Source organism: Melanotaenia boesemani, chromosome 4, assembly GCF_017639745.1.
Source record: "Melanotaenia boesemani isolate fMelBoe1 chromosome 4, fMelBoe1.pri, whole genome shotgun sequence".
Taxonomy (NCBI): domain Eukaryota; kingdom Metazoa; phylum Chordata; class Actinopteri; order Atheriniformes; family Melanotaeniidae; genus Melanotaenia; species Melanotaenia boesemani.
Window position 1 is genome coordinate 29501617 of NC_055685.1, and position 139908 is coordinate 29641524.

The window sequence follows — 139908 nt, forward strand, 5'->3', positions numbered from 1 at the left end:
TCTTGCAAACAGCTGGAGCACATACAATAAAACAGCCTTTGGCAAACTCTGACCCTAACTAAATCCACCAAAAACCACTTTATCATCCTTATTTATGACGTTTCTGATCGGTTTTAAGCCTTACATTTAGGATTTTATCACGAGTGTCTAGAAACAAAGTTATAAAGGATGTTATTTCAAATCTCGAAGAGATAAGCTTATTTTCTAAATGTGAGTGCTTTGTCACAGCTGTCAACATAATCCACCAAAAACTACTTTATCCTCCTCATTTATGAAGATTATGATTGTTTCAAAGCCTTACATTTAGAGGATGGCTTCAGGATGACCCATTCGATATTTCACACAATTAACCACTCAGCTGTCACTGGGGAGGGCGTTGCACACACCAAGTTATGTTATCTGGGGCTCAAAAACTGGAAGCTACTGCAATAAAACATAAAAAAAGAAAGAAAAAAAATGAGAACTGTTTAAAATATTTCTGCAGCAGTCATTTACTTCCCCTATCTGGTGTCACCTCTTTTTACGGCAGACATGCATCATGACTAGCATCTGCGTGTTACATTTAGCATTTAGTTCGTGTGTTATATATAATTAAGAAGATCACACTTTGCACCCACACACCAGCATTTTGCAGAATTCATTTGAAGCAATTCAGAGTTAAAGATTGCGAAGACACATAGATGCCTGTATTCTCACTTCTCTTTTTAATAAGAAGATGCCTTTTGACTTTTAGGGATAAAACAAATAGGAGTGACTGAGCCTTTCAGAAGGAGTTTGAGAATAATCAGTACTCCTTAATATCTGCCAGCTGCAAGACTATATGTTCAGGGCTAAGTGGATGAGTTCGGATTGGGCCAAATGTAAGTGCAAACAATTCCCTCCCTGTGTCATTAGCCTGTTTTCCACCACTACCTATTCGGCTCCACTCAACTCTACTCTGCTTGGTTTAGGTTGTTTTCAGTACAGCTAAGTAAAACTGTTCCAGCAAGGCAGCCTGAAAGTCCTGCGACATGTAGGAGAGTATGATGAAGTTCTTATGAAGAGGTCATTCTCTTAACTGATCCAGCGATGTCACATATTTTCAAATCATCCTGCAGCCTGTAGACGTCACATTTTCAGCTTGTCTCGGCCCACTTGGAGCCAGGGTCAAGTAGGTGCTTAAACAGTACCTGGTACCAGGTGCTACTACCTTATGGAAAACCCTAAAAATCAAGTTGAGTCAAGTCGGGCAGAGAAGGTACCATTGGAAAAAGGCCATTAGTGCTAAGTGCCAATCCAGAGTGTATCCTGTCTGTTTTTAAAACTTCTTATTAATCTATCTTTGTTTCACATGCTTTAATACAAATAAAAATAATAATCTCCGTTCCACACTGAAACGTTGACCTCAGTTTAACACTTTTAAATTTGGGCTATTAGTCAGACAGGTTAATTGTCTTCTAAACTTTCCAAGCAACTCAACTAAGTTGTGCAGGTTTGCTGCTCAGATCATTGTTACTCACATAAGGTAAATGGCCTACCCACATTTCCAATTTACTAAAATCCTCTTGTGGTAACCTTGACAGTTTGCTGTTGCTGCCTTGCATAAGTTACAATCTTCCATGATATCATAAGTGTAGGTCCAACTGCATATGAATAATGTGAACTACATCTTTTAAGTCCGACCATAATTTAGATTTTTTTCAAGTAATGATTTCCTCCACTAGAAGGAGTCCTTGAGCCTCGATGTCTCATCATGTCAGACATCCTCACAGCGGCCTGTCTTCAGCTAGAAAAGCTGAAATCTGAGGTAACATTTGAATGTAAAATATAAAAGATGTTGCAGGAAGTTTTATGTATTTGTTGATATTTGTGTGAGTAAAATCAGTTTTACTGAAAAAAGTGTAACTGATATATAAATCATCTTCAAATACGCACTGACTGAAGATTTTGTTTTTCTGTTACAGAATCAGCTCTAACTGCCAACTACACCTAAACATAAACACATACAAGGAAGTTTTGTTGTATATCTAGTAAAAAATAAGAAAAATTAAAACTATGTAAGGATGATAGAGTATGTAAGGATGTAATCTGAAATATGTTTTATATTCTTTGTAAGTTGAAAGTAAGGTTAGTCTTGTTCTACTTCAAGAAAATGAAAATGAACAGTTCAGTCAGCTTTTAAAGCCATTCTACATTTACAACAAACTGTGTAGGTCACAAAAATTTTATTTTCATTAATAAGATATTAAATTCTAAAGATGGTTCATGAAGAAAAACAGCAGTAAAACCTCATCTTTTGGAGGATATGTTGTTCTTCAAGTGCTCACTGAGGCACCATTCACCTCTATTCTTAGACAGAACTTGCTTCAAAGAAGGAGGTGCCACGACTGAAGATGTTATGAAACTCAGCTTCATGTGAAGACGCTCAGTTCAAATGTGTAGTTTCTCTCTAAATGCATGGTGCAGTGCCAGGACTGACTTTGTGTGTGCGTGTGTGTGCACATGTGTATGTGTGAATCTGTGTGCACAAGCAAGTGATTTAAGACAATTTAATCATTGGGTGGAATAAAAGTACTCAAGCCTGAGAGGAAAGTGACTTCTTTCACATTATGAGACTGGGACCAGACTTTGAAACACAACTAAAGATCCATTTATTGAAAACAAAAAGACATATGCAAATCAGGAGAGAATAAGTGCAGCAATCCTTATAAAATCACATTTCTTTTTACTAAGTTCAAGCACGTGACATGGTGTAGAAGTTCTCCTCCTACAGGACAAAGCATATGCTGACTAGTTTTAACTGGGATGTTTTAATTATTGCACAATCACATAAATGTTAACACCAAGATGAAAACAGCTCATTCAGTTTTATATATCTTGATAAATGTCCGTTTTTTTCTTTATTTAGATTTCTGTGGTCAATTTCCCCTTTTCCAGATTTTCTTTGAAGGACAGACTGTCATGTAAAGGAGAAACGTGACCAGACGAAAAAAAAGGAAAAAAAAACTGTTTAAATGAATCAAATGGGAGGGATTGATGAAGTAGCAGTTCTGAGGGAGTGACAGAAAAAGAAAAAGGAGGGAGAAGAGGAGAATAGAGAGACACCAGGACCAAACACACAGTTCTTTCTCCCTTCTTTCTCCCAGTGACTCCGGGGTGAGATCAACAGATAGGTGAGTTCCACCTCAGCAGCTTTTCTTTACCTTTTGTTTCAATTTCCTTTTTACCCCTCAGTTTGTTTTCACCAATGGAGAAATAAAATCCCTGTAATTTCTTCTTTTTTCACCTCTCCTATAGCAAATTTCACTTTAGAGCTCATTAAAGCAGAGTGCAGCTTTTAGTTGCGTATATTTGTATTGCAGAAAAGCATGCAAAGTAGAATGTGAATAAGTTCTAGATGAATGCATTTTAAAGTGTCTCATCTTTAAAATGTTATCTTCTCTTCTTAGAGTTCTCATTTTCTCAGTTTTTTAGAGCTATAGAAATAGACTATAGTTAGATTAATCATTGCTCATTAGCCAGACCATCTCTCATAGACCTGCTACTTCATTTATGTGTGAGAACATTTTTATGACAGCGTTTATTTGCATTTGTGTCTGTTGGTTAAATACAAGCAGCTAAATTTGAGGGTTTGTGGAAAGCCAGAGTTTCCGTTGGTTGGATGGAGAGGCTACTTTTAGCTTTGGTTATTACTCCCTGTGCCCCGACTGGTCCAGACTGTCTCTTTGGCCTCTAACTGTCTTTTAAATGATGATTATTTTAAAGGGGAAAAAACATGAATCTTTCATTTCATTGCAGAGTGTCCCATTAGGGTTTAAAGAGAGGTTTCTAATTATATGTTTGCTAGTGCGGAATGTTGCTTTCCATGGCTGTGCATGATTTTTGGGATTTTTGTGGTAACACGTGCATATTTATTAGGGGGTCTCCAGCTTCAGTATTTTGTCTGTCTTACCTCTGTTATATGCCACATTTCCATGACTTCTCACTCTGCTTTTTCAACCTTGCAGGATGCTGTCCTTCAGCTACCTGTCAACGCTCTTCATCCTAGTGTGCCTCCACCCCCCTCAGTTGTCTGCACAGGAGGTCCTTGTACGTCTTGCAGGCGTAGGTCGGCGCGGTGCCAATGAGGGACGTGTGGAGGTGTTCTATGATGGGTCGTGGGGCACTGTGTGTGATGACGAGGTGGATATTAACCTTGCTAATGTGTTGTGCCGCCAACTGGGTTATCAAAGCAGCTATACCTGGGCGCACAGTGCCAAGTTTGGCCGGGGACAAGGTACACCTTGTTAAGAATTCACAAATTTTTAACTATTTTCTTCCCATGATTTATTAACTTGCAAACCTTTCTTTTAATAGGTTTTATTTGGTTAGACAATGTGCGCTGTAAGGGCACAGAGCTCTCAATTGCAGAGTGTCGCTCCAATGGCTGGGGAGTCAATGACTGCACCCATGCTGAGGATCTAGGGATCATTTGCAGCCCAGAGAGGAGACCTGGCTTCCCCCCTGTTACTTTAGAGGAAGAACAGCATTCATCCTCAAGACAACAACCAAACCAGCAGAGACAAGGGAATCCACCACGACAGTCTGTCTCCCCTCCAGCTCCACCTGCACCACCAGCCCACACCAGCTCCCACTCTAGGAGAGGCCACGAAATTGCCCTTCATCGCAACCCAACCTCCTCCCGTCGCAGCAGCCTCTCCCCACAGGAAAACGGCCATGAGATCCAAATCTTGCGAAGGAATCGAGACGGTTCGAGAGCAAGCCAGCAGGCCAGCCCAGCTTTGCCACGAGGACACCAGCTGCCTTCACGTCTGGCAAACGGTGCAGCTTTTAGGCCGAGACAGGAGACAGAGAGGACCAGTCCACAGGCAGTGAGACGCGAGGCAGAGGGGCAGGTGGAAAGACTCTCCCAACTCCAGTCTGAGAGGAGCAACAGGCAACAGCAGCTCAGCGGGAACCATGTTGAACCAGACCCAGTTTACCCAGACATGGGACTGGAGACTGATGAACACACACAGGTAAAATCATACACATAGACACACGAAAACCATGTAACACACCCATTCTGAGTTTCTGCAGACTTTTACAGAAGAGTCATTTGTAGAGCCACAGGCCAGCAGTCATGTATAATTAAAGAGGTTTCTAAAACCAGAGCTTCTCCAGATCCAGTCCTTGTGCTCCAGCAGGGCCCGAAGTTCATCTTAAACACCACCAATGGCTCTTCTTCTGAAGGAAATGGATCAGATTAGAGGAAATTAAGCCATTTATCACTTCTGTTTGTCTATTTGTCTTGTACGACTTACAGACGTCATGTTTTCTTGCTATTTTTTAATCATCCTGACATATTTAGCAAACTCAGTGTTTCCTGTCAGTTTCCTTCCTGCTGCCTACGTCATGAAACATGGATGATTAGAGAGTGTGATGATTAAAGAGTGTTATCTTTTCGTGTTATTCTTGTCTTGATCGTGTGCCGTCTGATGTTATTTATTTAACCTACAGGCTAATGTGTTGAGTGATGAAGTTGATTAGCTCATGAAAAATCTGCATTGTACATCACAAAAGCTAGTTGAAAAGAGTTGAGGCAAAAGTCTTAAAAATATATAAGAGAAACTCCACATCAGCCATGTTTGGGATCATCAACCATTACTCACCTCTTAAAACATAACTTTCTCTCATGGACAGGGATCTGAGAGGATTCACTTAGAGGAGGCTCGTCTTCGGCCCGTATTGTCCAGCAACAATGGGGGTCTGGTGACAGAGGGAGTGCTGGAAGTGAAGTATGCTGGGAAATGGCGTCACGTGTGCAACCAGGGATGGGACCTGAGAAGCAGCCGTGTTGTTTGTGGCATGTTAGGATTTCCTAGAGCAGAAGCGTTTGACCAGAATGCCTACAGGTAAGTATGTGAGAGTGGGCAGTGAAAGAGGGGTATGGCGATATCAAAAGAGAGTGCTACTGAATGGATGTTTGTGTATTTATAAAAGGGATGGAGAAGTGCAGTGGACTGCACATCCCCTCACAGGTTAGCCAGCTCCTTTCCTGGATTGCGGTCTTAGCTCCCCTGTCGTAGAGGTTAACCAAAATGTCTGTCATTAGTATAACCACACTTGGCATGACATTTCCACGGTAGCATTATCCGAGTCCAGCCGGCCGACAGGTCTGTCTCCCCCTTTGACTGAGTGAGCCTCAACTCAGAGGTTTAAAATAGTCCTGGATAATATGTTATTAATGTCAGACCCAGACTACAAGATTATCATAATCCTCGTGGTGTATGTTGTTGCATGAAACCTCCCCTACAGTACATAGCTTCTAATCGTATACAATTTAGAAACCTGCAGTCACATCTGTGTCCAGTAGAATTTCCTAACACTGGGTGGTGTGTTCAACCACCCAGGCCTCACTTCTTCTGATCTTTAGCAGATTTACCATTATGCCAGTGGATTTCTGCATTTATCTCTGTAAAAATGATTAGCAAATGAGAGATGATATTTCATTTCAAACAAATTACATTCATAGATGGTTTCAGCTTCTCTTCCACTAACATCTGGGACACTGATGATCTCCATTTAACTAAAAAAAATAAAACATTTTAATTTCTTTACACTCATATTCCAAATCCATCATAACCTATGTTTTTTGTTTGGTTTTGTTTTGTTTTGTTCACACAAGTTAGACTTTCACCTTTGGATCACACACTAACAAAGCTTGACGTTTTTGGTGCATTTGAACATCTTTCAGTTCACTGTTCACTGATTTTAAATGCATAATATAACATTTGTTTTTAAACTACATTCATCAGTGTCCCATCCAGGAAATATGATTTAACATTTTCACATTGGGCCATATGTCATTGGCTAGTCTAGAGTTTAACAAGCCGCAACGTCTGCATAGAGAAGAGAAGGTGGAATGGCCCAGCAACACACAGTGCTTTCAATCATCCAAGTGTCCCTGACATGAGGGCAAATGGGTTTTTCACTTCTGAGACACATCCTGTTTATTACACAACAAATAAATAAGACTTTAATCACTTCCTGTTTAGAAAAAAATATCATAGTTAGGGCTATAGTATAGTCATTCACAGTGTGACTTTCACAAACATAATTTTACTGGTTCCTTGGTTACATATAAACACAAGTTATGATCACACTGTCACTTCCTGGTACAAAGTAACTTCACTTGGTAAAGGTTAGAAAACGAATGCAGTTAGGTATAAAATACACTCTTTTTACAGTAGCCATGTTTACATAGACACAAGTATTCAGATTGAAAAGTCGGTTCAGAATAAAAACTTTATGCAAATATACCAATCACAAGATTCTGATCTGATCAGACTCATTCTGATCAAACTTTCATTTTGATTTAGACATGTGGGTTAATCCAACTGTTGTTACAATCAAGGTGCATGAAAATGTGTATTCTGAAATTTGGGTAGAAATTATAGTTAATGCACACGCCTGTTATATCAGCCTGGCATCAGTGTTAACATAATCCCACACTTTATGTTGTGGCCTACTGCAGTGTTTGTTTCACTCAGTAAAGTCATATAATGAAAAAGAAAACATTACAGGTAGGGCAGTGCCATCTAAATATTTTAAAGCCACTGGGCTACTGAAAGACATGACGGGACCAAAACAGAGCCAGTTGTTATGTGATACAGATAATTCGCTTGAATCCCAGCCAAAGCCATCTCAGGCAGCATGGAGAGTTCCACATGGGGATCTATATGGTGTAAATGTGCATTTCAGTTTGGCCTTGACTTACAGTGTTGATTAAATGTGAACATGGTAGCCAAAACTCAGTCACATGACCACCACATCTGGCCCACAAGGAAACAGTCATAAGGCTTCCCACATTAGGGCCACTTCTGGCAAACAAAATACTTGCCATAATCCACGTCCAGGCCAATAAGTGACTTCTGTGACATCTGGGCCACATGTGGCCCACAGGAGACTTGCCATAAGCCAGGTGGGCAACTGGCTTCTAGTTTGTTTCTGGCCCACACAACACTTGTCAGTGCCACGACGAGCCATAAGTGCTAAAAGCAGGCCAGATTCAGCCCAAACATTTCTGCTGGAGGAAGTTAAAAACTAATGTTTAAAAAGATAGTATCCAGACTTCAAAGGTGTTACTATACACTGTCCAATATACTCAACCTTAGAAATGGGAAGTTAGACCACAACATAGCCATTTTTTTTTTTTTACCTTAGTATATTTGACACACCACGTAGGAAAAAAGCATGGCTGCCTCAAAGTTTCTTTTTCTGCTCTTCAGACAAGATATAAAGGCTAAGATGTTGTGTTTTCTATTCCATTATTTTAAATGTAAGGTTTGGTGTGTGAGTTCCATTGTGCATAAAAATGCAGCATAAATATGTCTGCATTGTCTTTAAAACTCTTCATGCTAACCCCATGTGGACATCAGCTTGTGCAAAGTCTGTTTTCTGTTCTAGCAGTAAAATCTTTACACTTGATGAATTTATAAATTGGCTAATAATATTAAAAACAAATATAAAACTATTGATTTCTTGTTGTTTTCTAAAAATAAAAACAGCATGACACAGTGGTTGTTGAAAAAAATATCTATTTATCCATGCCTCTGAAAATAAATATTCAAGAAAGCAAAATGACAAAACAGGTGATAGAGTTAAGTATTGAAAACATAACTGCTAATCCGTCTACCTTTGGACACAAATTTCCAACGAACCTTCAAATTCTTTACAAACATACCATCACAAACCAAACACCTCACTTACACCCGTATGCTAATACATGCCTAACCATGTCCAAAATCATCCAAAATCTATATATACACGCAAATATGCAAGCAAACACATGGAAACTTACACACAAACAAACACACCCCCTCCACGTGTCCATCTGTCTGCCCACAGAGGTCTTTTTAGGGCTCGACTAACAGAACGACTGTACTGACCACTAGCCAGTCCTCTACCATCTGTGTCACCAGCAATTACTCCTCATGGCCAGCGTTGTGTTGCTCAGCAGCAGGATACAAGCTGCTTCACCTCAGTTCCCCCATCTAATAATAAAAATCTATCAATGTTTATCTCTCCAGACTTTTGTATAGCTGGGAGGATCAAAATAAGTACTATTAGTAGCCTTTAATCATTCTGCTCATCTTTACTTAAGTTGCTCTGAAGTAAACCTGGTTAATAAAAACAAAAGCAAGGAAATGGTCTTGTGTGTTTTTCCATCATGCAAACCAAATCTTTGCAAACATAGACAACAACAGCCTTGAAAAGCACCTCAGAGCCATCTGGAGAAACATCACATTTCATTGCCAAGAGTGGAGCCAGAAACCAGCATAAGGACTGAACGAGGCCGTGAACGCTGTTTGTTTTTTGCCAGCTTCCAGCCAGTTATGTCGGAAATGACTGAAGTAAATATTTCTGTCCAGTAAACAGATGGGTGGTTATAGAAAGATTTTATTTAGTAAAGAAAGACCAGAAGGATCAGGCTGCAGTTGATATGGCTAATCAGTTATTTTTATTAGCCATATCAACAGTGCACCTCCACAGGGAATTGATGTTGCTCGGTCTCGATAATGGTGTTAACTGGTTCTTGACTGAATATGTTTAGTCAACATTCAGTCCCTGTATGAAATGAGTCTGCAGTTTCAATCAGCTCCAGGACAGCAACGCTTCAATAGGAACATCAAACACTGAACTTCAGTGTGGATGCTGTGGTCGGGGCAACAAAATTTGGCACAACTTTTTTACTACCTGAACGCTGTTTCTCTGTCTTCTTGTGTGGCGTTGATTGTGGTCCAGTCCGAAGTAGTAAACTTGTTTTGATGGAACACAATCCGCAGGAACGTTTAGGATCCAAAAACAATGGTAACTGGGCCAATAAGTTTTAGCCCTTATAGCACTAAAAAAATCCACTACTGCATTAAATGGGAAACTCTTTCATTGGTTTGCTTTAGCAGGTGTTTTCAGCTTGCAAGTTAGAAGTTAGAAATTCAAGGTCTGTGAATACAAAAACAGCCTCTAAAGTAAACAAGAATGCAGAATGGCTACCAAACAACAACAATGCATGACATCAACTTGATATTCTCTGTAGGTTTCAATAGTTTTCCCACCACTTTTGAGCTAGCTTAAAGATTTGCTGCAAGACTATGTTTGAAAATATACTTTGTGATACTGACACAAGAACAAATTCAGATTTTGGAAAATCTTGTAATAACATCATATTGTATTAAATTTTTGGTGCACTAAGGTAGTCTTTATTTTAATTTAATTTAATGTGATTTTTGTCCGATAGAAGGGCTGCTGCACTCAGCATTTAATTCCAATACAGTAATTTATAGACGTTTTCTGTCCAGGAGGAAGAATTGTATGGATCTTTTAGATGTGTATTAGCTATACTGATAGATTGGCAGTGTAGCAGCTGTGGCATGATTCAATCCTTAGCACCAGTCCTTCAAGAGGAATTAAGGTCTTGATTATGAATTCACTTAACAAATAAAACTTAAAGTTAGAACAGTAATTTACCAGTTTACAAGGTGGGGACTCTATTTGTTGTTACAGATTTTATTATCCTATGCACGAGCCGAACACACTGACGAAATGAAAACTGCTTCACCAGTTTACATCTTTTGGTTTTTTTAAGAAAGACAATTTTAAAATCTCTCTCTGCCTAACACAGTGGAGGCATCAACAGTTGACTCCTCTATATAACTATTTCTGTGTCCATGTTCTTGAAAAAGAAAACCCAACATGAACCAGTGCAACAAGTTTCATGAGAGTTTCACAAACAATCCTACTGTGTTGGATCCATGCCTCTCATCACATCTTCTACATATTGCTTTGCCCTCTAAACAGCTGTGATTATGGTCTGAGAAATTCCCAAATCTAGAATATGTTCTCAGTTGAACCTGTTGTACACCCTTTGCTGAGTCAGCGCCTCTCTCTCTCTATCCATGTGGCTGTGTTCTTTTTTTGTCTTTTTTGAGTGACTGCTTTTGTCTCTGCCTGTTAAGTTGCTCAGCGCATTTTTACAGATGTTTAAATCCTCCCCCATAAGGCAAGTGCTAAATTCATTTTCCAACTCTGTTGTTTCATCACATTCCCTCTCTTTGAGGCTGACAGTTCCTCCAATTTACTTTCACCCTCTGGTCTTTGTTTCACCCCTCATGACTAACAGGCTTTTGAAAAGCCCAGTTTAATGCATTTATGGCAGTTATACTAAAACCCTGCTTTCATGGAAAGTACATCATTATGACCCCTTTCAGTTTTCACCGTTCAGTTGAGGTTCAGGGACATCAGACAGGCAGTTGTGGAGTCAGTATGGTAGTCTGCTTTGTCCTCAAATTGGCCTGATTGTTCCAGTCAAACAGCCTTGCATTCATGCAGTAATCTTTAATAACAGGTTATCTCTCCTTTCCTGACAGTCAGCTTCTCTTTTCCATATGGTTTTTGGTATTGTGCAGACAGTTTTAAAAAAAAAAAAAAAAAAAAACACTAGTATTTTATGAAATGTGAGAGTCACACATGGTTGAAATGATTTAGAGGGAGTCCTGTAATCACAGTCTTTTTGCTCCTGTGGTTCACATCATTTCCTTCAAATCAAGACAGATAACACTTTACTTTACATCAGTTTTAACCCTCTAAGAACCAAAGTTGGGATATTGTGACAAGCAGCAGAACAAATCTTCAGAGAGAGAGGTTAAACCTGTCACCACTTTCCATCTCTAGATGACAGACATGTAAATCTTCAATGTTTCCCAACTGGTATGCAACGGAAGAGGAATGGAGGAGAGGAAAGGGGAGGAAAGGGGAGGGTGGGGTGGGGTGGGGTGTTCTATTCAAAGTTTATGAGGAAAATGCATTTGAAAGACACCATACGGTGTCGGAGTGAGGAATCCTTCATAGTCAGTGATGCAAAGTGGATTACAGAGAAAACACGCAACATATATCAACACGCTTAATATATTAAAAGTTATGGAATCTAATACGGCTGCCAACCTCTAATACCACAACACAAAATTACATGAGTAATTTTTCTGCTGGTTCAGTTTCAACATTTTTTCTCATTTACAGTATGCCTTAAAACTTTAAAAAGTCTGGCATCTAAAGGGTTAATCTGTGTTCAGCCTGACAGAGCCCATCAACCACCTCAGAAAGAGTTCTGAAAACCAAAAGAACATGCCTCGGTTTTTCCTGTGAAGTTGTCGATCCTTATAAAAGTTAGAGACAAGGTCTTATATCACTCATTTTCCCAGTTTCCCAGCATGCACTTGTAACATTGGGTAACAGCAGTGGTTTTAAAGGGTTTTGTTTTTACAGAGACAAGGCAGGGAAAGCATATATATACGTGCATATTTCTGTGTCTGGTGTGTGTGAACCAACATGCTACTGCTGGACCGCAAAGCAGACACTGCCGAGCAGAGCAGGCAATTATATGGGTTGCACTCTCACCCCTCCTCCCCCCCTCCCCACCTCCAAACCATGAACTAACACCCCCACACAGTCTGTCTCTCTCATTTTGATTTACCACTGTGTTATGTAACACTTGAAACGGTGCAAGCACACAAAGGAGACAAGGAGACAGTTAGAAGCATATAGCAATCACAGCTTGCATAAAGATTTACAGTCAAAAGGTGAAACCACCCCATCACATCGTCTGTATGTTGAACCCATATGTATGTTACTAATGTCTCAGAGGTTATAACTCAAGATGTTTGTGGCTGAGAGAAGTGTGATACAGAAAAAGGACAGTTGAAAGAAGGATGACAGAAAGGCAGGGAGTAAGAAGTTTTGAGATTTTGTAGAGAAACATAAGTATTGTGTGGAGGATGGGAAGGACAAATGACAGAGGAAAACAAGTAATGAAGAACAAGGGAAAATTGAATAAAAAAGTATACTTGTTGATTTTCACATTATGTATACTTTTGTACTCTATAACCTCAGTGACAGATGACAAAATAATAACTTCAAAAAGTCTCACAATGCAATAATGTAACAAAAGCCCCATCCTATGACATTTTTTTAATTGCTGATTTGTGTTTTTAGATCCATGTAAAAGAGTTTTGCTGCTAAAAAAGGAGGGGGGGGGGGGCTGATGTTGCTCCTACATCTTCCCATTCAGACAGTTAATAAGGAGCATGCAGAGTTTCCAAAAATATTTATCTTGTCAACCTTTCATCAACTAAACACTGACTGAGTGGATTATGAGAAAAAAGAAAAAGTCGTACAAGACATGAACGACAGAGTCTGGAACAGCCGTGCCAAAAGCGAGTGCTGTCACAGTGGGGTCAAACTTGTGTCTCCCAGACAAAAGTCTGCAGAATTTATCCACCCTTACCCCATCAACCTCCAGATTAGGGCTTCTTATACCCCAATTTCACTAGAAAATGTATAACAGACATAACTGAACTGTAAACATAATCTGAAGGTATTGTCACAGTCCAAGAGAGATAGCTACGTATTCTTAGGCTGCTGTCTTCTGCAGGGCAGCATTCGTGTAAACTGATGGGAATTGTGACCCATAAATTGTAAAATATGTCAAATATATAACCATGTTGAGTTTTGCAACTCCTTAATGATTTATTTTGTTACATGTAGACCTATAGTTATATTAATAATTATAAGATCTATCCATAGCCATTTGCATTTGAAAGGTAAGTGCCTTGTGTCACCTTGCCCTATTAAGCATTTATGACCAAATGAGCACTAGTAAGGTCTGAAAGTAGGCGTATGGATGTAAGAAGCCATGTAGACACACTAAACACTGACATGCATCAAAACTTGACCTGCATCTCTTAAGGCGACAGAGTGAGGAAAACATGACAGCTTTGTAATAGTTTTTAACCTTATGCAATGTTTTGTACTGTAGATGAAAAGAGTTTTGTCTTCCCTGGTTGATAAGGAACACATTTACATATGTTCCCAAGACGTATCTGTGGTTGATTCAGCTTAACTCACACAGGAAAACAAACATTTTTTTTCTTATTGTTCCAAAAGACTTTTTGTTTTAATAGATTTGTGCTAACACAACCATTTGATCCATATTATATACTTTAATTAAAATGTTATAAAAAAAAAGTATTTTTTCATGTGATTCAGATTTAGTTTTATGGTTAAGGACTTTTCAGTCAACTTCATAAATCTTAGTATTTGTTTTACAAATTGCCATTTATGGTGTAAAACCTTTTACATCCACCTATAAAAGAATTTAGGATTTTGTATTTTTTTGCCACTTTGAGTTTGTTGGTTGAGAACAGGAACATAGAGTAGATTAATCCACCAGACTGTGGATGAATTCAATTTTGTTCATGCTATGCTGCATCAGAAGTCAGAGAATAATAACCTGTGACAGTGTGTGCTTATGAATGAGGTTGATGTTTCTTCTGCTGTTCAATAACGCTTCAGTTTGGTCTTTTTGTTAGATTGTAAACAACTTGTGAAGCTCATGTTCTGGCTCAAGATTCTCTATTTTGTTTTTAAGCCCTTTCCCGGAGTCTTTCTAACCTCAAAAACATTTGCAGAAATTGAAACTGAAATACTTGGATACTTTGGTTCTTCTGGAAAGGAAACCCGTCTTTTTTTTTTTTTTTAGGTTGCCAAATATTTAATTGCATCATGAATCTGGTTACGCAGTAAACTCTCCTCCTTTCTATACTTGGTGTTCTGACTCATTTTATGCAGACTCATTCATAAAGGGCGTCAGTCACACTGCACCTGTCTGTGGTCGCACTGGCTGATGCAAGTGGTCAGCTCTAATGTGTGTGCATGGAGGTTTTTGTCCAGATTTAGGGGGCCTCATTTTGTGTATACACACTATTTCCCCTTTGGATGTGACTCTAGTTTAGAGTAGCACAAATGAAACTAGACACAGTTTTAAAAAGCTTGTTGGAGTTGGCACACCTCAATAAGGCTACTTGCAGGGATTAATGTATAGTAGCCTATTCATACTTTCAGCTTTTTCCACATGGATGCCTCAAACCAGACATTGGCTGTAGACTTCAAGACAAACATTACAACAGAAATACCTATGAATGTAGAATGGGAAGACATAAAAAGATTATGAAATGAAGGGGATGGTTTGGAAGGAAAGAAAGAAAAAGTTTTATGATCCAATGTTGTAAATCTACCTTTTTTCTTGTTTTGTGTCTCTGTCTTGAGGGCTAAGGTTAACCAAAGACACAAATTCCCATTTCAGCATGTTGTGCCTCCTTCATATTTGTAGTTTCACTTTGTTTATTTTGAGTTTGATTGACCAAATGAAAGGGTGGGACTGTCAAAGAGGAGAGAGGAGGGTGATTAAAGAGGGAAAGGGAGACTGGGCAAATTGTGGGAATGTATAGGACAGCTGGCTGTTTAGTCTACTCAGTGTAAAGCTGTGTGGTTGTTACTCTTAAAATTCCAGTCATTTTTTTTTCTGTCTTTCAGGAAACTGTGGGACTCTAAACTAGCTGATCCTTCCTCAAGGTAAAATCAATTTTAGACTCTTAGATAAGATAATTTTAACTTTATCTACTTGCTCAACCAACCAACCACAAACTTTGGTTGTGTCATTTCACACACTTTTCATTCACCCTTCATTTCCCTCCCAGCCTGAAGACACAGATCAGTAAGAAGGGTTACTGGGTGGAGAAGGTGCTGTGTCAGGGAGTGGAGGCATCCTTAACGCAATGTCAGGCCCAGCTGTCCCTCCCCAGGGGTGATGTTCCATGCCGGGGGGGCATGCATGCAGTGGTCCGTTGTGTTCCCGGATTCCAGTTCACACATCATGGCAGAGCGCCTGCCCCACCTGCTGTGCCGGTTAGTGTGTTATAGTGTCTTATTTGAAAAATAGAGATTTTTAAGTATTAAAATCTAAATCACAGTGACTTTTTGTCTCAGCTTTGCATTGAGAGCTTCTTAGGTCAGTCAATTTCTCTCTGACTCTCTCCCTTTTTCTGTCCAGCCTGTCGTGCGTTTGAAGGCAGGCCCCCGTCTCGGAGAGGGTCGCGTCGAAGTCCTGAAAGAGGGCAAGTGGGGTACCGTGTGTGACCACCTGTGGGACATGACTGCAGCCAGCGTTGTCTGCAGAGAGCTGGGTTTTGGAACAGCTAAAGAGGCTCTCACCAGGGCTCAGCTGGGACAAGGTTAGATAAGACATATAAACACGGCCACACACATAGTGTGCATGCAGTCAAATTGCACTTTGAAGTATTTCTGGTGTATGAAGACATGAATTTAGCTTTTAGTTCTTTGTGTCTTGGGAGGTCACTGTGGGATATGCTTGAGTGTTGAAACAAAACTTTAACTTTGTCTTTATTTGTCTTTTTGGTCCAAGTATGCAGATAACCTCATTTAAAAAAAATAAACAGAACATAATTTTAAAAAACAGACTACCAGTCACTGATTTGATAAAATATTTTGTGCTAAAAGGTACCAATGTTGAGCTGGTGCCCAAGTTCTTCATGCATCCAGAACATGATCAGTTTAACTCAGACATTCCTTTAGACTAAACACCCCTTGGTCTAAATGACTGTTGAACACAGCGTTCTAACTCCATGGACTTGAACAGACAAATAAACTCTGAGAAAATGATTACAGCCTGATTTTTGCTTCTGTTGTAGCAGCTGAATGTTGAGGAACTCAACTCAGGACCAATTACAAAAGTGTAAACTAAGCTAGGAGGATCCAAGAAACAAAACAACGGCATGGCATGTTTTGTTGAAAAATAAACTTGTGGAATGAGAAAAGTTAGCTCAGCTTTGAAATCAGGATGTCAGGCAATCAGCACCAAGTAGTTGCAAACATTCAGATGTTATTGTAATGGAAATGCTTTTGTTGTGGGTGAGAAAATATGGATACTGTACTGGCAGTTGCAGAGTAACAATAAACATTTTCTTAGTAAGCAGCATAGAACCCACTTTCTCACACTTACTTATTTTCATTTTTCGTGCCATACCTCAGCAGTAGCTCCATAATCATGTTCATTTCCTCCCATTATCTTTCTGCCTAAATAAGCACATAGCATGTCCTTTAATGGTGGGTGCACCTCCTCCTCACTACTTTACTTAATTAAGCAAATCCTGGAAAGCATCTCGGTGCTACTTTTAGGGTTCTGTTAAACTAGGTGATATGGTCTGAATAAAGAGTGTGCATGCAGCATTGTGGTTTTTAATGTTTCGGGCCTGTTTATGAGCTGTGTGAGCATATAGAAGAAAGTGAAGGCTCATTGGTAATGCAGTCAGAGAAGACAACCTGAAGCTAAGCTTGATGACATCATTAACTATTTAAGGTCAAATTATAGGGCTTTTACAGGCTTCTGCCTGGGCTTCATACACCTACGCAAACAAAGATGTGTTGAAAGATTTTTCTCCATTTTGCAATTTGGAATCTATTTTGGTCTAGAAAGCAAAATGTTCTCTGACTGAGCCACATCTTAGGTCCACATCTGGGTTTTCAGTCCCTTTCTGTGGACATCTGTGGCTGCAGTTACCAGGTTTTAGAGCCTTTTATGTGTGACTGAGTAAGAGTATCTCTTCGCATGTGGTCTTTCAATGGCAATCAGTCAAGTGCCACTCTCTGCCCTTCCTCTGTAGGCACTGGTCCCATCCACATGAACAGCGTCCAGTGCACAGGCAAGGAGAAGTCAATTACAGACTGTATCTACAGTCCGGTGCCACTTTACACCTGCAAACACAGTCAAGATGTGGCCGTTCGTTGCAATGTGCCCAGCACTGGCATGCAGACCACTGTAAGAAACACACACTAACCCATGACTGTTTTTCATAAAAAAAAAACAAAAAAAAAATAAACACAAGTATTCTTTCACTGACAAATATATAAATTCCCTCTCTATACATTCAGGTGCGTCTGACAGGAGGAAGAGACCGTGGAGAGGGCCGCGTGGAAGTGCTGATGGAGGTCGGAGGTGTCAAACGTTGGGGATCGGTCTGCAGCGAGAACTGGGGCCTGACTGAGGCCATGGTGGTCTGTCGGCAGCTTGGTTTGGGCTTCGCCTCAAGAGCTCACCAGGTTAAAAAAAAAAAAAAAAAAGCTTCTTCTGTGACCGTCTTTTTCTGTGTTTGAACTTTTGTTCTTTGTGTATCTCTCCATCCTGCCGTTTGTGTGTCTGTGCTGTGTTATTACCAAGGCCTGAGGTAATTACAGGCTTCTCAAACGTCCACTTCCAGTGCACTGAAAATAAAAGAGGGAAAGTGAGGCGAAGAGAGATTGGGGGAAATTCACAGTGCAAACAAACTGAAAATAGAATGGTGCATGGAAAAGGCAGCTTGAATGTGTTTTGAGGGGGGCTGCTGGAACATTTAACAGGCAGTTTTAAAATTGTGAATAAGAGTGGAAAATGTGATAATGTGTACTGATAGCACCCATAAAAATGGGTTTTAGTGTTTACTGCAAAGGCTGCTATATGCCCCCAAGCCCAATGTATTTTTTTTCTTTTACATATCTTCTTCATGTTGTTCCGGAAGGTATCTAGAGGAGTTTTAAACAACCAAACAAAAAAACTCCAGTGGATTTTGTACATGATTGTGCTCTCTTCTTGTGTCACTGTACAGGAAACCTGGTTCTGGCCAGGATCTTCAAATGCCAATGAAGTGGTGCTGAGTGGGACTCACTGCATCGGCACTGAGATGTCTATCCAACAGTGTCGCAGAAATGCACATGTCTACTGTCCCAGAGGAGGAGATGGGCGGGCTGCAGGAGTCACATGCGTGGAGAGTAAGTCCAAAACCAACAAATACATTAACAGGAATTTTAAAGCTAAATGGAAACAGAATTTTTGCATTTTTATACTTTTAAAATCAGCTTACATAATAGTATTTATATGTTGTATTAATCTCTTGTACTTGCTTGCCTCCACAAGTCATGAAAACTGCAGTTCATATCCATTTTTTATCCAGATATGAACTTTGACCATTTGCTATCACACCTTAACTTTACATTCTAGTCATTTCAAGCTTGAGTACAACTGAATGTTTGTACCAGATGTAATGAGTTTCCCTCCAGGCAGCTTTTAGATATACTGACAAGAATACATCCTCTTCTTCCTCAAATTGCCATAAATATTCCCAAATTTGGAGTTTGCACAAGATTTCTAAGAGATTTAAGAGACAGATAGTCTGAAATCATGAACTGATTAGCAGCAGTTAGAAGGCTTAAATATTCAGAAATTAAAGAAAACCAGAGCTTTGCAGTTAAACAGAAGCTCACCAAACGTCTTTACCCCACGTAAATTCAGCTCGAGGCTAACAGCTGAACTTTTGCTGTTACTAGCGTAACACTTGAAGACCTTTGACCAAACCTGCAGAATTTGGGCGGCTGCCATTCTGATGTGCATTTAGTATATTTGAATAAGAACAGACAGATACAAACAGTAAAAATATAAATAAACAACTTTCTTTACTCCAGAGAAAGCTTTTATGCTTGAAGGGGTGGTTTTTTTTTGAAGGTCTGATCTACACAAGCTGCACCTGGCCAGACAAAGATTTAAACATCATGATCCACCTGATGTTTCCAGTATGAACCAGCAAAGAAATTCTTATGACTGATTTACATCTTCCCTGTTATCATTTTCCAAACCTTTAGAGATAATAATCATTTCTGGAGAAGAGCTGCCTCCATTGTCATGTTGTGGATGTCCACCGCAGTGATTTTTTTTTTTATCCTTTATCCTTTTATCCAAACAGACAGTGTAGCTTATACTCCCTTTAAAAGCATCTGGTTTGCCTTTATTTCTTCTGGCTTTTCAAACAGTCACTTCAGGTTTGCTTTTGCCAATGAACAGAATCCAAACTACTGCAGTTAATGAAGATCCTTCCCCAAAAATCAGTTTAATATTCAATGCAAGAATGGAAGAATGTTTGTTTAATAAATTCTCTTTCCCTTTAGCTGCTCCTGACCTCGTGGTGGATGCCCAGCTTGTCCAAGAGACTGCTTACCTGGAGGATCGACCTCTCCACCTGCTGACATGTGCTAACGAGGAGAACTGCCTGTCCTCCTCTGCAGCCAGAATGAACTGGCCGTACGGACACCGCCGCCTGCTGCGCTTCTCTTCACGCATCATGAACATGGGTCGTGCCGATTTCCGACCTCGGGCCTCCAGGGAAAGCTGGACATGGCACCAGTGTCACAGGTAAAACTGAGACAGAAAAGTTTTCCTTAAAGTTGCAATGTCTATCATAAGAGTTTTTTTTAAAGGAACAGAGTGTAGAACTTAAATTACAACCAGCAGAATATCCCTCACCTTGCCCTGCACACAGAAGAGACAATGGAAAAAATGAGATAAATAAGCATTTCAGATCAGTCCTGGTTACCAGAGGTCAATAAGTTAAGTGTCTGCTGCCAAAGATGAAGGGCAACTTATGTTTTGTGAAATAAAATATCCTGAGCCCAGCACGAGTTTTGATTTTTTTTTTTTTTAGATCTGGACTATAAATAGTCAAACACATAGAAAAGTCTGTTATTTAACACGATAAACAACTCCAAAATGAAGTTTACAATAAACATCCTCCTCACTGTTTACCCAACTGTTACATTCATAGCCATGAATGCAGTCAGAGCAGAAGCCTGGCTTCTTATCTCAGCGGTTGTGGTTCAGTGTCCTAGATCAAGGAGCACAGCCGTAATCCAATCACTACCTCCTCAACCAGCAAACCCATGGTTTGACTTTCATTTGGTAGCATTTGTCCTGGGAAAGGTTCTGGGATGACAGGAAAAGCAGCACCAAACTGACATCCGTCGATTCCGTTGAGCTTTCCCAGTTGTTGACTCCCTGACGCCTACAGAGAACCATGGCAAGATTTATGGTTGCCATATTTCAAACAAATAGTGTTTTTCCTGAGAAAATTATGCAGATAAGGAAAAACACAGCACATTCAGTGGAAATCTTTTTTTTTTATTTTCTTTTTTTTTTTTTTTTTCTTAACTTTATAAAGTAATTCTTGACTTCATGCATTACTTGCAGACACTACCACAGCATCGAGGTCTTCACCCACTACGATCTGCTCACTCTCAATGGGACAAAGGTGGCTGAAGGTCACAAAGCCAGCTTCTGTTTGGAAGACACCTACTGCCCTGATGGTAAGACATGATTATAGATTAATTACATAAATCTTCTCTGCAAGACTTTTAGTTTGTGCAAAGCTCTTTAGGTTGGAATCCTTAAATGAACCCAAACAATCAAAGCTACATACTTCCCACACATACACCTCCACACTCTTTGTTTGTTTTTACATCCCTTTTTATATGTTTTATACTGTTTTGTTTCTTTCAGGTATTCATAAGCGATATGCCTGCTACAACATGGGACAACAGGGTATCACGGTGGGCTGCTGGGACACTTACCGCCATGACATTGACTGCCAGTGGATCGACATCACAGACATACGACCCGGTGAATACATCTTTCAGGTCAGTCTATTTCCAAAAAGTCCAACAAAGTGAAGTGTTGCAGTGGGTTGTAGTCTACAGTGCATTCTTACACCAAAATGTAAGTATGCAGTGTAAAATTTACACTTTCTCAGCTCTGAAATAATAACATACTAGTTTGTAAAACCATAGCATGCCTATGTTTGCATTACATAAAACTAAATCTTTAAAATATTTACATTTTCAACTTCCCTTTGTGTGTCAGGGGAATCATCTTTATAAATTACAAATTAACTGCAATTTAAGTATATATTATATTATATTATATTATATTATATTATATTATATTATATTATATTATATTATATTATCACAAATGTGATTGTACACAACAGGGATATTTTTGAAGGTAGAATACAAAATCAGTCTGGTTTTAGTAAGTAAATAGATTTTAATTCAGTTGCACGATTCCTGATTTCTACACCTTTGTGTGACATTATGTTTTGCACATGTGGACAGAAATATTTTTTGTATATTATTTTGTGAGGCTGGGCTGTCAGCTATCTGCAGCAGTCGTGGTTCTATTAGTTTAAAGAGGAAAAAAGAAGTAGAATTAAAGTAATCCTAATGTAATCTCAATGGTGAAATAGCACCATTGCTCTTGGTTGCAGCTTAGATCAGGAATGAAAGCAAAGAGCAGCAAAATCAAGGGTTGTTTCAACATCTGAAAGCAAACATGAGATAAAAAGCACTATTAAAAGACTGTAATTTTAGCTAAATGGTTCTTGGCTGTGTCTCCATTCATTCAGGTGTACTGTATGTATGTATTTTTGAGTGTGTGCATGCGTGCGTGTGTGTGTGTGTGTGTGTGTGTGTGTGTGTGTGTGTGTGTGTGTATTTAAGGAAAGTGAATTTAAACTGGATTTAAATAGAAAGTAGACCTGCTATTAGTGCACGCTGTCAGAAAGTGGACCTATGGCAGCAGTAAAACCCTGTCAGCACTTTGCATTCCTACAAGTTTTCCAACTAGAACTCGTCCCGTCTGTTCCAGCACATTCGATCTGCTTTGTTGACTCATCTGGCCTCCTTCTCTGTCATTTCTTCCATTTATTCCTGTCAGCGCAGTGGCAGCAGCTCAGCAATGTTTACTGTTTCTAATTATTTTCTGAGTGTTTGCATGAAATCAAAATGTTTAGACTTGCATACGTGGACTGAATGCAAACTATATGCAGGAGGGGTATCTCTTCCCTGAATGAGCCTGCAGACATGTGACATGCGTGTCACGAAGCAGAGATGCAGGATTACCAACACATCGGGACCCAGCAGCATTTTGTGGTCTCGATTGTGGTGCAACAGTAGATGAGCTTCTTATAAACTGTTGTAAGAAGCGAGCGGCTGAAAGAGGGCGTAGATGCTTGCTCGTCTTTCATGCAGCTGGGTGTTTTTCTTTCTTTACCAGGCATCACAGGGTGGCAGCCATTTTTAGGACCATACATTAAGGCTGATGAGTCACGTCCAGCTCCACTTGATTGCTTCTGATTGCGCCAGCATCTAAAAATCAGCTGCATAACCTCACAGTCTTTTACATGACAGTGACAGCCTTTCATTGCTCTGTAAAACAGGCTATGCACCCTTTGTTTCACATTATTACAAGAGCTTTTAAAAGGGCATCTACTGCCACCAAGTTAATATTATGTTTTACACCGGGACTATAAAATGCACACTGAACTCACTCGTCATGCTCAGCTTGCAATATTATAAAGAATATATGAAGTTCCTGATACTAAATTTGGCCTAAAATGTTAAGGGAAAAAAAGATTTAGTTATGTATATTTCTCATCTTAAATGGTTGGCTATAAATATAATTGGAACCAGATGATTTAAACAGTATGTAAAAAATGAAACTGGGCTGCTTTATTGAATATGTGGTCCAGTTATCTGTTTGATGTGTGCATAAGGAGAATTCATTTGTGTGCTTTTCTTATACATGGCACGCAGACAGACAGGGTGGAAAACAACAAACCATGGCAACAGTCTAATGATAGCCTGCAAACTCTAAACTACCATCTTCATCTTTTTTTCCCTCTGCACAGAGATAACAGTGGAAAGTGATGTCATGTGTAAGTTGAGTTTATACATCATAGGTCATATAGAAATGGAGAAAACAATAGTCTTGTGGGTTCTTGGTTGCATCGCTTGGAAAAAACTGGCTGTCTGAACATAACTGTCTGAACTACAAGTTTTTAGTCCAGACTGGAAGTTACTTTGTCAGGCAAAAGAAGGGGAATCACCAGGATGGCACTTCTTCTGGAAAAAAACATAATCCCACACATACATCCACTCTTTCCTGGCTCTAGTTTTTATGCTTATTCTCCTACTTCTAACTTCATTTTGAATACACAATTTGATAATAAGTATATTTCCCCAAATAGCCAGTCATTCAGTCAGGAGACACATGACCTGGTCAGTTTATACTTTTCTACAAGAAGATTCAGATTTAAAAAAGCTTGATGATTTCTAATGATGTGCTGGATAAAACAGCCAATAAAAGGTCCTCTGGAGTTACCGCTCAGACTGGTTTTGGTTCTGAAGTGACAGTTCCCTAAATTAGTTTTTATATATATATATATATATATATATATATAATCTTTGTAATTTTTCTTAGTTAATTTCATAATAAACAGTGGTAAACTATTCCTCTTGATGGTTATTATTTCAACCCAGATTAGAATTCTGTTTCTAACAAATATTAAAGGGAAAAAATTAAGTTTCCCAAAAAATATAATGTTCGTTTTTACTGAACCTGAACAGATGAACTGAGACCTTTATATGCACAAACACTAAAACAGAAAAAGTGAGCTTGGACTGATGTTCTCTCTCTTGGTATTCTGCAGGAAAATGTCTTACTGGGCTCATCACAGTGGTTTTTTCTAGTGCTGCCATCTCACTGATGTTACTGATTCAGTTCTACCTTCCATGCACATCGATTCAAGTTGTCGAAGCAGCTGGTGTACAGCTCAGTTCTGTGGTTAGGATTGTCTATTCGCAGATAATTTGATCATTTGTTGGCATCACAGAACTATGACCACCGGTTTGCATTATGGTTGCGGGAGTAGGAGACTGACAGCCAGTGAAGCTACTCTTGTCTTGTCTCACCAATGCTCACTACCTGTGTGGTTAAAAAAAAAAAAAAGGAGAGAGAGGAGGATTGTGGAGACAATTACAAATTTCCTCACATAAGTAGGACTGTGGACATAAGTCTCCTTTGGACATGATCTGAGCAAGGAGCACATCCTTACAGGAGGGGCTTAGTTCAGCAGGTTTAACCAGAAGGAGAAAACAGAATATTTGCCTGAGAATACCTCAATACCCCATTGAAAGAGCTTGAGAAGGTATCTGAAGAATGACTTTAACTTCATTTTCATCTTATATCTCATCTCTCTTTCCGTGCAGGTGGAGGTCAACCCTACCTTAGACATGGCCGAGTCAGATTTCCAGAACAATGTGATGCGTTGTCGTTGCAAATACGACGGAGCGCGGGTTTACCTCTTCAGCTGCCATGCAGGTACTGAAGCACTTATATTTTTATTTAATTTAAATAAAATCTTCTCAATTCTAATAAATGACCAGAACTCATCTGCTTGCTTCTGAGTTTTTCCATCTCCTCTTTTTCTGTTCTCATCAGGTGATGCTTACAGCGCTGAGGCGGAGGACTTATTTGACCACCAACGTCAGATTTCCAACAACTTCCTGTGAATTAAGGAGCGCCTAGATTTAAGAGCAGAACAACTGTACAACTCTTCACCACACCTCAAAATGTCAGCGGAAGGCAGGGTGAATGACAATGGCATGCCAATAAACAGAGAGACGATGGTCAGAACGGATTAGATGGGAAAGTTTGGGAGGGACTTTATGCAACATAATGTGTTTGTAGGATCCTTTGACTGATTACCAGTCAGCATTTTCTGCAACTGTTAGAAGAAAAAAGGAGGAAATTTTGAAAAAGACCAAAAAGTAAACCAAAGTCACAAACATTCTGTCACCACGATGTATGATAAACATTAGAGTAGTTCCCATTTCATAAAATTAGTCTCATATTGTTAGTTTTTTTTAGTGATTGAATGACTTTGAGACATAACCGCAGTTAACATGGCAATGAAGGCACATGAGAAGAATAGTTACAGATCACCAGACTGTCCATGTAACACCAACACAGCTCACGATCATGTACAAAACTGCTTTTCCTGTCCAGTATTTACTGTCACAACTGTGTGTTTTTACTGTCATAACTGTGTGTTGTTTGGTTTAAAATTAGATTTTTTTATCTCATGGTGCTATTTTGCCTTATTTTGAATAAATATTGTAATGTATTGCAAATGTATTGTCATGTACAGTTTTATATTACCTCTTTGGAATATTGTTCTTCAGGTCTCTAATTTATACAGAATTTTAATGTACTTTGAAGATGAAACTTGTTTGTATTGTTCATTTTTTATTATGATAACTACTTCTATTTTGTTTGTGCTTGGCCTGGTGACAACAGATGGGACCTGGTTGTACTTGCGGCATTGCGCTTAACAGTACTTGGTAATGGTAATGAAAGAATAAATGTCAGACTGACAACCTGTTTGGTCATTTGACGATTGATTATTTGACTGCAGATTTTTCTGAGGTGGAAAAATAAAAGCTAAAGTTACAACTTCTGCAGAGGATTTAGGAAATTTGCTACTTTGCTAGAAATATTTCGTTTCATTCATCCCATGCCCTGTGCATGTTTGACGGTCGGATGAAAGCAGTGTTACTGAATCCTGGTCCTCATTCATCCTTCATCCATTTATTCTTCCCAATTCTCATCCATCCATCTCCTCTTTCCGCCCTTATTCATTTATCCTTCCAACCTTCCTCCCCATCCATCTGTTTTTCCTTCTCTTTTCTCATCTATCTGCCATTCTTCAGTTATTTATCATTTATATTCTTCTCTCTCCCTCATCCATCCATCTGTTCATTCATACATCCTCGCCCTCCCATTTTCATTAATCCTTGTATTCTCTCTCCCTTTTCTCATCCGTCCATCCTCTTATTTTGTCGATCCTCACCTTCCCTCACCTGTTTATCCTTTAATCCTTCTCTACACTTCCTTCACTCATCTTTTCTTCCCTCCCACATGCATTCACCCATTCTTCCCTCCCTTATCTATTCATCATCTTCATCCCTTACCTTCAATTCATACATTCGCTTCTCTCCCTTATCCATCCATACATTCTCACTTTCTCACATTCATTCATCATTTCTCCCTTCTCTAATCATCCATCATTCCTTACTTTGTCCATCCTCACCATCCTTCACCCATTCATCCTTAATTTTTTTCCCCTCCTTCATCCAACCATGTTGCTAATCCTTTACCCCATTTCAACTTTTCGCCCCCCTCTTCATATCATTCATTCGTTCCCCCCCCCCCCCACATACCATCTGAGTGGGTCATAAGTTGGTTTAGATCACTGACATCCTGATACAGAACCCCCTCATCGAGTCTCCTCCCACCAGCCTTGAAACACAAGAATCCCAGATGACCCAATCAGAAAAACTTTCTGTTAAGTCCTACCTTTCATTAAACCAGTACACCCACATTGTTGAGGAGTGCTCCCAGTGAAAAGATTTCACAAGAACAAACTGGCAGTTTCTTTTCACTTTCTAAGGAATGTTATCTAATTACTGGGGTGCATCACAATCAAATATACAATTCATGATTTAAGTTTTATACTGCTACACATCCAGACAGACTCTACTCGACAGACGTTGGAACCCTTTGGTTGATTAAAGAAAAACTCACAATGGTCACAAAAATAACTTGAATCTGACTAAATAATAAATAAAAATTCTATGAAATTTAACCAATGAAAGTCAGACATTGCTTTTCAACCATGCTTCAACAGAATTATTTAAAAAAAACAAACTCATGAAACAGGTCTGGACAAAAATGGTGGCACCCTTAACTTAATATTTTGTTGCATAACCTTTTGAGGCAATCACTGCAATCAAACAATTCCTGTAATTGTCAAAGAGACTTCTGCACCTCAGCAGGTATTTTGGCCCACTCCTCATAAACAAACTGCTCCATTTGTCTCAGGTTTGAAGGGAGCCTTTTCCAGACGGCATGTTTCAGCTCCTTCCAAAGATGCTTAATAGGATTTAGGTCAGGGCTCATAGAAGGCCACTTTAGAATAGTCCAATGTTTTCGTCTTAGCCATTCTTGGGTGTTTTTAGCTGTGTTTTGGGTCATTGTCCTGTTGCAAGACCCATGACCTGCGACTGAGACCAAGCTGTCTGACACTGGCCAGCACATTTCTATGTTACCGTTCATAATATCCGTCTCTTTGATTTGTCATCAATTGTCCTCCTGCAACCACGTCCAGGGAGGTTGGCTACAGTCCCATGGATCTTAAATTTCTGAATAATATGTGCAACTGTAGTCACAGGAACATCAAACTGCTTGGAGATGGTCTTATAGCCTTCACCTTTAACATGCTTGTCTATAATTTTCTTTTTAATCTCCTGAGACAACTCTTTCCTTTGCTTCCTCTGGTCCATGTTGAGTGTGGTACACAACATGTCACCAAACAGCACAGTGACTACCTGTAGCCCTATATCTAGGCCCACTAACTGATTACAAGATTGTAGACACCTGTGATGCTAATTAGTGGACACATCTTGGATTAACATGTCCCTTTGGTCACATTATTTTCAGTCTTTTCTAGGGGTACCATCATTTTTGTCCAGACCTGTTTCATGAGTTTTTTTTTTTGTTCGTTTGTTTGTTTGTTTGTTTGTTTGGTTTTTTTTTTATAATTCTGTTGAAGCGTGGTTGAAAAGCAATGACTTTCAACTGACTTTTATTGGTTAAATTTAATAGAATTTTATTTATTATTACTTTTGTCAGATTATTATTGTTATTGTTATTGTTATTATTATTATTGTTGTTGTTGTTGTTATTATTATTATTATACTTTTGCTCTTTCTCTGAAGAAATGATCTATTATTATTAATGAAAATGTTAGCAAACAAACTTTTTCTTGGGTGGTGATGACTGTCACTGTTTTTTGCTAGGATACACACCATTCCCCACCACCTTTACTGGAGCTCTTTGTTGTGGGGGGACATAATTCCTTGATTTGGACCGTGCCTCATGCTTCATTTGCTCCACAACATCCAGTGTTTCTGTGCGGCGTGTCTAAGCACAGTTGGCACTCGGAACCACCACTTGCTCAGTAGTGGTTTGTGTTTGTGTTGTTAATCTAATGATTGTGTATGAGGCTCCCAGCAGGCTGCTCTGTGGTACATCAGCTCCTCCAGAAGCCACAGTAAAGCATGAGATTATGGGCAGGGCTTAGATCTCACACGATGATGGTAAAGAGCAGCTACAGGCTCTGCATGCAGCTCAGCTGCAGCAGGGACAAGAACACACAGGGAGGTCAGCTGTGAACATTTGTCTACATTTGCAGCTCTTCCACAATGAACCTCAGTGAGTAGGTTACGACAGAGGAGGCCATGTGTGCATGAGACCAATAGAGGGCTGGTAGCTACATTAAACCAGTCTTAAATAATAACACTTAAATGTACCGTGTAGTGTTTACTCATCAGTTATAAGCATTAAAAGAGTTTGTGATTATCATAATTTTAAAAAAGTTACAAGAATGTAATATGAATATTATTCAAATATTAGTCAAATCACGTGATCTGATCACTTTCTTTGTCTTGGAATGAGTAATTACCCATTTTAGATAATTTACATTTATTTAAAAATGATCACTGTGTAATTTCTACTGAGTAAATTAAACAAATGCTGCAACATCAGTAAATAAAATGGAGTATACAACTGTTGGATACAGCTGAAATCTTTATAGCTCATGTTTTTGTCATGAAGCTTATGCACAAGTTCATTAATAAAGATTCTCTCCCTCATGTTAGTCCTGCATGATGCAACACTTTCTCCTCATCTTTACCTCATCCCAACACTAGACAAGCCTCCATCTCTGCACATCCACCCTCCTTATTGAGCTACGTTTGTTTCCATTATTACATACAAAAACATAGAAGCTAATGCTGTCATGTGCATGTTTTAACCATTTTTATTATATTCTGTGCTGTTCACACATTAATGAAATAACTGATTCTTCTATAGAAAAACATCTTTATAAACAGGGACTCAGTGAATAAATATGAATACATGAGTGTTTACTCAGAACCACTCATTTTAAAAGTTTTCTTATCAATTAGCCCACTGAGAGCTAAATGGCACAGCTACGGAGGAGTTCACTCTTCAGCTAAAAAACTGAAGTTACAAAAGCAGCTTTTGAGTTCATTTGATGTTTAGTAGTAGATTTAAATTCAACTCAGTTCACTGGTTACAACCTGTCGTACCTCTGTGTTAACATTTTCTGTGTCAGTCAGAAGCTAACAAGGCCAAATTTAACAAACTTTAGTTTGATACCAAGGCTCCTGAAAGCAAATGACACATTTGCAGCTCTTATTATAAGCTGGCTGAGTGTGGTGGGATTACCGGCTAAGGAGGTCAATGAGTCGCAGTGCCACTTGGTCTGAGGTTAGGTGTGCAAAGCCACAGAGGACCCGACTGCCTGCAGCTGCCACAAAAAAAGAAAACAGCTTTCCTAAACCTGAGATGTAAGAGGGCATCAGAGGAAGTTCAACTATTACAGCTTTGACTGAATTAGAAGACTTTACATCCAAAATCTCAACCCTGCAGGAATGAAGCTGCAGCCTTTTCTCAGGCAAAAAGTATATATATATACACACCAAATTACCAAAACAGGAGCTGAAACTTTATTGTACCGAGTATTCACCAACTTCTGCTTAGAACTGAAACATTTGCTCAACAGACTAATTCAATCTCATAAAAGTTTTTTTTAATATCCACGATATTCAAACGACAGAGCAACAAAAACGGACTGCAGTGCTCTGCGGGGAGTTTTGAAAAGATGTGAAACTGTTTTTAATTGCGAATATATCACCTGAAAAGAACGCAAACAATTGCTGGAGCAGGCAGCTCCAACAATTTGTGAGCACACACACTGATCATTACAGCACTGTTACAGTCAAGGGATATTAACTAGTTCAGACAACAATAACAGTCTGTTTCTCTAAATAAATGCATTCCTGTTAATAATTTTGACTCAGAATACATCAAAATCTCAATGACAACACACTATAAGCTTTTATGTATTAACAGAAAAATTTGATTTCAAGACAAGAACTATACTAGATGCTCAAAAAATAGTTAAAATGCTACACACCGACTGACATAAAGCATTAAAACTAGTAATAGACTGCAAACCCTGTAGTTATCTGAAAGTGAAAACATTGTAATCAAACACTGAAACTGAACTAAATCTCTACAACATCTTTATACAGAATAAAGTTACGCTCTGCATCATCATGGCTTTTCTGTAAAAACATTCAAAGGAATCAATTTAAAGTCAAACGAGGCTTTGGATCAGTACAGAAAATACTTGGAGCAAATACATCTGAAAATGATGAGGCTCAGTGTTACAAAGGATTTTTATGAAGTTAGAATCATGAATGAGCAGGGCTGCTGAACCGGTTTAGTACAGGAGAAGGAACAGTGGTGGGAAGATGGGATACAGTGCAGTTCTGCAGGATACTGAGCAAAACGTGGTGAGGCAGTGGTGACAATAAGAAGACAAAAACTAAATAAATAAAAAAAATTCTAAAAAAAAAAAAAAGATGATCCATTTATTAAATTCTAGTAGAAGTAAGACATGGCCAGTTTGAGCCTCTTCTGCATCACATAGTCTTACAGGGGAAAAAAAGTGCATTCACTTCCCCTCCCAAGCATCTTCCCTCTGCTTGGCTGCCAGACGTTTTTGCTCTAAAAGAAAAATCACACAAAAATTCAACACAGAAATAAATAAAAATGCTTACAGGAGCATCATTTACTGAAGTCGATTCAATAATTTCAAAGAGACATTACAAAAGAAAATGTGCTTGAGAAAAGATGAGGTTGCCTGAAGCGACTACCAGCTGAAAAGACACAACCGTTGTCTTTGTTTGTGAACGCCTGAGTGTAAAACAAGGATGTTCAGAACTGTGATAATGCTCTCCGAGTACTTTGCCATTTGATCTGATTTCTTGTTGGAATTTTCTAGCTCTCATTTATATGTATATTTATATGTATATTTATATTTATATTTCAGGCTGGTGTGTGGTCGTGTGAGCTCTCATGTTGTACTGTATATTCTTCCAAACAATAAAAGATGCTTCAAAAATTACTGGGTGTAACTTGAGGATAAAATATTTGCCTATATCTGTACACCTATCTAAAAAGTAGCCCATTTCGCTAAAGACAAAGATGAGTGGCTCACCCCACCCATTAAAACTGTCTGCTATGAACAGAGGTGTAAAGACATGGCAGAAAAAGGAGATGTATTATGGTAATCTTTTAGTATTTTTATCAGATAACGCCACAGATATTTCATTAAGATCCTAGGATATTGTGGCAACTTACATAAAGGACGACAAATGCCTTTTTTAAGTTTGTATCTCTGCATGAAGATTTGTAGCAGACTAAAGAGCCAGCTGGCTAATGGATCTTGGGATGACACATCTATTCCAGGAAAACTTCAGCACGCAAGGAACTTCTGCACTTACATTAACTGTGCATGTAGGGATCTCCCATAAAGAGTCCAGCAATGTGCCTATGCTAACAAAGAAGCTTTTTTTAGTTTGTGAAGGCCGTGACTTCCTGGACTGGCTCTTCAGTGGACATCAGTTGTGGTTTTCTGTGCCTATATACTTATGTTCCCTCTGTGAAGGGAAATGACGGCTGTACTGATTATAGACCTGCTGTGATGTGCTCAGCAATGGACAGACTTCAGTTGGCATCAAGATGCAACCTTCTTCAAGAAAGAAATACAAACAGCTCCCACTTGTGGTAGAAAACTAGTGATGCAAACACCAGGAGTGTTTTTGGACAGTATTTCCTTCATTTCTTATTTCAGGACTGTTTTCAACTTGACTGGACACTCTGCTTGAAAGTCACACGTTTCAGCTGCAGCTCACCTAAAATAAGGATTTGTTAGAAACTAGAGGACCACAGCTGGTGATCCGAGAAGAAAAAGAAGACCCTGAGAATAAGAAACATTTTCTTCCCCTGAACAAGACACCACAATCACAAGCAGAGCATAATGAGACTGTGTATAATATACCTTTTGCCTCCTGGAGTTTCTTCCTCTCGGCTTCCCGCTGCTCCTTTGTCAGGTTGCTTTTTACACCAAGGGCACCGATGACCAGCTTCCGAGCCAGCGCTGCACTCGTCTGAGGTCTCTCTTTAGCCGGCAGGAGGTACTCTGTGGACAAGAGGAAGACAGAATAAATAAGGATGCTAATTATATCACTATTTGCTTTTGCAAGGTACAGAACAGTGAAGCTTTTGTCACTTTGGATAATTAAATTACTCACAGGAGTGTTAAAAAAGTAACCAATAAATTGTACTTGTGAAATAATTTTTAAGAGCTTCTTTTTTTTTTTACCTTTTAACTGTTTTTTAACTAGATAAGAGACAGATGAGTGCACTTGTACCTGAGCAGCTACGAGCTTTGGCCTTCGTTGCAGAGGAAGATTTGGAGAGAGGTCTTAACTTCATGAGAGGATGTTTGGATCTTAGAGCTTCACGAGCTGAGAATGAAACAGAAATAAATTCCATAATGTTTCTATTTCTATGATTCTAAAAGCAAAACACACATCTGTAAGAAAAAAAATAACCCTCAGTGATTAATATCCAATCAATTTTGTATATATATATATATATATATATATATATATATATATATATATATATATATATATATATATATATATGAATAGATATGTTACATTTATTTGTCCAAACAACCATTAACTACACAGTACACTGTTAGTCCTTGTATATATTGTTAACTTTGTTAACTTTGTTGTTTTTTTTACATTGCTACTTCTTTTTTTTGCTACTAAAAATCTCAGTTTAGGGAAAAAAAATGTATTCTAATTACATTTGTGTCAAATCTGAGGTAAAGCTTCACTGACCTGCTATGGGGCTGGAAAAGAGGCCGAGGGCGTGTGTGTCATCAATCCACTTGATGTCAAAGTCTCTCTGCCTAAAAACACAGTCAGCAGTTACCTAAAGTCAGTAGGAAGCATTATTAGGAATAACAGGACTACATTTTGGAGTAAACCCTCTGAAAGCTATAAAAGTAACTGAAAAATGGAAAATTAACTGGGTGCAAATTAGATGACAGACAGATGTGACCCCATCTGTTGGGTTTAATGAATGTAGCTGCATCTTCTGGTTCAGCTGATTTTTTTTTTTTTTTATTTTTTTTTTTTTTACCTATGTAAGGTGAGAGAAGTCTGCGATTAGAGATTAAATGAATGCAGGATGTATCTCATGTAGAAGATGCATCAATGCTCAGCTGTGTTGTGCATTACAAATAAAGCTGAAACAAAAATTAGCAGTGCTATGATTCATGGGATTTGATTGGCTAGAGCCTGTAAGGCTGTTTAAAATGTTGAACTTTTTGTCACTTTTATGCTACAAAACAATTCCTAAATCCCTAAATTGTTAACAAAGAACAGCTGAATGATTTTAGAAGAAAGCGTGACTGGTTTCTGCATACATACTGGTAGCATTGAAACAACTTGAGAAGATCTTCCGTCTTAAAATCAGCAGGAAAGTCGTAGATCTCCACAATATGAGAAATCTCATCCTCTGTGAGGTCAATGTCCTCATCTTCGTCATCTCTGTCCATATTGTAGTAATCAAACCTGGGGTCCTGGACCGACCTCTTCTTTCTACCCTCCTTCACAGCCAGCTGGAGAGGTGGAGCAATAAGAGATTGGGAGAGCCAAGTAATGACAAAAGAAAAAAAGGGATGAGGGTCTTTGAACTTTAATTACAATCATACCTTGCCTTCGTCTGGTGTTGTATAATTGGGGTTCTTGCTTGCAAACATGACTAGTTTGCACACAACTAGCAATTAAAAACAAAATCTTGTCTTATGACACAAGATCGGATTTTTTCATTTCCAGACATGCAATGGCTGCAGATACTTTACTCTATTTGAGACTCGTGAGACTCCAGACAGCCCCCTTTTTGACTGGAATGTACAATCTTCCTTGCTTTTGGCAAAACTTGTAATCCCAATTCAAAATATTGTACTATTTTATTAATATTTTTTGGCCATGGCAGCTCTACTTTGGAGCCTTGCCAGCAAACTAGTATAAGCACTACTTACTGGCACCTGGATACATAAGCATCTCTGTGATGACATTAAATAGAAACCTGTTTATTACACAGTAATTTTAGTTAACATACAAACTACTGCATAGTTTGCTTGTTTTTTTAAATGCATGTATTTACATGTTAAGTAATAGAAACAATAAACATATTAATGTATCTGCAGATGGTGTAAAAAACTAAGTACTTGTGTTATGAAATTAGAGAGTCACTTTCTATATACCGGGAAAATACCGGGAATGTGTGTATTCTCAGTTTCAGGGTTCGTACTGCCCAAAGGGGCTCCATGTTTAGTAAAACAGGACCAGCTGCTGCCTGTCTTGTCCTGCCATGTTTCAAACTGACAGAGTTAGAGCTCCAGCTGAGAGGAGGGACCTGCATTTATGTAAACTCAACCTGTTTTGTTTTTTGTTTTGTTTTTTTTTTGTTTGTTTGTTTTTTGTCACCTTGACCTCATTGTCATTAAAGTCTGTTCACTGTCACCTGTACAAATGTAAACTGGTTCTGTCAGCAATATAACATAACAGAGTCACAATGCTATCCATAATGCAGAGCCTCAGACTGGGATTTATTTTCCTATTTTACCATAACTACCTGTATTACAGAGAAGGTCTAATTATGAAGGGGCTGATTGTTGTTATTGAATGTATTTAAAGTTTGTGTAAATCACTTTATGATGCAGCAAGGCTCATAAATAATTTTAGGGAGCTCTGTTTGAGTATGCTCGTTGACAAAGATTCACTGATAGCACAATTCAGATTAAGCTCTCACCTCTTCAAGCAGATGTGGATCCAAACAGTCTCCATCATCATTGAACAAGGTGTCCCAACTCTCTTCCTCCTCATTTTCTTCCTGAGGGGACGCTCCATCCACCTGTGAGGAAGCTTCGACTTCAAATTTGTTTACACTGGCCTGTCCATTAACCACCCCTTCTGCACCCTTTAATCGCTCATCCTTCACATCTTGGTTCTGTGCATCACCTTCATCTCCTCCTCCAGCAGGCGCTTCCTTATCTGCTTCTTCAGCCTTGTGCTTCCTGTTTTTAGCGTTCTTTCGTGCCTTGTCTGTGTACCGAGGCCTGGGTCTTGGTTTATCTTCTCCCTGAGTCTGAGCTTTGGCTCTAGAGCTCGTTGTTTGTCGTTGTTTGGGGACGTACAAAGCCTGACTTGGCCTCTTTGGCTGAGAGAGAGGTGTAGGTGTTGGCTGGGTCTGGCTGCAGTCTTCCTTTGGCTGTTCTACCTCCATGGTTAACTATTAGCAAAACATTTGGATAAAACGAAAAGTGGATGCATCACTTTTACGACACATGTTTAAATTGACAAGATTTAAAACGAGTCCTTAACGGCATCAATTAATAACAATCTTTAATCATTAAATTTTTACTTTGTATGTGATTATTTCTCAGAAGGAGGGTCGACTAACTGAATACAATATATGAATCACTAGCTACAGTTAAATAACTGATGATATTCTCTAATTGAGTCTGTAGTGGTCGTTTATCACGAACACAAATACCCATTTAAAATACATAATCGTTCAATTTAATCATATTAATGTAATTCCATTGAAAAAAACAACTTTAGTTAAATAGGTTTTCAGCTTACCCTTGTCCGGTTTGTTTAACAACAGATTTTCGTCGCGCCACTGACGCAAGCATCTGTCGACGCACAGCATTGTGGGAAATAGTGTTTATTTCATGAAGATTTTTTTTCTGAAAAAGGTGCTTCTGTAGCTCTATGTTTCTCATATACTAATATGTTAACATACTATTGTTGTTATTTATGTTTAACTGATGTAATCTCTTTCGATACTAACAACCAGAAGGGGTAACAGGGTCTCGTGGACGTCTCTTTATACATACAGGTCACCCATTGGCCAATATTGTAATTATTCAGACAGATGTTCGCTGATTGGTCAGAATTCCCCACATTACACAAGCTGTTTCATAAATTGTAAAATAGTAGTTGTGTAAGGTGGAAAGCAAATTATCAGCGCAGTGAATACTGAGTTCATCGTAGGGAGATCAGATCAGTTGCATCTTTATTCACTATCACGGTAAGCGGGTTTTATGGAGGAGTTGAATTCTTGCAGATGACTGCGTAATAAGCAATGATGGTTAAGCTTTTTAATGTCTAAACGTGACTTTGAAGAGAAATGTACAGCTTGTGTCTCGCATCACTTTTGGGGTTTTTTTTTTTTTTTTGTAGCAAAATTCAAATGAAGAAAACGCAATTTGTAATAGAGCATTAATAAGGACGTTATGTACACATACTGCTGAATTTTCTGCCATTCAAGCTATTAAGAAATTAGACATTTCTATCCTAAAACTGGAAAATTATTTTTGAATAAAATTACACTGCGTGTTTTAAATTATAACATGATGCTTATTCTCAGATTTTTATTCTACTTTCAACTTTAAACTGCATTTTGAGTCGAATGCATTAACCAGTTTTGTTCTTGGCTCTGTCCGGTTGCAGTAATGTGGAGTTCAGGCTTGCTGCTCCTCCTTGTCACACTTTGGCATCAGTCTGATGCCCAGAACTCTGAGCCTATGCTCAAGGTCATAACACAGACAATGCTTCCACCTGACAACACTAACAACCCTACACAGCTCAACTATGGCATGGCTGTGACAGATGTGGATGGTGACGGTAACTTGGATGTGGTGGTGGCAGGGTTAGTGTATGATTTTGATCACAAGTCTTATCTTTTATTCTTTTTACTTATCTAATGCAAAGCTGTGTGGAATAATAAACACGTGTGATGTTCCCTCCCAGGTACAATGGGCCCAACCTGGTGCTAAAGTATGACAGCACCCAAAACAAGCTGGTAAACATTGCTATTGATGACAGAACTTCACCATACTATGCACTGAGGGACCGAGGAGGAAATGCGATTGGAGTTACTGCCTGTGATGTGGATGGAGATGGACGTGAGGAGATTTATTTCCTCAATACAAACAATGCTTATTCTGGTAAATATACAGTGGCAGCACCATTATCAGGCTTTTCTTTTATAAAATTGGATGTCTGATTGATTTGTTTCTCTTAAAATGTGAAATTTTCTGCAGGGAGAGCCACCTATTCAGACAAACTCTTCAAGTTCCGTAATGGTCGCTATGAAGATCTGCTAAGTGATGAACTAAATATACGTCGTGGTGTTGCTAATCATATGGCAGGACGTTCAGTTGCATGTATCGACAGAAAGGTCCATAAACATATTTTACTAATATTCTGACTCTTTGAATGTCATCCATTTCTATTTGCTGTATGAGGTTTAGTGTTCCTTCAACGAAACTTCTTGCTGTTTTGTAGGGAACAGGTCGCTATGCCATCTACGTAGCCAACTATGCCCAGGGCAGGGTTGGCCCCCATGTTCTCCTTGAAATGGATGAGTCTGCCAGTGATCTGTCCAAGGGAATCATCGCTCTGTCTGATGTAGCTGCTGAAGCCGGGGTCAACAAGTTCACAGGTCAGGAGTTCAGCAGTACTAAAAGATACTGTTTATGAATTTATCATGAGGAACAGATGCCTTCATGGTTTTGATGTTGTTCAGGTGGCCGTGGTGTGGTTGTTGGACCAATCCTGAACCAGATGAGGTCTGATGTGTTCTGCGACAATGAAAATGGGCCCAACTTTCTGTTCAAGAACAAAGGAGATGGGACTTTTACAGACATGGCACGACAGGCAGGTGAGAAAGAAATAGGCAAAGAAAATAAAACTGTGTGTAATAGGTGTAAAGAATAACTTTGTTACTGCATTTTGTAGTAATTTGATCTCATTAGTGTTTATAAAAAATGATCATGTAGCTCTGACCATCCAATGCTGGGTCAGCTCTTCTAACCATAGTGCAAATTTTAATTTTCCTATGAAAAAAGTCTTAGATCTCCAAAGTTCAATTATACAAGGCCATGTGGAAGTAGAAGAATCAGAATGGTCATGGTCTTTCTTTCTTTCATTTCTAATGATATTAGAAACAAATCTGATGTAAAATGGGATCATTTAAGTACCACAAGGATGGTACAACTCTTATGTTTGCCTGTTCAGGCATCTGGGTTGCTTAAGTTATAACAGTTTTTATTGGTTATGTGACAATATCACAATGATTACGAGATACAAAAACCACAACTTGAAGAATTATGTCAACACACAGTGGCAGGGTATCTGAGCTTCAAGTTATATGAAGGCATTAGTCTTTCATTACTGAGTTTTATTTAAAAAAAAGAGTCCAATGTTGTCATGATGTCAATTCCAAAGGTGTTGAGGACCTCAACCAGCATGGCAGAGGAGTAGCGCTTGCTGACTTTAACGGTGATGGAAAGACAGATATCGTCTATGGCAACTGGAATGGGCCTCACAGACTTTACCTGCAGACCGACGACTCCAAATTCCGGGTAAGAAAAAGAAAACTAGTTTGTTTACTTGAAAGGTTTTGATGATGCATGACTTGACAGTTTAATGCTGTCTTTTGCAGGATATTGCTTCTCAGAGATTTGCTGAACCCTCACCTATCCGCACTGTCATCGCTGCTGATTTTGACAATGACCAGCAGCTGGAAGTGTTCTTTAACAATATTGCCTACAGAGGAAATGCCCCTAACAGGCTGTTCAGGTTATCTTTTAGTCATTGTGTGAATTCAAGCCCAGATAAGATGTTTTGATCAGTAAACATGTAAATGGCAGTAAGTGTTGGCATTATCAGATCCCTATAGAAGTTTGTGTTTGTTTGCAGGGTGTCAAGGAGAACCAATACAGACCCTCTAATTCAGGAGCTTAATGTGGGAGATGCTGCTGAGCCACAAGGAAGAGGAACAGGTAAATTATCGGCTTCTCTCAGAAACATAGGTCAAATAATAAAACTATGATTCAGTGATCTGTGGATCGTTGCAATGAAAGCACTCTGTGTGTTTTTTGGACAGGTGGTACTGTAACAGACTTCGATGGAGATGGACAGCTGGACCTGCTGCTGGCACATGGGGAGAGCGCCCAACAGCCAATCTCTGTCTTCAAGGTCACACAGGTGTGTGTTTGAGCATGTGTCTGTATGTATGTGTGTTAATAGTAATTTGGCTCTGATTCCCAACAAGCTCACTCATCATTCTTGATGTCAGGGCTCGTCCAACAACTGGCTGCGGGTCATTCCTCGTACCCAGTTTGGTGCATTTGCTCGTGGTGCCAAGGTAACAGCCTTCACCAATCAGAGTGGAGCTCTCACTCGCATCATTGATGGAGGCTCTGGGTACCTGTGTGAGATGGAGCCCGTTGCCCACTTTGGTTTGGGTATGTCCTTTTATGTGTTAAAAATGCTGATGGGACTCATCTCTCTTAACATCAGTGTGCATTACCACATTTTCTTGTTGTGAATAAAACACATTATGCACATTGTTTTATTTGTATAGGCTGATGCGTGCTAACAGTTTACTACTATGTTTAATAAGTTCACTTTGTTTTCTTGCTGAAAATGTAATAGCTACTAAAACCTTACATCACTTGCTCTAGACTCAGTGTTCAGTTTGTCCTTTCTGGGCTGCTATTGTATTGTGTTGTAACGTGACATTTGCAGCAAAGCAGAGCTAACAGCAGGACCTCCTCATCTGTAGATATAAGTTTGGGCGAATTAGCTGTAGTGTTCCAGTCATCTGATTATATGATAATAGTGATTCTGAACACTGGGCCCATTTTGACTCTGAATGGCTTATAAGGAATAAATTAAACAGTTGAGTCTGTGTCAATTCTGCAGCTACATGTTATTTTCCAAATCAACCTAAATCGTAACAACAAAGCCCACAGTGACCAGCTAGTAGAATACCTACTAACTCCAAACATTGTCCTACACTTGTTTAATTTAGTTAAATTCAATTAAATTGTATTGCACCAGTTTATGACATAGTTCAGTACAAAGGCACTTTTATAGAAAGTTCAGTTCACTACAATTCTTTGTTGTCCAAATATAATCTAATTAAGACTAATACATTACATGATTGACATTAGTCCAATTTATAATAATTATACATAATAATAGTTTATATAAGCTAATTCATTAAAATCAAATGTCTAGCTAAGGAAAGGAAATACGATTATATAACTGTTATGTAATCACAGTCACATTTAATCTCATTTGTTCTGACTTTGGCACCCCCAAGTGAAGTCTAATTCAACATTCAAAACAGCCAGTGTGTTGCTTTCTACAGTTGCTGGCATGTGTCACAGTACTGGTGCCATAAAGCAAAACACAGCTGTCATGTAATGCCTCGGGCTGGAAAAAGAGAAGTTTTGAAGTGCAGTTTCTCAGGCTCAGTGTGCTACAGGGGAATGGTGGTTCCAGAAATGAACATATTAAATGTCTGTGTGCCATCAACACAAGTTGGAGGAAAATTGTTTAGTTGTTGATTTAAATATCAAGCAAATGGAAAATAATGTGTGGAGTCAGAGTTATAAGGCAGCTTAGAAGATAAGCTGTTATCAGTAGAAAACAGTTGAATATTCATTCATTCATTCATTAATTCATTCATTCATTTCATACCCATGTTTCCCAGGAACTGACAGTGTGAAGGTGCTGGAGGTCTCCTGGCCAGATGGTACTACCCTCACTCGAGCTCTTGAGGCTGCTGACATGAACTCCGTGGTGGACGTGGCCTATCCCAGAGATGGGGAAATGTCTGTGCTTGCCAGTGACACACAGGTACACAGCACAGACTCACCGCATGAATTATGAGCATGTGTGTTGTGATCTCTGTAAGTGAAAGAACTGAAGCAACACATTCCAGTTCTTATCCCTCTTTTTCTACTACATTGTAATCTTCATTTAAAAACTGATCTTAATACATTTGGCTTGAATACCAATCTTTTCTTCTCTTCTTTTTCAGTGTGGTGATGGCTTTACTGTCAAGAATGGCCGCTGTGCAGGTAAACCTGTTTACACAATGACGAATAAAACTACAGAAGATTAAAATGTATTTGTTTTATTTTAAGTTTATTTTTACGTTTCAACAGGTATTTGAGGAAAATCGCATGAAATGCCATAAAGAGTTGCTGTGGTAAGCAACAATGCGACAGAGGACTTGGCTTTGAATGTTTTTTTTTCTATTTGCGCTTTGAAAGAGGGAGCTTTCTTGTTTTCTGTTTTTACTCTATGAGTAGTTTTATTGTTTTCATTTTTTTTGACATTTCATTTCTACTGGCTTAAATAAACTGGATTAATAAAGTTCTTCATATCAATGAGCTAACTGAGTCAGATTATCATTTTGATGCAAGTATTGTATCAGTCTTGTGGACTCTGGGCTTTATTTTTATGCTACCCTATATTTTGCATTAAGTACGGAAGCTGAAAAGGCCCATGCTTAAAACAAGTTTTGGTGCTAATTATACATACAAAGTTCCTTTATTACCCGAAGTGCACCTCATCTGCCTTTCCTGGTTTTGTCCTGTCTCTGTTTCATCCACCATTTCTCTTGTTCTCCTTTTATCTCCCTCCATCCATGCAGCGTTGAGTCCATTTTACTATGGCATTCGGTCTTCGGCGTCCACATTTGAAGCCTCCTGTTATAACACATTTTACATGTTGTGTGTTTTGGTGCTGTTTGCACTGGCAGAACTGGGGTGAAAGTTGTCTTCATGGTAATGATGATGGAGCTTCAATCTAGCATCACACACCTGGACCAAACTTCAGCTGAAAGGACTAATAGTGGCAAATAATCTTGACATCTCGCTGCCTGCAGGTTTTCTATTTGCTTTGAGGGGTTGGCTGCACAGCGAGGTGCAAACTGAGATAAAGTGGATAACCAGTCAGGTGGCTCTAATACAAATATGATGGACATTCTGTTAACACAGTTTGTTACAGCATTGAGCGAAGACTGCATGCAGTGAGTGTAAATCGTCACATGTTTATGAAATATCCTGTAATGTTGGCCATGTCAGTGCCACGATAAACTTGCATGCACCAGGAGTTAATGTTATTTATTTTATTAATTCAGTTTCTTTCTGTTTTTTCTCTTCTCTGATGAAAGAATGTTTTGCATTGTAAAACACATGGAATAAACATCTCATGGTTACATAAAAATGTGTATAGAAACAGTTCAATAAAATCTACAAAGTTGCCGTTACACAAACTTGGACAAAACTATCAAGTGATGAATGAAGGTGCAATTTAACCAAGAATCTGTGTAAAACACTGAAATCACATGTTTAGTTACCATATTAAAGCTGATTGAAATCAGAAATTTTATTCGAGTGCTAAAATAATAATAATAAAAAAAGTTCTAGTGCAAATAAAAATGTTTCTTGTTAAATTGCATGAATATACAGGTTTTTGCTTCTTGATAAGAAGACCTGGCTGAAACATGTTACAATAGATGTGATCTGTTGGCTAGTTCTGGCAGGAGGTTCAGCTTATAGAAACAGGAGGTGTTCTGATCAGACATTTCAGCACCCAAAATTGTTATGTTTGAGTTGGTGTATGTAGATAACTTTTAAATGATCCATTTAGAAATGAAAAAGTGACAAGCAAGCATGTGTTTTACTGGCTGGAGAAAGCTCAGAGTAGAGCCAGGATGCAAGATAGGTGCTGAAATTCGTTCTCAGGCACCAAAGTGTGATAGTTTGCCAAAGTTCAGTAGCAGGGCTTTAACAATGTCACTCAGCCTCACCTTTTCTCTGTAGTGATCTTGTTTTAGTAACTTTGTTAACTGCTTTCTTTCTTTTTTCTTTTTTTTTTTACAACATTGCTAACATGTGAGGCTATAAATCTTGGTTCATTACAATTCAGCTGTATTTATATAGCGCCAATTATTACCAAAGTCATCTCAAGGCACTTTTACAGACAAAATCCAGTTAAATCACATTCATTGTAGTCGAATTCTAATCCAAATGAATGGATTGCATCTGTGACAGGATGTTCCTAATTTTGACAATATTATGTTGGTTAAAAAGGGCAATCATAGAAACCTGTTCATAGGTAAGTCAAAGGACAGAACTTGGTTAAAAATTACTCCAAGGTTCCTTATTATAGAACTGTAAGATAATGCCATTCAGAGTTATTACACAACATAGCAGAGTTTTTCCTGTTTTCTTCAAGTCCAAAGACAACAACCTACGTCTTGTTTAAATTTAGGGGAAAATTCAGTCATTAATGTCTTTAAAGGGAAAATGTGTAAGAATTGAAAACATGACTGACACCTAGTGGTGAATATTAACATAGAATTTACTTTAAATGCTTAGTACAGTTGTGTTTAGACAGTGGCTGAAGGGGCCCAAATTCTTTGAGACATAAATTTTTCTCTGCCAGTGAATCCAGTGGCCTCAGGTGCAGTGATGACTGCACTACAGGTAACTACTTCAAAGTGGTGTTTATGTGTACTGTCTTCTTCTGTGCTCTTTTTAAGGCGTTACTTATCCCAAATGGTTAAAAAAAGAAGAGAACGGCAGCTTAAAGCTCAGAAGGTTCTCACTTCCCACAGAATTGTTTGTTTAGACAGCGACACCGTAATAAAAAGGGTGGTAAAAATATAGCAGTTTCTCCGTATGTGGACTCACGGCTTTGATTTTATTAAACACTACACCTTTAAGACATCCCTGTAATCTGACCAACTGATTGGCTTGATCGCGCCACATGGATTAGTATAGCTGAGTATCATCTCCATAGCAGTGAAAATTTATGCCATGCTGTCAAATATCAGAAAATAGAAGCATGCACAACGTTCATGTCGGTTCAACCCCTGTTGACCCCAATGCTGTACCCAAACACTAATATCACAAACCAAAAGAGCTCACGGAAACCACAGAGTACATTAATCCCCGTCACATTACATTAAATTATCTGACAATAGCAGTCAGAGCAGCTTTAATATTGGCTTCTTCACTGGGATGCATCAGGCCAAGTATCAAAGCATTCAAACACATTTAAAAAGAACCAGACCATCAGTTTTGAATGTGAACACATAAAATGAAGAAGGATTTAGACAGAAAAGTTTAAACCCAATATGTTGAAATCAGACCATCTTTGAAAGAGGAAGTTTCTAGTATTTTCCAACAGGCTACCTGGATGACATATACGGGGCTTTTTTTTGCAACAAGTCAAACTGCAAATAGAAATCCCTTTTTAATCAAGTAGCTGAATAATAAATAACAAAAGCGGACATGAAACTGTTTATTTGACACTGTTGTACAGTACATACCTTATCGTCAAGGTATCAAACAAGCAGTATGAAAATTTGTTCTTGCACATAAATGTCACTAAAATAAACATCACATTCACATTTGCAAGCCAGTTTTTGGCAGTTACTGTTCTTTGGAAGTTTATCCATGAATCAAGGAAGGGTTGGCGTATTTCAGAAACACTACAGCCATGATTCGGGAAGACTTTTGACCCATCCTTTCTCTACTCACTGCTGCATTTAATGCACAGTGAGTCTTTGCATAATCACAATTTAGGAAATGTTGGTCTCGCTTAGTGAAACCCAAGAGGTTGGTACTTAGAGGTGCAGGTGTCTGCATATCTAACAAATAAAATACAGGCTTTAAGGATGGAAGATCTGCTACATTATAAACATGAGTGGGTTTGATAACATTCATCTGTTGCTGACAGTGTGATTTACAGCAGAGGTGAAAGAGAATGAGGTGATTAACAGTGTCAATCTGGACTGTTGGCAGGTTAACTGATGTGTGGCCCTCAGATACATCTTCATTCTCTAAAAGCCGGCACAATTAATAACATGATAATATGCCAGTGTCTAATGTGCAGTATTGACAAGAATGAGTTCAGTCATGTCTCCTGGTTGATCAGGACTCTGTTGTGATCTGGACCGTGTGGTACAGCTACATTAGTTGAGGTATGAGGTTTGATGAAGCACCCCTCCTTCCTTCCCTCTCTCTTTAACATCAAAGAAAAAGGGAAAGAAAGAACAGCATGATCACACAAAGTATTTCTAGCAGTATGTAGAAACTCCTGCTGTACATTGATGGCTTGTACATGACATGACAACAAACCACTAAAGTGCATGTTTGAAGCATCTATTGTAAAAACTTTCTATGACAGGTCAGGAGGAAAAAAGAACAAGTAAAAAAAAAATCTTAAAAAGCTGGTGGATCCTTGTGTGAGCATAGCGTCCGGGGTGTGTGGGCTGCTGGAAAATGAGTGTTTTTGTCCAAAGTTCTCAACCAAGAGGGGTTGGTTAATAAAGTATCAGGTCATCGAGCAGTGCTGCCGGACACAGAGCTGCTGCCTGAGCTGGACCCGCTGGAACCCCTGTCTTCATAGATGGATATCTCAATCTGAAAACTGCAGTTAAGGACCAGTAATTTTTGATGGAGTGCAGTGAATTACACAGAAAACATAAATGCAAATGCAGAAAATGATGAAGGATACAACACGCATTCCCCTCTCTATGGGGTCCGTGATGAGCAGACCTCTTGGAGCGTAGATCTTCTCATTTTGCTCCTGAATGTACTTGCCGATCTTCTTCAACACCTGACACAAAGGGAGGACAAATTAAATTAAGAAAGTAGAAGGAATCCAAGTTATGCTTATATGTCCTGGATCTTCAAAATGCATGGAGCTGAAGATGAACAGTCTGACCTTCTCGTAACGCGTCTCCATGCAGAGGAAGATAAGATATGCTGTGGCACAGGCCAGACAGCCCTCCAGGTAAGACTGCCCTCCTATCTTTTCTGCCTCTGCATAGTAGTTATTCAGCGTCTTCACGGTGTCCTCAAACAGTGTCCGCTCAATCTGGAGACACAAAAGGACACAAAATCCCCACAAATAGGTAAATGAAAATCAGCAGAAGCAAGTCATAAATCAAGAGTACTGGCGATAGTATGGTTCTTACAAATGATCCTATTTAATATTACCTTCATTGATAGTAATACTGAGATTAATGCTGTTTTCTTATTTATCAAAGCTGGCTGAACAGAGTTGTGCACACTCAAACACACCCTTAGCTTCATAACACACATATTTGAACTATTTTTGCAATGAACACCTTTATGTTTGCGTAAGCTGTTTGCTCTAATAATTTATCTAAGTCCTGCATCATCGTTGTGATGCCAGAGTCAACATCTAAAAGACTAATTTAAAACAAGTCCATATATATATAGTTATATTTCTAGTGATCACGTTACATAATTTTATAGGCTGGGGACAAAACATGCCATAAAGCTTTAAATGAATGAATGAATGAAAAATACTTTATTAATCCCAAAGGGAAATTCAATATTGTAGTAGTAGTAATTTTTTTTTTTTTTTTTTTTTTTTTTTTTTTTTTTTTTTAGTAAAGTAAAACAATCACATTGTATAAAATGCTGTGCATACAGTATTAATTACAGTAGGACAGATGCTGCTGCAGACTCCTTGTGTAACATATCTAAACACTATAACTGTTTTATATCAAATCAGTTTTATAAAGCACTTAACATGCAGCAAGCAACACAAAGTGCTTTTCTCTATAGAGACATTTTTTGTATATTAAAATAAAACAAGCCTTCACACACAAAAGTATATAACAAAACAATTAAAAACACCCACCTCATTATAATCTCTTTCACACACAAACACACCCACACACATATACCGTACAAATAAAGTGTATGCGCACTTTCCCTACCCCACCCACCCCTACTCCATGAACTGCAGTCCCTCGTTACTGTCTCTTAACTTAATGTAGGTGTATAAATGTCAAAAGAATAAAAGCTCTTTTTTGACACTTGATATATTATCCAAAGGATTTTTGTAACAGCTTTAGTGGCATTTCAATAAAGATTTGTGGATTTGAAATGCTCTTTCACATTGTGGAAAATATTAAGTGTTGGATTTTGATTAGCCAAAGGTTGTTGCTAGGCACCAATAAGAGGCTGTGCTTGAAATAACTTTAGCTTGGAACATGAATACACTATATTACCAAAAGGCACTGGGACAGCTGTCTTTACTTGCACATGAAATTGAATCCCTTTTTTATTCTTTATGGTTTAATATGAAGTTAGCCCACCATTTACAGCTATAACAACTTCAGCTCTTCTAAAAAGGCTTTCCACAGGGTTTAGAAGTGTATTTGTGAGACTTTAAAGAGGTCAGGCACAGATGTTGGATGAAAAGGCCTGAAAGGTTCAGGTCAGAATGAATCATCATCAAGCAAATCAACTGGCTCATTCTGTAAACTGTGAAAATCAAACGTTGTTACATCTGTTTTCAGATAAAGGTTTTCCATTTGTGGTACCTCTCTAGAAGAGCAGTGTAAGCTTCTTCTAACTTCAGGTTCATGTCTAAAAGATTGGCTTGTGAACTTGAAAGAGTTGTGCTTATAGAGGTAGGATTAAAGGACATTTAAGAAAAGAATTGGGGCCCTCTTTGTCTGTCTCTGATCTTTGAAGGGGGCTGTTGCATTTGCACCCATCATCAAACACAACTCTTTCCTTATATTTATATTGACACTAGCTACAGTCATGTGTTTATATATTCATTGCTGGTGTTGTTTCTGTTCTTCTATGGGTGCTCCTGATGATTCTCTGCTTTGTTTTGTTACAGAGGCTATAAGATGTTTTCTGCTAAGTTTCTTTACAGGTATAGCAGCCGGCTGTCTGTTTTTATCTGTTTTGGTTGTACAGTTGTTGCTAAAGCTTTCTACCTTCTGTACCTTTGTCTAATTTTTTTCTCTTCACTCTTCCCTCTCTCTTCTGCTCACTCTCCACCTTCCCTTGTTCACCCTGTTAGGTCCAGCGTTAACATGTAATTCAGCAATAAAAGACCTATGTTCAAGTGTCAAGGGAAACATTGTTTCCACAAAGCTTTATTTTCTTTATATCCACTAAGCCCCCCCCTTGGAAAAGCACATTTTTCGACACAACACAGCAGACAGACCATTAGCATTTTAAGCTCACCCTGCTCTCAAGCTCAGAAGGAAACTTTGTCTGAAACTTGCACGCCGTCCCTTCACTGTAGTCTCTCTGGATGAATACTTTGTTGGCCAGAGATGCACTGTGCCTCAGCTCCTGCAGATTATGAAACTGAGGAGGACAAAACAGACAAGCAAATAGCACAGTAAGGTTTAAAACAGTATCTCTTTAATGAGTCCCCAGAGAGATCTCCATCCCTCTGTGAAGCTCTCTGGGCTCCTGTTCATTTGTAATGTGTACACACAGCAGCTGATTTGGAGGTGTAGGATGATGGAGTAGGAGCAGACAGAAGGTGATCAATCACCCTTTGGCTCAGTGTCTGCAATCATTTCTGCCTTGTTGACTGCTGGAGCCGAGCCCAGTACTGGATATAGTATCTTATCCACACATACTCACAGATGATTCCCCCCTCTTTTCTTCTGGTCTTACAGGGAGGAATGGCTTGCAGGAACGAACTAACATTTCACTGCAGCTCACAACAGATCGATGAAGGGAAACATGATGCGGTAGACTGACAGAGGCCGTCCACACATTGTAACTGACAGCCATGCGCTGTTGCTGTTCTTGACCATATCAAAGTGTACGCTAATTAAGTCATTTTCGTGCATCGACATGTAACAGACAAATGAGTACAGAGGTGAAGTAGCGGTGGGGGGTCTGGATGGCGTGGCTTCTGTCCATGGTACTGAACGGGTTTCCTCCGCGTGACTGTGTAACATCAGTGGTCATACGGTGGCCTGTCGGCGGATTAACGTTCAACAGACAAAAACAGATCTGCTTTCACCAAAACAGCTTAACATAGCAGGGATGAAAAGGGGGGGAGCTGGACGCTGATTTGCTGTTTCTGTCAAATTTCTGTTTCCATGACGCGCAGATGACTTTCAAAATCCTCCATTTATTGACTTATTTTCTCTCTTTTTTTCTTGTTAGAGTGAGAAAAATGAACAGCCCTGATGACATTGCTGTGATAATGTAGGACAGTCAGTCCATTTTCATCAGAGAGGCACACTGAACCTGTGTGGCACTAGCTCGATGCCCTCATTGACCGCATTTAATTGCACGCGCACCAGTTTTTTGTTTTTTTTTTGTTTTTTTCTTTCTTCTTCTTTAATTTTTTAAAATAAACTCTTATTGTACCGTTTATTCTGATACATGAAACCTGAGTGAGAAATATAAGGGTATAGGAGTGCTGGGCTTACCTCTGTCGCCATGTTGCCATCCGTGGCCGTGGGGAAGAGACGCTTCCTGGACTGAAATCGCTTTAGTGGGACAAGAAGAGGGAGGGGGTGGAGGGGTTGGATGAGCAGGAGGGGGCGGGGCTAATGACAGCACAGCTTTTCTAAAAGCTCAAAGTGAGTTTGGATTAATTCATTCATTGCAGTAAACATGTTAAACCAACACGGCAAACAGTGGTGTAGTGGTGTCTGAATAAAGAAATGTATATTTATAGGAAAAACCCTCTTTAAATGTCCTGATCATCATGTGGCCACTCATAAGAGGAGACACTTTAACATTTAACTGATCTGTAGCATGCAAGTGTGTTAACATACAATGTCAGAGGAAAGGGGGATTATTAATGCTTTAGAGGCACGTGTTGCTGCTGACCTGCAGAGGTTATTCACATCTGAAAAACATTCGTTGCTTTTTATGAAAAAAAGATGAAGAAACCTTTCTAGTTTATTGTATTCTTTGGGAACAATGTATTTTAAAAATCTAATAATAAAGTGGTCAATATAAAGGGGAGTAGTCCCTGGTGTGCCAAAAGAAGTGAACCACTTCAGTTCCCTGAGCAAGGCCCTTTGGTTGAGTCTGATCAGTGTCCTGCTTTGGATGAACTTGTTGGCTGGTGTGATAACTGTCTGGACATTGACACCAAAAGAACAAAACATAAGATCATTGATTTCCAACAACGCAATGAACACAAAGTAAGCGTGAAATCATCCTGGTTGTTGAGTCCTATAAAGATCTGGGTACTGTGTTTGCCTCTAAATAGAAATTATATGTGAACACAGAGTCTGTGGTAAAAAGAAGTCAACAGATAATTGTTTTATGAATTTTTCATTGTTCATTGTTCTTTGATGTCTTGGTTTTATGGGCTCTCTATTAAGGACGGGAACAGCCTGAAGAATATTGTAAGAATCTGTCCAGTTAATCAGAGTCAAACTGAGAGATCTGAATTCACTCGGAGTCTCAGGTTTAAAAAAAAATAAATAAATAAATAAGGAGGCAAACACTATCATCAAGAAACCCCATCAGATTATGGCTGATGAGTTTGTGATGATGGCTTCCAGTCGCTGCTACAGTCCTGGGAGTAAAACAAATAAGGCTTTTAATCCTCAAACCATTGGGATACTGACTTCCGACAAAATTCTTTTAATCATATTTTGTATATTATCATTTTTGTGATTCTTATTTTTTATGTTAAACATTTCTTGTTCCAGTCTTGTGTTCTTTTGTCTGTTTGGACTGTTGGTGCAGACATAGACTTGTTTCTTGTTCTAATGACTGATTTTTCATATGTAATGGGTATGAGCTACAAAACTGCCCTTTTAGAATCAATAAAGTTGACTTGAATCTTAAAGCAATGATAAAAAAAAAATCCACATTATAAGTTCAATGGGTAAGAAAAGGGGATGCAGAAAGGAATGGAAGACATACAGGAATGGTCCCAAAAAAGTGGCTAACATATGCTTTGTTGTTCCAACCGAATCCTTGTAGAGTTTGAGCCCTGCATGATGACGTTAACACTGTTGCTTTCCATCCCAAGAATTATAACTAAAGTAAGAAAACCCAAATTTAGCTGTTTTACTTCTATCTGGAACAAAAACCAGAACTCTGTGCCATACTTTAGTTCTGTTATATGGGGTCTTAAACTTTGTCACCATATTTTATAATTTTATCAAAGTTTTCTCTTTTAATCCATTTCCTTCAACATGTACACTCATGTTGATGACATATTCATTATATGTAAATCGTTGTGACTTCTCCTCATTTCTTTATGTAGTGCATTGGTTTGTGCAAAATGTACATTTTGGTGTTTGTAACGGAAAGTAAAACTCTGCACACCAGCTTTTTTTTTCTGGACTTTAGGAGGTAAAAACCATACCCTTACATCAGTAGAGAAAAGTGGATGTGGTGTACACTGAAGAGGTCATCAGTTCATCACAGGGCAAATAAAATGAGAACCATGCAAACCTACATCATGACTTTAGAATAAATAGTTAATCTGTTTGCTTTTTGGATTTAAGAAGGAAGCTAGAGAACCCTGTGAAACCTCACAGGGGTGCTGGGAGAACATGTCAGTTCTCCACAGAAAGGTTTGAGATAAGGACCTTCTTAGCTGTGTAATCTTTGTCAGTAATGACAACTTGAAGTAGAAATAAACACACCTTTAAATTTAGACAAAAAGCCATAGTGTACCTGAAGGACCATATCTGTACCTTTGAGTAGTTTTCTGAGAACTGACCTTGCGATTCAGAACTTAAATGCAGTAAATAATTGTAAAAACTAGTTAGAAGTGTGACAATATAAAATCCCATTACACTGCAGACGTTGAGGATGTGCTGCAGCCAGATGACAGCATGGAGACACATTCGATGGCATGTTTGAAACTTGACTGATATCCTTGAATGATCAACACTCTTTTTTGGGGGATCTAGAAAATCTGTCTTAATGCTATTAAAATGTCATATGCAATTTTAAAAAGATGAGGAATTTGAAAAGTAATTTCAGCTACAAGCCTGTTTTTGTAAAAAAAAAAAGTTAAAAAAAAAAAGATTTGTTCCTATTAGGAAATCTTGCCCTCCCATTACAGCATCCCCCAGTGGGGATGTAGGTGGGAGTAGGCTTGTTACAGAAATAAATGAAAAAGGACCTCTGTGGCAGTTTCAACACTTTTTAGTTGCTTAAAATTCTGATGGCATGAAAAAGAAAATACTTACCTCACTTTGAGTTATATGGTAACAGAGTTTATTTCAACAGTGGAGCATTTTTAACCTTTAAAATAGAGGGCCAATATATAGAGATTATCACTTTCTGAAGTTTTAAATTAAATATATTGGATACAGAACAATTAGAACAATTTACAGTAACAGATACATATAACAACAAAAGCAAAGCAAACAGTTACAATCATCTGTGTCTGAATCATGATTAAAACAACTTCGCCCCCAGGATGAACTTCCTAGGTTTCAATGCCTCAAATTGCTTCATCAAGTCAAGTCCTGCTTGCAAGAGAGTGAGGCTCTGGCGACAGTTTCAGCTGGTTTCTCAGTCCATTCGAACAACTTTAATCCAGTTGGAACATCATCCAGTTAGAGGGCTTCAGGGACTTTCAGACTTGTTGCCGGCGCTGTTATCTAATAAATTATTCACCACAAAGGAAAACATGATAAAAAGAAAGAATTACCAATCAGATCACAGAATTTTTTTGTCCCGCCCTCTAATAGACCATCAATGCCAGAAACAGATTTATTTCATGTGCTTTTTCACTTTTTACGCTGCATGTCATTTTTACTTGGCAAATTGTGCGAACACAGTCTGGGGGGCGGGGGAGAGAAAACCTCAAATCTTGTTAAGTCCTCCAGTAGCAGGATTGAATCTAAAAAACCTTTTGAAGTTATTAAAAATGGTCTTTGTGAGCAAACACATACGACTGATTACGACACTGCCGACAGCTGAAAGTCAAGGTGCATAAGGACAGTAAGCTTGTGCAAACATTGTTAGTTTGGCTGGCCAAAGACAGCTGCAAAACTTAAATCCAGTATCTTTTGGTGTGAACCTTCACCTACATATTCAGCAACCATCTAAAAGTTGATCAAATTTAGAGGAGCCTTAAATTTGTTCAACAGAGAATTCCTCGGTACAGTTTATCTGCTGCATAGGGCCTCTAACCAACACCACCGACTCAGTTTTGGCCTCCACCGTGCAGGATTTGTTCTGCTCTCTGCTCAGAACGGGGGAAGAAAGTAGGTCCTTTGATTGTTAAGTCTTTGTGTTCTGAATTAATCACAGACTCATAAGGTCCAGTCAATCGCTGACAGTTCAAGCAGGAAATATCTAACACATTACAGTAGAAATCCCATAAGCAACAAGGAAGGCAAAGGGGGGGACGCAGCTGGTAAAGGAAAGGGGTTCCTGGAGTTCCACATGGGTGATATCTTGACAGATGCACAGGTCTTTACTTGAAAACCGAGACGTGGAGGTCTGGGTCTCAGTGAAGGCCTCTGGAAATGAAACTAACATCCCATCTCACGGTAACTTGGCGAGGGAGGAATTGCAGACAGCGCACACAAACACGGTCTCTCTCTGCGCCTCTGGAGCTGAGGAGGAAACAACAACCAGAAGATGTTATGACAACTCTGAGAACAGACAAGTAATATGGTAAGAGACAGGATTATGTGATGCTGCTCTAATTCTATCTCATCAGCCTGTATAAACAAAAACTTACTATATTAAATTATTTTGTTTTATCTTCTCACCTGTTGCCCCCATGACAGATCTCAGCACCTTGAAGGAACAGCATCGGGAACAGAAGCTGTTGCCACAGTTACTGCAGTTCCTCTACAATGCAAAGAGAGGGGATTTTAACGCTGGTTTCAGTAAAAAATAAAATAAATAACTGAATAAAAGAAAATCTAAAACTAGATCAGATAATGAAGTTATGTCTAAATATATCCTAAATCAAGGCAATGAGTTTTCATTCTCACCCTCTTCTTCAGAACTGAGAAGACAGCATTGCAGCTGGAACAGTTGCCTTTGGACACAAGGAGATCCGGATAGAAAAGAGATGGAAAAATGTTGAGATTTGTTTTGTCATGTTGTAACCAGAGGGATGAAAATGCTGAATGGGTCAGAGCAGACTTACCTGTGGCAGCTGTGGGGTAGCGCTTGCGCAGCTTCTCCGTCAGTTTGGAAACTTTGCTGCGTATTGGTTCGTTGCGGCTCAGAAGACCATTTTCAGAGATGGTGTCATACTCTGGAGCTCCAAGAGGCCCATCGTCATCCTCCTTAGGGACAGGAAGAGGAAAGACAAACAAATTATGATTACATACAATTTAGAAAATCTTAGGAAGGTCTTAACAGTTTAAAACCCAAGAAGGAAACACATCCAAACCCTCTTATCAGTGCTGAACTGGGCGGACAATCAGAGAAACATGCAGTCTGTTGAACAGGAAAAAGGCCATAAACTATACAAAAAAAATACTTTAAACTCATTTACTTGCAGAACGATTAAAATTCTATTAAATAAATTTTGTTCTTAGCTCTTTTAAAACAAACACTGACCACAAAAGGGATTTGGTGAAGGTTTAAACTAACTAACCAAGACTGTCAGGTTAGTACAACCTATCAGCTAAAAGGTACAACTATAACTACATGTGGCAACACTAACATGGCACAAATGAACCAAAAGGTGAGAGGATAGCAGAGGAGATTAAATTAGTTCTCTTCAGAAAATAAACACTCCATCCTCATCAAATAAGACTTGAGGAGAGCAGGAGGATAACACATTTGTTCTGGCAACACACACAAGGAACCGTTTAGGTATTTATAGAGATATATGTAAAGGAAGGCAGATGAGAAGTTACTCTTATCAGTTCTTTACATATGAAGCTTCAGTCAGCAGATGATAAATTTAGCTTAACAAAAGGTAGAGAAGGGCTGCCCATCATCCAGCCAGGCTACAGCTACACTCATGTGAAAAAGGAAGTACATCCTCTTATAATTACATGGTGTTACACCATGAACAGCATGGTGCTGCAAATCACATGCATTTTATCACCTGATTTCATTTCAGCAGTTTGCTGGTCTGGAGCATTAGGGTGTTTGTTAACACAATGCCAAGGAGGAAAGACATCAGAAAAGATGTTATTGAAAGAAAAAAAGAAAAAAAAAGGCTGCTGCTTCTGAGTCTGGGAAGGGCTATAAAGGTATTAAAGGCCGTAACTTTACAATGAGAAAGATTATTCACAAGTGGAAAGCACTCAAGTCAATTGTCAATCTCCAGAGTTACATCTCAAACTCTAAAGGCCTCAGTTAGTAAGTTTAATGTACATGGCGGTACAGCTAGAAAAAGACTGAACAGGCATGGCTTGTTTGAAAGGGTCACGGGTAGAAAGCTTCTTCTCTCTAAAAATAAAGAACATGGCAGCATTGCTTAGGTTTGTAAAGTTGAATCTGAGAAAAAAAAGACTTCTTAAGCAATGTCCGATGGACAGAAGAGACCATAGTGGAGATGTTTGGTCATGTTTGGAGAAAACCAATCACAGCATATAAGTCAGGGGTGCCCATGTCCAGGCCTCAGGATCTACTATCCTGCAACTTTTAAATGCAACCCTACCGAACACACCTGAATCAAAGGAATGGCTCGTTACCAGGCGTCTGCAGAGCTAAATGACATGTGGATGAAGGAACTGAGCCATTTCATTCAGGCGCATTGGTGAAGGGTTGATATAAGTAAAAGCACCTGATGCCACCTATCAAGTGGAGGTATAGAGGGATGATGATATTTCCCCAGGTAAAGGACCTGAGTCACTGAGTAAACAATAAATCCCCAATAAAGTATTCCTGAATCACCTGTTATTACCCGTCTATTACCTGTCAGCTAAAGCTTTGATTGTATGATCCCAAACACAGCAGCAAATATGAAACAGAATGGTTGAAAAACATAATAATCAAGGTGTGGCAACGACCCAAAGTACAGACCTCAACCTGACTGAAAAGCTCTGGTAGAACCTCAAATTCAAAAAAAAAAGCCACAAACCTCAATGAGCGTAGGTCAAAACAACGCTGTGAGAGACTGATAACGTCACACAGAAAACAGTTACTTCAAGTTACTGCTTCTAAATGCGGTTCTACAAGCTACTGGATCATGGAGTGTACATTTTATAATAAAAATTATTTTTTGGTCTAGTTCTTGTTCAATGCATAAAAGTGTAATGTTGATCTAAGGTTGTTTTTGTTCCATTTTTAGACCTTGTCAGGACCAGAAGAGACTGAAAGAGGATGTACTTTCACATGACTGAACACTGAGCCTGTGGAATTCTCCAAACAAAATAAATAATAAATATGTGCTACTACGCACATGCTCTAATAAAAAAAAAAAGAAAGAAAGAAAAAGAACAGGCCTCTAGCCAAAATATCTTATAACATGCTTTCAATCAAAACACACTGATAATCCTTAATAAGAACACTTTACTAAAAAGAGGATTGAGGGAGGAAAAGCTGATTTCACTAATGTGAAATTGATGGACGACTGGATGGACTGATGAATGATCGATGAAGAGAATCTACTTACCAATAAGACCAAAGGTGTTTCCTTGTCAGGAAACAGAATAACACATGAGAATAATATCACACACAAGGACCAACACTCAGAATGACCACATAATATAACCATATATCACGAAGCAGAGCAACAACTACACCACAAAATATCCACATGCAAGCTTACAACACATCAAGTCCATGTGCTGCATACTGCAAGTCTGCTGCCTCAGCTTAGAAAAACTCACCTGCAGTGAAACTGAATTTTCCTGAGATAAGACGAAAGCAGGGTGAAAAAAAAAAAAGAAAGAAGGAAGTATTTCATCCTCTAACAATCGTTTAAATTTGCAATGCAGATGTACAGTAAATACAGATATAATTGGAAGTTCATCATGTACCAACACGTATTTCTATTATTAGCATCCTATGAGATTATTAGGGTGAAACAACTGTTGAAAAGGTGACTTCAGGAAATACAGCTGCTATGCAAGAGGTTTTAAATCTGGGACATGGACTCTGTTGCATCACACATTTTGCTGCTCCAGTTGCTTTCTGGTCTTTTAGCCTTTGCCTGCTGATTACACCCATTGAAAATGAATCGAGCTTCCATTAATTCATTTGATTGGTAAAGGATTACACATTCAGGGGAGAGAAAAAAAAAAAGAGGTAAAAATATGACAGAAAAGTGATCAAATTCTAGGGTTGCATTTACCTCAATTGCATCTTTAAATTCATCATCTGGCTCAGCTTCCTCAGCTTCCTCTATGCTGCCAGGAGAGAGGTCCTGTTATCAAACACACACAAATCAAACATCAATGGTCGGTCATAACCCAAAGAACTTGTGAAACCCTGTTGGTTCCAGAATCACCACCCTGGATAAACAGCAGTCATTTAATAAACTGAAAAACAAGATAATTTAAAATCATGTATTGAAAGCATTCAGTTGACCGACACAAAGTCAGACTAATCTCAACCCCTCATCCATCTGTTCGATGGAGGATCAAATCTCAATAAAATACGGTATGATGGATGAGAGGAAATGGTCCACGTGTGGATTTACATTCTAGTAAATACGTTGAGTTCACTTCATGGGATGAGCAGAGTAAGAAGCTTAAAGCTGTGGTTGGGCCTAATGTAAATCACAACAACTGCATAAATCTGTATGAAAGCTCACATTTCCTCTTCTCACCTCCAGACTCGTTGGTGTGGGGGTCCTGTCCAGCAAGTTGCTCTGTTCCTGTTCTTCACACATCCCCTCTGAGGACTGGCTCCGACCCATGTGGAACAGCTTTCTAAGGTCCATCAAAACTAGAACACAAGAACAGGACCATTTATTTTTTCTTTTGGGTTGGTGGGGCGGGCAGGGGGGGTTCTCAGCATTACTTTGAAAAATCATTTCGAAACTAAAGGAAACAACCTCTGCAGAAGTCTTTGTTCCACAAGAAGATGGCACTGTTGAGCCCAGCGAGCACCCAGCCCACAGGAGCAACATAGAGCAGACATGCCAGGGTTAGCATCCCACAATAGAACCTGGAAGTATTACATAACAAATGTTGTATTAAAACAGTGTAAGTGATCAGCCATGACATTGTTTACGTTTAAATATACTCAGTCTGAACATTTCTATTAATAAAGCAGAAGTCAATCACTTCTTTTCCAAAAATAATTCTTCAAAACTGACTTTTTATTCACAAACTTCTAAGAATCCAGTTATTGATGAAAAATGTGGCAGATACACATGATGTCTGTGTGTATCTGGATATACATGTTTCTGCAAACATACAAACCTTGATGACTTGGTGTGATTATCCCAGTATAGGACCTTATAAACAGCTTCTGCTGACTGACAAGCAGACGACAACATGTCGTCCAGGTGCTTCAACCTGGTGATGACAAAAAATACACACAACCACAAACATTTTAAGTACAAAGTAAGACGCACTTCCACCAGTACAGGAGCAAACACGGAGTTTGATGGGGAATTCCTTCAAATAAAAGATTTATATCTACAGAAAATCTAACATACATGCAGAAACACTCAAAGACAAGAGTGCACTCATGCAGGCGAACTCTCACTGCCCACACACAGAACATTAAAAGCTGAAACAGTAAGTCCATTAAGGGGAAAACTGATCCATGTGGCTCTGAAAGGCACCAACATATCTTTCGACCTCTTGATGAATTATCAGTCAGGAATCATCGTCAAATGAAATGAAAATAATCATTGGCTGCAAACCTGCAGCTTTTTTATCTTACAGGTCTTTGACTTCCAGCATGGCCTCCTGTTTGGAAATTTGGACTGTTAGCAGGTCTCGGCGGTGCACAGCATGATAGCGCCTCCTCTGGAGCTCAGCTTCAGAAGCTCTGCCCCCACACCTGTCCTGCAGGTAACCCAGGGCAGCAGGTGCTGACACTGCAACCACACTCACCGTGAACCAGCCAACTGATACCAGAAAGGAAAATAGGACAACCAGATAATGAATTATTAATTTTTTTCAGAAAACAACAGCCGGATCAATATTAATGTCTAATGGCTACACCTACCTTCAGTAACTGTGCAAAAGAAGATATTAAGGACTATACAGACAAGCAGAGAACACAGTGGCATCTTCCATCTAAGGGATTAAAAAAGAGCAAACAATGATAAACATGGCTTTCTTTGACTACAACCAATTATTAAAAATCAAATATAGTATAAAATGGTCACAAAAGTCACAAACACCCATACACACCCGAGCAGGTAGCGAACAAGCTCCAATGCATCTACAACTGGTTCTAGAAACAGAGCCATTTTCTTGTACGACACAACCATGTTGTAGAGGTCAAAGTTTGGTACACAGCGAGGGCTCCCCAACTCAGAGGCATCCGGAGACCCTGATGTCTCTTTAGAAAATGAGTGAACCAGCTCCCCCCGTTCCCCTGAACCCTGCGAGGGATCTTGGAAAGCTCCAGTAATTTGCATCGTCTTCCCTGGATAGAATGAAGAAAAGAAAGCAGACAGGATTCAAGAACTGAAGCAACTTTCCCATGACTGGCAAATGTCACAAACACACACACTCAGAAAATGCATTCTAGACCATTTCCTTCTGGTCAGAGAACAGCACTTAAAACCTTCAGCTGGAGAACACGATGTATAAAGTTCACTACTGTGCAAAAGTCTCAAACCTCCTTATTTGTTTAGAAATGACCTGGAAAACATGAAATAGGTGCAATGCATTAAATAAACAGAAATACGGTGCAGAAGACAAAAAGAGATTTTGTACTATCTTAACAGGCTTGAAAGTAAATATTTCTAAGAACACCCTATAAGTCAAGCTTTCATCTTTTTAAGTAGTCTTCAGGATTAGTTCTCCAGTTTCCAAAGGGATGTTCCATTCTCCATCAATATGATCCCACATTGTTTCAGTATTGTTGAGGTCCAGGCTCTGAGGAGGATCCATGACTTTATAAAATCTGCTGCCACTGATAATCGGTTCAGTTCTTGTGTCATACCACAGCCTTTTCTCCCTGTTTTTCTTCTTTAAGAAGGGCTTCTTGAAAGTGCAGATTAAAATGGTTTATTGCCAAGTTTTCCCAATATGTACAGACTTGAGTTGTGTCTCAAATTATGTACATAACGATTTGTAGGTCAGTGCAAAGTGGCTTAAAAAACAAGAAAACTTGCAAAATTACATTCTTTCATTATTGATTAGCTACAAAGACTGGAAAGGTGAAAATGTAGTGCTGACCAAAATTCAGAAAGCCGGGAGAATTTTCGCTCAAGGTAATTTTCATAAAAGTGCAAGAAAGCCTAACTCTTGTAATGCAAACAAATGAGGGGTAGTATAAGACTTCAGCACAGTGTGTTATATTGAGTCACCCTCAAAAAGATCATGTGTGAAGTATAGACACGATTATATGAACACATCAGTGGCTGATAAAACGCCTTAAAAGATATGAAACATCAAGCATCCTAAGATTAGCTTTACTTGCATAAGTTACTTTTAAAAAATACACACACACACACACACATCAGGTAAGTAAAGTTTCTGCCCTGTAAATATGCATCTTTACAACACATTAAGTATTAATCTGCCAATGGGCCATGCCATTAAAGGTCTGGAAAATAACGTTTTAGTGCTACTATCAAATATATCTTGATGTTATTTGCAAATAGGTTAATAAAAACAGTGCTAATACGAGCCCCTGCAGTCGAAATTAGTTGGAATATATCGGCAAGAATCTAAGTGCCATATTAGACATAAAAAACACTTTCATCATAAACTATTTCTATGAGGTGGGTTAATTTTAAACGTTGTAGTACTTTGCCACAATTGTAGCCAGTCTACTCTGTTTTCACATGCAAGTACTTCCAATTTTGGGTAATCCTCTTCATGCCTGAGTCCTGACATTACTGTAAAATATTACATTTAACGGACCGTGAACAGAAAGAGCACTCAGTATAAACAACATCTCCTATGACTGCTGCAAATCACCGCTGTAGCCTGAGATGTCAATCAATAGAATGAACTCTGACAGGAGAGCAAAGTACACCTGTACAACAACAACGACACTACAGCCTTGCTAAACCCATCTTACATTATCTGTTCGGCATGAAGGAGACAACTTACCGAGCCGAGTGAGTCCGACAACAGCAAACTTATGCAGCAGCAGAGGAGCTGAGAGAAGCTATGGCGAAACTAGCAAGTTTCACCGACATCGTGAGCATGGAGGAAGGAAGTGTTTCCAAATTCAACCAGCTCGGTTAACATGACCATAGCCTGCTTCCCTGTGTGTACAGTGAGCTGTCCAAACGGGGTGGTGAATGAAACCGTGTGCAGAGAAAGCCCGCGGGGGATATGCGGCTGTTTTGTTTGTGGAGCCAGCTATCTTTATTAGCACCGTTTTGTTCAGTGAATGTCCCTTCCGTGTCTAATCCAGGCCAAACAATTGATAGCAGGAAATGATAGAATATCCATAACAATGGATCACAGAAAACATCGATCGATGGCAGACTAGAGAGAGAGAGACAGATAGAGAGAGAGAGGTCCAAAAGTCATATTACAGTGACATATTAGTTTCTTAAATAAATGTGACAAACCGCTACCTTTGAGTGATATAAAAGCAAACCTTTTCAAATCTAGGAAGTACAGTATTAGAAGTGGAAGGTTTGTAATGAGTAAAACCACTGAAGTGGACACATCTGGCTGAGAGTATAAGGGGGAAAATAATTATTGGAAAACTGATTTTACAGGCACCAATTGAAATTTTTTTGTTCATTTACATATTTAAAAATAAGGTTTTTATATAACTTTTAAAGACTTACTTTTATTTATTCATTTATTTATTTGTTTGTTTGTTATTTTACAAATTATATATTTGAATTTAAAGGATTTCTTGTTAAATATACACTTGTTTTTAAATTGTCCACGTAACAGTTTCATAAAATTTTAAAAAAGAATACACTGCTGGCTGTAAGTAAAGAAACCAGCACATTCTAAGTACCATCAGCTAAGTCTATACCAACACTTAAAGGCAGAAGATCTAAAGTCAGTTTGTGACATTTTAAAGTAACTGTAAAGTATTAAAAACTGTGTAGTCAGTCTATTCCTCAGATATGATCTAGTACTTGTAGTCCACTGGAAAAACTAGAACTTTGTATTAACACAAACAAAAACAGATGCAAAGCCACAAAAAGGCGAGGGAAGATAAAAAAAAAAAACCGATACAGTGATGCTAAGAAAGAAGTATGATTGATGACCATCAGTTAGCACACAGTAGCTACTCAAATGGAAAAGCTATGATGTACTTTGTTCTACTGTTTCCTGATCCTTGAACATATTGTTTTGACTTCAGTGAGACGTCATCATTTAAAAACACACAGGAAGTGACTAGTTGGTTTAATCTCCTAATCCAACACGTCCAGTCAAGCAGCTACTGTGTTAGCAGAGAAGTTGGGTGGGTGTCCCTGAATGATGGGACTCAAGTATTAAAGCAACTATCTGAGTTTACATGCTGATATATTGTTAGTCACCCTCTACCAGGAACACATCATCTCCTTTAAGCCTATACTCGGCAGTGAACTTAACTGCTTCTTCTTTACGATTTGTGTTTCTTCCTAGATAAGATTATTTATTAATCAACATTTATGTTGAATATCCATTTTAACCCAGCCATGCTATTTTCTATAGTTTAGTTAGTTTAATAAAATTAATATGTGCATGATAAAAAGCACATAAAAGAAATGACAAGAAACCCAAACACTCTTCCAGTGACTTTATTTATGTAATTATAAAATAAATGAAGAAAAAATAGGTGAAAAAAATACCTGGAATTACAGTGAAAGATTTTGAACATACTGAATTTTGATATGAGCTGTGCCACATTTGTTTCCTTAGAACACATACAAGCTAGTTGATCTGATATCTTCCAGCTAGAGAATGTCTTCTCATTTGACAAGTGTAGACTCAGTATTACAACATTTATGTATAATCACCCCAAATCTTATATCAGCATTTCTGCATGAGACACACAGGAAATGTTGATAAGGGAATATTCTTTTGCACCTTTTTTTTTCTGTCCTGTTCGAAATGTTCAGAACTGTATTTGGGAATTATCAGACGTCTGACCAGAAATGTCAGTAAACAGCTTCAGGTATGATAGTTTGTAAAAACTGCTAAATGGCAAATGGAGGGCATTTTATTTGTCTTTTGTACATTAAAAAAATATTACATTAAAACATTGCGGGAATTGCATAAAAGCAGCTGCTTACACTTGAAGATTTACAGACTACTGCAGCTACATGCTATGAGAACGCTGGTGGAATTTGAGCCCACCACAGTTCCTGAAAGACTTCCCACACTGTCCACAGATGTAAGGCTTCTCTCCAGTATGGATGCGGAAATGGCGGGTTAACGCTCCAGAGTGGCGAAAGCACTTGGAGCACACAGAGCAGGTATAAGGTCTCTCTCCTGTGTGGATGCGAAGGTGTGTCTTCAGATTCTCCATGCGGTTGAACTCTCTGTTGCACACTGTGCAGCGGAAGGGGCTGCAGCCTGGTGGGTAGAGCTGCAGCCTGGTCCTCTTGTTTCCCGCTAAGGGCTGCGGACAACGCTGATGGAGCCTCTGCTGGCACTGACCATAATGCCGCCGCAGCAAGCTGGGCAGGTGGAAGCTCTGACTGCAGAACTTACAGGTGTGAAGGGTGGCGATGGCGCGGCTGGTCCGGAGTTGGACTCCATAGACTGGTTGAGATGGTTGAGATATGACAGCTGGTTCTGCCAGCTGGTTGCTGTTTGGAAATGCAGAGGAGATGGACCGATGATCTGGTGGTGGCATGCTTGCGACCAGATTTGCAGGATGTGCTGCAGAAAAATACAAAATGTTGGATTAAACAGTAAAAAGAAAACTAGGAAAACATTAATCTTTTTGGCATTTAGACACATGATATAAAACCCGAATGTTTAACCATTGTGCTGTCCTTGCGCGTCTGCACCACTGCTCGTGTCTGCACCGTGGTGTTCATTGCATGTGCCATCGCTCAGCGGTCCAAGGCGCACACGCAGGACAGCAGATGCATGCGCAGCCTCTGCAGATGTATTTGCCACAGCCGCAACACGTGATGTGTGTTTTGCGGTCTTTGTTTGATGGGCAGATCTGACAGCGTTTCCTCTTGCTCGCAGGGGTGTTGGTTGAGGGGCTGTGCTGGTGCTGGTGGTGGAGGTGTTGTTGTTGTTGTTGTTGGTGGTGGCGGTCATCATCATCATCATTTGCTGCCACAGTATACAAAGAGGCGAGCAAAAATGTTGTAGTACATGTATACACAGACACACATCCACACCCCCCTGACCCCCCACCCCCCTTTTTCCCCTGCAAAGCCTGAATAAAATGTAAAATGTATGTCAAAGATGGTTTGTATGATTGAAATTAGAGAAACCGATCAAGGATGTGCTTTGTACACACACATCTTTATTATGAACACGTTGCTCTACAGGTATGTGTGGCCATTACAGAATTGGTTCACCATCACATGTACAATCTAATACATCGGTGTACCATTACAACAATATTGCTCTGCAACAAAGTGATTAATCTGTAAGGCATCTATTGTAAGACAATAACTGTCTTTATAGCATGATTATCCTGTGATACACTGGACCGAATGGGAAATTGTAGAACTAGCGCTGACCCAGCAGACACAAGTCCACCATCTGAGTGCAGCAGCACGGATGCGTTTCCTCTGGAAATCACCAGGTCGCTAGGGTTGACAGTTTTCAGTTTAGTCTGCTTCTCGAGCATCACCACGGCATTGGATGGTTGGAACCACCCATCCGAGTTTGCCCAAAGATCCATCCACCCAGGGGTTGATACGTGCTCATCTGCAAGTCAGCACTGTGATGGCTGATCCTGGAACCCTTGATGTGTGTGTCTGCTGGTTCACATCTGATCATAGTAAAACTGTTTGTCTTCTTACCCAGAACAGGTAATCCTCTGCTAATGCAAAGTTAGTAGCTATGAACACACCATGTGATTCATTGCACAGCTCGTCTTCCCCATGTAGATGGTCATGGTGGGAAAAAAGCTTGGGCTTGTAGTGTATACCTAGGCCGTCTCCGACATCCTGCTCGAATGTCGCCGATGTTCGCTTGGAGATGAAGACTCTGCCCTTTGATGTCATGTAGTCACGTTGCCCAAAGCGAAAACTGCTGCCATCCTTGGATATGACCAGATCTGGGCATGACGGCTCCACAATTTCTACTGGGTTACGCTGATTTGGCTCAGGTTTATTGGGGTTTGGACAGACTTCCTTAGAGGCGATCCCTTTGATGATAGACTGTCAGACACATCTCTGGGGGGTGGTGCGTTTTCCTGGATGATCCTTCAGAGGATGTCAACTTCAGCTGGAGCAACACCGACATTAATTGCTTCTCAAAGTCAGTGATGGATCTTTAACAGTCACAACTTCTAGGAGGACATGTCAACAAATCTTGCAGGACGACTGTTATGTTATGAATCTGTTTAAAAAAGATAGTCCTTTGTTGTGTGAAATTCCAAGAATAATTCTTTGTGTCTTCCACATTTGTAAAACACTTTTATTCCATTGCTCACACCCAAGAAGCAGCCAACCAAAGATGGACAGATTTGATGCAATATGCATCTAAAATGTCAATAAGTTTGTTTTTTGCCTTATTTGTTGTCAACATAAAGTGATTAGCTTTGCTGTCTAAAGTGCTCCATCAAAGTATCACTAACTTCACCTTTCTATCAGTTATCAAACTACATTTTAAGTTGTATGTACATATTATAGCAAATTTTATTTTAGTATATTATTCATTTATTTCTAATAGTATTTTCCTGCTTATTTTTATCCATGAGACCACAGCAAATTTCTTGTATGTACAAGCCTACCTGACGATAAAGAGAATTCTGACAGTACTGTATAAACTGCCAATATGAACTTATTTAGGCAGCTAAAAGCCACCAGCTAATTCATAGCCATGCTCATTTTTCAACAGTGTTAATGAGTGTAATTGATGGTGAGACTGTTGTCAAGACAGTCACCTCATTGAGACTGTTTATATGTAGCAATATAAGTTTTCCAAATACAAAAAAAGACTCCTTCCTTGTCTCATGAGAATGTGACTCTAAGGGATCAATTCTACTGAGGAACCCTCCTTGATTTTGAGAAGCATCTTTTATACTTACCTTTTTTGGTACCAAAAGTCTATACTGCAAGTCCTTAGTGGTGTCATAAGAAAAGCCCAATCTGTTTTACTATCACACTATTTCAGGCTATTTAGAGAGAGAGAGAGAGAGAGAGAGAGAGAGAGAGAGAGAGAGAGAGAGAGAGAGTGAGAGAGAGAGAGAGAGAGAGAGAGAGGAGCCTGTGCTGTAACAACAAAGAGCTGCTTAGTCTTTTTTTTACTGTTTTTTACCACATGCAAATACCTGAATGTGGAATATTTATCATCACAGCAGTTAGTCTCATATTCATTCTCTTACCCTGGCCCAGCCTGCTGCTGCTTATCAGCTGAGCCTCTGGATCTTGACTCTGAATATCAGGCATTTCTGGTATCCACTGCATGCCCTCCAAGCTTAAATCCTCCACTTTCATAAAGTCCAAACAGCAGGATGTGGCACCGATTTCTTCCTCAGGCTCCTCCTGCTTGACAGTAACTTGTTCTAATGTAGACTTGCTGTCAGCGGTGTGAGATGGTGCGGAGTCTTGAGCTCGTGGGTCCTGACATACCGGATTCATGGCTTCAACTTTCACTCCATAATGACTGGAAATGTCTTCAGTGACCTCTGAGAATAAAAAGCAACATGAAAATGTCAATTAGAACATATTCTTTTACTGTGATTACACTGTTGGCTTTGAGAAGACCACTTATCACTTACATAAGTCTAATTTTCAGATTTTTTCATTTTCAGAGGGTTTGTATTGTACAATTATGAGAAGTGGATTTTTAATTAAATTAAAATTAAGAGAGACGTCTGCACGTCCTGAGCCTGGTTCTGCTGGAGGTTTCCCTTCTTGGTGAAAGGGAGTTTTTCTTCTCTGCTGGTGCCAACCACCGTGTGCATGGTCAGTATGAGGGGTTGAGATGATTTTATGCAACCCGTTGGTTTTCTTAGATGGGCACTTATTTTTATGAAGTGGTTTACTTTAACTAATTAATTATAAACTGGTCTAATAGAGATAATACAACAGATTTGTTTTAATTATAACTTAACAACGATTAATTGTATTAAACTGGGCTGTGAAAAGGTACTTTGCAAGGACATTGTAGCAAACTGACTTTTTACAAACAAGTCAAATTAAATTGTTAATGTAAATACAAGTATGTCTTAGGTCAACCTTTTGCCAATTATAAAACGAAACGTGGCATTCACTAATCAAGTTAACACGCGAAGTAGCAGCTGCTAAGTAGTATCACTTCATTTTCACACCTTCATGTGTGAAATCTGCCCATGTATCAAAGTTTGTCACTAAATATATACGGTCACACACACTACATAAAATACAAAAGCACTGCACTACACCAGTTGCAATTTATAGGGAGTACGAACCATCATTACACACCTTTACATCCATTATTTCCTTCCTCCCCAGTCTGTGAACCTGCATCACTGTCACATCCAGTCATCTCATCACGCTTAGATCTTTTGTCTTGTTTTTTGCGCACATATTTATCTTGGAGGTCAGGATTGGTGCCTCTATGACCTACAAGTGCACCCCTGGCCCCTGCGCCATCTAAACTGCGCTCTTCGCGGTTTGGATATTTAGTATCGCGTTTGTGCTGGAGAGGTTCATCTCTGTGCTTTATGGCAATTACGAGTTCATTCGCAGGACTGTCGTCCTTTTTCTCCCCCATGCTTGCCGAGTCCAGCATCGCTTCTGCTCTCTGCAGCTTTTGTTTGAGGGACTCATTTTCTCGTCGGAGTTCATCGCAGATGTCGCATGTTGTCTGACCAACCAGGGCTTTCACCTCTCGAACCACTATGTCCACAGCGACTTCAAAGGCTCCCTGTATCGCAGCAATAAGCTCCTCTTGGAAAGACGGCGCAGTTTCAGCTCCAGAGGGTTTTATCGCCAATTGTCGCCTTCGGGTTTCCGTCAGCTGAGGCTTCATGATGCATTGGGTGTATGTAATGAGCCAAAACAATATGAAGTGAATTTCAGGATCTCTAGTTAATGGAGAGCTTGAGAAGAGGCTGCTTGTTTGCTAACTGAAAGGATTAACTTCCGGTTGCGACACCTACCGGTGTCCAGGCTGAACAACACTAGCTTATTTAGAAAGAAAAAGAAAAAAGAAACAGAAAGAGTAATACAGACAAAAACAGAGAAAATCATATTTAATTACACAAAGACAACCAGTTGAAATACAACATTTCACAGGCACGTTGGTGGCGTGTTTCCAGGCCGTTCTTTAGTGTCGGCCTTTATAATGGTCTAATTTAGACAGGATCCAACCGGAAGGACCGAGCATGGCCGTAAACACCACAGTCAGGACAAACACGGACTCCTGTAGGGCGGCATAGAGTTCATTCAGGGGAGAAAAATTTATCTAAATTATAAGCGCGTGTTTCTCTAACATTGTTCTGTATCCAAAAAAACAAAAACAAAACAAAAAAAACCCGTTGTGGTCCATTATTTTAACTTACCATAGTGCCTATTTTATCTTTAGGTGGTTTATGGATGCATGTTGCTCGTTGTTAGACAACAATTCTAGAAAACCGAGTCCGCCGAGCCTTCAGTAGGTTAACAAAATTTCCAGACACGATTTTCTGTTCTAAAGTTAAAGAAAACCTAGATTTTTTTCTGCGGGGGGAGAACTGCGCATGCTGAAATGTGACCCACACAGCTGCATTAATTAGGTTGCGTTGGCTTCCGGTGCCACAAGAAAAAACTAAATAAATAAAGCCATTATAAGGTCAGTGTGATGAATATTGGTCGCTTTGCCAATATTAAAAAGTAATACAGACATAAGACTCCATCCTGCAAAACTGATCTGTCACTTATGATACAGCAAAATTGGAACCTGATTGATAAAGATTGTTGTTTTTAATTACACAAGTTGGCATCAAGCTAGAGGAGCTGAAACAAAGTGCTAACATTATTTGATTTTTCTTTTTTTTTTGCCAGGGTTTGTAATACTGATCCTGTTTTCTCATTGTCAAGTTTTTCTTTGTGTTCTTGCTCCAGTCATTCACTATTATAACCTTAACTTCTATCATGTTCTAAACCCCTACCCAGCCAATGATCCGTCTTTTAGTATATTGACATATTTAAAGGTCTATTTTATGTTTTTCGTCATTGTCTATGTATGAGATGTGTGGTGGCAAAGAAATTTCTTTTATTAAACTTGTCTGACAGTGGTCTATACGGCAGCTGCTTACTGCACCTGCATCTCATTTCAGGCACTAAAATGATGTGTTGGAGGATACACATATAAAAACAAACCTTCACACAACACAAGAGTTTGTCTTGTGTTTGTTTTGACTAAAGAAAGGAGTGAAGTATAACTCTGGTAAAAGAAATCAGATCTTAGAGAGTGTCTCCTTTTGCCTCCCCTACAAGGTCTTGCACTGAGAATTTCCATTGTCTTATTATTATTCTGTGCAGTATTTTTTTCTTCTTTTCTTTTCATCTTCTCATGCTTATGTATTGACTTCATGACTGACTATTTGAGGCAAGAAACTTGGTACTGATATCACTAATGGATTACTCTTTGATGATTCCTTCCCCTGCAGCTCATTGCCCCCTGACACTGCAGTTAGAAGTGGGTCGACTCGGAATTAGCCTTTATGACGGTTGTAGTCTGGAGGCTGGCTTAGTAATCCTGTTGTTTGTCTGCCTTGTGGTGCATGGTCAGACTGTCTTAGTCAGCCAGCAGCAGGTAAGGTAAGCACTATGACAATGTTACACTCTACAAGCTTTTGAAATGCTTCTTGGAGTAAATTTTTACTTGTGTTATCATTTTATTAGATAATACTGCCTAGGAGACAGAATTTAATTGGAAGAAATGTTAATATTAAGTTAAATGACATAAAGTTATCTATCTATCTATCTATCTATCTATCTATCTATCTATCTATCTATCTATCTATCTATCTATCTATCTATCTATCTATCTATCTAATGAGAGGAGATGATTTAAGACAAAGTATGACATGTTTGTTAGTTTTAGTTTTTCAAATGTGAATGTTTTTTAATCTTCTTTGTTTACTGTGATATATGGTTAAATGTAGGTTTTCATCTAAAGCTAGGCCAACATTTCTGTTATGTGATATTTGTAGCTGAAAACAATAGAAAAATGAACATTATACTGTATGCTCCAGCCCTACATCAGTGTTTGTTGATGGCTATGTGCAAAACAAAGTTATTTTTACCATTCCCCAATTAACCTAATATCCCTAATTAGATGAAACTGTTCCACACAGCGTAGGGTGGCTGAGGGAATTAGGCTTTTGGCTGCAGTCATGGAATAATGCTCCCAGATTAATGCGTTGTCATTAGGTTGATAACTTATTTTCTCTCCTTCCAGGTTACCTTACCTTTACACTTTCGTCTTGTACACCTATCCTTGTCCAAACCCTCTTATCCCTTAACATGGCAGAGGCCCTGGAACCCAGCTCTACTGAAGAGGATCTGCCTGTGCAGTGGAAACCTTCCAGTCGATGCAGCAGGAAGTCAGGTTACTCCAACATCTTTTCAGGGGTGAACCTGCATCAGCTGCACAGGCTGTTCAGAACAGCAGGGGACAGAAACGCTGAACATCGGGCGAAGCTGGTTTGGGGAAGGATGGATGCAGATGTGGAAGGCGCGGATGATGAAAAGGAGCAGGAAGAGGAGGAGTGGGAGGATGAGGCAGGGTTGGCCCAAGCTTTAGTGGGACTTAGAGTCCAAACAAGGAATAAGGCAGGAATCAGAGTGGCGGGACACAGAGAGCACAAGTGGCTCAGAGCATCAGGATATCTCAGGTATGTGAAAGTGTGATGGAATTGGAGTGGGTTCAGAGTTCGTATCTAGAAATAACGTGTGCGAACTGTCAAGTGTCCGACAAACTCATAATGCCCTCACAAGACTGCATTCCACTGCTCACACACAAACATTAGCAGCAGTCCCTACTGGAACATTATATTTACTTCCAGTTGTTGTTTTAAGCTTTTCCCAAAACTCATGGACCAGACTTTAGTCCCCCATAAGGACCACTGGACCACATTATTAGTGTCCATTATACCAGATGGAGTCATAAAGTCAAAATCAGGAGCATGCACACAGCTGTTATGCTACACTGAACATTCCTCACTGAGATGAAATTAGTCTTATTGGAGTAGCGATGATGTGTCACAGCATGGCAGTAAGGCGAGCCCACATTAAGCTGCAGCATTAGCAGCAGTGGACAGAAAAAATTTTTTTTAGCCAAGCTAGCAGTGTAGCTTGAGAAGGATTCATTTGGTTCACGCTAAAAAAATGTATATATCAGCAGCTAGTGGACATATGATATTTTGTGTATTGACATTCATAAATCTTATAGCATTTGGGCTGAGTGTCTCTCTTCCTGGTGCATTATTTCTTTGGTTTTCTTGGTGTTGAGCTGATGCTGGTTTGTGTTGCACCATCTTGTAAAGTCCTTGATGAGGCTTCTGTACAAGTGCGATTTCATCTGCTGACACTTCTGCGTTAAACAGCTTCCTGAGTTTTAAAAGAAAGTCTGCTGTGTAGGAAGGGCAAATGTGACAGGACACTCTGCTGTGGTGCTCCAAGGCTGCTGTGGAGGACACACAGTCTCCCATCCAAACAAAGTGGGGTAGTCTGTGATCCATATCACGAGACTATATGGCTGTCCTCTCCTAAATCATGAGGTTCTTATTGCTGTTGGGTGGTGTCATGGAGATCAGAAACATCACTCTCTGACCACCAGTTTTACATTAAGGGAATTTGGATCATAAAGACACATTTGTGATTTTGTATTCATCCATTTACACTGGTATTTTTATGAGAAAAAAAGTCATTATGCTCAAACTGGTTTCTTTTTTGTCATTAGGGTTGAGGAGCCGTTATCTGGCTACACTGTTAAGGACGAGGCGGCCGAAGTGGCACAAAGTCTGGAAGAGTTTCAGCTGCCGACGGAGGAAGACATTCCTGAGAATAAAAACCCCTTCAAACCATCATCATGGAGGCTGGGCATTAGACTGGAGGGTGCCAGAGACTGTGATCACTATCTTCACCGCATCCTCCACTGAAAACTGCTCACACTTGAGGACAATGCAAGGAATGTTAAGACTTGATATAAAGGAATAGTTAAAGCTTTTAAGAAATTAAAGGTTTTAGAGTATTTCAAACCTGTCTTGTCTTTTACTTAATGCTTGAACATTCAATTAATATAATCAATCAGTCTTAATCAAACCTGCACCGACTGGCTGTTTGACCCTTTAGTCAACAAGGTGGAGAAAATAAAAGTGACATTTACAGCAGAGATGGATCAATATTAGCATGAACTTGCTGTTCAATTAACCTTATTTTTCATCTTTTAAACTTGGCTTTGGTCTACTTCAACCCCTGCAGGAAATGTCTCCTATTCAAGAACTTGCATAATTAAGACTGATGTGATCATATAATGTCCCATAAAAATCACGGGCTCATGGAGTCAACACATGAAGATAAGCTGGTTGATACGCTTTAAATAATCAGAAAGACTTGTAAAGAATTTTTGAGGAAGCAAAACATTGAGAATCACCCAAACATTTAAAAAAGAATGCATGAACTGAAAGGATTATTACCGTCTGCGGTTTTGCCACCACAAGACTCATTTCATAATTCGATTTGCAAGAGATAAAATATTGATTTTAGAAGCTTTAAACACGTTTTGGTGGTGGCGATGGGTTCGCTCGGCCCACATGATACCCATGGGATAAGCATGTTTACTATTACAGGTTATATCTACTTTGTTATTACAATAACTATGATTACATATATATGTATATTATACATTATATTATTACATATATACTTACACATACTCAACACAGTAAAATGTCTATGCATAATGTTAACATTTAAATTTTACCAGACTGTTTTAAAGAAAAAAATTCAGAATTTTTTTCTTCCCTTTTCTTTCTTCTAATCTCTTGTTTTTTTTTTCTTTTACCCAGTCACTTTCATATTGCACTGTAAATGTTGTCACAATTTGCAAAAAAAGGAAAAAAAAAGCTAATCATTCAATTTAAAAGAAGCATGGATTAAAAGGATTAATTTGCCACCACATGGGACTTCTTTCATAATTCTATTTGCTACAGATAAATATTGATTATAGGAGCTTTAAACACGTTTTCCTTGAGGATGTTATTCCTGAATTAGAATATTGGCCTTACTAGCAACCAGAATACAGCAACAAGAACACAAATCATCTGTATTAATTTAATGTTTTAATTATAATCTATAATTAAATATTACATACAAATTATACAGTGCATTGTCACAATACATTGCATGTCAGTTCAGTACAGCAGGGAGTTAATTCTTTGGGTTCACCCAAGGGCAAAATAATTAACAAAAATCGACACGGCCAAGAAAACTAGGAGCTGCTGGAAACCTCTAACCCCATCTGCTTTGTTCTTGTCCTCCACGCCTATAGCTGAATGGGCAAACAAGTCATATATTTTTCATTTAAAAAGTTTGTCTCTTTAACCAAAAAATACTTCTGCTTTTTAGTATCGGCACAAATGACTTGCAGATCTTGAGGGAGGGGCAATGGATTACGTGAAACCAGCTCACATGGCTTGTGTTCAGTGTGTAAAGACAGACATCCCACTTAGTGCACACTTCCTTAATCTGTACAATTTAACCAAAATAAACACTTTTCTTATATATTAGAAAACAAACTCATGATCTGGTGGCACAGCTTTCACCGATGCAGGAAATATGCATGTGAGTATTAAAAGGCATATAGGTATGAGAAAAAAACAAAACAAAAAAAAAAAATATGGAATGCAACACCTCCCATCCAAAAAAAAAACAAACATTTGAGAGGTTTCTGAGTGGCGTGCATGTGTGTGTATGTGAGCAGACATAATATGCACCCAAGAATCCGCAGAAATGTCATCTCATCAGTACTGTTCTGAGGAGGGCACAGAATCATCATCACCTAAATTTCTCTATCATTTTCACACAAGGCACAGAGGCAAACAAGAAAGATATGTTGGGAAATCCTTCCTGTTTTGGCCACAATCTCTGCACCCACCAACTCATCCTATGTACCAGGGTATCCATGAGGAGAGGAGAGAGGGTGAGTGTTATTTTCAGGACAAAAAAAACTGGTGCTCTCAGATTCTGTCTCTTCCTCCATCTTTACACAGATGCTTCTTAGTCCACCTTCCTGCTGCTCCTTGTCTTCCACTTTATTGCCTCTTTCCTACCACCAGGTAAAGAAGGGTCTTCTGCTTTGAAAACTCTGTGTGTAGGACTCGCTGTTTGCTCTCTGAGGTGCTCTAGCTGTTTCAACAATAACTGGGGGCATCTGGACCAACTGGAGGGGTGATTTACCATCCTTCAGGGCTTGGGACAGGTTCAAAATCTGACAGACAGAAATATTTCAGAAAAAAAAAATGTTTTGAGGGTTAGTGGCATGACAAACTGCTGGAAAAAAAACATAAATTAAGGATACCGTCTCTTTAGGAAAGGGGAAAAACTCACCTGCCCCCTCATAACAGCTACTTGTTTGTGAAACTGACCCCTGTCAAAACCAGGATCTTTCTGCAAGACACAGCAGACAGTGCAAGCATGTTACAGATACCTACAGAAACTAGACATCCTCTTCTTCTCTCATTCCAACATCTCATGCATTTAAAAGCATCATCATTCTCCATGAATATGCCTATGATGAAGCTTTGCTTGCCTTAAATAGTTCGTAGAGGTCCTCCTCTAGGTCTTTGATGAAGTTTGGATCAGAGAGCTTTGGTGTGACGAGCTCACGGATTTCCTGGGAAAAGGTAACTTTGGCTTGGGGCAGCCATGCCCAGTAGAAGGGGTCTGATAAATGGAGAATGAAACAGTTTAACAATAATATTCATTACTTGTGAATATTTGGAAAATTAACACGGACTGAATACCTAATTCATCACGGTCAAATAACCAAATAACAGTGAAGAAATCTAAGTTTTTATAGATAATAAGCACAATTCAGGTTAAGCTACGTTCACACTGCAGGTCTCAATCCTAAATTCAGATTTTTGATGAGATCCAAGTTTTTTGTGTGGTTGTTCACATTATAATTGAATGTGACTGCTATCAAACTCCAGTATGAACAGTGTACAGACCTGCAGTGACCCGCATGCGCAGAGGAAGATGCAACGTCGCATGCAGAGGTTAATATGGATGCTACTCAAGACAGTTTGTGTATCAGGTTCAAAGTTGTTGTGCAGTTTGACAAAATGATATAATAACGTTCCATCCATATTTTCACATTCAATCTTGATGCATCCCGCCCCTCCTGCCACCAAATTAGGAAGTCTGTCTCACTTCAATGATGTAAAAGTAGGATGACATATGGGATGACTGTTCAGTTTGAGGTCACTTTGAAAAATATTGGATATGCATCCAATTTAGTACCAAATATGAAAGTGTCCTGGTCGGAATTAAAAAAAACAACAACAAATAAATAAACAAATTGGGTTTGTGCTATTCAGACGTTCATAAAAAGATCAGATATGGGTCACATGAGCAAAAAAGTGGATTTGACACATACTTGCCTGCAGTGCAAACATAACCCTATAGACAGACTTTTCACCAGATATAGTGTAGAAAAAAGAAGCTATTTCCTCTTCCTAAGGGGCAGAGCTCATTCTAGGCTGTGATTGTTTAAACTGTGGAAGTTTAGGTTCTTACAAGCTCTCCAGGAATCGGGGTGCTTGAGGGGGAAGGCAAGGCCGTTGTCTATGGCTGCTAGTTTAATGATGGGGTCCTTTACTACCACCCAGTCGTTGTCCTGGAAAGATAAAGACAAAGAACATAAAATACGATATAAAAAAAACATAAAATTTCCAAGTTGTGAATCAATATACATAGTAGAATCCAGCTGGCACTAATTGACTTACATATAATTCATCTAATTATATTGTCTAATAATATAAAATAAAGAGTTATGTGTATGTATGCTGGACAATATATTTAGTTTAATTCACAAAACATAATGGGGTCATTTAACTAGTCTTGTATAAATTCTTAACAGTTGCTCCAATTTCGTTTATTAAAACACAAATATCACTATCTACAGCACATGAAGCAGAGTATGTGTTATGTTGTTACATTTGGGATATGAGGAAGAAATTATGCATTGTTTCTGTGCTTCAGGGCAAATATTGAGGGGTCTGAAATCACTAGCAACTCAAAAATTCAGAAAAACAATCAAGCTGCATTGGTTCACTCAAAAGAGTCAAAACTCTTGCTTTTTCCTTTTCTCTCTCATCAACACCTAAATGAAATAACAAATTAGCTAATAATGGTCTGCCAATACCTCAATTAATGTTATATATCCTAACAAGGAAATCTGACTTCTTATTGGAGGCAGAAAGTTTAATTTTCCATTTGTCATTGGATGCAGCACCATGTGATTAACGTGAGATTAACATGTAACACCTGTAAAGCTTTGTCTATATAAGCAACAATTGTTAAATAAGAGTGTAAAAAAGTATCAAGACATAGATGATTGGACCAGCAGAGAGGCTTGGGCTTGGTGGTGCAGAAATGTGGCCGAGAACAGTAGGTCTGGTGTAGCTGACGCTGGCGAAATGTGCTGTCGCAGTTACGGTTTCTCTTCTCATATTGTTGCACAAATACAGAGAAGATCCAGAAATCTAGAAACACGTAGTCACAAAATTACAAGGGAGTGCTTGCACATAACCGTGCTGCAAGCAGGGGTGCACATCGGGTCTAGAAGAGGTGTCCCGGAAGCCTGCGCGGACCTACGTGGAGTATACGGCGGAGATGCTGTAACCGACCTTACGCAAACACCAGCTTTAACCTGCTAGTTGGCTAGTACAGGATTTAACTGGGCCCAATTAAACCTGTGACTAAAAGTGTGATCAGTACCAAAGTCTGCAGGTATCTGAGAATATAACTGCCAGTTAAGGATTTTTCTGTCACTTTGGAGTGCGCTAGTGTGAGCTCTCAGGATGTTTATCATATTCTCAATCATACAGTAATATATAGCTTCAAAGGTTACTGGGTACTGCTGATCTAAAGAACAAAACACTGACCATCCAGAAACAAGGGGTGGAGTGGACTAGGTGGGTGAGTCTACACCCTAAAACTGGAACTGAAAATAGTAGCTGTTGTCCTGACACTGTATTATTTTGACCAAAGTCTGTCAAAGAAATTGGAAAGAGGCCTCAGAAAACTTCTTTTGCTGACAAAAAATGTTAAAATTGTAATAGGTCTAAAGGGAACAAATAACCAAATATAATAATGGTTTACAGAAGTGTGTGTCAGTGTGTTTCCTCACCCTGTTACCAACAGGATCCATGGGACAGTCGTACTTCAGCAACCAGTTGTCATTTCCTCTGTCTTAGACGACAACAGAATATTCAAATTTAGACAGACGTATAAAAGCTGAAAAGCTTGACTGTCTATCGGCTTATACGCTGTATTATTATTATTATGTTGAGGGTCATGGTTACTGTGACAACCTGTGTTCCTGATGATGTAATCGAGGACTACGAGTCGCTCAAACTGCAGCTGAAGCTGACGGTTGTTGTTTTCAGGCAAAGGCTCTGCTTCAAACCTCCGCAGCCAGAAATCTGCATCCTTGTATCCATCGACGAAGAGCTGGAAGGAGCCAACCTGGTGAAAGTGAAACAGAAATCCCAACTGATGCATGCTCTGGGTTGATTTTTTTTTGTTTTTTTCCCCCACATCATATGCTTTAGCATGATCAAAGGAATGATCATCCTTAAAGCCTTCACACAAAATGATGGGCTTATTTGTTTCTTAGCAGTTAAAAAAATGTATACTTAAGTACACCATAGTTAAAGCTTCATTTTTAACTCTGGTGTTTTGCTGGTATTTCTGTCATCTATTACTGTTTCTGATGGGCGTAACAGATTTGTGAGAGGAGATTCACAGATTTCCACTTCATCTGACTTTCCTTTGTTTTGATTTTTATCATTAGCAGTGAATTGCACAATTAATCCCTTTTACAGAAAAACTTAACAGGCAGTATTCAATCAAATAATGCATCAAATATTTTATGTAATATTTTACTTATCTTTGCTGTTCAGCACTTTGTTCAGTTGTGGCTGGTGTAAAAGCACCTTATAAATAAACTGATGATGTTGACGATGATAAAATAACTGACTTTTCTGAACGCTAACATATAGTACAAATTTATTAGTTTACCTTGGGAGGAAGTCCAATCCTGTGGAAGCGTTGGCCCACTTTGGGCACCTTCTCCAGAGCTAGCCTTTTCCCTCTAGACTTCACCCTGTCTATGGCACTGTAGTTGAATGTTTCACTTGCCAAATACACCACCTAAAGATTGGAGGGAGTTAGAGGAAAGGGAGGAAATTTAGTTGAAAATGGTTTTGGGACATTATATGTCAAATGTAAAGGAGATTTCAAGCTTAATTTTTTTATTTTGCCATATTATTATTATTATAACAATAATGAAAAAAAAAAATAAAAAAAAAATATATATATATATATATTATTATTATTATTATTATTATTATTCATGGTGAACGAGTTAAGGATTTTTTTTATGTGCAAAACTTAATTTCCTTCTAATGCATCATCTGATACATCATCTTCCAGATGAGGAATCTTACCATGAAACTTCAGTAGTCCTAACAAACTATATACTGAGAGAGCAAACATTAGCCGGATATCCTAAATACATTTTGTGTTGACAGATATATTATCTGCTCTAGTCCATTAGACTGTACAGTAAGTGGAAAATAGGAGGCCAGAAACTTGTGAGCATCAGAAAAACTATCTAGGAAAAAAGGCAAAGATCCAGGAATACTCCAGGAAGATGTCCCTCCATAGTAATCAATCTCTTATGGAGCTGAAACCCTGTGAGGAACAGGAGGAATAGAAAAATCCAACATGGAAGGACATGTGTCTGCAGGGCATCTACCAGCAACAGACTGATTAAGTGGTTGATATCAAGAACCAGCACTCGGAAAGATAGCATGGAGACATGAATTATGGCAACACAGGAACAGGCAAAAGAGAAAAAGCAGAGGTCTCAAAAGATGCCAAGGACTGAAAGAAGTAGAAGAACAGATGCGGGAAGTGAAGGTAATCAAACCCTCTTAAGCAAATTTCAGTAACAACAGAAGACAAAGTGGTAAGTGTGAAGTATTTTTATCATATATTTTACTGTATAGGATCATATTGTATGTGCCAAATCAACCAGAGCCCTGCTCACAAACACAACTTTCCTAATTTTAACCCTTAAATTTATTCAAAACTTCATGTGAAAATTGACTATCTTACACCCCTTCTCTTAAAGTGACTCCAATTTAAAATATTATTTTCCCAAGAGTCTTTTATTCTCATAAAAAATTAATAATAATAAAAAAAAAAAAACGATGGAGTTGACAGAGAACAGATTTTTTGTAATGTTGAGGCAGCACTGTGTGGGACTATACCTTGGTCCTGGGTACAATATCAAGCTCCAACTTCTGATCAACCAGACTGGCCCCAGCTTCTGAAAGGTAACCTTGGTTCAGAACCAAACAGTCACGGCCAAAACAGCAGGGACAGCACAGTTTCTGGAGCCATTTAGTCCATTTGGGATTAAGCTGGCCATAGGGCTCTTCATTTTTAGGTTTGAACACTCCAATGATCTTCTGTGGAGGGAGTGGAAAGAAGTGAGAAAAAAAAGTTCAAAGAGAAAGTATGGGAAGGTTTGACTGACAATGAGATGATTCATTTTCTGAATTCAATGGCAATATCTTCAGTCTTCAGCCTGAGAATAAAACAAACCTAGAATGCATTTAGCAGGAATAACAGAAAGTAGGATTACTTTGCAAGAAGGGTTTCAATTACACTTTTAATTTAGTTAAAACCAACTGAAATCCACTGTAATTGACACAAATTAAGTGCCACACGGCACCATGTTTTACTTAAACCATAAATGTTTCTATAAAGCAACAGCTAATGAGTGTTAGATGAGGAAAAGACAGATTTTGGGTGTGGTGGGATTTCACGGTTGCATATAGAAATCACATGTCACACGCTGGTATCACTCACAGAAAAACACACACACACAGACAGGCACAGATTACAACAAGAAACTTGGTCATAGAGGAGAATTATATCCTTACAGAGAGGTAGCACATGACTACTTAGCACAGTAGTGACTAACTTAAGATACTGGAGAGGTGGGAGTCGAAGGGAGTAGGTCACTGGATTAAATAAAATAACTCAATTTTTCAGTCTAGAATGGCTCTTTTTGTTTGGAAAGCCACTTAGAGGCAAAGGAAAAAGCATGCATGCCTGAGCTTTCTTGTGGTGAACAGATAGAAAGTGAAAACATTGAAGTTCCAAAGCTGAAATCCACAAAAACACTTCCTTATTTTAAAATTTGACACAACCAGTGGTGGGTATCAATGCTTACAGTCATTAGTCTTACAGAAACATTCTATAATAAGACCACGTTAATGCCCTGTTTGTTCAAGTTACTGTGCATCAATTTGTACAGCTGCTGCAGAGCCAAATTAGAAATGTGTGCCCAAAGTCTCTGTTTGATTACATCACTGCTATCAAACAAAATAATGACAAGCTACCAGCAGATTATTTCTGAGTGTATGTTGTGCATTGGGCTGCAAACACATTTGCTGACATGTTACCTGCTACAGCAAATGGATCCTAAATGATGGACACCTGTCTGCATGGTTGTTGTCACATTGGTGATGAAACCATTTTAGAGACGCAAAACAAACTAACTTGGTACAAAATTGATTGTTATGTTTAATATTACATGCGTTTGTTTAATTAACTTGAAAATGTTTTTCACCTTGGTTGACATGTTTATGGTGTATCATGTAAAATGACCTTTTAAATTGGCTTATCTGGGTCAAAGCAGGTACATTTATGTCTGAACATTTTACAGCCTATCTGCCAAGTCATCACAGGCTTGTTAGATAAGGCCTTACCTACAAACGACTTTACCAAACATTTGTGTATTTGTCAGTCTTGCAATCATATCATCTTAAAAAATATATAATTAATTAATTAAAAAATAATTAAATAAAAACACCAGAGATTTCACATATCTATACCAGAAAATCACTAACGTTAGGAGCAGATCCACTTACCCCCTGTGAATCTTTGACAAAGTAGCTTCCACTGGAGCCCTGATAGATCCTCTCCGGGTAGATTCCTTCTTCTATAGCTCGTTCGGCCTTCCGAATGATGTCTCTGAACTCGGGATCTTCTGGGAATTCGTTCCTGTGTGGTTCCCGAGGAGTGTTTCCTCGGTCCCGATCCAGAAGTGGTTGTCTCTCCCGACTCCGTCCCGGGCTGCCAGCCGGGATGCGCACCACAGAGCCCGGCGTGCTTCCAAACGCACCCCGGGGGCTAGTGGGCTCTGTGGGGAAGTGGCTAAAATCACCCGAATCCCGGAGCGGAGAGACAAGCGGACTCGTCTCGTCCATGACTCTGGAAGAAGACGAGGGGTTATTTTATAGCCTGTAAAGGGACAGAAAAGGAAGAAAGAAGACAAAAACAGACGAAAAACAGTAGGTAGGACGGTTGTTTTGTTGGTTAGCACTGACGTTGGCTATCAAGGAAACACAGGGAAAAAAAAGAAAATCAGATGACTGTCAGCTTCCGGGAAGAGGCGGGAACTGTCGACTAGGTTGATCTTTAACCAATCAGAGCCCAAATCTGCCTGTCAGTAACCCAATATCTTGTGCTGATTGGACATTGCCATCCCACCCACAGAAGATGTTTGAGAGAGTAGTTAACCCAATCAATTAACTCTACAAAACAACATTTAAAATATATATATTTTTTTCTCGAACATTATGGATTTTAATACTTTGTATTTATCATTTTTCAAAAGTGTAATTCAGGTCTGATTATTTTCGCTTGACTTTGATTATGTAAAACTATGTCTTACACGGAGCACATGCAAACATGTACCCAAACAAAATTAATATTCGAAAGTTTGTCCAAGACATGGACAGAATCACAGTGGAGATGTGTTCTGTGGTAAGATAAGTCCACATTTCAGTTGCTTCGTGGGGAAAAAGTAAAAAAAATAAATAAATACACACATCAGGAATGTGCCGAAGATAAGAAAGATCATCCAGGCTTATATTAGCCTAGATTAAAAGAAACAGTGATGAAGCAAGGATCAAGGATCAAGGATCAATTAATCTTTATTATCCCAACTTATCCCGTGAGGGTAAGTTGAGGGTAAGTTGTTGTACAGCAAGCAGTAAAAACATTCAGTGCACAATCACACAAACAGCAATAAACATATAAAAACATATAAAAAGACTGTTATATATATAGATAAAAATATAAAATAAAATAAAAACAGAAAGATAGAGCTACTAACAATGTTTAACGCCTCTCACAGCTTTTTAAGGATGCATTGTTTCCAATAAATTCTTTTTTTGAGACACAATAAAATATCATGATGTTTTAAAATTAGATAAATGCCATTTCAGCTGAACAACACATCACATATTACTCTATCAGTATTCATTTAACAAAAACTCACCCAAAATGCAGAAGCCTTGTGTGAAAACTAAGTGTGCAACTGCTGCTTCAAGGGGAATTTCAAGTATTAGAAGATGCTGCAAATCAAATGCACTTGATTAACTGACATTCAGTGTCAACATTTCTGTGAAAGCAGATGTTTTTGTTGTCAATCTGGCAAGGGTTATAAGGACATTTCCAAATCATTTGAAGTCAAAGTTTATCTCTATACACAGTTGGCCAAAGTGTTGTGCACACTGAGTATATTTTCTATGGTGAGAAAATTTTCTCATAAGAGGAAATTATTCAAAATAGCTGGCCTCAGCTAGCATGCCAAATGTTAAGTTTCATGGGAACACAAACTTCAAAAGACTGAAAAAGCATGGGTGATTGAAGAAATACCAGGAGTAAGTGTCGCTCTAAAAAACAAACAACAAAAAAAAAAAACTCTTCAAAAAATTTCACCTGAACAAACCACAATACTAAAGTAGGAAAGTGGCCAGACCAGATCAAAGTGGAGATGTTTGGCCTCAACCAAGTTTGGCAAGAATCAAGCCCAACATATCAGCACAAACACCTCAAACCATCTGTCAATCATGATGGTATAAGGTTGATTATTTATTTATTTTTCATTTTTTCATATTTTATTTTTTTTACAGTCACATCTCCTGTGCACCTTACAGTCAATGACTGGACCATGAACTTGTTTGTATATCAAAGCTTGGCTGAAATTGGGCCATGCAGCAAATCTCCTGGCATTCCTTTAAACAGAATGGCTGACAAAGAAAAGAATTTAAGTGTTGCAATGGGCCAGTCAAAGTCCGGACCTCAATTTGATTGAAATGGTGTGACGGGTCTTTAAGAGAGCTGTGGATAAATGAATGGTTGCAAACCTCAATGAACTGAAGCAATGCAATAAAGCAGAGTGAACTAAGATTCTCCCAGTAAAAATATACAAAAAACTATTAGCTACATCAGTTAGCAGCTATGCAACTGCTGCTAAAGGTGGCTTTAAAGGCTATTGAATAATGAGGTAAATTTATATATATATATATGTAATACAATGCTTTTAATGGCTATAGAGATAAATCAAGATATTTTCAGGCATTTTTTCGAGTCTCACCATATGATGCATTAAGGTCAGACTGCAGGACGCAGAGGTGGGTGTGTGGACGTGCCGCTGTGCGCATCCTCCTGCCTCCCTCCTCCTCCGGCTAGTGCTGCTCGCCTTCCTATTGGTGGAAACCAGTAGGAAGAGAGAAACGGAACTTGCTCCTAGAGCTGTCTAAAACACCACTAGAGCTGCCTGCAATTCAGTCATCTCCAACAACAAACTCTCCATCTCTACAAATCATCAAAAATACCGCGTCCGTTTCTCTCTCGCCGTCTGTGGGCTTTCGGCGGAGTCAGATCTAATCTGAGAGCTTTTTGGGAGAACACTTCATCCCAAAGTTACCGGAAATACAGCTCAGAGGGCATCGGTGTAAGGATGGCTGCGTACAAACTGGTGATGATCCGCCATGGAGAGAGTTGCTGGAACCAAGAAAACCGCTTCTGCGGCTGGTTCGATGCGGACCTCAGTGAGACCGGGGAGCAGGAGGCAAAGAGGGGAGGACAGGCCCTGAAAGGTGCGTTAGCAATGTCACCGCGGCTAATCAGGCTTTCTTTTAGTCGTTGGATTAAGCTGCCGACAAGACAACGCGTATTATGTAACTGTGGAGAATGGGGAAGCCGTCCAGAGCCTCGAGCCCTTCGCGACACGACACATACCAGCGGCACAAGACCCACGGAAGTGCCGTCGTGTTGCAGAAACTCCTTGAACACCCCTAACCTAAATAGATGAAGATAGTTGTATTTTCCTTATTGAGGGTTCATTGGTGAGAAGGCATTCTAAGGTTGTCTTTGGACTGTCAAGCAAAGACAGCTCAATTTTCAGCAGTTACTTTAGATGCCAGCTGAAATGTTCTCAAACTGAATTTTGTAGCGGACACACGTGCGTACACCCCATTTGGTTTTCTGTGACTCAGAATTCCCCTGCAGTCACATCCTGCATAGTAGTCTGCCTTGTGGTTGATTACTAAGCTAAAGTACAAGCATAAATGTTAGTGAAGGCTAAATGCAAAATTGTAAATCTATCATTCAGTAACGTGAGAAGTGGCTGCAAGACTAACTGTTCATCTTGTTTCACAAAACTTTTTAGGTCTGTCTTATTTGTGTATTTAAATATGAGTAGAACCTTCCCCACGTGTGTTAATGAATTTACTATCTATCTATCTATCTATCTATCTATCTATCTATCTATCTATCTATCTATCTATCTTTATTCTTTTCCCAGATGCCGGCTATGAATTTGATATTTGCTACACTTCTGTCCTAAAGAGGGCCATCCGTACCTTGTGGTTTGTTCTGGACAGCATCGACCAGATGTGGCTGCCCGTCCACCGAACTTGGAGGCTCAATGAACGCCACTATGGAGGCCTGACGGGGCTGAACAAGGCAGAAACAGCAGCCAAGCATGGGGATGCTCAGGTTAAGATTTGGAGGCGTTCCTTTGATACTCCTCCCCCACCCATGGATCAGGAGCATGACTTCTATCAGGCCATAAGCAAGGTGAGAGTCTTTCTCCCTAACAAATGCAGACATCTTTATTATGTCAGAGTTGGCTTAGATGGTTGTGACACTGTTGACGACTCTCATTTTTGCTGTAGGACCGACGTTACGCTGATCTGACAGAGGATCAGCTTCCCACCTGTGAAAGTCTCAAGGACACCATTGCTAGGGCACTCCCCTTCTGGAATGAAGAGATCGTTCCACAGATCATGGAGGGAAAGAGGGTGCTTATTGCTGCCCATGGCAACAGCCTACGGGGCATTGTCAAGCATCTTGAGGGTAAGAGAAAGACCAGATGGCACCCAGTAATGAAAGTTTATATCCTTCTTTAATTCAGAAAGGTTTGCATTAATATATGAAACTGAACTACAACTTTCCTGTTCTTTTTTGCATATGCACACTTTTTGTCCATGTAAAAGTTCAGCAGAGTAAAAAGTAAAGCCCCAAATTCACACCAAAGAGATTTGTGCTTAGTTTAGTGTCTCCTTTCTCAACGTTTTGCATCTGAATTGCTGTCAAGGCTCCTGGTTTACCAGGTGCTTTTGTGTCGGTTCAGTCAGGTGTGCACCTCCTGATTTTTGAAAGTGTGATAAATGTTCCTTTTAAAAAGCAAAAAAAGGGTCAAGAGTGTAAAAATGGTCCGACTCTACTAGTATCTGTTCAGCCCATCAAAACCTAAGAAAGAATAACAAAGGCAGATGTTATCTGAACATCAAATACTGCCTAAAAATGTATAATTTTGTTTGTACATGGATAATATACTTCCTTCTACTTCTAATGTGTAAGGCAGCTGCTGTTCTTCACATAGCCCAAACAGAAGCTGCTCAGCCCTACGACAGTGTGTGCTTACACAATATATTACACACATGTTGTGGGATCAGCTAAAGGACGACAGCACTGTTGGTTCGAGAGGCAAGGTCCACGATACCAACGTAGGCCCATTTCACCTCTGTTGCTATCCCTTTTGTTAACTAAGATGCTCATTAGCAGCAGATCAACTTTGACCTTCCCAATGCATTTTCACATATGACACCGATGTGCCATAAGCTCATCGGCTAATGAAAACACCTCTCAACTTTCACACTCCTTAAAGAGAAGCTCCTCTTTCTCTGCTTAAGCTGTGAGTAAATTGATTTCAGTCTCTTTATGTCTGTTGCTGTTTCCCAGGTATGTCAGAGGAGGCTATCATGGAGCTGAACCTGCCCACAGGAATTCCTATTGTGTACGAGCTGGACAAGAACCTGAAGCCTATTGGACCCATGCAGTTCCTGGGAGATGAGGAGACCGTCAAGAAGGCCATGGAAGCTGTGGCTGCTCAGGGCAAAGCCAAGAAATAGAGTCGTCCTTTCCTATGGAGGCTTGAGTACAGCTCAGTCATGTGCTATACTTCTATTAAATTACAAAGAAAAGAAAAAGGTCATTCAAAGGTTGAATCATTGCAGAATTGTACACAGATGCAGAATGTGCACTTTATTTCAGTAATACCCAGCTTTCACACAACATACAATCTGATGTTTGATTTGGTTGCTCTTTACTCTGTGATACACTGAAACATGTGTTTCGTTATTAGGCTATGGTATACGGTATAAACACTGACCAAAATGTAAATTTGGGAACAGAGAACAGAAGCAAATGTAGACTACCGACGCAGAACTATCCCAAGTATTCCTTCTTATTTACAATCCATGTAGGCGAAGCTCAGTGGGAACAGTAAAACCTACCATGTGACACTGGCTGCTGTTTAAAAGGACAGATTTGTTTGTCCTGCACTGCTGAATTTTGTTTGCTGTGGCATTGTGAGAAAACAAATAAAAGTTGTCAGACTTCATTTGAACTCTTTATTCTCTAAGCATGACTGTGTTTTGTCTCATGAACAGTAATGAGGGATGCACGTAGCAATGTTATAAAAAAAAAGTTAAATAATTTTAAATTTGAGTAAATGTTTGTTTAAAAACATGTTAAGACTGATAAACTTGATGTATACTCTTGGAAATGCCAGCAGCACACAGCAGAGACAAGAGTTGGAACAGACGTAAGACAGGAGATGTTGCCTGAAAATATCCTCAGGCTCTCAGGTGACTCAACCTTAAAAACAGATCTAATCCTGCAGGAGAAATCTGCAAGATCTCAGAAGACTATATAGACTGAGCAAAGTTTGTTGCTACATCCACAAATGTAAACTGAAAATATTTCAGCAAGTAATAGTGACTGAAAAAAAAGCAAGCAAACCACCACCTGCTTTTCTGTGTTTTATGGAAACTGTTCTGTGGCCCAACACATCTAAATATGAGCTTATCTGATGGGAAGGGGCTCTTCAGTACACACAACATGCTCAATATGCACATGTGTGAAGTTTCATTGATGACTAATGATATGCATAAAGGTTTTGGAGTAAAATACACAACTGTCAACAATGTGTCTTTGTTGATCAGGGAAAGCCTTGCTTTTCTGAGTTGAGTGGGTGCCCCAAAAATAATAGCCCCAAAGTGGGGGTTCAAAGTGACTTACCGCAAGAAATTTCCTGCTTCAAACCATGGCTTGTGCTTTTTAAGTGGAGTTTGTTCTTCAGGTTAATTGGTGAACTCTACGCTTGTTTCATTTGTCTTTGTTATGGACTGGCAACCTGTCTAGTCTCCGGTAGGGATATGATCTAGCCTTCCTAACAGAAATCATCTCTGTGGAAGGTTGGCTGTCAAGAAGCCGTTCTTACAGTAGGGAAACAGGTAGAAAAAGTTTAGATGTCAAACTACACAAAGAACTGCACTCTTGGATTTACACAAATATTGTGATGAGTCCTCCCCAAAGACCTAACTTTAACATGACTAAAGCAGTGACAGATAGAAAACAGAACAAAAGGCAGCAATATCCAAAGAGCAGCTTTTGAATCTCCTTGAGGAAGATGGAACTATTCTTGAAGACTAGGTGTGGGCCAAAGAAAAAGCAATGACACACTTACTCAATACTCTATTGATCGTGTAATTTTTTTCAAATGAGTTTTTATATGGAGAGGGCGAGCTGCTGCAGTACATACTGTACATACTAATATTTAATCACGTGCTAATGTATGTCTCTGTGCAACCATGTGACCCGCTGCTGTTCTTCTTCCGCTCACCTCAAACAGGCCAATCAGAATCGTCTTTAGTGCTACGTCAGAGCCAATGGGCTGGCGATCTTCTCTTCTCGAAAACATGTCGCCCATGAAGTTGTGTGTTCCAGGTGAGTGCCACAAATGAACTGTCTTTTGGATGTTTTAATATCAGATTTGAGCGTTGTTCTAGCATTATGCCCATTTTGACTCACGTTTACGTCTCCGGTTTGCTTCAAAGTGTCGTTAAACCGCTAGCTGGCACTTTAACAACCGCCACGCGTGGAGTGGGATTTTGCTTAACATTATATTATTTTAAATTAATGACCAGAATGTGTTGAGTATCAGACAGGAAATGTGCGTTCATGTTTGTTTGTTTGTTTGTTTTTTTAGTTGTAATATTTTACTGTATTTCTTTAGCTGTTTTGCTGTGCAGGGCTCATCAGCAGCCCTGCCCATCGCCTCGAGCACTGAGCGCATTCCTCTGCGCTTAAGTTTTGACGCACCCAAAGGAAATCCGCAGTTTTAAATTGCATGTACCAGTAGTCAGTACAGTGTTTCGCAAAGATATTTGGTCTGCTCTAAAAAAAAAAAAAAAAACACAGAGGATTAGCTGAATGTGCTAAACAAATTCAGCTCAAATGGTTGAAAAGCAAGAGTTTTAGACGCAGCTGTTATTAATATTGAGTTATTTAAATCAGTTTTATTCATGTAATGTGTGTTTTTCACTTTTTTTGTGTGTTCTTTCAGTTTTACGTGTTATGCCACACAAAGAGGAGTTCAGATTTTTTTTCTGCTGGGATTTTGTACCTGCACATATACATAACCACTCATGTTTAGTGGCCCCTTCACTGACCCATGTCTGTTTGTACTCAGGTGACAAATTATGCAGTATAGAAGACTGCATTCCGGGCACAGGAGTATATCCACGACACGGGTACATTTACTCCTCGCTTGCAGGCTACGTGCTCAAGAAAAACGAAGGAGAGGAGGTGAGGCATGCAGTGGGTAGGATAGAGGTAGAGAAAGTTTTAAAAGCTGCTTGGAAGAGCGCCAGAGTGTATTACACAATGTCTGAGTGAGACTCAGTCCAAACAAATGAATACACCTCAGTGTAATGACTAGAATGTGTTGAGTATCAGACAGGAAATGTGCAAGTATTGCTTGAATGTCATATTATTCAAAACTGCACCCATAGTACAGTAACTGCATTACTTCTAAGTTAAACCATTAATTTTTTCATGTTAAGATTTACTTGTACCCTAAAAGTAGGAACGGAAAGTTGTGCTAGAAAAGTCAGTACAACTTTTATTACAGGTATTAAGATTTTATAATCCCATCACTTTTCTGTATTTTATGTTAATCCTCTTTTATTTTTTATTTTATAGTGTTTTTAAGCTACTCAGCGAGAGAGGTCTTGTTGTTTTTAAAATACCCCAAAGATGTTCTGTTCGATTCAAGTTTGGCAGCATACTTATTCTTCATTTTAAGAATGTGTTTCTTTATCATGCTGGCATGTTTCCCTTCTGCTCTACAGATACATATACTCCCACTTCAGTGCTCCGCCATAGAGAACATGTGTTCACTGTGGCGTACGTAGGCAGGTTGATATAAAATATTATGGAGCCCATTTGCTAATCACTGCATTTTGTTTTTTATTAAATTTTACAGTGGCCCAACTTTTTTGTGGTTATTTTGAATTTAAGGTACTAATTCAGAAAGTGAGCATACAATAAATAGTCTCTCTTTTCATGTGACATCTGGTGTGTGTGGAGAAATTAGAAGCTCTAAAGTGGGGCAGTTATCATGGTTTTTGCTTCATTCCCATATAATTTCTTGGGGTTTGAATTGTATTTTGTTTGGGTGGTGTTTTAACTGCCCATCGTTTTGGGATGCTAGATGTGAGGATTGGTGCTTCCTGTGTGTGCCTCCCTTATGCCACCCCTGTGCAGGGGGGTATAGTCAAGGAGACGTTAATCATCAAATTTGTGTTAATGGATGTCGACCATCGATTACATTGATAGTGGTCAATTTAATTAACATTTTAATTTATTTTATACTTAAATAATAATAACCTTAAAAGTGCACTGTTGGCAGTTGCTTTATCAATGTCTTGTATAACCATACAGGGAAGACTTATCTTGTTTCACTGAGTTTCTACCTTTTAATTTTTCTTATTTTACATACGAAGAAATATTCTGCTGATGTTAATAATGCAATTATTGAAACGAGGTACCGTTTGAAATATTTAAAGTAATAATGCCCGGGGGGCCTTTCCTCCTGCGCAATATTATTTTGAAGGTTTGTTCACACCATTTATAGAAATGTGATGATACAGAGCTTGTCTGCAGTAGAACTAAACTGGTTTTTTTGTGATCTGTCTGTGCATGTTACCAGTTACCAGTGATCTCAGTTGTGCGTGAAACAGAAGCGCAGCTGCTGCCAGATGTTGGAGCAATAGTCACCTGCAAGGTATGTAGCAGCTTTAATATCATTTTCTGTTTAGGTTTAGATCCAATATAACCCCCCCCTTTTTTTTTTCTTTCCCTCTCCCCACCAATTTGACAGGTGACCAGTATCAACCCCAGGTTCGCCAAAGTTCACATCCTTTATGTCGGCTCTACGCCCCTAAAGGACCGGTTCAGAGGGACTATCAGGTAACGACAGGACCCACTCCAGGGTGAAGTCTGTTGTTTTATTCTGTTTACTAAACATGAACTCACTCTCTGTATTTACAGAAAAGAAGATGTGCGTGCAACAGAGAAAGACAAGGTGGGTTAGAATTTGTGTTCACTCAAAGCTTTTATTTTTTTTTCTCCGTGTTTCTTGTCCACTTAGTGAACAAAGAAGGCATCCTGAGTGTCAACGGTTTTTCTATATCGTTACAGGTGGAGACATACAAAAGCTTCAGACCTGGTGACATTGTCTTGGCAAAAGTTGTATCCTTTATCTGACTTTCAACCATAAACACATGTTTGCCATCACAAATCTCAGCATATTGTTTCTTAATCTGTAAAGCTCCTGATATTTACGTGAGCCAATTCCAACAATCCAAATCATCTCAAACAGCATTGTTATGATCTCCGGGAGTGTTTCTTAAAGGGACATGGGAATTATAAAGTATGACCGATGCCACATTCTGCATGTAACTGCTAAATCAGCGGCAGGTGCCTTTGTTCATTACTGGTTTTAAACTTGGTCTTCTTTTTGTGTAAAATGGATTTTTATTCCACTGAATGCACCCCGTTCTTGTGTGATTTTAAAACCTTGACCCATGGAGTCAGATTTCTCTCGGGGATGTTCAGTCTAACTACCTGTTGACAACAGCAGAAAATGAGCTGGGGGTGGTGGTGGCACACAGTGAAGCAGGTAAATCTTACTGCTTTATAGTAAAAACCTTTGTTTTTGTCTCTTCAAACCACAGGATTCCTGCAACAGGCTGCAAGTTTGTTTTTATCCTGAATGAACACAAGATGGTGCAATATAGAGGAGTTTGTCCAGAAATTTGAGAATTCTTTGTGTGCACAATGCAAGTAATTTGCATAGTGAGAGTAATAAGTTTTCTTCTTGTACCACAGTCAGGTTAACACATCATGCTTCAGCCTTTCTGTTTTCTGACCAAACATTCGCAAATCGGCCTTAATTGTTATTACTTTAGTTTTGTGTTCATGAACAAGTATCAGCATGCTGAACAGTTTGCTAACAGGACTGTTAACTGTCTTATTGAATTTCATTATTAATACATTAATCAGCCATAACATTATGATTCCAGATTTAGGTGCCCCTAAATTTGCCAAAACAGCCCTAACCTGTCATGACATGGAAACTACCAGGTCTCTGCAGGTACGCTGTGGTATCTGGCGCCAAGCTGTCTGTAGGAGATCATTTTAGTGCTGCAAGTTGCAAAGTGTATCTGGATCTCACTTGTTTTTATTTAAGTATTTTTCTGCACATCCCACAAATGCTCAAGTTTAATTGAGATCTGTTCAAGTCCCCACCTCTTCTCAACTGGTTAGGCCAACTTTGAACCATTTTTGCTGTGTGGCAGGGGGCATTATCCTGCTGAAGGAGGCCACTGCCATCAGGGACAATTGTTTCCATAAAAGAGTTGCTATAAGGCAGCAAATTAATGTAGATGGGTGTTTAAATGAATGCCAGGGAATGATGTCTCCCAACAGAATATCACCCAAACCTTCACCATATAGGTTTGCCTCCTTTACATAATGCATCCTGGTGTCATGCCAGATAAGTGGTGCACATACACCCATCCTTCCCCATTAATGTAAAAGAAATAAAGATCAGTTCAACTCACCTTTTTCCAGTTCATTGTAGTCCACTTCTGATGCTTACATGCCCATTGTAGGTGCTTTTAGCAGTAGACACAAGTGTGACTTGCCCTTTGAGCATTTTTTTAACATATCCTTGATATCAGATGTTAGTTTCCTTCACTAGTTTCCTTCACTACTATTGTCCTGCAGGTTTTAGATGTCTCCTAATACAACACACCTCTGCACAAGCCTGTTAATGACCCAGTGATTTGAGCCAGGTGTGTTGCATCAGGGTAGAATCCAAAACCTGCAGGACAGTAGCTCACGGGGACTGGAGTTGGAGATCCCTGCCCTAAATGCATCAGTGAGCCTGTCACTAGATTGATTTTTCCTTCTATGGACCAGTTTTAGTTGGTTATGATCTAGAATAGAAACATCCCACTAGAGAGGTAGTTGTAGATGCCATGATCCAGTTGTTGAGCCATCACCATATGGCCCAATCTTCACATCCTTCTGCTTGTATATTTGTTTCTGCTCCCAATACATCAGCTTCAATGACACAATGTTTACTGGTTGTTAGTGGTCCTAATGTTATGGCTAATTAGTGTAAATTGTTGTGATCTTTATCCTCAATTTGCAAATATGTGTTTTTTCATAAACTAACAGTTCTGTCCTGATTATGTGTAATCTAGGTGCCCAGATGGTTCCTGTCAGCTGGTGTGAGATGCAGTGCCCGCGGACACACGCCAAAGAGTTCCGTAAAGTGGCGCGAGTGCAGCCCGAATATCTACAAGCATGACCGCCTTGAAAACTCCTCTCCACCGCCGGGAACACACAACTTCTCTTCATCAAGTAGCCTTTCAGCTGTTTCAGATGTTTTCTGGGTGACTCTGGATTCATTGGCTACTTCATTTTCATGTCTTCAAGATGTTAAGTACACAGCAGTCCATCTGCACAATTCCTCCCGTGCTTATTTAGCAGAAGCATTGTTTTTTATTTTTTTTACTATAGTAGCTATCTTCTGCTAGATACGACAAGAAATTAGAGATGGGGAAGTTTTAAAAAGCTGGTTGAATTGTATGAAATAGCCCTGAGGCAGCTGGTGCAGATGTTTAAAGTCATGGCCCAGGCTCTTCCAGTAAATGCAAAAGTGAAAAAGAAGCATTTTGTACTTGAAGAGATAACTGCAAAGGGTTGTAACCGATTTGACAAGAAATGCTGCAGTTGAGCACTTTTTTTTTAAGATATGGATAAAAACTTCAGTTTATCAGATTTTTTTAAAATCTCCTGAGGCTCACGGGAGAGCAGTATTAAAGCTCAACAGTGAATCAGATTTCAGCGCAGCTACCGTGCACGGAATATTGAAGTACATGATAGTCAAATACTTGCTTTCCAGCACATTTTTGCAACTGAATATTTGAGCCAATCACAAGCAAGCTACATTTCTCATGTTTGTTAAAGTGAATGTTTGCTTTTCTTATTCATTCCTCATGTGCAAGAATAAAATTACATGACTATCAAAAGTATCAGTTTCTTTGTCTGCATCATTTTTAGTTGATCAAGTCCAATTAATGCCACTGTTGAATTCATCCAACTATCAGTCAAGCTGCAGTTTATATCACAACTGTCCAGACTCGCAGAGAGCTGATGAAGGTTCAGACCCTTCAAGTTTTGCACATTTTAAATTTCAGACTCATCTTAAAATTTATTTTTTACTTGCAGTTTTTCATATTGACAAGGGAAAATCCGGTTTATAAGATGGCTTTTGTACATTTTAAAAATAACAGGATCAGGATATCTCTGTTCGGAGCAGCTGTAAAAAGTTTTTACACCATCACACAGTAAACTGCTCCTTAATTCCCACATTAAACAGTTCAGCTTCAACTGCAGGGTGGGTGAGGGTTTAAAGTACACTATATACAACTGGCAGTTTGTACAGTAAAAATGAATAAAAAAAAACGGTATGTACAAAAACTACACAACACTGATCAATCATCAAAGCGAACTGATCGACATGCATTGACATCGATGGAGAACTTCTTATTGGATGGTGCAGTAAATCCAAGTCCTGCTCCTCTGCTACTGAAGTCCATTCTACGTGAGTGGGCTCGCTCAAACTCTCCCAGAAGTCCTTGCTGCAGCTGCTGTTGTGCCTTCTTCCCCATCGCCATATTGGCCCCTCCAGCGCTCGCCGTAGTCGGCTGCAAACCCTTTTTCAAGCCGCCCATTAACCGCAGAAACTTTTGCTGCTGTTCAGAGTTGTCGAACTGAGCAGTACTCCACTGGCCCAAACCCTGAGGAGCAGAAACATGGAGGAAAAATAAATGAGAAAAATTAAAACACATTAAAAAAAAATCAAACAATCTACAGCTTCCTTCTGGCTGCATTGTGAACTGGCATATGTTAAATAAATGACATTATTTTACTCATTTGGGTTTGAACTGGATGGTTAACTGGACCACCATCCTTGTCCCACGATGAATTCACAAGAACAGAATTGATTTATTTTAATTAAGCAGCCAACGTTGCAAAGCTGTGAGAAAACTTTCAGGATATTTAACCACTTCTAATGTTCTCTGTAGGAGAATATCATCATACATCTCAGTATAGCCACTGCACAGACATGGTCTTAGAGTTACTTAAAAGGTAAATTTGTCAGATGATGATGCAGTTATAAAAATCTGGATTTTTATCAGAACACCAACAATCTGTTAACATGTAGATTAAATAGGCTGCTTGTACATCACTGTGCTGAGACATCTAACAAAACAAAGTTGAATGACAGCACCTTTATAGGGAATTCAGCTGCATTAACATTGACTTTGCATTTCCATACGTCTGCATCTTTTTGTGAAAACTGTTGCGATTTGACTGCTGATTGCATTGTCTGGGTGTGTTCATCCGGCTTAGAGCTTCATGTCTTTCATTTTGAAAGATTTTGAACAAACTAACGTGCTTTCATGGATTTATTTGAATCCGGTTTTGATCAGACTAACACAACAGTTTGTTTTAAAAATGTAATGTCCACCCTGAGTTCACGCTCACCGACTGCCTGCGGGAAGCTTGAACACCTGAATTCATCAGAAGTTTTAAAGCTCAATTATAACTATTTCATACGAATAATAACATGTTATGCAGACAGTCTGTTTTAAGTCCAGTCAAGCAACAAAAGCCGAGGAAGACACTAATCCTGACCGTAGGTTTGGGGGGGTTGTCAGGTCGAGAGGCTTTGTCGATCTCCATTTGTAAAGCTAGTCTTCTTTCCTAGGACGAAACACACATTTTATGATGAATTTAAGACTTAGAGGAAAGCAAAACAGAAAAATAGTGTGAATTATGCTTTTAAGATTTTTGAAATGTGCACAGGTTTGTCTAAAACATGGATGTGAAGACTGATACCACGTTTGTGTCTGTTCATTAAGGCCATACGGAACATCAGGCTAGAAAAATGAAAGTAAGTCTGAAGGGGAAACGTTCATGTGCTACATCTGCTCTTTATGGGTTAATAATCCCCATACATGAATAAAACAGACCTATTACAAAAAACAAAAAAAAACTTGAACTGGTGGGAAGACACCGAGAGCCCTGTTTACCTGGTTGATGGTGACCTCATCAGCGTTTCCACTCTTCACTGACAGGAAAACTACATCCACTTGGGGAGACTCCTGAAACAAACAAAGTTCACTTACAACTCAAAAACATCCAAACCCTCAGCGTACAAGCTGTGAAAACGTCCCCCACCTGCAAGTCTTCCAGCTCTTTTTTGACGCTTTTCTTCTTTTTGACACCAGCGTCGGCGCCAGCATCCCGCTCCACCTTGACGGAGTTCTTCTTCTTCTTGCTTTTCTTGCTCTGTGTGACTTCACTTCCCCCACTCTGAACGTCGACCACTTCACCTTGCATTACTGGCAGCTCCGCCTCTACTTTTATTTTTTTCTTCGGCACCGTCTCTTCTTCTTCAACACTCTCCGCAGAGGCTGAAGTGTACTTTATTTTCTTTTTCTTCTTTACCTTCGTCTCTTCTTCTTCTGTGACAGTTTCACTTTTTGTGAGTACGTTCTTCTTCTTTTTGAGAGTTTTTCCATCTTCCACCTCCCTTTTCTTCTTGTCTGTGGTCTCGATTACTTCCAGCCCATTTCCAGCTTTAGATTTCTTTTCTTTCTTTGCCGTCTTTTTTGATTTTACTTCCTCAATCTCTGTTGTTTCTAACTTTATTCCAAATTCTACTTCTTTACTTTTCTTTTCTGGTTTTGTTTCAGTTACCTCTTCACCAGTTAGGTGTTCCTTCTTTTTCCTTTTCTTTTCTTTAACATGCTCCATCGTCTTTTTGTCGTCTTCATCCATCTGTATTTTCTTCTTGCTTTTGACTTCCAGCCCATTTTCACCTTCAGGTTTAACTTTTTTCTTCTTCTTTTTCATTTTGACCTCCTCTACTCCAGTCACAGGTGTTTCTAACTTTATTTCATTCCTTGCTTTCTTTTTTGTTTTAGTTTCTCTGTCTTTTGTTAGAAGGGTTTCCTTCTTTTTCTTTTCTTTAACATTCTCCTCAGTCTGCTCTATACTTACAGTTGCATTATTCTTTTTTGGTTTCTTGGGCACTTTGTTTCCAATTTTCTGTTCCTCTCTTTCTTCTTTCTTTATATTTTCTTGTGTACTTTGTACAGACTTTACTTTATCATTCAGCAGCTGTTTCTTCTTTTTATTCACTCTTTTGTCTTCTCCATCTTCAACAAAGCTATTGGTGTCATTTAAAGAGTCCCTTTCAGTTTTTCTCTTTTTCTTCTTATCTTTCATTTCACCACAACGTGCCTCTTCTGTTCCTACTCTGTCAACCTTTTTACTCTTCTTTTCCGTTTTCACATCTGCAGTGCAGCTTTGATTTTCAGGTTGAGAAAGTTTTACTTTCTTGTGTTTCTTCTCTTTCTTTATCACAATGTCCTCACTGTTCTCTTCTTCCATCTTTGTTTCCATTGGTCTCTTCAGGGCAGCAAATCTCTGGGTTTTCTGGTTAAAATTAAATAAATACATAAATAAATAATAAAGTTACTGGAAAAAAGCAAGTAAATGTCACAGATGCTGTGTAAACGTGTTGGTGAACTAATACGGCAAAAATAAATAAATCAATAAATAAATAAATAAATAAAAAAAGACACTAACCAAAGGTTTGTCTGGCTGCTTGGGCTGAGACTCCTGATCAATCTCTCTTTGCAAAACCAGTCGCTTTGCCTGCAACAAACCAAGCAGAAATTAGACAAATGTTTTGTTATCATGAATGCCAACAATATATTGGAATCTTTATACATACATACATACATGAATTCTCTGGAATAACCACAAGTTTTTACTTTATTACAATCAAAAATGCCTGATTTTCATCAAGGTCACAGTTATAGGAAAGCACAACATGACAAAACCAAGAACTGATCAACAGTTTTACTGTCCATGTCTTTATTAAACATTTTAAGGATTCGGTGCAGGAAGGAAAAACTATGAAAATCTATCTGTGTTATAGCTTCTCCAAAAGCTACTCAAAGTGGGCTGAATTATGAATAAACTACAAATTATAAAGTTGACTAATAAAAAAATACCACACACGTGTACACAGTCTAATTCCTAGTATCCTAGAAAAGAATTACTGGTGTGTAGCATGAATTGGTCACAACTTTCACAACACAACAGAAAAGCTACAATAGTGATTTTTTTAAAGATGGTGAAGTCACTAATTAACGAAATTTAAGACCACTGTTGTTCCCTTTGACAGGACATCTTACCAAGACAGTCTTATGAGAGAAAGATGCAATCCTGAAAACAAGTCAAAAACAACCACAGTGTATTTAAAGCCTGTAGAGCTCTCTAGTGATCCACCAGCATGGTTTGGCATCATGATTTGGGACTGCTTTGCTATCTCAGGGTGTGAATGCCTGACAAACAAAGAGGTCCATACATGCAAAATTGACAAATGAGAGGTACTCTGAAAAGCTTCGGAGAGGATTTACAATTTTTTACACTGCCTGAGATAACACAGTGTGTTCAATCTACTAATTCAGGGATCCCCAATTCCGGTGTCACATCAAGAATTGCGACCACTGTTTCAGCATCCAGTCAGCATGTTTAAGTGTTAAATATAATCATCTCGCTTGTAGGTGAAGCAAAACATTACCTGATCGATTGTCATTTCATTCAGCTCAGTTGCTGGCTTTTCGGAAATAAAAATTACGTCTTCATCGGAATCCGTCTGAAATTAAATAATAAAAATGAATATCGCCATTCTGTTATGATTGAACAGACACATCTATAGTAGTGTACATCGAACAATTACGCTCTTAATTAAAGATAGGAACTATCATGGGGGTATTTCCCTATTACATTTGTCCGGTAAATATTGGATAATAGCTTTTCTTGGTCTCCAGTTGTTAAGTTAAGACTATAATTTTACAATAGGGTTATGAGTCTTAAAGTTTAAGTGCAGAATGAGAAGACCAATTCATTAATGAAATGCTAACTCTATCTAGATATGCTAGCTAGCTAATCGAAGCTAAATTACAGCAAAAACTTTAAAACTGTGGAGAAAGAAATAAACAAATCTATCTGCAAGTCTGACCATTTAAAAACACGCAAATTGTCTTATGAAATACAAACTTGGTTTTGGGGTTTACCTGTTTGATCATTCACGTGGATACACGTTTATGTCATTGACCCGGAAGTAGCTTTTTCTGTTTGCTCCCGAACTTCCTCTTAGTGACGAGACAAGCGTCCGTAGAAACAAGTGCGCGCATTCAAGCTCAACCGCGTTGATTCAATTCCTTTTTAATGTTAATTACAGATACATGCAGTAAAATACATCTTAAAATAAAACAATAATAAGCGATACTCTGTTTTTTGATATATTCGATGCACTTACGTCAATATATTTGTCTAAAATATATTTTTTGAGTCAACATTTCATGACTTGTTTGAAGATTTGAACTTCAAGACAAAACCTAAAGTAAGACCATCTGTGCGATTTTTAAATTTCACCTCTGTTTTAGACGTCTATTCACACTGCATTTGCATGACATTTGATCACTTTGAACATAAGGTCATAGACCATAAATAAGAAGCTGACCGGGCACTATGATAACAGCTTCTGTTTTGTGTACTTTCATTTTACAACCTCAGGTGTTAAACTGCCATTGGCTTTTCCATTTATTTATTTATTTATTTATTTTTTTTGTAATCTTAAATGAAGTTCATAGTCAACCACTGACTTTTCACTCTTTTATAGGACTGCACTGTCTTCTCTTGGCATACAACATGTAATATTATTTTTTAATATTGCACCATATAGATCAATACATAAGTATGGGTTTAAGTTTTGGTGTATTTTTCAGGGCTGCAATCCACTCCTGTGTAAGCTGTTTTCTAGTTTGCTGTTAAACACACACAAAAGCAGAACTTCCTCTATTTGGAATGAACCCCTTATTGTGTGTTTGTCCTGCTATATCAGGTTAAAATGTCAACCATGAAATGGATGGATAGCCTGTTATGGATAATATAGTCTATGCAGTCCTCAGTGATATAAGTTTTGTGCAAGTTGGTATTGCAGTAGCTACAACATTAATAATTATACTTTACTCATCCCAGCTGAGAAATTTACATTTAATCAAATCTAGGGACACTTGGTACAATGGGCTGCCAGATTCAGGTGCCTGGGAAACAGTTGGGGATTAAGTGTGGTCTCAAATTTGAGTCCTCCAGATCCAAGCTCCCCTCTCTAACCACTAAGTCAGCACTCTCTTGACCATTTCAATATATTACACAGTTCTACATCTTTATTTGCACATTTTCTGACATCAGTTGACGTCATCTGTGATGCCCAGAATTCTTGCATAACCGATAAGAGCCAGTCAGTGTAGATTCAGCTATCATTTTTATAATTATCCATTAAAATAATATCTGTATACATCAGCTCTTACTCAGGCTTCCACCTACTAACTTACGGAGCTTCTAATAGACAGCTGCAGTCTCATCTACAGCATCCAACTTCCCACACACTTAAAAACTAATGACTCACTTAACACTGGAGGGTTACTTTTAAAACACTTCAAATGCAGTGAGGGATTTGGTTATTTCTTAGAGATTGGGCTACGATGTGATTTGGATCAGAACTCAAATCAGCACTGACACTAAATGCTCCAGACCAGTAAACTACCAACACTTTTGCATTTATGGAGCTGGTCACACTTACTAATGATCAATTAATCACATGATTTTAATCAGCACCACCTTCCTGCTAATTACCCTGGTAATATTGGAGCTTTGATGGTGTAATTAGTTTTCCATAAACTACTTTTGCATTTGACTTAGTCTTTGATAAAATGAACAATGGCATATCTTCTAGTTGTTAATCTAGTTGTGTTGTTGTTAATCTGAGGTATTTTTCTGATTTGAGGACTAAATTATTTTTATTGTCCTACATAAAACTTTCGAACTGCAAGAGGTTTTTTTTTTATATGACTGTAGTTGACTTTATAGATGCGTAGTAAGTAGGTCCCCATAAGGAAAGGCAATAAAAACAGACAACATTTAACAGAAAATGTGCACTGATGTATTAGCCACATTGTGCAAATCACATTGCAAACATTCATTTCACGCTGCCATAAAACAGTGACAGTGCTAATCAACATAAAAACACCTCAAAGTGCTTTTTTCCTCAAATCTAAAATATTCATAGCACACTTTTAAAATTTAGATATACATGATTACCACATAAAGTCCTATAATTTCATTTTACAATATAAGAACACACTTTTATTCAAAATGATTGACAATTTACTTATTTTGTGTTACTGCAAAAACAAATGTTCACAACATGAATATGATGCATTGCACTTGCATTTAACCGGGTACAGCGTCGTGGTATGAATTCACTGCTGCTCAGAAGAACGAAATAACAACATTCCAGTTCTGTATGAAAAAATACATAACATCAGTCTCAACAATGAATTCTGTATGGATTTCTGGGTAAACACATGTTTTTACTGAATATGCTGGCAATTAAAATGTTACAAGTAAGAGGAGAAAATATATGAACCCTTTGAATTATCTACACTTACAGAACATATCGAGACATTTAACACAACCACTCGTTCAAAATAAATGTGTTTAAACTTCTGACTGGTGCTGCATGTGTAATGTTTTTAAGCTGGTTATTGAAATAGAATATGAAGAATGAAAAAGTGAACCCAAATAAACTAAAGGTGCCAGGGGCTTATGCTCCTCCACAATTACATATTAAAAAAACAAGCCAGAAAAGTATTACCATCTGACAGATTTGAGTAACTGGAGGTAATTTCCCAGGTGTCAATCCAAGAACAGGCAATCAAATTTTAACAAATATATAGTGTAAAATGACCTATATTATTTTAACCCACATATATAAAAATTTTTTATCATAATGCAGCATTTATACAGCATCATCTCACCAACTGATTTCACGGTGCTGATAATTGTCCATTCAAACTGTTAATACCTTAAGAAGAGGATATAAATATTATAATACCACCAGATGCAATGACTGTGCAAAGTAATGCTAAAGAAGCACTGCAAACCTTGTAATTTGGCTCAAAGCAAGTTTGTCTCATTATTAATGAAGTATAGGTGTTTGTGCAACAGTGATTAAAGCCATACGACACAAGGTCAAGTAAACAATTATTGATAAAAAAGAAGTCATTGTCTATTTGGTTTTTAAAATTTTGCTTTACATTTTACATAAGATGACCACATTAGATTTATTTATCAGTTCATTATTATAGAAGCCGAGAGCGGCTGTGCTCAACTATTATTCTTTTTTTTTTTAATTATCTCGATATAACGAGTTAATTTTCTTGTCATCTTGAGATAATGAGGACCGTTTTGTTGTGATAATGGGATAAATGATCTCATTGATTAAGGTGGTTACTGTGTTACACCTGATTTCACTGATCGAAACACACCCCCTGACAGCTCGGGAGGAGCTACAGTCATGGCGTATATGTATAATTCTGTGAATGAGTGATTGGTAAAACTTAACAGTCAGACACGTCACAATTTCAGCCTTTGTCAGATTTGATAGAATTAAAATCTGATGTATTGATCTGTGATTGATGTTCTTCCATCTGACGTCGGCGTGTTTCTATTGCTGGCTTGACTGTACTGAGACAACCCAGTACAGAACAGGTCTGTAATGGGATGTTCCTTAGTCCCACCAGTTGAGGTGTTGGGAGAGAAAAAGAATGACTAAGCATTATCCCTTTGTTCACTTAAAGGCTTGAACAAAACCAATATTGTAATAGGGTCTCCTTAGTTGTAACTTCATGAAATTGCTTTGTTTTCCATCTGCCTTAGTTTGGCAGTTGGAAGTCCATCATCACTACTAATCATGATCCTACATGTTGATTTCCATCAGTTAAAACTGTAAAACCAGATTTCTCTATACCTATAAAATTAACTTTTATAGGTATGGAGATAAAAAAGCAACAAACAAAAATACAAATATATCATTATGTCATGTCAAATCAAGTTGTGGCGGGAGCATCCTGATTTGGGTTTCTCTGGACCTAGACAGCTTAAAGATAGCCAATAAAGAATGACTTCAAATAAAGAAAACACAAAAGCCCTGCAGATCAACCAGTTCAAATAGACATACTTTCAACACTGCATCTCTACATTTGCTTGTATAGACCAAGACAATGCAAAGATTAGTAAGAAGCCTTTTGTTAAAACCATAATAACACATCAAGAAAGCTTTCAATGTTTAGAACAAGCATAGCACAAGCAGTTTACAGTATAACTACCTACCTATCAACCTGGATCTAATTGGGATTTCAGAGACTGCAGAAATGACAAACCTCCTATCTCTGTGTCATACTAGCTAGCCCCTTTAGCAACATGCAACAAATTCTGAGTTTTTTCATTCCTGCATCAACATGTCCTGTATACATGTCTTACAAACCCTATAAAAAATTGTAAAAGTGTAGTGATTGAATGGCCTCATGGCATCCAGGCAATGCAACAACTGTCCTTCTTTATACAAATATCTAAATTGAGTTAACTTCTCAGCTAAGACTACTATTCATTTGTGCTAGACTTTCACTTGTCAACCTTAATTTAGGCTGAATAATTAAAGACAGATGTCCATAAATATGTCTTCAAAGCATCAAACTGCTCAGTGCTGCAACTCAAAGGAAATAATGAATGACCTGAAAAGAGACACTCTTTAGTGTAATACTGAGTCTTTATGTCAGCAAAGGTTTAGTTAGCTTTTAGCTCCATTTCATTGCAGACTTTTCTGCTGTGATGAGTCAGTGCTGGACTATGTCTAAGTACCACAGGAAACAAGGTAATTTCAAAGGGTTCACATACTTTTTCTTGCCACTTTGTTAAGATGCTGTCATGTATCTTAGTCAGCATGTGCATGCATACACAGCAATATTACTTTTAACCAATTAAAACAATATTCTGATTATGCTGTTTACATTATAGTCCATCCATATTCCCATTTACATGTTTTAGATTATGTAGTCCACTCATGCCCATATGGCACCACAATATTTGCTCCCATCCGAAACCTCTATTATAGTCACCCCTCCATAGATTTCTCCCTGAACCCAAAAAGTCTGTCTTCTTTTCACTGCAGACTTTCTGTTCTGCATTGAACTTCTACAAAGTCGCCATTGCCGAATGTTTTAAAAGAAACAAACAACTCGATCCATGGAAACAAGCCCAAAAGAAGTCACAGCATTCTGACCTATCCATGTGTGTAACAAGACATTGGACACTTCCATAGGATGTAATAATGTATTAAAGTATTTTTTAAATCTACACAAGGTGACTAAGACAAAAACTTCGTTTGATTATTTCTTACTCTAAATATGAACTTATTCAGGTTCAGGCTGTCAGAGACTGCTGTGACAGTGTTTGATTCAGTCAAGTCTGATAGTAGAATATTGCTGTGCATGTAAACAAAGCCACTGTTTGATCTGTAGTGTTATTGACTTTAGGATAACATTTTAAAAAGGACAAATAGCCTGAAGCTGCTCAGCAAAACATTTTAAACATTATAAAATACTTTCCCTTTAAATGTTCTCAAATCTCTGATGTTGATGAATTTGGCAGTTCTGCTGTGATCAGTACCGTTCTCAGCTTCCAACAATAATCTCTATACTGCAGAAGTAGTGTTGCAGTATTTAATGGCTTTAATCGTATGTTTCTTAAAAACATATTATTATTTAAAAAACAATCCATGAGCTGAAATCTTTCTGTCACCCTTTGAATCCATCTGATGCTCCAACCCTGCTCAAGCTCTGCATTTTTTTGTGAACACTCAGAATACAATGTGTGAAACTGCTGAATAGAAATAGAGAGAAAATCACATAACCCTGAAATACAGAGGACAAGCTAGCTTTGTAAGTGTATATGCTGGTAATTTACATAAAAATCCCAAAGGCTGAGTTTAAGGAAAGTGCAGTTTTCTAAAGTAACATCACTGCTGAGCAGACATCAGCCTTCTGGCAAACGTGTTTAGTTCATCATTTTTAACATTCTTATGATCCAACAAAAACACATTTAGTAATTTTCCTTCATTACAGCTATCTTTAAGTCACATTTTCAGCATCCAATAAGAACTCCTTCACTTTTTGTTAATATTGTACAAGCATCACTTTTTCCTCTTGTCATGATTTCACCTGCTGATTAAGAGGCAACGAAGTAAAGTTAAGCAATTGATTTGTTTTTAAATTGTAAAATTCATACACAAACACATTTAAGCACTTCTTCTTCTTAGGAAATTCTTCTACATCGCATATTTGACTGGAGTGTTCAAGTCTCGCTTTTTATTACCACAAACGCCGTCCCGTGTAGTTAATTGGGGCCGTTGGCATCTGTTAAGAGAAAAGTAATTTTTAAGAAAGTGCAGTCATTAGTGATTTAGAGACATTCAGATTTATATTTTGCATCTTCTGGTTATACTTACTGTGCCTCCATTCATGACCAAGGCCATCTCTGTGGGTTGGTAGACATGGCCTCTGAAGGCGATGCCAGGACGGGCAGTCCCATGGCCGCCATGGTATGTTCCACTTCGGAGGGCTGACAGTCAAGATAAAACATGTTACAGGTATTATTCAGGCAAATAAATATGAGATTAGATCACAGTTGTGTCATAACTTGAATAATAAGAATAAAGAACGAAATTAAGCAAATAAGGAAAATATACAATATTATAGTTGGTTTTATTAATAGATGAAGATTAGTATAAAATTCTACTAAAGAGTTCCAGTAATTTCTTTCCAATCCCTCACACATCAGTGATATTATGGTTTATTCATACAAAACAGGCCTTTGTACCAACATGGTGTTCCTTTCTTTTCATTAAAGGCCACATTAATCCTATGAGTCATTTCTGTGAAGGGTAGATCATTGTCATGCCATGACAGAAAAAGGCTAGGTTATTTTTTTTAAAGGGCTGTTCAAAGGGGAAGGTATGAAGGTCAAAGAGTCAGTAAACTTCTGGTACGAAGCATGAATTAGGGCAGGGATTGCTTCATTTCCTTGACCCTATTTTCTGTTATGGAACCAGTACTACTGGCAGTATTCATATTTCTTGAGAGAATAAATGAGACTGAAGCATGAAGGGTCAAATTTATATAAAAGTTTGTCTAAATTTTTAATATTAATTAAGAGACTTAATTTTATGGGTAGAAGAGGCTTCAGATATCCAGAGAGACTTTAAAATCCAGGAAAAGACAACATGTTCCCTCATTTTTTTAAAAAGCAAACTGCTTATTTTAGCAAAACAATACTAAATCGTGTTTGCACATGTTGTAAAAAGATCATTAAATTTGTATTGTTTTTACACTGGCCTACTTGCAATAAAAACCTTGAAAACATTTAGAGCATTAAGCAAGAAGCAAACAAAGAAGTTTCTGAACAATTGAGCGAAAATCGTCTGGGAAAACATTACAATGTTCAAATTTCCTTCAAAAAGTTGCTCACATTAAAGTCCAAATGAATAAAGATATTTTCCAGTAAATAGCACAACTTCTCAAAACCATCATTTTATATGTACTTAATTAAAAACCTGTTTAGTTTATCTTCAGATATAATTTGCCTTGTCAAAATTCAAGTGAAGAATAGTTTAATTCAGACCAGCTGCTACTACTCTTAGAAGTCTAAGGATTTGACAGCCCATGGCTGTAGCTGTGGGGTGCACAGAGTTTCTTTCCTCAGAGCACTTAGAGCACACATCCCCCACTCTGGTCCTCAACTTTAACTATCCTGCAGGTATTAGATTGATGCTGCAACACAGCTGATTAAAAAAAAGGATCTCTGCAAAAGTCTGCTTTTCAGCCATTAGTTTGAGTTAGGTTTGTTGAAGCAGGGAAACATCGAAAGTCAGCAAGACAGTAGGTGGAACAAAGTCGGGGATCTCTGCTTTAGAGCCTCTGTGGTCATCATGCTAAGCTGAGAGTCACTGATCATTTAGTGTTTAGATTTTTTGTTATTAATTCTGGGGTGTTTAAATGTTAGGATGTTTGACAAAAGCATGCTTGTCTCCACATTAGTATTGGAAAATGACTTAAAGGCTTTAATGCTGACATGTCAAATGCAAAGAATCTGTAGGGAAAAAGCAACACATCCATTAACCCCAAACTATCTACAGGATCCTTTTGTGCCTTGACTGATTTTTTCTTCTTCTGTAAGTGACCTGCTGTCAACAGCTGTGCTGTGAACAACAAATAACAGCATCCTGAACTTTGTATGTTTGCTTTCAAAGCCTTCAGTCCTTGTTTATCCTGGTTTGTCAAAGCTTAGCTCTTCATCTGTGCATCTGGCTTCAAATAAAAATAGAAAGCAATCAAGGGGAAATGACTCATGAATCTCCCAGCAGAGAAGCCAGGTGAATAATCATGCATTTCATAAAATGCAATTAGTTTATGGATCCAGTACAGAAGCTTTTAGTGCACACACCTACACGACATTTCCAAAAAGCATTACCCTTCCAGCATGTTCAATTCAGGTGTTCCAAGCATAAAGATATGGATAAGTGGGTTTGGCGTGGAGGAAATTGGTGTGTTTTGACCTCAACCTGATGTCAGACCTGTCTGTTTACATCAGTGTCTGATTGCACAAATGTGCTCCTCGAAGAATGGTAAAGAATTCCCAAAAGAAGGAGATCTGAAGCTGTTACAGCTGCAACGGGTGGGCCAACTTAATATCAAACCCTACAGATTATGAATGGGCTATCATTTAAGTTCATGTACAATACATATAATATGACTGAAGCCATTTTAATTTGTTGATCTGTTACTTTTTATTAAAAAAATAAAATTGAAATGTATTAGATTTTTTTCTTTTGGTGCTAAAGTTCAACATTCTCATAGTCATGTGAAAAATTAAGGACATCCTTTTTCAAGGCTATGGTTTTACATGGATTTAAGAAAACATAATCCTGTATCTACCAGGTTTTAACGCCTCATAACTTAATTTTATCAGATTTTCTCACTGAGGTGTCCTATAACGATGGATAATTTGTCCTCCATCTTTGATCCTGTCTCTTCTCTGATCTTTCTCCAGCCAGTAAAAGTCAGTTGCTCTGCCACTTTCACCTTTGTGCTTTTAAAAGCAGTAATTTTGACTGTTTGCTGGTCTGGAGCATTCAGGTGCATGTTAACACAATGCTAAGGAGGAAATACATCAGTAAATATCATAGAGACAGAGTTGCTAGCCATCAATCTAGAAATGTCCATACATTTTTGGCTCATCATTCTACAGTAAGAAAAATTTTACATGAAAACACGACATCTTCCAGTCTTCTTTGGCATGGAATGAAAAGAACAGAATTTCCAAGAGCTACATCTTAGACTCTCCAGGTGTTAGTTAGCCTGTTAATTGATGAAGTTCATATGATTAGAAAAATAAACAAGCATGGCTTGTTTGGAAGAAGAAGAAGAGAAATTTGCTTCTCTGTAAAAAAACAAACAAACAAATGCACAAACATGGCAGCATGGCATTGGTTACATGCAAACAATGGTTTTTGGAAAAATGAGACAAAAAAGGAGATGTCTGACCATAATGTCAAAGTCCAGATAAAGTTGAAGACCAAATACAGTATATCAGCACAAGTACCTCATTTGACTGGCCAAGCATGTCGGTAGAGAGGTTATGATTTGGGCAGTTTTGCAAGCTGCAGAATCTGGGTACCTTGGTTCTTGGGTTAACCCAGTTGAAACCATAGGTGAACTTTGCAAAAACAAATGCCTGCAAACCTCAATCAACCAAAGCAAAAATTAAATGAAGAGTGGATCAAAATTCTCCCACAACGATATGAACTACTCACATCATCATAAGAGCCAAAGGTGGTTCTACAAGCTATCATGAGGTGAAATTAGTTGATTTTTGGCAAACGTTTTAGTAAATAAATAATGACACATTGCATTTAGCTCATTTTTAGACCTGGTATGGACAGTTATAATTTCCATATTGTGATATGTAAAACTTTAGAAATGAAAAAAGGGGTATATCCCTTTTTCACTTGACTGTTTAAAAGATTCAGTTATAATTACATTAAATTAAAAGAACATTTCTGCAGTTCGTAAATGAGTCCTCTGGTTATTATCAAAGTAATGATTTGATCACGTCAGACTACATGAAAGTTAGCATTTTTTAAAATCTATTTTGTTTTTTATACTTCCGCATGATACAGTAAAATAAAAACACATCATGTTTAGTGTCAGCACCACTTTCATATGGTCAGTTGCCTAGCAACAGGTCTCATTAACTTAAATGCCAAACATCTTTTGCTTTAGCTTAATATGTTGAAAATAGGATGTGACTATTTCCAACTGACAGCTGAATTTTAAATTAAATTTTAAAATCTCATTTAAGTAAAAACATGCTCACACACACACCAACATTATATTACATAGACTTACTTGTACCATGCTCCTCCATTGAAAAGGCCTGGTTCTCTTGGAAGGCCTGGTGAGAATGTGCAGGGAGCTCATCTCCAAAATGTGGGGCAGAAGAAGTATGACTGGTGTCAAAGAAATCTTGTGTGTTGGATTGTGAAGGTTTCTGGAGACACAGGTGAGACTCTGGAATTGCATGGAACAGCAGCAGTATCCAGCCCTGAATCACCAAGGCCACAGCCAGTGCAGGCTCATCCAACACTTTAATATCCTTCTTTCCACCTCCCTTATCTCTGTTCCCTTTTCCCCTCAATGCTTGGCTTCCATACAGATAAAACCCCAGCCAGGCTACCCATAGCAATGCTGATGCCAAACTGGACAGAAAGACCCAGACGGCGTTGCACTTCCATCTTCGTTTGTCACTTTCCCCTTCTCTGTCTTCATCACTGCCATCTCCTGCTTCAGCTGCCAGCTCTCCTCCACACAGCACCACCCCCAGAGAAAGACCCATGGCTATGAGAAGGAGGCCTAAAGTGTAGCTGCAGGTCAAAGCAAAGTCTAAAGGTGGATATTCACAGGCTGGGTGACCCTCTCTAACTACAGTCAGCAGAACCCATTCAGCAGAGATTATTCCTTGAACCAAAGCCAAGGCCAGACCGAGTGCAGCCAGGGTGCTTCCCGATGGGCTTGTCTTTCCAGCCACCAGCCTCCTGAGCCTCACACCCTGCACAAGCAAGCTGGAGAAGCAAAGAGCAAAGAGGGGTCCCCAAAAAGCCCTGCGTACCACACAAAGGACCTGGGTCTTTCCCACCAGGAAGGCCAGGGAGATGGTAAACAGCCCCAGTAGAGTGCCCAGGAGCAGGAGCAGCGGTCCCAGGCCGGAGTGCCTGGCAGGGTCAGAAACGACTCTGAGCTTGACTATCAGAAGCACAGCGAGGACCAGAGAAGTGAGGCCACCGCTGCAGGCCACAGCCTCCAGGACAACACCCCATGCCGACTCTAGGTCACACAGCACTCTGTAAGGGGGATCAACATCCACACCACATCCCCGGGGAGGAGGAGGAGTAGGCTGTGATGAGCCATATCCAATTAATGACAGGATGCAGATGATGATTGGGCTGACAGCCATCTTAGAGACACAGAAAGAAAAAATGTAGAGGTAAGGATAAAAAGAGAAAGTGTTAAAGGAGACAGTCAAGAAAAACTAAGGTAATGGTAAAGAGAAATAAGCAGAAACAAGACAGGAAAGTAAATGTGGGCGTAAATGACTGCATATTAGTTGTTGCAGTTTCCTGAGGGATGAGAACACAATAGACACAAAAGTCATTTTCTGTTAAGATCCAAAAAAACCTGTTGTGTAATATGTTGTTCATCTTTCAGATGCACACAAACACACACAGTCAAAGCACAGAAAAGGACTGCTTTTAGCACTGGGCAACAGTTTCCATGGAAACGGGAAACAGCGTGGGCTGGCTACATTGCAAACTGGGCTTTTGAAAAGTCGAGTTCAGCACCTTTAAAAACACAAAACTGGGCACACATGAAATATACAGTGTGTGTACTTAACTGTGAAGTCCCTTCTAAAGATAATGCATTGCTTAGTAACCTCATTTCAACCTTCACTCTAAAGTAAAAAAAGATATATCCAAAAAGTGAATAAATGAGACAGAAACTTAAAAGAATCCTAACAGGAATGCGTATGCGACACATATGCAACCACATAATGAATGCCACAGCAGCAACACAATTCAACAGAATAATGTCAAACTCACCTCAGTTAAATTCTTCACTCTAGTTCTTGGTTATTGACACTGCAGACACATCATAATTTTCCATACATCATTTTTGGCACCACTTCAGTGAAAGTATTTTGGTACTCCCCGTTAATTTAATCCTCGATGCAGCAGAAACAAAACAATTTCCATTTTGTCGCGCACACAACTCCACTGCTTTAACACACTTTGATCAGGTCTACTGATATCCTGCTGATGCAGTGACTTGTCCAGTTGCTCCAAGAAAAAGCCACAATTATGATGCATGCCCTGATACTTCACACACCCACACGATCAAATATATCCAGTCTCTTTCACTCTTCTCTCTCACTCCCTCTGCCCTCCTCTTTCTGTTCATTCTGTCAACATGTCTGTGTTTCTCTCTCCCTGCTTCACACTGAATCTGCGGAGGTGTCAACGGAGATGCAATCCCAGCTTACTTCTCTTCACCCACACACAGGCATTATGATTAGCTGCTGCACCTGTCTAACCAGGAAGAAGATGGGAAATAAGCTCAGTATATAAGCTCTGCGATTCACAGTCTGCCCAGTATTAGTCACTTGCTTGCACATATTGGTGTTATTTCCTGCCTTTATGCTCCTACGCCTTCTTGTTAATTCTTTCTCACACTCTTAGCAGAGAGATTTCGATTCATCTTTTATCAGATAAGACGGAGCGTTTTCATTTTCAGAAATACAGGGAGGTGTTTGTTAATGGTTTGAAGATGGGATTTGAGTTGCAGAGTGAAAATGGGATTTGGAATGAAGAGGGGCAGATGGTCAATCTAAACACTGGTGAGGCTTGTGGCCATGTGACCATCCTAGTAGATAGTGTTGCATAATATCTTGGAAGACATGATTCAGCTACAAACCCTTTAGAGGAATAATCTTCACACCTACATGTGGGGGTGAAGAGGGACACAGAATGAAGAAAATCATGACAAGATGCAACCCCTGGTGGCTAATTGAGTCAGTTTGGCTCAGCATGTCAGAGATTAGTGTTGACAGATTCTGGTGAGCTGAGACAGTGACAGAAACCACCAACTGGAGAGGCCAAATACGCTGGTTTATAGCACACAGCTAAACTTAACATTAGATGCAACTTAGGGATTCCTCACCTGTACCTTGTTGTGTAAGTGAAGACCTTCTAATCCAAATGCTGAATTCTTACATGCTTATGAACATGTGATGGACTGAGCAGTGACAGGACAGGTCAAAGTGAAAAAAGCTGTAATTTTTGTTGTTATTTATTTATTTAATTTTATTGTAATCCAGAAAACAATTAAATTCAATGTATATTAAGATAAAGAAAATAGGTTCATAAAAGAGGTAAAAGAAACCAAACTACTCATAATGACTGGAAACAAAACAAGCCTCTAACTCAACAAACTGACCTAACAAAATAAGACAAAGGGGAAACTTAGATAGTGGCTGATCGGCCCAAAAACAAAAAAACAAACAAACAAAAAAAAAAAAAACACAAAAGGGGTAGAACAGCCAAAGTAAAACTGTGACTAACACAAATAAATCCCATTTCCCCTTTATGATGTTGAACTGTGTTATGATATCAGCATACAGGCTCCACCCCTTTGCCACCTCTCTTTCCTCAACCAAGAGGGGCTGGAACAGCTGCAGCTGAAGTAACTTAGAAAACAAAAGAGAAGCAGGTAAACTAACTCATACAAACACGACAAACGGTGTGAACAGTATGTTTTTGTTGTTGTTGTTGTTTGTTGTGTATTAAGTGCTCTGACAGAGATAAAAGAAAACAGTGATACAAGAGGGCAGGGAAGCGCTAACTCATGACATCAGTCTTATTCTGGGTAATCCAGTGGTCCTATATGGTCACAGTCTAATAGGACCTACTTAAGTATGGTCCATCCCATTATCCCAGCCACACACTGAACACACACACACACACACACACACCTACACACTGAGAATTCAAAAGGAGGCTTTAAAAGTTTAAACTGACTTAGCCCTGTTGGCTGTGTTGCAGTGCTGGACATTTAAGGACTGAATACCTGCTCATGAGTCAGTCCTGCAAAATGTACATAGATGGGATCAAACAGCCTGGCCCGCACCTGGAGTGGAACATCAGAATTAAATAAAAATGACAGTTATCATGTGAACATCAGTGTGTCATGCTGTTTATGTATGTGAGGACTGAATTCTATTCAGCCCCATGAAAAGGAGCAACTAATGATAGTTTCACTGTGCCAGTTTTATTTTACAAACTATAGGAAGAATTTGTGCTGAGGTTGATTTTATTCTCTGGTCATACAATGCATTTCTTGTTAGATATATTGTGAACAGTAATACTTTCTGTTCATATGATGGGATGTCTCACTCAGATTTAGGATGATAAGAACCAGGTCAGTGTGTTTATATTAGCAAATTTAGGCAAATATGAACACATAAAAGTAAATGTCAAATACTATAAAACTACACACAAATATTTCCCACAAAACATGCATATTTATAGGTGACTGTTTAGTGTTTATTTTGTTGTTGTTGTTGTTGTTGTTGTTTTACATTTGTCAGCTGCAACTCTTCAAAACAAACTGTGTGTAAAATCACACAAAGATCTACTGAAATGCTTTGTATTCCCAGAGCCTCAAATAGTGCAAATATAACATAAAATGTCAAATTGAGAAGGAATCAAACTATATGTAAATATTTAATGGTATAGATACAATAGAACAGGGAGTTTTTTTTCTTTTTCTTTTAAGTCTATGTCACTTTGCCTAGCTGTTTCTGTCCACAGCAAGACTCAGAGACACACCGAGTGTGTTTCTGTCCCCCCGCCCTTCTTCTTCTTCTTCTTCTTCTTTTTTTGTTGTCCACCTGGTGGCAGTGTTGACAAATCTTGCAGTCTTGTGTGGCTGTCAGGTTGACATCTGTTACCATGCCAATGGCAACAGGAATATGGTCAGCACTCTCCATAATGGTTATGCTGTCCAACCCACACAGCTGTGACACCAATTCAGTTTAAAAATCAGCATATGGTTTTCTGGAGAGGGCCTTTTCACCCTCCTTTTTCCTGTGTGTTCCACAGGCTTCAGACTTCATGTTGGCCAAACTGTGGAGCAACTGGGGCCTTGTATAAAAACTGTCCATGTAAACGTGGTAGCCAGAATGAAGGTATGATGGGTAAATCCATTGCATAACGGCATCATACAAGAGCCTGTGTAATGTGTGTATGTGTTTTGCTTATGTAAATGTTGAAATTAATAGTGTAACCTTTCCTCAAATCAGCCAACACAAGCTTGATCCCCCACCTTGTGACCACCATTCTCTCATCAACTCGATTTTCTGGTACACTGGTTATATTGATGCACACATGGCGCTAGATATATCGAGTTTTTAGACCCCTTCGTCGACATTATTTCAAAAAGCATCTAGTGATAAATCTAGCGACTTTTTTTTTTTTTCTGTGTTATTAGAGACTTTTGGAAACAGTTTACTCTTCTCATTGCTGCTTCAGGCCTCTTCCCTGTCCAAAAGTACTCACTAGAGCCTGGGTCCTCACACAGCAGCAGCAGCACCCAGCTTTATTTAGAGCTCCATGACCAGACTCAAAATGAAACGTGCAAATTTGCCACTGGTTGATCCCACCCTGCCTCACAGTCAGATATTAATGTCTATTAATGAAGAGTGTGGATAAAAACATTAAAAAAAAAAGTTAAAAGTACTACAACACCTGAAGCTGTTAGTTAAAATACGAGTGATGGCAGCTAAACTTTAGGTCTGTTCAGTTTGGACCAAGGAGATTTTCTATTTCTTTGTCTATTGTTTTGAATTGAAATACAATTAAATGAAATGACCTTGAGTTTAGAATAATAATGTCTGTGTTTATGACTTAATTCAGTCGTCCACGAAAATTACTTTAAATTTAAAAAATGTTGCTTGATTAATTGAGATTAAATAATCACAAAGCCTCTAAAACACCTTATTTACACACACACGTATACACATATTATATATATATATATATATATAGACAGAGAGAGAGAGAGAGAGAATTTTATATATAAAGTTACCATATACCAGTTTTGTGTAGATTTATGTGTATATAATAATAATAATAATAATAATAATAATAATAATAATAATAATAATAATATTGACAGAAACGTGGCTGCCAATCCGCGCCCACGGCCCCTCCCATCACCAAACATTCATCCACATTCATTCACCAGCAATGCCAACACTGGAGGCAAGGAGGGTTAACTGTCTTGCCCAAGGACACAATGTCAGACGACTGGGGGAGTGGGAATTGAACCGCCAACCTTTCGGTCATTGGACAACTCATTGGACAACTCCCAGAAAGAAGTTCATGACTTAATAGGAAAAAAAGAAAAACATTTTATTAATCATTAATTTTTATTTGCTCATAGATTATTTCAAAATACAAGCAAGCTCATTTTTAGTGTAAATAAATGCAAATGTTTAGAAAATTAAATCACAACATGGTGAAATATTGCAAGAGTGTTACTAACAAATTATTTTTAATAATGCTTCTGATTATGTTTTCTGATTATTTCAATATTTAAAAATAATATTTAATATTGATGCTCAAGTTCAAAAACAACTTATTCACTATTATTGTAACAGACTTGATATATCAAAGAAAATCAGCACAGAAAAATCATAATGGAATGTCACGATGCATCAAAAGAACATATATCTATATATATCTATATATCTATCCATCTATCTATCTATCTATCTATCTATCTATCTATCTATCTATCTATCTATCTATCTATATATATATATATATATATATATATATAGAGAGAGAGAGAGAGAGAGAGAGAGAGAGAGAGAGAGAGAGAGAGAGAGAGATTGGTACATGTTTAAAAAAATAATTTTCAGAAGAATCTGCTGGACATTATAATTATGGTGTACCATCCAGTGCTGTATATCACTGTGGTATGTAATATCGATACATCAGACAAATTTAAAAACTATACGATAAATGAATTTGTCACATTTTCATATTACAATTTTTACAACATGACTGCACATGTTAATGACCAGACAAATAAAATAGAGAATGCATGCAGCAACATGTATTTACAATATGTAGACATTAATTTCAGACATTTTACGTCAGTAAGGGCAGGGTTAAGCTACACAAACTCAGAGCATTGAATTAACAGTCGCCTGTGGTTCTCCCATGGTAAGACTAAAAGGAACGCAAGCTAATAAGTCTTCTTTGTTTTTGAGGGAACTATTAATGCTCTCTTACACTACACTGTGTATGTATTCATAGTGATCAAACAAGTTAAACACAGGTTTAAGTACATGACGCATAAAGACTTGGATGACATCATGGATGAAAACCAAAGCATCTGGGTGGTGTGTTTTTTGGGTGTTTTTCTGATTCTTTAATTTAGTTTTGACAGTGGAATAAATTAGTGATGCAAAGAATTGACAAGTTCAAATGGTTGTATTTTGGTACACTAACACATACATCCAGGTGTATGCATAAAACAATTTACTAATTTTGTAGATAAAATATTTATCCTATTGCAGTTTGCCTGTTCATTCTAAAATTTTTTGAACTGTGCACCTTGTGCAAACATTGCCCAAATACTCCCATATTGTAGATGATTTTAACTGTAAATGGGACCAACACATATACAAAAGAAGTAACTAAATTAAGTAACTGTCATATTTAGAAAAATTATCCTAGTGAACCATACAAACATCAAAACAAACTTTTAGGGAACATTTCTGCAAGCAAAACACATTTTATTTACAACCAAATGGGAACATTTTGTGTTGTTTACCTAATATTCCCATTTGATCAAGGATCAGAGATCATTGAGAGATGAACAAGTTATAATGACATCAGAAAAACTATCTCGGTGTAACATATGGCAAACAATAAAGGGCATTACTGTATCCAAAACCAATGTTGCTGGAATGTTGTGGAAAGCAAAGGTTTTGCTGGGAATGTTTCATCTGCGTTTATAGACGTGGATGATGTTGTTACAGGATGGGCAGTAATGCTCCACATCTTTGCAAGAATTCACACAGAAAGGGATCAAACAGCAGGGCCAGCATCTGGAGAGAAAGATTAAAGGCAAGTTGAAATGATAACTTGTCATTTGCAGACAATGTACAACTGATTATCTATGTATGATTGTCTATGTATCAGTGTTTTCATGATCATTTATAACTGAGGCTTGAAAAAACCCAATAAAAGCTCATATTTGCATATACATTACATTTAGAAATGGTTCCATAAAGCACTGTTATTAGATAGCACAATACAGATTATTTTGCTGTGCAGGTGAAATTTAGCCATGCATATGAGTTGGTGAGACTATGAACATTAAATTAATTAATTTAATTTATTTATTTATTGCTTCTAAACTTGGATTAATTTGAGACTATAATTACAGAGCTAGTCACTCGCTTGCTCTGGATGACAATACTTTGACTTCCAGTACTACAAGTAAGGAAGACTGGAATTGTTTTTTGTTTTGTTTTTGTTTTGTTTTTACAAAAATCTGTCTTTTGATTCACATATAAAACAGGTTTCTAGGACTTCTTTTTTCATTCATGTATTACAAATATTCTATTTGAGATCAGTGAAACAAAAGCTAGCCCATGCAAGTTTTTCTTTTAGATTTCACTTCAGCATTTTCTTATTATGAGGTTGTCCCAAAAATTTCTGAAAATCTTCCAGCTGACCTAAAATGATGCAGCAAGAGCTTTGAAAGAATTAGGAGGAGCATTTTTCTCCAGTTTTTGGTTTCGCTTTATTGGTTCCTACAAACAAATCCAGACAGGTCACTCTCTTGTAGTCACTCTCTAACAATACTTGACCCATCATAAATTGGCATGATATGGAAATTGTTGACATTCAGATAATTAAAATAAATATAATTTTGGTAACTGTGCAAGAGAAAAAAACTGAAATGAATTATATGACCCCTTGTGCAAACCACATCAACATTAAAGGGGATGATATAACTGAAACCAGAGAAAGATGGACCATAAAAGAAAGAATCAACCTATTTTGACAGACACTAAAAAACAATCTGAGCAGGAAATGCAATTTGATATTATGTTGGTGTTTATGCTGTAGTTTCTACTCACCCTAAGAATCCAGTCACGGCGCAGATCAACCATGTGAGCATGCCGACTCTGTAATCAGTTTTAGTCACAACTGTGTTTTGGCAGTGGGGACAATGCATCTGTCCAGGAACGTCCTTCGGCAGGTTCTGCACCATTACAACCTGGCCCACTGCACAACATAAAACTCTATTATTAAATATGATCTACACCTCCTCACCAACAATTCACTAAAACCACAACCCTGTTATGTTTTTCACAAATTTTAATTAATCTTAACTCATAATAGACAGTTGGAAATAGACACTCACCTGCCCGAAGCATCTGAGGTTGCTGTGGGGTGTACTGGTAACCCTGTTGTTGAACTACTAACAAGAAGGAGATGTTTAACTCAAAATAATCTGATTGAAAAACAAGCTGATCTAAAGCTTTAATTTAATTATTTAAAATCTAAGAATAATTCAAGCAAGAAACTAACATCACGGTAAAAGGGAGGCATTATGCAAACTGATGACAGTCTGGTCTCTTACCTGGCTGGGCAAAAGCCTGAGGAGGAGGCTGGGTAACTGGCTGGGGAAAAGACTGGGGAGGAGGCTGGGGAAAAGACTGGGGAGGAGGCTGGGGAAAAGACTGGGGAGCAGGCTGGGCTACAGGCTGGGGAGCAGGCTGGGCTACAGGCTGGGGAGCAGGCGGGGCAAAAGACTGGGAAGGCGGCTGGGCGACAGGCTGGGGTACAGGCTGGTGAGCAGACCCAGGCACATTGTAGTCCAAAGGGGGACCAGGATATGGTGGTGCTGGTATTTCTACTGGATATTCTGCTGGAGGGGGTTCCAGACCTTTTTTCATTTTGCCTGTCAAAAAGATCGGGAGGAAAAAAATGAATAAACACAAATGCACTTTACACAACGAGAATCTCCTGTTCCACCACATCCCAAAGGTGCTCTAAAGGATGGAGATCTGGTGACTGTAGAGGTGTTTGTAGAACAGTGAACCCATCATCATGTTCAAGAAACCAGTTTTAGATGATTTGACTTTGTGACGTGCATTTCCCTGCTGGAAGTAGCCCTCAGATGATGTGTAGACTGTTGTCATAAAGGGATTGACATGGTCAGTAAGAATACCCAAGTAGACTGTGATGTTTAAACGTTCCGATTTATACTAAAGGGTAGAGCTTTTTTTTTCTTTTCTTTTTTTTCCCCATATCGGACAAGAGAAATCCATATGGCCACACAAGCACCAGTGGGCCCCCAAAGCTGAAAGTTCAGTCTTATCTGTGGGAAATAAAATCAGTTGTCTCTATTTCTTATTAGCTTAAAAAGTAGAAATATCTGCAGCTAATGTTTTTGTGGCATAATTGTATCAACATAGTTGGACTCCACTTTTACGCAGTGAGTGACGTCGACTGACAGGTACAATAAGAATGATTGACAAGTACCTTCCACTATTACCATTAAGTGAGGACATGGATGGAAGATGGCATTAAGCATCAAAAAGAAAACAAAGAAAGAAAGACAGTAAAAAGATAAAGGTAGGCATTTGTTAATGATGTGGGTGGAGAGAGCTATAACAGAGTTAAATTTGTCTATTTTTCCTGCTAGCTCAGCTAGCCTAAAATGCTACTTAGATATAAATGCTATTTAGCTAGGCAGAATTTTTATGTCCAAACCCAGCTTTAGCAAATCATGAAAGTTAGCTAAAATAAAATGATCATTTCTCCTGTGAATGGATTATACTATCCTGCCATTGGAATAACTGATTCTTAACATTACTTGAGGATTATTTAGGATTATTTTAACAAGTGCACTGTTTATTTTATAGGCCTGTAATTAGAAGTGTACTATTCTGAATAATAAATATTAGAAATACTGATAATTATTTTAGACTATTGTGGAAGTGGATTTTGTTTGCGTTCTACCTCTTTGCCGCATGTATTAGAATATTTATTGTAACAATAAATTAGTGCAATATCACTTCAATTATAAAGTAAGAAGATGTGCTTATGATAAATTTTCTTGTAGCCTAAGAAGCTTAATCCTTTCAGAAGCAATTCTGAAATATTTTGGTGCTCCAGGTATAGAAGTCCCAGGACCTGTATGTTCTTCGGGACGGACAGACAGACATAGACAGATAAGTGCATGTTAAAAACAAGGATCCTCAGGCCTTGTCCTCAGGGAGCCGGTGTCCTGCAGGCTTTAGAAATTTCCCTGCTGCAACACACCTGACTCAGATCAATAGATAATTAGTAGACTTGTGCAGAGCTTGACGTCAAGTTCTGGACAAGTCTGAATCAGGTATGTCGTTGCAGGAAAACTTCTAAAACCTGGAGGACACCAGCCCTCAAGGACCAGGATTTAAGATCCCTGTGTTAGAATACGAAAGGAGCTTAAGTGCAGACTGAAAATGGGAATTCCTCAGTTAGAGGAGAGAAAACCTGCTGATCAGGTTGGAACCTGTAAAAGCAATGCATTGAAAGCTCATTAAGCAACATCTCTATGTATGCAAGCAAGCAGGTTTGGTGGCATTGCACCTTTATGTAGTAAGAGGGGTATCTATCAAAAATAGAACAAGAGACAAAATGCCAAAACTCTCATCGTCATCATTGTAAACTGAAACTTCTTTGGGATTATTATTTGAGGTTACTAGTTTAGAACATTATACAGCTGTAAAAGCAGAGTAATATTTTCACTGAGTCGTTTTGAAAGAGGAAGGAATGCTCATAGGAAAAATATTGACCCAGTTGCATTAAGATTCCTATTGTATTTGCCAATAAGCCAGAAAGGAAAACATTTCACTACCAAAACAGGTTCATCCACACTGAATGCAGTTGTTTTCAAAGTTATCAGTCATTCTGTTCAAAAACATGCTAACGTTTGAAAGGATGGCAGAAAAAGCTGGTTCCAGTTGTATTGGAAAAGACAAAAACATGCGTCACAATTCACAGCTTTGAGGAGTAAAGACACCTCATACATACTAGTTTTTTGGGGAGCTTTCAACTACATGTTATCATTTTTACAAGGGTAAAGGCTAATTTACCATCTCCTGTTACACAGCATGCCATCCTCCTCAGGTTTCAGATGGAAACATTTGCTAAGTGATGATAAAGAGGAATGCAGACTAAATAAACACTGAATGATAAATAAAATGGCAGATCTTAGTTAATCTGCCTTGTATTCTTTGGCTCAGAATCTTCCTTTTATATATTCATATTTTATAAGTAATTAAATCTCTGATATATTGACAAATTCAGTAATAAACCTATTTCCAGTGACGACTGAAAGCAAACTTATTCATTGACTCTTTCTCAAAAAGAAAATGTGCCTCAAGTTGTGGATGTAGAATCATACAACTGGTAAACAAAAAGAGTGGATTCAGTTCTGTTTGATTTTATTTTTAAGACCCAAATTATAATAAAAGTGGAGTTATTTGCAAACAAATTATGCAAATCCAATCACTCACAAGCCAGTTAAATCCAAATCATTGTAAATGATTTCATCAACTCTCCACTCATAAAAAGCAGCCTGAATAAAAAGCAATCAATTCAGTTCAACCCTCCAATAAAAGGATACAGATTGTAAATCAGATTATAAAGCTTAGCAACAGTTCAAGAGTCAGGGCAACTCAGATGTTGCCTTTACAGAAAAATTTTTTAAGGAGGTACTTGAATTAAAGTGGAAAAAATGATATATTTAAACTAACTCATGAGATCAAAATATGTAAAAGAATCTCCTCTTTGGACATTATTTTTATTATATTATATTAGCAAGTAACTACCCGATATCCTCATAGCAGGCTCATAGCAGTGAGAGTTATATTTCTTCTTTCTTTTCTCATATCTTTTTATTTGAGTTTCTCTTACCTGAGGATGACTCTTACACTTATTTCCTTGAAATGAAGTCCAAGGTGTTTGGCCTTGCCCTGCCTCTGTCCTAGATGTTTGCCAGCAAGTTACACAAGGCAACACCACAAATAATGCTGAAATGCATCAGGAGGTGGAGCATCACTGTGTCACCATGAAAAGATTTGGATTACGTCTAACCTGCAGAACTTCAGGATTTACCTGTTTCCCCACACATTCCACCTTAAAAACTTTCCCCACTCAAACATTGTGACTTCAGAGATGGCAATGGTTTAATCATAAAAGCTATGAAGTAACTAAAATCAGTTTTTCCAGAAGCATTCTTACTGTAATCTGGGGGATTTATGAATAAAAATCACACTAAGCGTTTGTCTGAAGATAATTCGTTTTTATTGCAAACAGGTGACAGTTACTGAATCGTATAGGGGTTTGTTTTCAGATAGCAAATGCCATCATCTGGGACTAGAAGGACTTATTTTGGAAATCATGTATGCTGCCCTTGACAGGCTTCAGGTTGTTGGCATCACAATGAAACCTTGTCTACCTGTCGTCGTCAGTCTAGACTGAGATACTGAAAATATTTAACCTACTATGAAATGAAAAATACAAAAAGGAAGCTAATTAAGCTGACAAAATCCAACATGAAGCAATAATGTGAAAAACCTTTGCTTTGAACATTACAGCAGTTGCTTTAACCGTGTTGTTAAAAGTAGACGTGATACAGAACAATAGAGCTTTAACAGTACTACTGTTCCAGCCGCTTTTAAACATGTTGAACTCATATTCTAACAGCTCATATATTCATGGAGCCCACCAGGTAATGTCAGTTGAAAATATTTTATTATATTAATATTTGTATGACAGAGGTCATCACCTCGGTGGTGTTGGTTTGTCTGTTTGTCAGTAACATAACTCAAAAATTTATAACAGCATTTTCACGAAATAAGGAATAAGGAGCAAGTGATTTGATTTTGGGAGTGATCTGGATCGTTGGCTAGATCCCAAAATTTTTAAAAGGATATGTTACTATGGGGAGATAGGGGTTGTTTTGCCAGTAGTGCTTCTAACTCATCAGATAATATCTAGAATCATTGGTAAAAAATGACAATGGCTTGGCAGAGGGCTGCACTCTCTGACTGCTTCTAGTTTAAACATGGAAACAATATTTAGGATTAATTAGATTTGTTCTAGTTTAATTTCAGTATTAGGCTGCCTTATATTGTTCCCTACAGACTACCAACACAAGTAAAAGACAGCTTGAACAGCTTGTTCTCATGTTACTTGGTATTTCCTGTATTTTATTGCTTTCTGTATCCCTCTGCACTGTGAAAAGCTGGCACTCAGCCCTGTACTTTTACCTTAGCCACATGCATATTTTACTGGTATAAAAGAACACTAAAGAAAGACAAGTAAAGCTTAAAAAGACACCAACATACGCTCGAAGAAATGACATTGGAAAAGTTAGTATGGATGTTATTTGTTCTTACACATCTAAATAACGCATGGCAATACAATCATATCTTATCCCAACAAATTAGCATGTCGTGGCCATGGAGTGAAACTGGAGGTCAGGTTGAGAATGTCCATTTATATTCTTAAACATGAATCCCAAGTGTCCTCACTGTGTGAAAATAATAGCTGATTCATGCAAGTTTGGCATACTGCAAGCAATGCAAGAGAGGAAGTAAAAAAAACACAAACACTGTCATGGAGTTAATTTCACTTTTTGGAACCTTTTTAAGCAAAAGACAGACTATTCAGCCTTAGTCCTGAACTTCATTTGATCTTCAGTTGAATTGCTCTTTCACAGGTTTTCCTTTTCATTTATTGTCTGCTTCTCTTCTTTTTCCTCTCGCTTAAGTTTTTAATGCTGTCTTAATTATGAAGAACAGTCTGTGAGAGTTTTGTTGTTTATTTTGGCCTTGGAGAACTGTCACTGTGCCTGAATACCTGCAGCGTAAGGTGGTTTATTTCTTAAAATCGTTATTTTGTTTTACACTGTTAGTCTTTCAGCAGCATTTCCTTGTCAAGTGGTCCCATATTTTGAGAGATTTTGTGTAAATTTCAGCATGTTACTGCCTCTGCTCCTTTAAAAATCAAGAAAACTTTGTAAAGATACAGTTAATTGTTGAAGCAGATTATTTTTAAGCATTTTTAAACATAACTTGATGAGGAAAAACAAAAATTCAGCAATTTCTGTCTTTTTCTTTTCAACAAATCCTTTATTCAAGATGAATTACAAATATTACCTTTTATTAAACTCATGTACTAGTTTACCAGCTGTAATAGTATATTTTAAAGCTCTTTTGACCTGTGGATTAATACACAAAGCCTCCAGGAAAATTTAAAAGCAAGAAAAGGGTATCCAGCTGTGTTGGTTTGTACTGGAAGTAACAAATTTCCAGTACACAAACCATTCTTGTTACACTTTTTTTCAAAACAAGACATGAAAACATGTGTGAAAACATAGTTATGTGGTCATTTCTCTCTTGAGAGTTTATTAAATCCCTCAGGATTAAATAGTTTTAAACTAAATGTTATAAATCCAAAAATAAATTTGATGAACTAAAGTTTTAGTTTTTAAACAAACCACAAATTAGTCTGAAGTGTAAAGGTGTTTTATAGAAAATTAAATGTGTTATTATATTAAAATATTAAAACACATGTGAATGATTTTTCTCACTATATGATGGACACCAAGGGGTTTGTAAATATTATCTAAACATTCATAGGATTTATATGCAGTAACAACTGCTTATCTAAGATTATTGCTGATGTTTCCTCTTTTTTTGTTGGCATTAACACACACCTGAATTTCTTTTACTTTCTGTAAATAACTAATTGTAAAATTAATGTCTTGTTTGTCTTTATAAATCTACTTTTAGGGCCTGTTTAAAAACTGACTGCAGAAATCAAACAATATTGTCACTAATTTAAATATTTGCAAATGGGAATTTGAGGAAAAATATGGAGGAGAAAACCCATAAAAAACACACACACATACATACAAGACAATGTGAAATTTGGATGCATATACAAATTTTTTCAACTCAAGAGTTTGATATGGTAAAAGATCCTTATTTATATAGCACTTTACTGCACCTGGAACGATGCCCAAAGCGCTTTACATATACAGTGCCTTGCAAAAGTATTCACCCCCTTGGCCTTTTACCGAATTTGTTACATTGCAACCTCTAATTTGAATATTTTTTTACAAATCAGAATTTTATTTGATGGATCTGCACAAAATAGTCCAGGTTTTGAAGTGAAATGAGAAATATAAATACAAAAAAGACATTTCAAAAATAAAAAACTGAAAATTGCCATGTGCATATGTATTCACCCCCTTTGTTATGAAGGCCCTAAAATGCTCTGGTCCAACCAATTACCTTCAGAAGTCACACTATGAGTGAAACAAAGTTCACCTGTGTCCAATCTAAGTGTCACATGATCTATCAGTATATATACACCTCTTCTGAAAGGTCTCAGAGGCTGCAACATCTAATGTAGGGGCGCCGCTAACCAAACACCACTATGAAGACCAAACAACTCTCCAAACAAGTCAGAGACAAAGTTGTTGAGAAGTACAAGTCTGGGTTAGGTTATAAAAAAAATATCTAAATCTTTGATGATCCCCAGGAGCACCATAAAATCCATCATCATCAAATGGAAAGAACATGGCATCACAACAAACCTGCCAAGAGAGGGCCGCCCACCAAAACTGACAGACCGGGCAAGGAGGGCATTAATCAGAGGGGCAGCCCAGAGACCGAAGGTAACCCTGGAGGAGCTGCAGAGTTCCACAGCAGAGGCTGGAGGATCTGTCCATAGGACCACAATCAGCCGTACACTCCACAGAGCTGGGCTTTATGGAAGGGTGGCCAGAAGAAAGCCATTACTTTCTGCTAAAAATAAGAAGGCACGTTTTGACTTTGAACAACGGCACGTGGGAGATTGTCAAAATGTATGGAGAAAGGTGCTCTGAGCAGATGAGACTAAAATTGAGCTTTTTGGCCATCAAGGAAAACGATATGTCTGGCGCACACCCAACACATCCCATCACCCCAAGAACACCATCCCCACAGTGAAACATGGTGGTGGCAGCATCATGCTGTGGGGATGTTTTTCAGCAGCAGGCACTGGGAAACTGGTCCGAGTCGAGGGAAAAATGGATGGTGCTAAATACAGAAGTATTCTTGAGCAAAACCTCTATCAATCTGTCAGTGATTTGAGACTAGGATGGAGGTTCACCTTCCAGCAGGACAATGACCCCAAGCATACTGTTAAAGCAACACTTGAGTGGCTTAAGGAGAAAAATGTAAATGTGTTGGAATGGCCTAGTCAAAGTCCAGACTTCAATCCAATTGAGAATCTGTGGTCAGACTTAAAGACTGCTGTTCATAAGCGCAAACCATCAAACCTGAAGGAGCTGGAGCAGTTTTCCCTTGAAGAATGGGCAAAAATCCCAGTGGCAAGATGTGGTAAACTCGTAGAGACTTATCAAAAACGACCTGCAGCTGTGATCACCGCAAAAGGTGGCTTTACAAAGTACTGACATTGGGGGGGTGAATACTTATGCACATGGCAATTTTCAGTTTTTTATTTTTGAAATGTCTTTTTTGTATTTATATTTCTCATTTCACTTCAAAACTTGGACTATTTTGTGCAGATCCATCAAATAAAATTCTGATTTGTAAAAAATATTCAAATTAGAAGTTGCAATGTAACAAATTTGGTAAAAGGCCAAGGGGGTGAATACTTTTGCAAGGCACTATACATCACATTCCCCCATTCACACACTGATGGCGGAAGCTGCCATACAAGGCGTCCAACCACGACCCATCAGGCGGAATTAGGGGTTCGGTGTCTTGCCCAAGAACACCGAAACATAAACTCAACTTGGCTGAGGATCGAACAGGCAACCCTCGGGTTACAAGACAACCACTCTACCTTGCTGAGCCACGCCGCCCCAAGATACAACGCCATCTCATTCTAATCTCATTATTGCTGATTTGATGAGATATTATGGATTAGGCTATAAAAGTTTTTATATATAAACCATAAAAACTGTTAAGCTGTGTGAGTCACAGTCATCTCTGTTATTTGCCATTTCTCTGTTTATTTCCAAAAGGGTTTTGATTAAGTTCCTCTATTTTGTGATAGAAGCACCTGCTGATGTGAGATGGCTGTGTAATTCTGCTTACTAGCCACTTGGTAGAGGCAGTCTATCAGGAATAAGACATAGCTAAAGAAAAGGCAGATATGGGTTTAGTGCCAGGTGGTGGAAGCTAGATTTAAGTAGTATGGCTTGAGCATGGCACTTATTGTTTTCCAAGGTTGCATTTAATGTACAACCCCAATTCACCCCAAAATTGGGATGCTGTGTAAAATATCATTAAAATGCAATGATTTGCCAATCTTTTATATTTTATTACCTGATAGAGCATAAAAAAAACATTGTATGTTGAAACTGAGACATTTTATCATTCCACAGAAAACATTGGCTCATTTTGAATTTATTGGCATCTCTAAGAAAGTTGGAACAGGGTGATGTTTGAAAGACACGTTGACTGGGTGGGAGCAGATGTTGCACTAAAACCTTGTTATTCTTTTCAGCATTGATGGAGCTTCCATGGATGTGTAAGCTGTCCACGCCATAGGCACTTATGCAAACACAAACCATCAGAGATGCAGGCTTTTGAACTGTACACTGATACGATGGATATGCCCTTTACTCTTAAGTCTGCAAGACAAGGCATCCACAGTTTCCAGTAATGTCATATTTTGATCTATCTGACCACAGAACAGTCTTCTATGTTCCACCAGACCATTTAAATTAGCTTTGGTCCAGAGAAAATGGCAATTACTAAAAACTAATTAGTTCTTAAATGCTCCTCTGGTTGTTCATGTTTTGTGCCATCATATCTGTTATCTTTCCAGCATTTTGTTGCCCCATTCCAACTTTTCTGAGATTTGTTGCAGCCACCAAATTCAAAACAAGCTAATATTTTCCATGAAATGGTAAACGGTTGCATTTTACACAGCGTCCCAATGTTTTGGGATTTGGGGTTGTAACTTAATATTTGAGACTGGCGTAGTTTACTTTGGCAGATGTTTTTGTTTTTACTGAAGTTAAACATTGAGCTGATGTAAAGAGTTATGATTTCACCATAACATGTTTTAAAAAAGATCTGGGTTTGTTTTGTACAACACTGACAAGTACTTTGGTTTGTTTCAAGGTGGCCACAACATGATTGCTAGTATCATAGCTGGAATAAAAATGTGAGGTTTTTCTTCGCTGGCTCTTAAGAGTTTTTACATCCATTGACTTGATTTTTTTTTTTCCTGTGGCCAAGTTATGTCAACATATTCTTACATATTTATTTTTAAATAACAATTTACATGAGTTTATGGAACGATTGATTTGTCATTAGGAAAATCACTAAAGATTGGATTTCCCTCTTCAGTGGAAAGACCTCTACGTCAGAGGACAAATACAGAGTTAGATTTAGAATATTTGGAAAATGGCTGCAGAGATTTATTTATTTTGTGTGTGAAGAGTTACAGTCTGTGATTTTTAAAATTTAATGTACTGAGGATGTTTTCCTTTGTGAACTGCTGCTGACAGCTGTTCATTCCATTGTTTGCCCTCGACTACTCAAAACCCCTTTGCCCCCTCTAACATTAAATTTATAAAAATAAAATAGAAAAAGAATAATACTAGAAACAAACATGCTCACAGTAAGACATTAAAGTGTGGACAATAAAATTACTGAAATAATTTTGTAATGCTTTTTTCCCCTCTTGTAGGAGGACTTCTGAAGGCCGATAGATAAGATATGAAATGGCCTTGCTGTAGTCTGAAGGATCCTTTCATGTGTTTACACCTCCAGGTTCTGTCTGCAGTTTAGTGAAGAGAGGGGAGAGTTCATATTAGACCACAGGGTGGGAAAAAAAGTTTATTAAAAGGTTTTATTTCCTTCTGCTTCTTCTTCTTCTTCTTCTTCTTCTTCTTCATCTTCTCTCTGTATTCAGAGAGCAGCAACATGACTGGAAAATAAGTAAATAAATCTACATTGCAAAACTATGGATACACTAACTCGTCAAAGGTAATCCTCTATGTTGAGAATAAAACAACTGAAAGGGTTTTGTTTGAATTTGAATTTGACTTCACACATCCACTTTTATGAGGTCACAGAACATGATAACCAACTGTGTTAACTCCAGAGGGAAACTGCAATTGCCGAAGGATTCATGCAGGGCAATTATAACAGATAAATCACGGATGTCATTGATTTAATTAGATGTATTTCTATTTTTGAAGCAATCAAAAGGCATCCCATAATATCTTTAATTTACTTGCCACTTGCAAGCAAAAAACCGATGTTGGAAAACTTGCACCCTTCATTAAGAAGAAGTTACGAGTGTCTCAGTCTATATGAGTAAAAGTAAATACTTGATAAATGCCTCTCACCAGAATATGAAGTGGTAATGTTTATCCACAAAAAAAAGGTTCATACACAACTACACTGAACAAAAATATAAATGCAACACTTTTGTTTTTGCTTCCATTTTTCATGGGTTAAACTCAAAGATCCAAGATTTTTTTTGTTTGGACACAAGAGGTCAATTTCTCTCAAATATTGTTCACAAATCTGCTGAAATCTGTGTTAGTGAGCACTTCCCCTTTGCCAAGGTAATTATCCACTACACAGGTGTGGCATATCAGGATACTGATTAGACAGCAGGATTATTGCACAGGTTTCCCAGGCTGCCCTCAGTAAGAGGCTACCACTAAAATGTGCAGTTTTATCAGAGCACCATGCCTCACATGTCGCAGGTTTTGAGGTAGCGTGCAATCTACATGCTGACTGCAGAAATGTCCACCAGAGCTGTTGTCTGTGAATTGAATGTTGATTGTTCTACCATAAGCTGTCTTTAAAGGAGTTTCAGAAAATTTGACAGGACATTGAAATGGCATCACAGCGACAGACCACATGTAACCACACCAGCCTAGAAGCTCCACATCCAGCATCTTTACCTCCAAGACCGTCTGAGACCAGCCACCTAGACAGCTGTTGCAACTATCGGCTCTGCACAAACTGTCAGAAACCGTCTCAGGGAAGCTCATCTGCATTGTCCCAAACTCGCCTGCAGCTGCTTGAGCACCCTTAACAGTCTGTATATTCCCTTTTCTTCTTCATCAAGTTCCTTGTCAGGTCCTCGTCATGTCATCTGTGTCAGTTTTTTTTTTTTTTTTTTACTTATTTTTTGTGCCTGGGTCCCCTGTCTCTGTATTGCTTTATTTTTTGTGAAATTAGTTAAATTCTTAACATCGCTTCTTGCTTGTAATGTACCAAGTGTAGGTCCAACTACTACTGAAGAATCTCTTTAATGCCAGATAGTTAAACGTGGGCTGGAACAGCAGATTTATTCAAAGGACTTGGAGACACTTGAAATTAATGATGGCATGAAGCATTAAAGGTTTTTTGCAAACTGGTGCAGATAATTAATTATTTAATTGCCAATATTGCATCAAGGCTTTCTGTACGCATGAAGCACCAGCTGGCCAGGGTGTATAAGACAGGCAGGTTTGACGTAATACGTGACATAGTTCATTTTGTGTCAGTAAAAGCTGTCTGATTAAAAAAAGGACCACAGAATTAGCTTCTATTAATATATTGTATTTTGTAGAGGATTTCAGTATTTTGGATCATATACACAAGATAAAATCAGCTCAATAATTTTATAGACCCACCCCCTCCCCAAATGCTTGATTGTGCCTAGTGGGCAACATTACTCACTAAATTGACATGAGTAGAAAGTGAAGCAAAAAATTTAATGCGGTATAAACAAAACAAAAACCTTAAAGTAGCTTAAATACCAATTCAGTTTGGTTATTATACTTAGATTCCAACATTAAATGTGGTACACCAAGAAGGACTGTCATGCATTTCCTTGAATTCTGCATGGTGGTATTCAGCCGTGGAATCCCCAGTGGAGAGCCAAACGCAAAATCTTACAAAAATGGCAAATAAATAAATAAAGGGTAGTACATATCATTTTCTAAATGTTTCCAAAAAATGCTCATGCGTTTGAGCACAAAGGCTTCATCAGAGCATCTGAAGAAGTTTTTGTGCTGAAATGCAAAGGCGTCTTTTATCTGGTGTGAGCTGAATAAATGAGTCAAATGTGAGAACATTTGTTTTCCTCCATTTGGGTATTAAGATGTCTACCTTTCATTTGTCATCTCTGTAGTAGCAACGGGCTGTGCAGGAAACTCTGCTGTGTGGTGTGGAATGTGATGTTTTCCTGAGCCTGTAATTGAAATATAACTGCTCTGCACCTTTTCACACTAATTGTTAGTCTTTGTGATGAAATGAAAAGGAGTTTACTTTGTTACACACTAGTGACTTTCTGCTTCTATCTAGTAATGTTGACTCATTTTCACACATCATTAACCTCACAGCATTATTGTCTAAGTCATATTTTGGCTAAATTGTTATCTAACTGTACTTTCCTAATATTGCTGATTGACTGTCCCTATAAAACCCTAAATATGACATAGGCAGTTATGCTATAAAGCTATAATATGAGGAATATTTTTTCTCTTACTTATTCTACCAAAACAATTCACTCATATATTTATTTTACCCACACTCTCCAACATCATGACAAAAAAGAAAAAAAACCAAGCTTGGGTCTCAGGAGGGTTTAAAGAAAAGAGTTTTACCTTTAAAGACACATTCTTATTCTCTTCAAGGCTGCAGCTCCTGTTGTCTGAACTAAACATGAAGCTAACAGAAGTTTTGTCAACTCCAACAGCTGTGAACTGCAGTCAGTAGGTTTTTTTAGATTTATTTTAGTTTTATTAGTCAAGACCACAACTACTGAGGCTGTTGGCTTTAAACAATCCTTTGGACAATCCTCTTCATGGTTGCCCACCTGTGAGTTTTAAGGCCCAACCAGACAACATACCATCCCTCGCTCAGCTCCTTCAGTCTCCTGCTCTGTTAGTAGTTACCTGTGGATATTTGATTGGCAGTTACAAGACACATGGAGCTGTTTATGTGCAAACCTACTGTAAACACAGATCAAAATGTTTTCCTTCTCGACATAAGCCATTCAACCTGGAGAATCTTTTTTTTTTTTTTTCAAGTGATCACTGATCTCCCCAATTATGCACACCAGCACACAAATTTAGCTTTAAGTTAAACTGTAAGCATAATTATGTCAGTTTACTACCACAATTACGAATATGTCATCAAGACTGAATTTTATCCTTTGAAAATCAGAGAAGACTGAAACAGTTGTTTTTAGACCAGAACATGTCAGGAAGACGTGGAGCTACAGGATGTAATTTTTTTTAGGATAACATTACTTTGGCTTCCAGTGGTACACTTATAAACTTGAGAACCTGCATTTGTTACTTCAGTATAGGACAACTGCAGTTCCTTATTATTGGCCTGTCTCAAACATGCTCTGAAAAGTCTGCAGCTGATTCAAACTACTGCAGCGAGGGTTCTGATGAGAATTATAAGAATTATATCTTCAAATTTAGCTTCTCTTCATTGTCTCCCTGTACAATCCAGGATAGACCGCTTTATCCATTATGGGTCGCAGGTAAGCTGGAGCCTGTCCCAGCATTTTAACAGGTGAGAGGCAGGTACACCCTGGACAGGTCACCAGTCCATCGCAGGGCCAACACACACACTCACTCCTAGGGAGAATTTAGAGTGATCAACTAACCTAGCATGCCTGTCTTTGGACGGTGGCAGGAATCCGGGAAACCGGGAGAGAACCCGTGCATACACAGGGAGAACATGCAAGTTCCTCACAGAAAGGACCCCCCCTCCCCTCCCATCCCCCCAGCCAAGGCTCAAACCAGCAACCTTCCTGCTGTGAGGCTGCAGTGCTAACCACCACACCACCGTGCAGCCTATTATTATTATTATTGTGCATTATTATGCAAATAGCCATTTTTACTGGTCAGTTTCTGACACATTAAAATGTCCCTGATGTTAAAGCTGCATAAAGAACAAATATCTGAATATTTTCAACGTTTTTAAGATTTTCCATAAATAAAAAAAAATTCCTCATGTTTATGTGACTGAACCTCACTATAAGATAAACTGTTATTTGCACATTTGCTAATACCCTTTTTGAACTCCCGACATTGATCAGTGTATTGATCACAGGTATGAGAACAAACATGTTCTCATTCCTGTGTAGTAATGAATTAATTACTACATTGGTTCATGGCAGAAAAAGTTGCAGTATCTCCAGAAAAGCAAAGAGTGTACATTTACTATATTTTTTTCTTAATTTGTTCCCACATAGAAGCTTACATTTAGATTAATCAGCATATTGATCAGCATACAGTCACTTTTTAAGTCATAGTTCAACAGACGAAGGCTTTGTGACTCATGCTGTATGTTTTCAGTCTTTGTTCCATTGTGCCTCATTTGCAATTCCTTCCTTTTTTGCAGCAGCAAATGCTTAGTTAGCATTTGTTTTCATATTTGGCAAATACATTGTCAGACAGTTACAGTAATCTGTTTAGTCTTTCACATTTTTATATTCATGCTACACTGCTGGTATAGGTTGCCATCTCACAATTTACAACCATTGATTGTGACAAATCTAAATGTTAAATAAATAGACAAATGTACATTTTAATATTTTCTAGTGAACATGAACCTAAATGAAATGACTGAGCTGGGCTATATATATATATATATATATACTGTATATAACAACTAAATTAGTCTTCCTTCCATAATTGTACATTACAGTAAATATTGCAGGCTTATTTCTCCCATAAGAAAATGGTGACTATTAGCTAGGGCACACCATCAGGACCTTCACATACCACTATCAAGCAGAATGAGTTTTGACACTGTCTGCAGGCAACCATACAAAGAGTCCTCTGGCTAATGACTAACAAGCACTGCATATACCGTCGCTCTAAGCAGATCTGCCCCAGGTGTCCAGGGAGCAACTTGGTATTTATGGGAAGTGTAAAGGGCAGAGAATTGCATCTTACCATTAAACTGGCCTGAAGTTTTTGTTTTTCTAGTATAGACTAAATATTCATCTAATGTGCAGAAGTAGCTGCAGAAGAGATTAAAGTGTACATATAATAGGAAGGAAAAATGTTTTTTACTTCTTTTTCCTTTAGGTAAAGGTAAACAATGCAAGCTGTGTCCCTGAAAACTAAAGTAATGCAAGGAACCAACCTGTGGACAGACTGAATTGAAAAGAGAAATTCATGTAAGAACTGAAAGACATTTTAAAAATGAAATTATTTTAATTGATGACAGGTGAAGGTACATCAGTCTTAATTAATTTGCATTCAAAATTCCATTGAGCTACTCAAGATAATTAAACAGCGAAAGGATGGATTTTTTGCTTATTTTTTCATTTTCTTCAGTTTGTGCAGAAATAACTGACTTCACACAGCTGCTTTCCATGCTTTTATCCACTCAGGCTGATAAAAGATGAAAAAAGGGCAACACTTAGTTTTATTGCCTGTGAAATTCAATTTTAGCCCTGTTTGACTTCATGTCTTCATTCTTGTTTTCTTGCTAAGAACCAGTAAGATTAACATATTATTCGTAATGACATCTCTGGCAGCTTCAAAAAAAAGAAAGTAAAAAGTAAAAAAAAAAAAAAAAAAAAGAAATGGATTCCGATTCAGTGTGAAATGTAAATGTATAATTCACAGGACAAAGTCTGTGTCAACATGCAAATGTTTTCTGGGTAGGAAAAACAGAAATAGTCTTTGGAAAAATACAAACAACAAAAAGCAAAGAGTTTGATAAAAAACAAAAAAATAATAAGATCACAAAGTAACTGTTTGCAAGATTTTTGGTTTGCAGTTAAAGTTATTGAATGTCAGAACATTAATCATGCACATAAATGCAGTACTGAATTCTGAAGAAGGGTGTAGGTGCCTAGTGAATATGAACGTAGACCCCCGAAACATAACACACATTAAACTTTTTTTTTTTTTTTTTTACTTTTCCTGTCCAGCATTGTTGCAAACAGAATGATGGTCTGGCTGCTTTGTTGTGCAGAACAAATTTATTTTGCCAGGGGGACCTTTATAAGGCTCCTCTGGATAATCTTATTTTTTCTTTCTATATTTATTTAAATATATTGTAGATCTTATTTATTTGGATTTATGGATTTTATATAATTTTGCTGTACCTGTCCAGAGGGGACAGAAAAAAAAGAAAGTAAAAAGGTAGAAAAAAGGAAGAGGAGATGGAAAACAGCAGATAGAAGCAACAACCCTTCAATCTAACCTAACACCAGACAACCAACTGCTACACCTGTAGCCAAGATAGGCAGCTACTGACCCCGCCAGGCACCGGCCATCCAGGGCAGCCAGAGCAAAGGGCCCAGAGCCCCAAGAGCCCAGAAGCAGCAGCCCCAGCAGCCCTCCCATCAGCACATCCAGACTGGATCCCAGCCCCTGGGGCAAACATCTCCCTCTACCCGCCCCCGGTGGCACCCAGGAAACAGGGGTGTGAAATTGCCCTCACCTTCCCTGCTCATGACTGTTTGTGTTTTGTTTGCAATTAAAATTGAGGGCCAGTAACCACACGTGCTTCAAGCGAGGCCACCCAAGCAGCCCCGCCCACCATGCACTACATGGCCCCAAAAGTTGTGAGGTGAGTCGCCACAGGGTGCAGCCAAAGAGCCCCCTCCACTCCACCCAGCACGACATGCACACCTCTCAAGACCCTACATGTGTGTGTCTACGTGTGTGTGAGAGAAAGCGGGAAGGAGAGGGGAAAGGCGATGTAAGACTAGAGGGAGGCGAATTGCCCTCCAGAGGATGAGCTGCTGGCAGCAGTAGGCACCCCAGTTCCCCGGGAGGGCCCCCAAAGCAGGACGAACCAGGAGCAGCCATCCCCCATGACCAGGACATACACAACCGCAGCTGTTCGTTTATAAATTATTTATCCACTGAGATGACAGCACGAGCACCTTCGGCGATGGATTTCCTCCTCATGGGAAACAGGACTCTTCGCTGGTCCAGGATCTCTCTCGGATATTGGTCACTTACACCGAAGTTCATCCCCTTCAGTCCATGGCCCTGGTTCTTCACCTGCTCCTTCTGTCTGAAGTTGACAAACTTGGATAGAATGGGTCCGCTGGCCCTGAGTTTCCTCCCGCCCAGACAATGGACTCTGTGAAAGGAGATGTCTTCAGGCAAGTTTGGATGAAGTTTTTCACCGTGGTCTCGGGGTCCTCTGCCGACTGCTCTGGAATTCCTGCAAATACCAGATCTCTCTCATGCTCCGCGCCTGCAGATCAAACACTGTTTCTTTCATCTACTTATTTTCCTCAGAGAGTCGGGTCAAGCCCTCGGAGAGCGATTTTACAGACTCTCTGAGGCTGGCGTTCTCCGCAGTCAGAGTTTCCACCTACTTCTGGCGGAAGTCCATTGATTCGGGTAACGTACATCAGAACTACTGAGTTTCTTATCTATAGAGATAAGATCGTCCGTTGAGTCGTTTCCCGGTGGTGAAATAGCTCTAGGTGAATCCTCGTTTTGCTCTCTCTTGGCCTTGGATGAGATAGAGGGGGTAGATGTGTGGTTTGGCTTCCCATGATGATTCTGTCATAGCACCGATCTATAAATTCTGTCATCCTGGCCAAATCCTCCTGTCTGTGCTCCAGAGTGTACCTTAAAAGACACTATTTTCCTACTTTCAAGAATATTTTTATTAGACTGACGAAAACACAACTGAATAAATGAATAAATGTTTGAATCTGCCACCTCACTGGAACTACGTCACCTTGTCAGCGTCACTTACCTGTCTCCGTCACTTCCTTCTGCATCTGTCATTTCCTTCCTTCCTTACTTCCTTCCTTCCTTCCTTTCTTCACTTCCTCAAACCAGGTGTTTAAAAAGCAAACAGAAATAAAAGCATCTAGTTTCAGAGTTTTTGCAACAAGTTTCAGTCAGTTTAGCAAATAAAAGACATTTTGGCTGCTTTCTGTGTCATAAAGCATCACCGATGTTGCTGCACGTTATGACGTCATTCCAGCTGTTGCCAGGCTACAAACACAAGTGATAAATGTATTGATGGGATCTTCGGAGAGTTCGACCACACCTTCCTCTCAGCTACATTTCCAACTTTCCAGTATTTTGTCAGTAGATTTTTATTTGTCTTTCCTCAACAATTTATAATGCAAAGTTATGATTTCCTTCATACATTAATTATTGTTCAATTAAATTAAGAAAGATAAAGTAACAAAAATTTTTTATTTTTTTTTATTCATATCAACCAGCCCAAACGTAGTTATTTTATGCCGACAAACTGTCAGTCAAGTTAAAAACTTTGGGGAAAATAGGTTGTAAAGTTTCTTGCCAAACGATGTGAGAAAGGCGAGGGACAGTGACACAAGCTTGATGCTGGGCACATCTGAGAGGAGTGAGCAGCAGGGAGTGTTGAGAGGAGGTAGAGGAGAGAGCAAGAGAAGCTGGTGCTGTTAAGCTGTGATAAATGCAGACCTCTGACAGTGTGGCCTTTCATATTGCAATGCATCTGCCTTGCATACCTTATCGTTTGGTCCCAAAATCTCATCAACTCGCCAGGAGGTCTTAGCGTTGATACAAATAAAGACAAAGTTCTGTCTGAAAACATGCACACACAAACAGGATTTCCACAGAGGCTTAAGTTGACACTCTTTCTCCTCTCAGCAACGTGGTCTGTTCTAATAATAGAGGAGTTTAAATGCTACTGTGGTAACAACTGTCACTTTAATTAAAGCAAACAAGGAATCACTCTGTGGAGTAATTGGCTGTCACTTGATATTTCTGGTTAATAACCTTTTACCTATATGTTTCCACCTTTTACTCTCTTTTACTTGTATTTTTAAGTTTCTGTTCTTTGCTTCAGTCTAGTTTTTAACAAACTTTCAGTCTGGTTTAAGAAAGCAGCATAGTGTTACTGCCACTTTCAAGATTTTTAATAGTTCTATTTTGGCTTTGGACTTTAAATGATATATTGCATTTTCTATCCACTTGTGTAAGGCTTTTGACATTGTGGATCACATCTAACTAACTAGCACACTTCTCCAGATTGGTGTCTCAAATCAAGTTACGACTTTGTAGAATATCTGGCAAACAGAATGTGTCCAGTTGGCTGGTTCCACCTCTTCTTTTCTGAAGCACTGTTTCTACCAACGGGTGCGGCGCAAGGGGAAGGATACCCTAATATCTGACCCATCCAACTTTTTGGCTAGGTTCACACTGCAGGCTGAAGTGACCCAAATCTGATTTTTTTGCCCCTATGCAACCTGTATCTGATCTTTTCATAACAGTCTGAACAACACAGATCTGATTTTTTCAAATGCGACCCAGGCCACTTGGATAAGTGGTTCTAAATCCGATATTTATCTGATCTTTTGCAATGTGACCTCAGTCTGAACGGCCAGGTCGCATTGATCCGACCTACATGTTTATAAACTCCTTATCTGTAAAGGTGCTCACATCACTCTCTCACCACTTCTGGCTGCGACTCCGTACCCACATGTTTCTCTGTACAGACGCTGCCACTGCTGCACAAAATGCCGTAACCACAAATCTGGCTCTCCTCTTTTGTAATCTCCTCCTTAAAACGATGCCATTGAAAATGTGCTGGCTACGGCAGGACAGTAACCATAAAATTGCAACATACCTCCACTGTTACCGCAACCATGATCACGTCACACCCATGCTTACTGTCATGTCTTCTTGTCTTCTGCGCATGCGGGACACTTTTGGTGCACATAAGTGTCAAACAGGAGATCACATACAAGTCGCATTTAATTGGAAATGTGAACGGACTCTCAAAAAAATCGTATTTCACAAAAAAAAAAAAATTGAATTGAGCATTATGCCCTGGAGTGTGAACCTAGCCTTAGAGAACCTGTTGTTGGGTTAACCAACCCAACCCAAAAGGGTGGAGCTTGACGCACAGCAATCTGTTGTTTGGTTGAAAAAAAATGGGGTATTACACTGATATTCTGCCTCTCAGGTAAGGTTACGGTTGGCTGTGGGAATGCAACGAGATTACACTTCAAACCATATTCGCACCATGACCGTCCCCGCCCGCACCCATTGGTGGAAACAAGGCTTCAGTTTCTCTGAAGAAGTGCTGCAGGGCTTAGTCTTATATTTTCTATTTATATTAAAAATCTGTGAGATTGTTGAAAGCCATGTACAATTTGTATTCCCACAATATAATCATCTATTGCTGCTCTTCTTCTTTAATTACCCAGGCCTGAATTTTGGTCTGATTTGGTCTGAAACTAAGGGTGAA

At 38.6% G+C, this 139908-nt stretch overlaps 13 protein-coding genes and 1 long non-coding RNA gene across 24 annotated transcripts; 6 read left to right on the plus strand and 8 right to left on the minus strand.

Annotated features, from left to right (window-relative positions):
• The first annotated feature begins 3047 nt into the window (after window positions 1–3047).
• LOC121639040 (lysyl oxidase homolog 4) lies at window positions 3048–25945 on the plus strand. The gene is made up of 15 exons (XM_041984203.1): window positions 3048–3152; window positions 3987–4255; window positions 4336–4997; window positions 5662–5873; window positions 15388–15426; window positions 15552–15759; window positions 15905–16085; window positions 17535–17689; window positions 17803–17970; window positions 18513–18675; window positions 19846–20089; window positions 20921–21036; window positions 21230–21366; window positions 24778–24889; window positions 25010–25945. Exons 2-15 carry the CDS (start codon window positions 3988–3990, stop codon window positions 25078–25080), a joined length of 2736 nt encoding a protein of 911 aa, XP_041840137.1. The 5' UTR covers window positions 3048–3152; window position 3987; the 3' UTR covers window positions 25081–25945.
• Window positions 25946–30175: 4230 nt separating this feature from the next.
• On the minus strand, window positions 30176–36353 carry r3hcc1l (R3H domain and coiled-coil containing 1-like). The gene is made up of 7 exons (XM_041984116.1): window positions 36235–36353; window positions 35402–35881; window positions 34015–34205; window positions 33421–33491; window positions 32938–33033; window positions 32565–32705; window positions 30176–31228 (listed from the first exon to the last, which is right to left on the minus strand). Exons 2-7 carry the CDS (start codon window positions 35873–35875, stop codon window positions 31176–31178), a joined length of 1026 nt encoding a protein of 341 aa, XP_041840050.1. The 5' UTR covers window positions 35876–35881; window positions 36235–36353; the 3' UTR covers window positions 30176–31175.
• A 235-nt stretch (window positions 36354–36588) lies between these two features.
• crtac1a (cartilage acidic protein 1a) lies at window positions 36589–41849 on the plus strand. Of its 2 annotated transcripts, none has more exons than XM_041984190.1 (14): window positions 36589–36685; window positions 37108–37306; window positions 37408–37604; window positions 37701–37837; window positions 37945–38101; window positions 38186–38320; window positions 38887–39023; window positions 39104–39240; window positions 39361–39443; window positions 39548–39648; window positions 39740–39908; window positions 41165–41310; window positions 41495–41534; window positions 41622–41849. In XM_041984190.1, the coding sequence occupies exons 2-14, from the start codon at window positions 37110–37112 to the stop codon at window positions 41627–41629; spliced, it is 1644 nt and encodes a 547-aa protein (XP_041840124.1). In that variant the 5' UTR covers window positions 36589–36685; window positions 37108–37109; the 3' UTR covers window positions 41630–41849. The 2 variants fall into 2 exon arrangements, with proteins under 2 accessions (XP_041840124.1, XP_041840123.1); XM_041984189.1 differs by having other exon boundaries at window positions 36589–36683; window positions 37099–37306.
• A 2910-nt stretch (window positions 41850–44759) lies between these two features.
• golga7ba (golgin A7 family, member Ba) lies at window positions 44760–49782 on the minus strand. Its single transcript, XM_041984053.1, has 5 exons — window positions 49712–49782; window positions 48498–48623; window positions 46201–46353; window positions 45991–46092; window positions 44760–45896 (listed from the first exon to the last, which is right to left on the minus strand). Exons 1-5 carry the CDS (start codon window positions 49721–49723, stop codon window positions 45813–45815), a joined length of 477 nt encoding a protein of 158 aa, XP_041839987.1. The 5' UTR covers window positions 49724–49782; the 3' UTR covers window positions 44760–45812.
• A 2676-nt stretch (window positions 49783–52458) lies between these two features.
• zfyve27 (zinc finger, FYVE domain containing 27) lies at window positions 52459–61712 on the minus strand. 3 transcript variants are annotated; one of them, XM_041982958.1, is made up of 14 exons: window positions 61388–61712; window positions 59510–59747; window positions 59322–59392; window positions 59034–59220; window positions 58565–58660; window positions 58195–58307; window positions 57967–58085; window positions 57490–57561; window positions 57026–57046; window positions 56809–56829; window positions 54379–54520; window positions 54221–54267; window positions 53993–54074; window positions 52459–53833 (listed from the first exon to the last, which is right to left on the minus strand). In XM_041982958.1, exons 2-14 carry the CDS (start codon window positions 59737–59739, stop codon window positions 53763–53765), a joined length of 1272 nt encoding a protein of 423 aa, XP_041838892.1. In that variant the 5' UTR covers window positions 59740–59747; window positions 61388–61712; the 3' UTR covers window positions 52459–53762. The 3 variants fall into 3 exon arrangements, with proteins under 3 accessions (XP_041838892.1, XP_041838893.1, XP_041838894.1); XM_041982959.1 differs by lacking the exon at window positions 56809–56829; XM_041982960.1 differs by lacking the exons at window positions 56809–56829; window positions 57026–57046 and having other exon boundaries at window positions 61388–61707.
• Window positions 61713–63440: 1728 nt separating this feature from the next.
• LOC121637746 (zinc finger and SCAN domain-containing protein 5A-like) lies at window positions 63441–68389 on the minus strand. The gene is made up of 3 exons (XM_041981990.1): window positions 67840–68389; window positions 66759–67061; window positions 63441–64120 (listed from the first exon to the last, which is right to left on the minus strand). Exons 1-3 carry the CDS (start codon window positions 68387–68389, stop codon window positions 63555–63557), a joined length of 1419 nt encoding a protein of 472 aa, XP_041837924.1. The 3' UTR covers window positions 63441–63554.
• On the plus strand, window positions 65946–82735 carry LOC121637750. The gene is made up of 3 exons (XR_006009942.1): window positions 65946–66046; window positions 82082–82087; window positions 82723–82735. It is a non-coding gene; the product is annotated as an uncharacterized LOC121637750 (long non-coding RNA).
• On the plus strand, window positions 67243–72598 carry avpi1 (arginine vasopressin induced 1). 3 transcript variants are annotated; one of them, XM_041981994.1, is made up of 4 exons: window positions 67243–67341; window positions 69649–70161; window positions 70805–71240; window positions 72308–72598. In XM_041981994.1, the coding sequence occupies exons 3-4, from the start codon at window positions 70870–70872 to the stop codon at window positions 72504–72506; spliced, it is 570 nt and encodes a 189-aa protein (XP_041837928.1). In that variant the 5' UTR covers window positions 67243–67341; window positions 69649–70161; window positions 70805–70869; the 3' UTR covers window positions 72507–72598. The 3 variants fall into 3 exon arrangements, with proteins under 3 accessions (XP_041837928.1, XP_041837929.1, XP_041837930.1); XM_041981995.1 differs by having other exon boundaries at window positions 70011–70161; XM_041981996.1 differs by lacking the exon at window positions 67243–67341 and having other exon boundaries at window positions 69370–70156; window positions 70877–71240.
• On the minus strand, window positions 73676–82090 carry pi4k2a (phosphatidylinositol 4-kinase type 2 alpha). Its single transcript, XM_041981991.1, has 9 exons — window positions 81582–82090; window positions 79911–80111; window positions 78655–78786; window positions 77946–78099; window positions 77762–77823; window positions 76147–76246; window positions 75158–75291; window positions 74956–75015; window positions 73676–74836 (listed from the first exon to the last, which is right to left on the minus strand). The coding sequence occupies exons 1-9, from the start codon at window positions 81918–81920 to the stop codon at window positions 74675–74677; spliced, it is 1344 nt and encodes a 447-aa protein (XP_041837925.1). The 5' UTR covers window positions 81921–82090; the 3' UTR covers window positions 73676–74674.
• Window positions 82736–84204: 1469 nt separating the features above from the next.
• Window positions 84205–87412, plus strand: pgam1b (phosphoglycerate mutase 1b). The gene is made up of 4 exons (XM_041981993.1): window positions 84205–84602; window positions 85310–85584; window positions 85683–85863; window positions 86752–87412. Exons 1-4 carry the CDS (start codon window positions 84464–84466, stop codon window positions 86919–86921), a joined length of 765 nt encoding a protein of 254 aa, XP_041837927.1. The 5' UTR covers window positions 84205–84463; the 3' UTR covers window positions 86922–87412.
• Window positions 87413–88701: 1289 nt separating this feature from the next.
• On the plus strand, window positions 88702–94461 carry exosc1 (exosome component 1). The gene is made up of 8 exons (XM_041983280.1): window positions 88702–88800; window positions 89546–89661; window positions 91067–91141; window positions 91238–91326; window positions 91408–91441; window positions 91558–91608; window positions 91954–92038; window positions 93630–94461. Exons 1-8 carry the CDS (start codon window positions 88743–88745, stop codon window positions 93734–93736), a joined length of 615 nt encoding a protein of 204 aa, XP_041839214.1. The 5' UTR covers window positions 88702–88742; the 3' UTR covers window positions 93737–94461.
• Window positions 94462–94601: 140 nt separating this feature from the next.
• On the minus strand, window positions 94602–99699 carry knop1 (lysine-rich nucleolar protein 1). Of its 5 annotated transcripts, none has more exons than XM_041983279.1 (8): window positions 99594–99610; window positions 99098–99172; window positions 98709–98858; window positions 98095–98163; window positions 96679–97941; window positions 96531–96602; window positions 96133–96201; window positions 94605–95231 (listed from the first exon to the last, which is right to left on the minus strand). In XM_041983279.1, exons 5-8 carry the CDS (start codon window positions 97906–97908, stop codon window positions 94926–94928), a joined length of 1677 nt encoding a protein of 558 aa, XP_041839213.1. In that variant the 5' UTR covers window positions 97909–97941; window positions 98095–98163; window positions 98709–98858; window positions 99098–99172; window positions 99594–99610; the 3' UTR covers window positions 94605–94925. The 5 variants fall into 5 exon arrangements, with proteins under 5 accessions (XP_041839212.1, XP_041839213.1, XP_041839208.1 ...); XM_041983277.1 differs by lacking the exon at window positions 98709–98858 and having other exon boundaries at window positions 94607–95231; window positions 96679–96789; window positions 96820–97941; window positions 99594–99699; XM_041983274.1 differs by lacking the exon at window positions 98709–98858 and having other exon boundaries at window positions 94606–95231; window positions 99594–99699.
• Window positions 99700–105465: 5766 nt separating this feature from the next.
• gprc5bb (G protein-coupled receptor, class C, group 5, member Bb) lies at window positions 105466–112010 on the minus strand. Its single transcript, XM_041981818.1, has 4 exons — window positions 111635–112010; window positions 109887–110991; window positions 105929–106041; window positions 105466–105836 (listed from the first exon to the last, which is right to left on the minus strand). The coding sequence occupies exons 2-4, from the start codon at window positions 110989–110991 to the stop codon at window positions 105792–105794; spliced, it is 1263 nt and encodes a 420-aa protein (XP_041837752.1). The 5' UTR covers window positions 111635–112010; the 3' UTR covers window positions 105466–105791.
• A 4014-nt stretch (window positions 112011–116024) lies between these two features.
• Window positions 116025–122685, minus strand: LOC121637632 (lipopolysaccharide-induced tumor necrosis factor-alpha factor homolog). 2 transcript variants are annotated; one of them, XM_041981808.1, is made up of 5 exons: window positions 122585–122685; window positions 119259–119579; window positions 119040–119096; window positions 118753–118900; window positions 116025–117711 (listed from the first exon to the last, which is right to left on the minus strand). In XM_041981808.1, exons 2-5 carry the CDS (start codon window positions 119572–119574, stop codon window positions 117606–117608), a joined length of 627 nt encoding a protein of 208 aa, XP_041837742.1. In that variant the 5' UTR covers window positions 119575–119579; window positions 122585–122685; the 3' UTR covers window positions 116025–117605. The 2 variants fall into 2 exon arrangements, with proteins under 2 accessions (XP_041837742.1, XP_041837743.1); XM_041981809.1 differs by having other exon boundaries at window positions 116027–117711; window positions 119040–119093.
• Between the last annotated feature and the right edge of the window lie 17223 nt (window positions 122686–139908).

Bases quoted from the DNA above. Each gene is read 5' to 3' on its own strand.
- LOC121639040 (XM_041984203.1), top strand. From the start codon at position 3,988: ATGCTGTCCTTCAGCTACCTGTCAACGCTCTTCATCCTAGTGTGCCTC. The intron at 18,676-19,845 runs GTAAGTCCAAAA...CTTTCCCTTTAG, and splicing joins AGGAGTCACATGCGTGGAGA to CTGCTCCTGACCTCGTGGTG. The intron at 21,037-21,229 runs GTAAGACATGAT...TGTTTCTTTCAG, and splicing joins AGACACCTACTGCCCTGATG to GTATTCATAAGCGATATGCC.
- r3hcc1l (XM_041984116.1), bottom strand. From the start codon at position 35,875: ATGGAGGTAGAACAGCCAAAGGAAGACTGCAGCCAGACCCAGCCAACA. The intron at 34,206-35,401 runs GTGAGAGCTTAA...CCACCTCTCCAG, and splicing joins ATCCACATCTGCTTGAAGAG to CTGGCTGTGAAGGAGGGTAG. The intron at 33,492-34,014 runs GTATGTATGCAG...CTGTGTTTTTAG, and splicing joins AAGTTGTTTCAATGCTACCA to GCAGAGAGACTTTGACATCA.
- crtac1a (XM_041984190.1), top strand. From the start codon at position 37,110: ATGTGGAGTTCAGGCTTGCTGCTCCTCCTTGTCACACTTTGGCATCAG. The intron at 38,321-38,886 runs GTGAGAAAGAAA...TCAATTCCAAAG, and splicing joins AGACATGGCACGACAGGCAG to GTGTTGAGGACCTCAACCAG. The intron at 39,241-39,360 runs GTTATCTTTTAG...GTTTGTTTGCAG, and splicing joins GCCCCTAACAGGCTGTTCAG to GGTGTCAAGGAGAACCAATA.
- golga7ba (XM_041984053.1), bottom strand. The intron at 46,093-46,200 runs GTCAGACTGTTC...CCTTTGTGTCAG, and splicing joins TGGAGACGCGTTACGAGAAG to GTGTTGAAGAAGATCGGCAA. The intron at 45,897-45,990 runs GTATCCTTCATC...TGCAGTTTTCAG, and splicing joins TAGAGAGGGGAATGCGTGTT to ATTGAGATATCCATCTATGA.
- zfyve27 (XM_041982958.1), bottom strand. From the start codon at position 59,739: ATGCAAATTACTGGAGCTTTCCAAGATCCCTCGCAGGGTTCAGGGGAA. The intron at 54,521-56,808 runs GTAAGTAGATTC...CCTGTCCCTAAG, and splicing joins AAACACCTTTGGTCTTATTG to GAGGATGACGATGGGCCTCT. The intron at 53,834-53,992 runs GTGAGAAGATAA...TTTCCTCCTCAG, and splicing joins ATCTGTCATGGGGGCAACAG to CTCCAGAGGCGCAGAGAGAG.
- LOC121637746 (XM_041981990.1), bottom strand. From the start codon at position 68,389: ATGAAGCCTCAGCTGACGGAAACCCGAAGGCGACAATTGGCGATAAAA. The intron at 67,062-67,839 runs GTGTGTAATGAT...TTTTATTCTCAG, and splicing joins AGGAAATAATGGATGTAAAG to AGGTCACTGAAGACATTTCC. The intron at 64,121-66,758 runs GTAAGAGAATGA...ATTTTTCTGCAG, and splicing joins CAGCAGCAGGCTGGGCCAGG to CACATCCTGCAAATCTGGTC.
- avpi1 (XM_041981994.1), top strand. From the start codon at position 70,870: ATGGCAGAGGCCCTGGAACCCAGCTCTACTGAAGAGGATCTGCCTGTG. The intron at 71,241-72,307 runs GTATGTGAAAGT...TTTTGTCATTAG, and splicing joins AGAGCATCAGGATATCTCAG to GGTTGAGGAGCCGTTATCTG.
- pi4k2a (XM_041981991.1), bottom strand. From the start codon at position 81,920: ATGGACGAGACGAGTCCGCTTGTCTCTCCGCTCCGGGATTCGGGTGAT. The intron at 78,787-79,910 runs GTATAGTCCCAC...TCCAATCTTTAG, and splicing joins ATATTGTACCCAGGACCAAG to GTGGTGTATTTGGCAAGTGA. The intron at 77,824-77,945 runs GTTGTCACAGTA...TTGTCGTCTAAG, and splicing joins TTACATCATCAGGAACACAG to ACAGAGGAAATGACAACTGG.
- pgam1b (XM_041981993.1), top strand. From the start codon at position 84,464: ATGGCTGCGTACAAACTGGTGATGATCCGCCATGGAGAGAGTTGCTGG. The intron at 84,603-85,309 runs GTGCGTTAGCAA...TTCTTTTCCCAG, and splicing joins GGGAGGACAGGCCCTGAAAG to ATGCCGGCTATGAATTTGAT. The intron at 85,864-86,751 runs GTAAGAGAAAGA...GCTGTTTCCCAG, and splicing joins CATTGTCAAGCATCTTGAGG to GTATGTCAGAGGAGGCTATC.
- exosc1 (XM_041983280.1), top strand. From the start codon at position 88,743: ATGGGCTGGCGATCTTCTCTTCTCGAAAACATGTCGCCCATGAAGTTG. The intron at 89,662-91,066 runs GTGAGGCATGCA...GCATGTTACCAG, and splicing joins AGAAAAACGAAGGAGAGGAG to TTACCAGTGATCTCAGTTGT. The intron at 92,039-93,629 runs GTAAATCTTACT...TGTGTAATCTAG, and splicing joins GGTGGCACACAGTGAAGCAG to GTGCCCAGATGGTTCCTGTC.
- knop1 (XM_041983274.1), bottom strand. The intron at 97,942-98,094 runs GTTAGTGTCTTT...AATTTTAACCAG, and splicing joins AGCAGCCAGACAAACCTTTG to AAAACCCAGAGATTTGCTGC. The intron at 96,202-96,530 runs GTAAACAGGGCT...GTTTCGTCCTAG, and splicing joins ATGAGGTCACCATCAACCAG to GAAAGAAGACTAGCTTTACA.
- gprc5bb (XM_041981818.1), bottom strand. From the start codon at position 110,991: ATGGCTGTCAGCCCAATCATCATCTGCATCCTGTCATTAATTGGATAT. The intron at 106,042-109,886 runs GTAAGTCTATGT...CTTGACTGTCAG, and splicing joins AATGGAGGAGCATGGTACAA to CCCTCCGAAGTGGAACATAC. The intron at 105,837-105,928 runs GTAAGTATAACC...TTCTCTTAACAG, and splicing joins TGGTCATGAATGGAGGCACA to ATGCCAACGGCCCCAATTAA.
- LOC121637632 (XM_041981808.1), bottom strand. From the start codon at position 119,574: ATGAAAAAAGGTCTGGAACCCCCTCCAGCAGAATATCCAGTAGAAATA. The intron at 118,901-119,039 runs GTGAGTGTCTAT...TATGTTGTGCAG, and splicing joins ACCTCAGATGCTTCGGGCAG to TGGGCCAGGTTGTAATGGTG. The intron at 117,712-118,752 runs GTGAGTAGAAAC...CTTTCTCTCCAG, and splicing joins GCCGTGACTGGATTCTTAGG to ATGCTGGCCCTGCTGTTTGA.